This window comes from Trachemys scripta, chromosome 1 (assembly GCF_013100865.1).
Source record: "Trachemys scripta elegans isolate TJP31775 chromosome 1, CAS_Tse_1.0, whole genome shotgun sequence".
Lineage (NCBI taxonomy): Eukaryota > Metazoa > Chordata > Testudines > Emydidae > Trachemys > Trachemys scripta.
This window is the reverse complement of record NC_048298.1, coordinates 192,041,393-192,163,288: the sequence shown is the minus strand read 5'-3', so window position 1 is coordinate 192,163,288 and position 121,896 is coordinate 192,041,393. Positions and strand designations below refer to the sequence as shown.

General features: G+C 42.6%; 3 protein-coding genes across 5 annotated transcripts; 2 read left to right on the top strand and 1 right to left on the bottom strand.

Annotated features, from left to right (window-relative positions):
* Window positions 1–466: 466 nt before the first annotated feature.
* UBASH3A (ubiquitin associated and SH3 domain containing A) lies at window positions 467–40,651 on the bottom strand. Of its 3 annotated transcripts, XM_034753428.1 has the most exons (15): window positions 40,540–40,651; window positions 39,402–39,528; window positions 35,380–35,433; window positions 33,036–33,222; window positions 30,383–30,581; window positions 26,962–27,131; window positions 25,676–25,884; window positions 15,203–15,329; window positions 12,948–13,056; window positions 11,241–11,363; window positions 10,172–10,264; window positions 8,869–9,013; window positions 4,759–4,865; window positions 3,980–4,086; window positions 467–1,555 (listed from the first exon to the last, which is right to left on the bottom strand). In XM_034753428.1, the coding sequence occupies exons 2-15, from the start codon at window positions 39,512–39,514 to the stop codon at window positions 1,418–1,420; spliced, it is 1,881 nt and encodes a 626-aa protein (XP_034609319.1). In that variant the 5' UTR covers window positions 39,515–39,528; window positions 40,540–40,651; the 3' UTR covers window positions 467–1,417. The 3 variants fall into 3 exon arrangements, with proteins under 3 accessions (XP_034609319.1, XP_034609311.1, XP_034609327.1); XM_034753420.1 differs by lacking the exon at window positions 40,540–40,651 and having other exon boundaries at window positions 39,402–39,563; XM_034753436.1 differs by lacking the exons at window positions 467–1,555; window positions 3,980–4,086; window positions 4,759–4,865; window positions 40,540–40,651 and adding an exon at window positions 4,882–6,298 and having other exon boundaries at window positions 39,402–39,563.
* Window positions 40,652–41,893: 1,242 nt separating this feature from the next.
* On the top strand, window positions 41,894–78,776 carry TMPRSS3 (transmembrane serine protease 3). The gene is made up of 13 exons (XM_034771026.1): window positions 41,894–41,911; window positions 43,078–43,222; window positions 45,738–45,848; window positions 49,096–49,212; window positions 52,258–52,381; window positions 54,294–54,419; window positions 54,975–55,018; window positions 60,555–60,720; window positions 62,597–62,766; window positions 65,162–65,257; window positions 66,371–66,513; window positions 69,197–69,349; window positions 78,741–78,776. The coding sequence occupies exons 1-13, from the start codon at window positions 41,894–41,896 to the stop codon at window positions 78,774–78,776; spliced, it is 1,449 nt and encodes a 482-aa protein (XP_034626917.1).
* A 16,495-nt stretch (window positions 78,777–95,271) lies between these two features.
* Window positions 95,272–96,782, top strand: LOC117877617 (zinc finger BED domain-containing protein 5-like; the record flags this gene model as incomplete). Its single annotated transcript, XM_034770897.1, is given in 2 exon segments — window positions 95,272–95,822; window positions 95,824–96,782. Coding segments are annotated over 2 exon segments (1,455 nt in total), but the record flags the coding sequence as incomplete, so codon positions are not given.
* Between the last annotated feature and the right edge of the window lie 25,114 nt (window positions 96,783–121,896).

Genomic DNA, 121,896 nt, shown 5'->3' with positions numbered 1-121,896 from the left:
AGATGTAAAGAAGAAATAGAGCTATGCAAATAATGGATTTTTTTGGTTTGGTGGTTGAACCGTTAAAAAATGTTTTGGATCAACCCAATCATTCTGTTTGGTTTCCAACTTTTTTGACCCTTTTAATTATTTAAAAATAAAATTGAAGTAATTTTTTTAAAGTTTCAACTTAAAAAATGTCAAAACAAATTGTTTTTTAAATTATTTTTCATTTTTTTTTCAACCAACACAATTTGCTGAATTCAACACAAATTAGCAAAATGTTTCAATTGTCCCAAATATGGTTTTTTTTTTTTTTTTTTTTTTTTTTTTTGAAGGAAAAAAGTTTAATCTGAAAAATTTTGCTCAGCTGTAGGAAGAAAGAGAGAATGAGTCATGTCTAAGAGTGAAAAATAAAACTATATCAGACAACATAAGAAAGGAATAAGGGCCTCATTTATTTCTCATTGAAACAAAATCTCCCTGTTTCACTTGGGATAGTCAGGGCATTACGAGGAAGATAGTTTAAAGAGGCAATGTGAAGCTTTTGAAGAAGTGTTTGTTGGTGTTTGGGTCTGTATCCCTTTAAACAAACAAGGAATTGATAGGAATGGTGTACATGGTTTGTGAGTAACCAATAAGCTTGTCATCTCAGGTCTGGGGGTAAAACAATAAGAAACAAGCTGTGCAGTTCTGTCACATGCCAGCCATCTCAGGCAACCTTCAGCAGATAGAATTACTCACAGCATGGTCTTGTCACCATTACGACAATGTATTGTACAATCTTTTTTTAGCAACAATGAGGCAATAAATTCAGTTTTCTTAAACTTTTTTTCTTCAAGTCATTTATTAACAATGATGCGATATTTGCATGGTTAGAGTCGCTTGATGGAAAAGCTCCTATGATGGAACCTGATTATGCATCAGAAGAAAATAAATAGTCTGTATGATACATCATGTCCATTCATACTCTGGATAAACTAGAAGCAATCAATAAGAAAACAAAATGTCCACATGTCTGAAACAAAATGTCTAATTCTTTATTGATTGTACTTTGTTCTTGAAGATATAACCATATGTTTTCATGAGTGTGTCAAGCAACGAGGATTATAGTCAGTTATATATATATATATATAATCATTACAGATGTTAGGCTAAATAAAGAATTTTAAAAGTTCATTCTTCAGCACTGGATGAATTATTGTTCACTTTTATGTCAGTTAATAGTTTTTTTCTTCTGAGTCACTGTAACAAAAATAGAACTCAGGCTCAAAAACTTCAAAAGTGCTTTCTGTGCGTTGACAATTCATACAAGTAGTAGAGGAAAATTCCCCCAAGTTCTAAATATTTTGGACAGACCGCTGGCCTGTGTTGAACCAGGAGGAAAAATATTTGTCTTCTCTTCTTTTTCGAAATATATAATGAATGAGTATAGATTCTAACTGTCCAGTATGCCATTTCTCCAATTAAATGCTGCATTTGATCCATGGGTTAACGTCTTAACTGGTGGGTTAATCATCTGCCATCTATTCTCCTCTTTAAGCTCTTCACAGAAACACATGCCCAGTGAAGGTATCTAGAAAAACAGAGAGATTTCAACAGGACTTTGTATTAGAACTTTCCTGAATACACTGGAAATGGGGAAGACATACCATATAGACTGAAAGCACAGCGTAATTAAACAGTTTGCATTGTGGAACAGGGGTGTGTATCTTGAGAGCATTTTAGGAATACAGATCAAGATATTCTCCCACTTGACCTAAAATGAATTGGTAGCATGAGGAAGTCCTATCTGTTGGACACTAATGGAGCTTGTGTCAGCTCCACAAGCTCTTCCAGAGATCTGATAATCAAGCTATGTTCTTTCTATCTCATGCATCATCACCAGTAATAAACACACTGCTGACCAAATTCTCCCCTCCCTAACACCAGTGCAACAGGTATAATGGAAGGGAAAATTTGGCTTACAGAATCTTTGTTACCAGTGGTTATGTACAAACCAGAAAGCATAGGTTGGTCATCAGATCCCAGGATGAGCTTAAGTATCAGAGGGGTAGCCGTGTTAGTCTGAATCTGTAAAAAGCAACAGAGGGTCCTGTGGCACCTTTGAGACTAACAGAAGTACTGGGAGCATAAGCTTTTGTGGGTAAGAACCTCACTTCTTCAGATGCAAGTAATGGAAATCTCCAGAGGCAGGTATATATCAGTGTGGAGATAACGAGGTTAGTTCAATCAGGGAGGGTGAGGTGCTCTGCTAGCAGTTGAGGTGTGAACACCAAGGGAGGAGAAACTGTTTCTGTAGTTGGATAGCCATTCACAGTCTTTGTTTAATCCTGATCTGATGGTGTCAAATTTGCAAATGAACTGGAGCTCAGCAGTTTCTCTTTGGAGTCTGGTCCTGAAGTTTTTTTGCTGTAAGATGGCTACCTTTACATCTGCTATTGTGTGGCCAGGGAGGTTGAAGTGTTCTCCTACAGGTTTTTGAATATTGCCATTCCTGATGTCTGACTTGTGTCCATTTATCCTCTTGCGTAGTGACTGTCCAGTTTGGCCAATGTACATAGCAGAGGGGCATTGCTGGCATATGATGGCATATATAACATTGGTGGATGTGCAGGTGAATGAGCCGGTGATGTTGTAGCTGATCTGGTTAGGTCCAGTGATGGTGTTGCTGGTGTAGATATGTGGGCAGAGTTGGCATCGAGGTTTGTTGCATGGGTTGGTTCCTGAGTTAGAGTTGTTATGGTGCGGTGCGTGGTTGCTGGTGAGAATATGTTTAAGGTTGGCAGGTTGTCTGTGGGCGAGGACTGGCCTGCCTCCCAAGGTCTGTGAAAGTGAGGGATCATTGTCCAGGATGGGTTGTAGATCACTGATGATGCGTTGGAGAGGTTTAAGCTGAGGACTGTAGGTGATGGCCAGTGGAGTTCTGTTGGTTTCTCTACTGGGCCTGTCTTGTAGCAGGAGGCTTCTGGGTACACGTCTGGCTCTGTTGATTTGTTTCTTTATTTCAGATATCAGGAATGGCAATATACAAAAACCTGTAGGAGAACACTTCAACCTCCCTGGCCACACAATAGCAGATGTAAAGGTAGCCATCTTACAGCAAAAAAACTTCAGGACCAGACTCCAAAGAGAAACTGCTGAGCTCCAGTTCATTTGCAAATTTGACACCATCGGATCAGGATTAAACAAAGACTGTGAATGGCTATCCAACTACAGAAGCAGTTTCTCCTCCCTTGGTGTTCACACCTCAACTGCTAGCAGAGCACCTCACCCTCCCTGATTGAACTAACCTCGTTATCTCCACACTGATATATACCTGCCTCTGGAGATTTCCATTACTTGCATCTGAAGAAGTGAGGTTCTTACCCACGAAAGCTTATGCTCCCAATACTTCTGTTAGTCTCAAAGGTACCACAGGACCCTCTGTTGCTTTTTACAGGATGAGCTTGTGATACTGGCAACACAGATCACTCTTTTATTCATAAACGGAGCAAATACGATTTGGGTTCACTGAGACACAGTGAACATGGTACCCCACTGTACCACTTTACAGACTGACTTTTCCAGATGGGAGCTGTGCTTTCTTGACATAGGCTGCACAACACCTTGGGAGATGCAAAGGGGACACTGTTATCCATCTTAGTGACAGACAAACCAAGATACCTAGGGGGAGATTTTCAAAGGCACACCTGGCAGTTCGGTGTGTACCTCCCAGTGACTTTCAATGGGAATCTGGTGCCATGGTGCCTTTGAAAATCTTCACCAGAGAGACATGATATGCCCAAGGTCACATGGCAGTTGACTGGTAGAACTCACATCTCTTGACAGGCAGTTGTGTGCTAGAACTACTGAACAGAGCTCCCTCCAGAATCAGAGAGTAACTCTTGTTTTGAGCAACTGAAAAAACAAACAGCCCATTGCTTGAGTTGGTTCCTTACTGAAAATATACCAAGGAGAAAACAGTGGGCAAGAGCGTCCTGTTGGAAAAACTTCTTACCTTTCTAACCAATGAGGCAAAATCATTGCTGTCTCTGGCTGGGAGCCCTAGTACAGGTCGAGTGAAGGAATCCAGGGATGAGCCATGACCCACTATCAGGATGATACCTGTTACACCAAAATAAATAAAGGAAGGAAGAAAGAAAACTGTAACTTCACAATTCACCGTGTGTTGGTTATGCTTATTGGCTGTTTTTGTGTTTTTCATCTTTGCAGAGCTGTGTGACATATAAACTGGGCAGGTGGAAATATCCTGTTTGGTATGTTTCATGCAATTCAGCTAACAAGACAGGCATTTGCTGGGGGGAAAATGAAGCTTTCAAAACAAAAAAAAGCTGCCTTACAGTGTCAAGTCACATCCTGACAAACTACAGGGGCGTAGCGAGTGCCCTCCGTACCCTCCGACTGGAGGAGGCCCCGCAAGGAAGGAGGCCCCTAAAAGTGGCAAAAAAAATGCCGCATTCCAGTTTCTGCATTGTAAGGGGCCCTGCCTGGACATATGTTCGGAGGGGGCCACGTTCTTTGTTGCTACGGCCCTGACAAACTAAGACCCTGCATATGATATGATTTAGCAATGGAGTATTTTACTGCCTTATGTTTAGTCTTGTCTATTTCTATTTTAAATAATAGATATATTAATTTAGTATAATGTTTAATAATCTACCTCAAAGACAGGGCAATACCAAGCATCCATACTGAATGTATTTCATATGGCACAGCTGTTTCCGATCCTGCCATTGAAAACATGAGGCACTGAATGCGAGAATGTGAAATATTTACCGTTGCTTGTACAGTCACTGAGAATCTGTTTTATAACTGCAGAGCATCTGCTAACATACTCTTCATAACTTTCCGATGGCACCAGGGAGGAAAGTGGGAAAGTACATCTGATAATAAAAACCACAGAGGAGTCACTCATCTAGGTAACATTTGTTTGTGTATTGGGACAGTGTCAACATTATCAGTAAACAAACTGGTACCTATACACCATCTTTACCTCAGAGACTGCACTGATCTGAAGCATGGTACTTCAACTCACACCAAACAGTAGCTTTCTCTGCAAGTAGTCCAACTGAATCCAATAGAGGAACTCACAGAATAAGATACTATCCAATGTGAATAAAGGTAGCAGAATCTGTCCCTTAGTAAACCTCACAATGGATCATGCAATTTATAAGAAATATACCCCAGAAATGCTTGTGTTTGGGAAAAAACATACAAATATAGGCTCCTCCAGGCAAGAACATTAAAAAAAAAATCATTGTCCAGGTAGGATGGATTTTAGGCTTAAAAACTGAGCTAAACCCTGAAGTCCGTACTCAGTTCTTATCTATACAGAACTCCCACTGACACCAATGAAATGGCTGATTCCAGGATTTGGCCCCTTGGCTTGAGTGTCCCTTTAAAAATCCCTACCTGTGCCTGCTTTGACAAAACAAATTAAACAACCCTTGTTTGCTTTTTACTTAAAAATAAATCTTTATAAAGACCAGTGAGAATATTTATTAATATTGGGCCAGTCTTAGGATTTTGAGCTGTTGGCCTTCAAGATCTGACCTTATAGTTTCTTTTACTTATAGGTGTCCCCTGCATGTAAAATATAGTGTTTACAAATTAAGGGCCAGATCTTCAGCTGCTATAAAGCAGCGTATCTCCACTAAACAGCTGAGGATCTGGCCTGAAATATTTAGGGTTCTGTCATCAAGTCTAGAGTAAATGGACAAAGGAATGTTTTTATTTCCTTCATTATTTCTTTCTATAAAGTCACTTCTCCTGTTAGCTGGAGACCTGCACAGCTACATGTTGCTCTGCCACATGCAATGGCTCTGGTCCAGGAAACTATACCAGCTAACTTCTTTCAACCACACAGAAGATCAGAATCTGATCATCTTATCTCACCCATTTAAAACCAGCGTGAGCAGCGAATAGGTAGCAAGTAGATTGATGTATTGTAGGGCTATTGTACTAGACCTGTCATACAGTACAAAAGTGAATTTCAGACTGTCCTCAGAGCTTTTAAACCACGGGACCATCTCTGAATAAGAGATACAATAGATAGATGGTTAAGCGTTCCTCCTCTACTTTTACAGGGACCCATTCAACATAGTATCCAAGCACCAATTCAGAAAGCAGGGAATAAGTAGTAACTAAAAACCTGTGAGGAATGCAGATATCTGTCAGTGTGTGATCATTGATAATAGGTCATTCTATGTATTACAGTAGTGCCAAGAGACTCCAAGTGAGACCAAAACTCCATACTGTAGGTACTGTATATATTGGCTATGTGTGGAAGCAGTCCCTGCCCCAAGTAGCTTGCAATCTAAATAGACAAGAAAGACAAAATGTGAAAGAGGAAACAGAGGGAGAGAGGTTAAGTGATTTGCCTAACAGATCAGTGGCTGATTCAGGAACAGAACCCAGATATCCTAATACCCAGTCCAGCACCCTATCCATTAGACAACACTGCTTCTTTAATGCCATTAAAGATCAGTTTAGTTTAGACTGAGTACCTCCACTGATGGTGAGTGATCAGGGTCCTGACCAGAAGATGGTCATGACTTTTACTTAAATAATCTAAATGGCAATCAGTGGGTAGAAATATCATATGTGACTTTGCAGAAATCTCACCACTAAGCACAGTCCTTTCAGGAAGGTTACAGACTTCACTAACTCTTCTGTGACCTAGAGATGCTATCTTCTGCAAACAGTACTAGGGGTGACGTGAAACCTTGATGGTGTCTACTGATTTGGAGAGCCCATGGTGATGGAGTATTTGAGGAATACAATATCTGTATATCGATAGCAAGGATCAGAATTACTAAGCAAGAGTCAGTAATGGAGTTAAAAAGCAAAGCTTAGACCTCGATTGGCCTGGCCATAAACATAGAAAAGAAACAAGTGCAATGGCTCTTCCCAAAAGAAATAATAGTGAGGGTGCTGAAGAAAGGAGGAGCCAAAGGAGTTGGAAGGAAGGGGGTTGCAAAGTTACATGTATATGGTAATAGTAGCTACTGGAGACAGTAGATTTTGACCCTGGCCATGTGACAGGAATTAACCTTTTTTAACACTGACTTATGGCAGATGACCGGGGCTAGGAAATAATAGTCGCTTATAATCACTCACGTGGGGTGGGGATAGAGAGAATAGAAATGTGAGCTGTACTTCTGAATGAAATTTGGAGGAAGGAGCACAGGTTTCAGCAGGGAAGGGTTTGGAAAAGGCACCAGGAAACCAGTCTGTGTACATATGATTAGAATGCTATCTGCAGTTGCAGCATCTCTACGAACAGTTCTCTTAAAAAGAGCCAGTTTTGTTTTAGAAACATGGAGACCTCTCATGTTATTATCCAGCACACTGCACATGAAACATCTGGGGAAGGACGCTAACTGTTTTCATTGATGTACAAAATGCATATTTATAGTTTGTTTAGGTTATTCAGTTGCTGGCTGGCTCCAATGTTGCAACACTTTACAGTTTTCCCTTCCACCCATTAAGCACTTTACCCATCTTCAATCGTGGCCTGTCTCTACGGAGTCTTATATCAACTGATTTTTTTTTTTTTAGATTAGTGAGTTTGTATGGAAAGCGAGAAACTAGGGGAAATAGTAACTTTGCTGTGAATAGTTTTGAACCTAGGAAAATGAAAGGGTTTGTCTATTCACTCACTCTGAAACTAAGGATTTTGCTCTGTGTTGAGAAATACTATAAAGACACAACACTTTTTTACTTGTCCAGACATGGGAAACCCCAGAGTGAGGTACCTTTATTAACCAAGGGATTTTCTGGGTTTGGCCATGCACTGCAGGTGTAATGCAGCATGGCACTGTGAACAAACAAACAAACAAAAAGAGGCTAGAACAGATTCAATGCCTGGTTCATTTCCTGTTCTGCTGTGGTTTACAAGCATTCAGAACCTGCACCACACCACAGAATTGCATTGTGGAAGGCAGGGACAAAAAAGGGGACTTTGCTGAGTGCAGTGATTATTTTTGAGCAAAACAAAAAATACCACAGAATTTAATGCAGAAATCTATTTTAATGAAACATTAACATCCCGACAACCTATAAAATTAGAATGACAGATGCCTTGCTTTCTGTTCATCTCTCTTCTCCCAACACATTTGGGCTGCCCCTGGTTCCTACAACTCTCTGCTCCAGCGGTATTTGGGACATGAGCTCTGTCTCCCTTACACTTGCTGTTTAGAGGGACTTAGTTGAAAATTGGTGAATTTTTCTTGCTGTTGAGAAGTTCACATGTGGAACTGTGCGAATCTTGGCAGCTACGGGATCATGTGATATCAGCCCCCATTGGGACAAATTCTGAAACCTTCACTCAATTTTGAGCTGAGCACCAAGGAAAGGACTTGACCCCCACCCCACCATCAAAATGCAATACAATTATTTCTTGGCTGAAATGTGACAAGACAGGAATTTTTTCACACTTAACAAATCATGGCTCATAGTTTTTAGCTAAAAGTAAAAACAAAAATATGGATGTCCATCATGAGAGTCTAAAATATTTAGATAATCAACCATAGGCCTGATCTTGCAAACTTGAAGTCAATGCCATTCACTTCTATAGGAACAGGATTCAGACCCGACACACACACTCACCCATCCATATACATGTAAGAATGATTCACCCGTTAGTATGTCACCTTGCCCAAAAGCAGTGAATTATGTAGTGAAAGAACTAACTATATATTGGCATGTCCTATCTTGGGACCAAATAATATAGGCTTTACTCAGCCCCTACTCTGTCCGTTGAAGTCAATGGTCTAAATCCTGAATCATTCATTTTTGCAACACTGTCTTGTGAGACTTAAGAACTGCCAAAAACAAGAGAGGTATCAGAAATACACATTAACATACTGTACATGCAGCATTTACCTGTAACTGGGATCTATATTGTAAGTAGCCTCTGTCAGTTCTGTCAGTGCCATAAAGGAGGGAATTATTTTGTTGGCCTCCCATTTGGTCCATTCAAAGAGTCCAGGTTCTACCCTGATTTTAATTTTTTGTTCTAATTTAAGCCCTGCAATAAATAAGAGATTTTAAAAAAGGAAAGGTGCATTCAGAGCTTTAAGCTTTGCCTGCACATGGCACCTTATTCCTAGTAATAATTTTATTAACAAAGTAAAAATACAATGTAAAACAAAGACTATTAAGTACACATAATGTTGACTACATGGAATCTCAGTCCTTCTAGATACCCTACGCCACATGCTTAAACAATACTTGGTAAAGTTCTGAAGCTGGCAACCCAGGGGGAGGAGAAGAAACTATACTATATTCTTGCCAGAGTCACTGTAAGCGTAAATTCTCAAACCACGATTATTTGTGGAGTGATGCCACTGGGTGCTGCGGGGTAGAGAACAAAATGGAGACAACGACTCACTCCGCACAGGTGTTAGAGGGTAAGTAAATATCAAGAAGAAAATTGTTGTATGCTGTTTCTATATACTGTGTAGCTCACTGGGCCTATGTGGAGCAGTAAATCCAAACCTATAAAAACTGTGTTAAAGAAAAATCTCCCTGTTAAAGAGAGGTAACCTGAGTTTTACTCTGTATTCTCAGAAGGCCACACTGATGTGAATTCCCAGCAGAAATGCAGTGTTCCTTCCCAGTTCTGGAATCACAGAGTCCTATCATCCATGGCTTTGTGATTTTAAAAGAAATTTTTGAGTGACCTATCATGTGGGAGTCTTCATTTAAAAAGACTAGTTTTTAATGATGTGGCGGTCTCAAACCAATTGTTAGCAAAGGCAAACTTCCAGGAGAAACTCTCAGGTTTCTTTCCCCGGGTACCCGTCCCTGAGCGTAATGGAAACACTTGATTTTATGACCAAAATCATTCATGGAAGAGTTAAATATAACAATTTGACAATAAGTTAAATTCTACTTAATCTGAAATGTCTTTGTCTTAAACAACCTTAGATTCCATTTTAACTTTATTGGACACGATTCAATTGAATACGATTTTACTATTATAGTGGGAAAACTTTATTACTTCCTCACAGTATCACCTAGCCCTTGCTCTAGACAGAAGTATCTGTCAGCACTGATTAAAGGCAAAAGTACATTTTCAAAAAGCCATGCAGCATTTTAGGTGCTCCACTCTCATTGGCTTAGAGGAAGATTGACTCAGAAATGGCCAGTGTGGTATAAGAACATAACCATTTTGCTAACCTACCTTCTAGCACGTGTTGAGCTGTCTGTATGCAGCGGAGTGCAGGGGAACAGTATACACAGCTAACTGCCTCTTGTTTCTTCAGCAGAGCTTCTCCTGCAATACACATGAGAATTGCTCTTTACAATCATTAGTACTACTGCAAAATATTTCCCACAGATTTAGTTTGAACTTTACAATAAACTGACTTTGAATGCACTCATGCCTCTTTTTAATTCACTTTCCACAAATATTCTGGTGGACAAGCTTACCAGCAGGAATATTTGTGGGAAGAGGAAATGTTAAGTGAATACTAGAAAAACAGCCATAGAAATATTTGAATTTGTAAAGGCACTTAGATACACTTATGGTAGATAGAGAAAGACAGGTATTTGCACCACAATCCTATTTCTGAGATTTATACTCATCAAAGCAGGGAACAGAAACACATCATGGATAGATGTATTCAATCTGACTACCCAATACAGTTCAAATATCAATATAGTGAGTATGAACTGCTCACACACAATCTAGAGACCAAGAAACTGCATGTCCTGCCCCACGCTAGCCAGCCAACAGAGAGGCTACAGTCAGGGCCGACCCTACCATTTTTGCCACCCCAAGCAAAAAAAAAGAAAAAGAAAAAAAAGCCGCTCGGACTGCCGCCCGAACTGCCGAAGCAGCCAAAAAAAAAAAAAAAAGAAAGAAAGAAAAGAAAAGGCGCCCCTTAGCATGTGCCGCCCCAGGCACGTGCTTCTTCTGCTGGTGCCTGGAGCCGGCCCTGGCTACAGTTCACTGCTCCGGTTCAGACTAGAAGCAGAATGTACAGTGTTGTGGCACATTGCTCTGACCCTTCCCTGCCATAAGGTGGCAGGCTGGCTCTTGCACTACATGAGAAATTGGCCCTGCTCCCCACCCTGCTGTACAGCTCCCACATGAAACAGCAAGGTCCCTTTCCTGCTGCCTATAAAGGAAATCTACCAGTTATGCTGCCAAGAAGCATTCCTATGGTAAAGCCAGCATGCGCTTTCACAGATTACAGAAGTCTTTTTTCCACCCCTTTTCATTCCTATTAGAATAATATCTAACTTACCTACAAGTCTAGACTGGAAAACACCACAGCATGATAAAGGAGGATCATATTCAAAATGTTTGATGCCATCTCTTCGTTTTGGCAGACTGGCAGGGAAATTCAGATCTGCTCTGTGGTATTTTCCTAAAACAAAACAGAACATTTCATCCCTATATATAAAGGCCATAGTAATACATGCATACATATTTCTGTTATGCATGCACAATAATTTTCTTCTGCATTTTAGGCAACCCATTTCTGAAAACCTGACCCTAATTGTCTCCCTGGTGAAAAAAGGGAGTGAGTGATTTCTTAATATTACCTCAGGGATACTGCACTTTACATTCACCAAAGCAAACCCGGGAAATTGTTGATTCACTATGGCCCAGTCTCATTGGGTTCTGGGAAAGACAGCAAGGAGGAGAACCGTCTGACAGAATGACACATCTCCTCTGAGTTCCAGAGTAGCGGAACACCAGAGAAAACAAATGCTCTGTAAAATTCAACAGAGACATATATTCACATCAGAGCAGTGGAAACTCTTTTTTACCATTGCCAAAGTTATAAAAAAACAATGTTCTCATAGCAAAAAAGAAAAGGAAATACTTCACAGATTTTAAGGCCAGAAGTGATCATTATGGTCATCTTGTCCAATTTCCAACATAACCCAAGAGACCATGAGCAAAACACAATTCCTCCCCCACTCTCACCCCCAAATATATATCTATATATATCTATATATATCTATATAAAACTTTGTTTCACCTTAGAATCATGCTTTGAAGGCCAAAAAACCCGTCAACCTTGACTTTTCACCTATGCCAGTGTTAACATTTTGTCATTTCTCCACAAAAATCTCATTGTTTGCTCCAGTTATTCTTGACTGGGTTTGACTAGCACAGCGTCATGATTTTGATCAACATTGTAATGTTGAAAAGCTATGTCTAGCCACACAAAATAGGGAAATTTGGGCATTGATCAATTTTTTTAAATTTTTGAAAATGCTGGTGAAAAATTAATGTTTTGCACTTCAACTCGAGACAAAAATGTAGTTTCACTGAGCTCTATTTGTACAGTATTACTTGGGTAGGATGACTACATGGGAAGTACTGTGACTATAGCAAATGCAGTAGATCCTCAGAGTTCTGAACACCTCAAGAATGAAGATTTTTTGTAACTCTGAAATGTTTGTAACTGAACAAAACATTACAGCTGTTCTTTCAAAAGTTTACAACTGAACATGGGCTTAATACAGCTTTGAAACTTTACTATGCAGAAGAAAAATGCTGCTTTTAACCATCTTAATTTAAATCAAACAAGCACAGAAACAGTTTCCGTACCTTGTCAAACCTTCTGTTTAAACTTTCCCTTTATTTTTTTAGTAATTTATGTTTAACAGTACTGTATTTGCCTTTTCTTTTTGTCTCTGCTGCTGCCTGATTGTGTACTTCCAGTTCCAAATGAGGTGTGTGGTTGACTGGTCAGTTTGTAACTCTGGTGTTCGTAACTCTAAGGTTCTACCGTATTGCTTTGACTATATGATACTACTAGGCTTTTTGTGTATGAAGGGTATTTTTGAATAGCTGCTTTCTTCAGCACTAAAGTTCAGCCTGGTTTGCAGACATTTACAAGTAGTAATTTAGACTTTATGCATCACGGCCATCATGGTACAATATTTTCTTTTCAGTCTGATTTGCCAAGGGCCAGTCCTCCCGTTCTTTTACTTACCATCTGCAGTTAAGCATTGCTGAATCCAGGACTTCCCAAAAACATGATCCACTCTCTCCCCATGGCGCATCACCAACAGGCCTCTTCTGAGAGCAATAGCCTGAGAAAGCTGGATGCAGTGACCCATTTATATTTTAGTGTTATTAGTTAATTTTATTGCAGTGGCACCTAGAACCTGCAACTGAGATCAGGACTACAATGTGCTGTACACACATACTAAAGGACAGTCCCTTTCCTGAAAGGCTTACAATCATTTGAATAAACTAGACCAGGGGTTGGCAACGTTTGGCACGTGGCTCGCCAGGGTAAGCACCCTGGTGGGCTAGGCCAGTTTATTTACCTGCTGACGCGGCAGGTTCGGCCGATCGCGGCCCCCACTGGCCGCGGTTCGCCGTCCCAGGCCAATGGGGGCAGCGAGAAGCCGCGGCCAGCACATCTGTGATTTCAGTGGCTATAGATTAGGTTATAAGACCATGTTTACATTAGGAAAAAGGTGATTAACTAACATGTTAAAATCCTAGCATAGGCACAGCAAACTGGATGAGGAGAATTGGAATCCTTACAATACAGACAGATCTGCATTCAAATTTTCCACTGTACACTGCATCTTATTTTATCTCTGCAGCAACAGATTTTGTTTTGCGTCTGAGGGTGTATCTATGACACAAATGGAGGAGTGGTTGTAACACAGAGTTAGCTTTACCCATGTTAGCTTTAATCTAGCTAGCACAAGGTAACAATAGCAGTGAAGATGTGGCCGTAGGGTCCCCAGCGTGGTCTAACAACCCTAGTATGTACTCAGGGTCCCTGGCTTGTACTGAGGCAGCTAGTCTGAGCTGAAATCCGTGCCACTATGTCTATATTATGATTGTTACCCGCGCTAGCTAGATTAAAACTAGCATGGGTGTGTCTACCCGTGCTACAGTCACATCTCCATTTGCTTTGTACACATACAGTACCCTTAGGAAGAGATATTAATAAACTGCAGTGGGAAGATTATGATTCAGGGTTTTGCAATCTTGCTTTTCTGTTTTGAGGGAACTTGAGTGCAGGAGCAACTTCCATCATAGGGACTCTCAAAATGAACACGTGAAGTACTGCAAGAAACATACTGTGGATCAAATCAGGACTCCAACCCAGAGCTGGGCTCTGTGAGAGAAGGGAGGAGGAGCACACAAGCTGTGGTGTCAAGGAGGCGTTATATTATGCCCATGGAAGTCATCATATTTTCAGGGTGCTGAAGGGAACACGATGAGGTCTGGTTTTGGGAGGACATCCTCTACATTCTGGCTGCTAGCTACATTCTTCTGGGGATTAGTATTTCTAAGAACCTTTGTTTCTAATGTGCAGGGTTCTTGCAAATTTCAGGCCCCTACCAGGTCACAAGAAAGGAGCTGCAGACAGAATGTACTAATGGTGCAATGCACACAAATGCACCCAGGTCACATGAACATCAGAGCCCATGCACCCAAGTGGGTAGCCCATCTGAGAAGCTGAGATTTAGTCAAATTCTTGCCCTTTGCTGGGCGACCTGTTAATAAATACTGGGGATACATTGTAAAAAAACAAAAACAAAACACCTCCTCCTCCCCCCCAAAAAAACCCATCAATATTGAGGGCAGGGGTTAAAAATGTAAATCTGTCAGTGTTGATGGTGACCCTTTAAACTAATTTACTCTACTATTGTCTTACACACCTATTTATTGTAAATATATATAAAAACACAAAGAAATTACAGACTAGGATCTAAGATCCTACAGTAAGGCATATAAATATCTAAGATAAGGTAAAATAAAATCAGTTTGGCCAAGAAAGTACAAACATAGGGCCTAATTCTGCTCTCAGTTACACTGGTGTAAATCCATTGAAATCAATGGTGTTATGCAGGCCTCAGACTGGTATGAGAGAAGAATTAGGCCCAACGCCTACTGCTAGCAATATCTGCACATTGCTCCACAAGCCATATCACCAGAGTTTGACACAAGCCTTGCTTATACTTAGAGGATCTGTTTACTCCTTGCACATAAAGAAAGCTGACATTTGAAAACTATATTTTTTTCATTTGCTTTGTTATTTTTTACTGGCTGAAGCAAAGAGACATTAAGAAATGTAAAAGCAATTTCTCTATAGATAATATTGAGATGAAACTAGAGGGTGATATTAAATGTTCATTTAAAAACATGTATTTGTATAAGCATGTTACCTGCACTGATATTTATGCACCTGTCAAAGGGTAAGAAATGAAGACTTATTACCTGGAAAGCAAGTGTTTGGGTTACACTCTTTGTCATTACTGGGATATGGACTTCACCATTCAGTTTACGTCTAGGTTCATTTTCATTCTTGGGGAGCAGTCCTGAAGCTGGAGTGAAAGTGTATTCTCTGTGGGAAAAGTAGAAACAACAGACGCACATAGAGAGATGGGATTTTTAAGGCCTGATCTTGTATCCAAGGAAGTAAAAGGCAAGATTCCCATTCACTTCAGTGGGAGCAGAATCGTAAAGAGTTTTGACATGAAAAGGAGAATAATGACAAAGAAAAATCTGGTTTACATGAAAAGGAGAGAAATGATAAAGAAGATTCAGCCTCGCATGATGACAGAAACAGCAGTGAGAAAAATTGCACATCACAAATTGATACATCAGATCCTGCTTTATGGCCAGTGATCCTAAACGTTGCCAATATTGATTGTACAATTTTGAACGGGTCAGACAAAATCAAGGATATGACATTTCCATTAAATGAGCAGAAGCGACACTTCTCAAAGTTGCACTGCAAAAGAGTGCTCAAGTATGGTTAGAAACTGAATCAGCATTGGCTAGTTTACTCAAAATTAACTGACAAAGTGTTCTGTTTTTGTTGCAAAATATTTGACAAGAATGCCAAATCATTGCTTGTGCTTTCTGGGTCCAATTACTGGCATAATTTAGCTGATGCTGTGAAGCAACATGAAAAATCACCAGGCCATATTACAGCCTATTCTAAATGGATGGAGATCAAATCCAGGCTCAAGCTGAATAAATGCATAGATGCAGAAAACCAGTGCTTTATTAATGTAGAAACCCAGCACTGGAGGAACATGCTTGAGTGTCTGATCTGAATTACCCTCTTCCTCGCAAAGAATAATTTGACTTTCTGGGGCTTGTCAGACAAGTTGTTCACTGAACATAACTGTAATTTCCTCCGTTTGGTAGAGCTCCTTGGGAAATACGATGATGTCATGGGTGAACACCAACGTCTAGTAGTGCATAGAAAAGCAATAGACCATTACTGCAACAAAACAATTCAAAACAAATTGAGTGACCTTATGGCAAGGAAGGTGCTTGATAACATATTGATGCAGCTTGGCAAAGCAAAGTACCACCCCGTAATAATGAACTGCACTCCTAACATTAGCCACAGAGAAAAGATGTCATTTACAGTAAGATTTGTTGATGACGAGGATGGCTGTATCCAAATAAAGGAACATGTCATCTGTTTCCGGTCTGTGGATGACTCTACTGGAAAAGGCCTAGCAGAACTGTTTATGAACGTTTTGAATGAGAATAAAATAAAGCTTCAGGACTGCTGCAGCCAAAGCTATGATAATGGTGTGAACATGAAGGGAAGAAACAGTAGCATCTAGACAAGGATCCCTGTGCTGAATACAAGAGCTTTCTTCGTGCCTTGTGGCCACCATTCCCTCAACTTGGTTGTTTCAGATGCAGCATCTTCTTTAGATTCAGTATCTCTCTTCGGAATACTGGATATACATATTGGTTTCAGCATTGGGTATCAGGTGGAAGATCCTCATGGGCAATGTTACAAATCTGACCATGAAGCCAGTAAGTGACACTAGCTGGGAGAGGCACATTGACAGCATAAGGTCACTGAGGTACCAAGTAACTGAGGTTTACGACGCCCTGATGGAACCAGCGCAGTCGAGTAAAGCCGAGGCCTGAATCCGACATGAGGCGCAAAGCCTGGCAAACCAGATCACTGACTTCCAATTTCTGGTCTCAACTGTGGTTTGGCACGATACCCTGTTCCAAGTAAACATTGTAAGCAATGCATTACAAACTTAGTCAATGGACATCACAACCGCTACTACTTTGATGAGAAGCTACTTTGATTTTGTTGTGGTCTACAGAGACAACGGATTTGAAGATGCCATCACTGCTGCCAAAGAATTAGCAGAAAACTTAGGAGTTGAGCCTATCTTCAAGGAAACTTGCATTCATCAGAAGAAGAGACAGTTTCATTACAAGGGCAGAGATGAAGTGAAGGGAAGCTTGGAAGAAAAATTCAATAGGGAGTTTTTTTTGCTCACTAGTTGACACTGCTCAAGTGTCCCTTGAAGAAAGGTTCAGAGAAATGAAGCACCACGAATAGAGGTGTGAGTTTTTGTAGCTGGCAGCAGACAGGAAAACACTCTTGAACAATTGTACAGACCTTCACTGGATGCTGAAACATGGAGAATGTTCGTACATCAATGATTAAAGACTTGTATGTCAAATTAGACAACATTCATTACATTTTGCCACCCAGGAAACACTCTCCATTCAAAGTTCTCCAATTCATTCATAATGCAAAGCTGAAGGACACTTTTCCTAATGTGTGGATGGCTTTGAGGATTCTGCTTGTGCTGCCGTTCACAGTCGTGAGTGGTGAGCGCTACTTTTCAAAGCTCAGGTTCATTAAAACATGTCTTTGTGCGACGATGGCCGATGAGAGACTGACATCGCTTGCTATTTTATTGCTTGAAAATGCCATTGGACAATCTTTGGATCTCTCTGAAGCTGTGCTTCAGTTCACAGGGGCAAAGGTGAGAAAAGCGACCTTTTAAACTAAAGGGCTAGGGTTAAATTCTAAGAATGTCACCTACTGTAACACGATTTAATAGTGGTTCACCCAATGTTGATGCACAGTTCAATTTCTTGATGTTATTACATTTCAGTTATTCTTAGAATTAAAACATTTCTATAAATATAGAGGAAATGATTTTTTATTTGGTTATATATGGCATGAATAAATACAGATTCTATCATGCACATTTATCATCTTATATGACAAGGATAAAGCATGCAGGCAAATCGTGCATCCAAGTTGTGAAATGGGCTACAAATACAATAAAAAATAAGCTATTCAAAAGTTTAAAAAATGGAGGGGGGGGGAAGCACCAAAGACGCTCCTTCCCTGGGGCACCATTTGGTCTAGGGCCAGTCCTGAGCAAGGCTATGCCGCTGTAGTGCCAAAGTGCAGATGCTTCCTACAGTGAGAGACAAGGTTTTTCCATTGCCATAGAAACTCCACCTCCCTGAACAATGGTAGCTAGGCCAATGGATGCATTCTTCTGTTGACCTACTTTGCATCTATACCAGGGGTTAGATTGTCATAGCTATGGTGCTCAGGGATGTCAATTTTTCACACCCCTGAGCACCACAGCTATGTCGACCTAACTATTAAATGTAGATCAGGCTCCAGACTCAACTTCCACAGCTACATTCTCAGATTCAGAAGGAGAGGGGGCAGGGCAGCCAACCTGAAATTCTACCCCTTCCCCCCGAACAGTAAGCATTAGCATCTGTGTCCAATATGAAAGGGGCAGTCCCAACAGCATTTTTCAGCTGTGACAATGCTAAAGCTCACCCTGCTGTCCACTGAAATGATTTCCGTGTTTTGCTATTTGCTGCTTGTCGGAAGCACTCAGCAAGCAAACAGGATCAGTTCTTCTTTCAGATTCACAGGAGCATTAGCAGCTAAGATTCCCCCCAAGATGCTGGGTCTCAAAATAGATTTCAACGACTCCCTATCTTTCCTGTGCTGCAAAGCTACCACAGTGTGTAGCTGATACAATGGTTTCTGACCCCCGGGGCAGGCCAATTTGTTCACTGCAAACAAACAGCCTCCAAACCATTTGTTTCATTTTTAAAGGGAACATCCACAGACTGAATTTGTAAGACACCTTTCCTGGCACTGATTATGCAGTTATTAGCCATAATCAAATCCAAGCCAAGCTCAAATCCAATTAGCTCAGCCACTATTTCAGCCACCCAGACTTCTGGCTCGAATTCCAGGGGTCCAATCTTCAAACCCAGTTTTCCCAGTTTTTGGATAGGTTTCATTGCCTCAGTCACTGTCTCCATTTGAGACCAAGTAGGGGGTCCAGTTATGGATCCCCTGTTCTCTTGCTTTTTTAACAGGTCTGGTTTAATAATTATTATATTTGAGCCAGTGTCAATCACCACTGTGCATTTTGCAGATCCTTTTACACACTCAATAGCCAAACCCCCATGTTTGTTCAACTGTGCAGATTGAAGCTAAAACTGTGGGGCTGATGCTTGTACCTCCACCAACTGTTGCCCCTTCAGCTTGGTGCTCCACCATTTCCTGAACTGAGAGAGAGGCTTTCACTACACACTGGTGACAGTCTGTCTTGGCCTGCATAACATTTTTAAAAGTCCTTTTTGGTGGCCAATTTTGTCAGCATTTATCAGTATCAGCATTTAACCAACTGTTTCATTTAATTTTTGTATTATTGCCAATTTCCCTTCTTTACAAACCAAACTGATCAGTTTTTCTAATAGTTCAATACAGTCATGAACCAGAATAGAATCTCCTCTTTCATCATATATATTAGACACAGAATGGTACTTACAGGGCCCTTGGCATTCAACTTCCATCTTCCCCACTATCAGCTGTTTCCTCTACTGGTGCATTGCTGCAAAGAAATATTCAAGTTCCATGGCAAATTCCACCAGCTCTCAGAGTGTCTTTGGTCTCCTTTCACTGATCTTGATCTGCAAGTCCAACTCCAGCTGAGCATCTATAAATTCATCCATCGCCAATGTATCCTTGAAGGCCACATTGCTATCTGGGTATGCTAGGAGCACAAGCCTCTGCAGGTCCTCTGCCAGATGGGGTTTCTTCTCTCTTTCTACCTCTTAGCTGCATTCTGGCCAGCTCAGATTGATGGCTAGCTCCAAACTACATGACCAGGGCTTGTACCAGGTCTGGATAACTCTGTCTCTTTTCTGCAGGTAAGTTCTGCAGCACTTTCAGACCTGAGTCACCCACATTGGCTGCTAGTATCCTCCCTTTTCTGTCTACCTGCCCAGCCATTGATTTGAGCTATAATGTTGAACTGAGCCAAATAAGTGTCCTAGGGAATTTCCCCCTCCCTTTTGCATTATTTGACCTGGGACAGGCTGAACTCTCCCCTCTGGGCCTCTGTAGATTACAAACGGGGTAGAAATCTGTTGCAAATATGTGGTCTTACTCAAGTCCTCTGGCTGGCTCAATTCCTCATCCAGATGGCTGCCTGCCACTGTGGTCTGTGATATTTAGATTTCCTTCTGGAGCCGAATTTTCAACTCCTTAAGTCCTTGCTGCAATTCCTCTCAGTTAGCAAGTTCCAAATTGACCAAAGCCTGTTTGATCTGCACTATTTTGTGGAAAAACGTCTGGTATATGGCAGTCAGACTGTTGGTCACCTCATCAAGCCATTTTACCATTCCAGCCTAAGCATGTTTCCCAATCTGTCTGGGCACTTGGTAGTTGCTCCTCCAACAAGGTTCTTATCTCAACCTGCAAATTTTCTCTAAGTCCTTTCTAGGAAATCTCCAGCTCTTGTTTTAGGCCTTGTTTTAATTCGTAGTAGCCATTTCCGATTTCTGTAGGTACTGTATCTCCATTATTTGTTCCAACTTGGTTCAACAGGAATACCATAATCTGTATCCTTGGAAACGGGATCCTACTACTATTGTCCCTTTTTGACCCATGTGACTAGTCAAAATTCAGGCCATGTTCCAGCTCAAAGTAGAATTGATGGAGTCTAGTATTTTCTTTGGTGCGGTCTTGTTTATGTACAAGGAATGTACAAAGTCCTGCTTCTCTGAACACAGGAGAAACCAAGAACAAAAGGAGCTGTTTCTTAGTTTATATCCCCAAGCCTCTTCAGCCAACAGACACCAAAGCTCTCTTTATCTGGGTCACACTGTACTCACTCGCTACTACTTGGCTTTCTTGCTTTTTGCCTCTGCCTCTCCTTCTGTTCTGTTTGTTCTCCCTCCCCTCATACGCACAACACAAACAATACTCAGCAAACCCCTTCTGTCCTCTCACTCCAAACTCCTGGGCAGGTTCACAACCCCCATTTATCTTAGACCTGGTCTACACTTAAAAATTAGATCAACTTAGTTATGTCATGCATGACTGAAAAATTTTGTACCTGGAGGACCACAGGAAGTTTGAACTAGCCCCCCACCCCCGGTGTAGACATTGCTAAGTCAATGGGAGAATTCTTCCACTGACCTAGCTATCACTTCTCAAAGAGGTGGATTAACTGCATCAATGGAAAAACCCCTCCTGTCAATGTAGGAAGCAGCTACATTATGGTGTTACAGCGACACAGTTGCAGTGTTGTAGACATGGCCTGTGTTGGGATGCTTCTTATTAACTCATCCTGACAGTTACATTCAAAGAGGGGGGCATTCATACCCAATTTCAATGAGGTTTCTGAATGATGCAGTCACTAGTACCTCTCAGCATAACAATAACAACACTGTCATACCAGATGCATTCAATGAAGGTTAAAGTAGCAGCTTCCACATGTCCACCTCTGTCATCTTGTGAACTGGTACAAGCATGTGGCAGGTGGGAAGGCAGCACATTCTGCACCTCCTGAAGTCAATGAGAACACTTCCACTGACTTCAGTACTGGATCAGGCTCTATATGGTTCTAAGGCTCACCCAATATTCAGCCTAACATTGCAATTTTGCCCCAGGGAAGGGATGCGATAATAATGTGCCAACCAAGGAGACTTCAGAAGATGCACTTTTACGCTTTTCTAATACTTGAAATCCCCAAAACATGTATATTTTAAAAAATCTGCTCCCTTGAATAAATAGGCCAATAGACTAGATTTGATGATCTGGGCCATATGTATATATTTTTAACTGCAGTCTCAGTACAAGGAATGAATGTTGAAAAAATTTGACTCACAAATTACAGTAAAGCCAGATCTGTGCCAAACCTTCCAGTCAGCTAGTTTGTGATTCAGGCAACCACATGAACAGTGGGTTAAGCCGAACCGCACTCTGAGGCTTTCAGTGCACTATAGCAGTGTCCAGACAGGATAATACAGTACAGCAAGCTAGTGCGCAGCAGATTCACACCCTGGCTTGCCGCACAGTAACTTGCCATGAAGACAAGCCCTAAGCTGCACACCTCAGGTATAACTGCAGGAGGATTGTGCTTCCTGAAGAGACACCTATCTAATACAAAAAATCTCCTCCTACTTCCTTTCCCCTGGTGAATAGTAATTTACTGCTGGTCTACACCAGCGCCAAATTACTAGAGCTCATGTCCCCCACATGCTGGCTCAGCTACTTGGCCATTGAGTGAAGGGTGGTGGGGTTAAGGCTTCATCCCACCCCACCCACCTGCCCCGGGTGGAACAAGTAGGTGAGTAGACCTGCTTTTCCTACATAGTCAGATCTAAGGACTGTGTAGCTCCAGGAGGGACATAAGTGAGTTCTTAGTCCATGGGTATGCTTCCTGTGCCAAATTATTTTATACAGTTACCATACCATGCTGTTTCTGAACTACGAACTGTCCCATATAATGCTAAACAGATATTAATTAATGGCAAGGAGAGCGTGTAAACCCTCTGAAATGTGTCAAACAGGAAATGGTACACAGTTAGCTCCCTCCCTTCAAGGATACAGCAAGGACTGTTTTGCAGCTTTTTGTGTAGAAAGCTAAGCTCTTATCTATAAATACCATCTGCAGAGCTTGCAACTACAGAGCAAAATGCAGCACAGAGGCAGATGCTTTTGAAATGAGGTAAAATCATCAAGATCAAGGTGGCACCTATGTGGGGAAGCAGCCTCCACATTTCCTCATTTCTAATTAACACTGTAACCTCTAACAATGAAAAACAAGAAGAAAGAAGATGCAATAAGCAGAACATAGGCCAAGGGGCCAATCTGTATTGCAGAATATTTTCTTCTAAAATTCACTAAGATTTTTAAGTTACACAGGGACCAAAAACATCTGCAGCCACAATCCTTTTATTTTATTGTTCCTAAGCCCTCTAAAAATAACTCACGCCAAATTTGGTATGAAAAGTGTTCCTGGGTTGAGGCTTTGAATGCCAAATTTCAGTATAGAGTGACTATAACTGAGCAACAATCACTTATGTATAAGACACAAATTGGTCTCTGCACTCATGAAAGAGACTCATGAACTCTCGAATTGATAGGACAGACACTCCTCTTCTGTGACACAGGCACAGGGGAACTCTGGTGAGTAAATGCAACAGGGAGCATGGAAGTGGGAGACTTTACAGTTCCAGTGCATATTTGTCCCCTGCCCTGAAGTCCATGGAAGCCCTCATGCAAAAATTCTGCATGCTAGAGACCCTGCAGTTTGAGGAGTCATACCAGGGTGGCTGGAGGGCACAGCTCTAGTTAGCATTCTTCAGGGTGTGTTCCCCCTCTAACCGAAGATTTGCTAGCAGAAATTCCTGAAAGATGATCCTTGTCTATATTTTAATAGCTCCAAAAGATGTGTTCACATGAGAACTTCAGCTATAGAATCTCCAACATTTTTCTATGCATGGGGTCTCTATGGATTTCTCCATCTTATAATATGCTCAATGAAGACAGCATGAAAGAACCTGGATTTTGTTTTCTACTAGCATTCGGTCCATGTCACAAAAACCAATTCTAAGATATCCTGCCAGACCTTCCAGTACAATAACATTTTGAATTTAATATAAATATAAGTGTATTTGAAACTGATAATTTAAAGTCATTCATGCAGATTCATTGAAACTATTAGGTACCTAAATTATTATTAGTATGGAGATGTAATAGTGCCACCATGGTTAAGGATGGGTTCTTTTTTTTCACTTAAAGCAGGGATTCAGCCTCTTTGTTTTATATGAAGAATACAGTACACCTTCACCAGATTTCCAGTATGTAATCTGTTCAGTGATATAAAGTTTTCTATGAATTTTAAAAATGTTAATTAGTTTGAGTTATAATTAATTAAACATCAGCCATTTAAGAAAGTTTAGATTTTGTGTCTCAATGTTTCAGATATCTCTTGCCAAACTTATTACTGATTTTTGGCGCTTGAACATTGGCCCACTTGTACATTATAACAGCATCGAAGAGAGTGGTTACTTGTAAAGTTTATTATTTATTTTTGATTTATGGAAAATATTCATCATAATGTTTTTTCTCCATCACAATGTTAGTTGACAAATATTTTTTACTTCAAAGGAATTCCCTTGAATCTCAGTTTTTCATTTCCTATGGTTGTTAATAAAATCTTAACCTCCCGTCTCCAAACCCTCCCCCCGCCCCCAGTGCTTCAGTCACTGGCTAGTAACATTAAATTTTTTATTCACCATCTAGCAGTGGCTCCCCTTTCATGAAAAACAGGGTCTCTTTGAAAGTGTCCCGGAGCCACTACGATGTTGGAGATCCTTTCTAACATTAAAAAACCAGGGAAATTCAGACACGAGAACACTATGGTGTGTATCAGCTAAGGCTTTGTGCGTACGTGTTTTCACTAAACTGTGTAGAAGCAATACTGGGGTATGTGTGTGTATGAAGGAGTCTGATGTGTTTGTGTGTTGTGGAGATTTTAGGAAAGGGGGAACTGGAAGGCTGACATCCTTACTGCAGCAGATTTAAGGCTGTGATGCAATATCTGTGACTCACAATAGTTATTCTAGAAATGAGGAGTCTCTCCTTGGGTGGAAGAGTAGAAGGTAGGTACTGTCGGATGCCTTAAATTTTCATTTCCTTCCTTATGAGGTCTCATGTAATCTATATTTAACTGATGTACATTGTACAGTTATTATGTATGAATTTAGATGAGATAGTAACCAAAATATCCTAGATGTTTTCCAAACATATAAGCCGACATAGTTCTTGCTCTGAAGAAAATTAAAGATCAAAAACGAAGGTGAAATATGGGGGAAAGGAGGCATCCCACACACAATGTGAAGAAAGGCTTGGTCTCTAGTTCTGTTTGTTTGTTTGTCTTTGTTTTGTTAAGTTATGGAGGCAAAGGTGGGATATAGTGAATGGCATGAGAGAGAGAACTAAGAGAAAACAAGAGTAGAAAAAAGAAAAGGAAGGAAAAGAGAGCTCCACAACTCATCCACATGCTGTATAGGGTCAAAATTAAACTTCCTGCAGCTTGGCTTAATTACAAATAAACTAATAAATAGTGACAAAGAGTCCTGTGGCACCTTATAGACTAACAGAAGTATTGGAGCATAAGCTTTCATGGGTGAATACCCACTTCGTCAGTCGCAATAAACTAATGACAGCATGACATAAATTCCAAGCGCAAACCTTCCCCCTCCCCAATCCCCTTTCTCCTGTTTCCTCCTTGAGGACTGTTGATGCTCACTTGCTTAATCTGTGTAATTGTGGATGCCACTATACTATAAATGTGTACACTGCATGCTATGTTGTGTATCAGACCCTATGCCAGCTCTGCCCAGAGAACCACTCTCACCTCCTTATTTCCCAGGTAGTGTTAAGGCACCTACTTCCTGTAATGGGTCAGCAAGAATCAATCAGCATCTTTGCAGGGTTCCAATACCTACCAACAGGGTGGGTCAAAAGACCTCTATCATTGTGTTATAGTATACAAGGGAGTGAATATAGAACAGTACTATATAGGTACATCACCGGAAATTATGGAGAGGAGTTTTACTAACCTGTGTTTAACCCAAGTATCTGACTCATTGGCTTTTTCTGTGTAATTTTCAGGAAGAAATCCTCTGCAGCCAGTCCGGTGCGAGGTACCAATCACCCAGCCATCACTAACATCGGATTGTTGTGATCGGTCAACATATATCAAATCTCCAGTATTCAGCATTAGCTCATCAATGTTCTGAGGCTTGTATTGGAAGAGTGCTTGCAAGATCTGGTGGGGGATTAAAAAAGGAAACGTCTTCAAATGCATGTCAGGTCTTATTTCCAGAACATTAATGTTATAAGTGATGGAGCATTTCAGAGAAGAGCTGCTTAACTGTGAGCTATAAATTGTTTCTCTATTTTTTTATACTGTAGCTTATTCTTTAATGTCTTTTTTCTTTATCATAGAGAAAAAGAGTGTAGTGGACTCTTATAATACATATATAAAAATAGACATTTGTTGTTCATAAAAATCTTATTTTCTGTAACAAGTGTAGAATAGTTTAAAAAAGATAGAAATATTTGTAGGTATGTTTTCCATAATTTACAATTATTTGGCATATGAAAAAAAAATCACACTGTAAGTTTCATAGTATTGCACTCTGGGCTGTTATCTCTTGTCTTATACTTAGATTGTAAGATCTGTGGGGCAGGGACTGTCTTTGTGCTTGGTTTTTACAGCGCCTAGCACAATAGGGTCCTGGTCCTTGACTAGGGCTCTGAGATGCTACCGTAATTCAAATAATAATATGCTGTACTGATCTGGTTGAAAAATGGTGAAAATGTCATGAAAAAGTTTAAACTTTTTAATGAAAAACTTCATTGAAAAGTTGAAAAATGTTGACCAATTTTAATCAAGAATCCTTTGAGCAGAAAATCATCAGGGATATAGTCATGCTCTACATTAGGGTATTCAGCCCTTACAGGTTTTTCCAAGGTAGGTACAGTCAACTAACTTATGTTTTTACTGTTATGCAGTGATCTGCCTGGAAGAATGATGGTACTTCCAAATATTTCTTGCTTATTTTCTGTCTTCTTATGTTCACACTCCATAATAGTCTAAAATTAAGTTTTCCTGTTTGAGTTTGGAATTAGATCTAATTGGTCTGCATATCAACAGCCATACAATGTCACACAGTTATCTTCCACTGATTTGAGAATACAATTTTTCAGCCAAAAGAAGCACCCTGCATTGTAATGTATACTGAAACTATGAGTTATGCATGCATATTTTTTTCATGAATAAAAAACAAATCTGCTTTTAAATACATGACTACAGAAGACTCAGTAATGTTGAACGCTGTACCTGGTAATTTACAAAGCGCATATCTCTAGAATACAGAGCAGCTGTCCACTGGCAGCTCTGTCCCGGGCTGATAGATTTGGCCAATTGTTCCAAAGTCTTTTGATGGTGAGGATAAAACTTATGAGCCAGGGTAAGGTGCAGCTGCTTTGTGCAGGGTTTCACGCGGCAATCTAGGAATAAAATAATAATCCTACAAGGTCACAAAATGAGGTGAAGTTTATCTAGGCTGTTTATTTAGCACCATGATGCAGAATTTTATTCCACAGACTTCTGCGCAGTATATGAAACAATGTAGTAATCAAAGGCAATCTTTCAGACTATTACACTATTTCCAAGTGAACATTCTTAATCTGGTGATGTGCACAGTTCACCCTTGCTCTAAAAAAAAAAATATTTCATTCTTTCTGGTTCACCAATGAATACTTCCTTATTTTCTTCTACAAAATATTACTTCTCAGAAATGAAAATACCATCAACCAAATCTTGGTGTTAAGCCATCAGCTGGTGCGCAGAGCACTCAGGCTCTGCAGTTAAATATAACTCCATAGACCCTGAGAGAGATGTTTCTCTCTCTCGCTCTCTCTCTCTCGCTCTCTCGCTCTCTCTCTGATGCAGCTTCATAGTGCCTACGCTCCATGGTCTCATGGCCCCACCACAAACTCCTTTGCACACTTGACTCCTCTCCTTTCCCTGCAATTGTCCTGACTGCCAAAGGTAGAAATCAGAGTGCTGGAAGAAGACATCTGGGCATAGGTGCTGGACCTAGGGATGCTGGGGGTGCTGCTGCACCCCCAGGCTTGAAGTGGTTTCCATCATATACAGGGTTTACAGTTTGGATCAATGGCTCTTAGCACCCCATTATATAAATTGTTCCAGCCCCCCTGCATATGGGGAAGCAGTGCCTCCCAGTTAGGGTAGCAAGCTGACGGAGTGTGAGGAGGAGATGACATTACAGCTTGGAGAGAATGAATGGGACACATGGTCAAGAAGAGGTTGCTTAGATAATGGCTTTGAAACAGGACACCCACCCCCCCACACACAGCCCACCTTTCACCCTCCCACGAGGAGATAGTTTTGGGGTTAAGGGTTCCAGCTATCTCTTTCCCTTCCTCATACAGCAGCAGTACTGAGTGACTGGAGCCCTAGGCCTGCAGTAACCTCTGTTATCCCAGGGGCAGGAGAAAGGAGGTCAGGATCTATGGAGATCGCTTGGTGGGAAATCCATGGCTCCTATCAGCAGAAAACTTGTATGCTCATAGAATCATAGGATATCAGGGTTGGAAGGGACCTCAGGAGGTCATATAGTCCAACCCCCTGCTCAAAGCACGACCAATTCCCAACTAAATCATCCCAGCCAGGGCTTTGTCAAGCCGGGCCTTAAAAACCTCCAAGGAAGGAGACTCCACCACCTCCCTAGGTAACCCATTCCAGTGCTTCACCACCCTCCTAGTGAAATAGTGTTTCCTAATATCCAACTAGACCTCCCCCACTGCAACTTGAGACCATTGCTCCTTGTTCTGTCATCTGCCACCACTGAGAACAGCCAAGCTCCATCCTCTTTGGAACCCCCCTTCAGGTATTTGAAGGCTGCTATCAAATCCCCCCTCATTCTTCTCTTCTGGAGACTAAACAATCCCAGTTCCCTCAGCCTCTCCTCATAAGTCATATGCTCCAGACCCCTAATCATTTTTGTTGCCCTCCACTGGACTCTTTCCATTTTTTCCACATCCTTCTTGTAGTGTGGGGCCCAAAATTGGACACAGTACTCCAGATGAGGCCTCACCAATGTCGAATAGAGGGGAACGATCACACTCCTCGATCTGCTGGCAATGATCCTACTTATACAGCCCAAAATGCCATTAGCCTTCTTGGCAACAACTCGTCCACTGTGACCCCTAGGTCCTTTTCTGCAGAACTGCTGCCTAGCCATTCGGTCCCTAGTCTGTAGCAGTGCATGGGATTCTTCCGTCCTAAGTGCAGGACTCTGCACTTGTCCTTGTTGAACCTCATCAGGTTTTTTTTGGCCCAATCCTCTAATTTGCTGATGTGATGAATGCTAAGGAAAACTCTAAGACAGACAAATATACAGATCAATCCCCGCTTTGACCTCTTTTGTATTAAGCCTTATTGCACCCATTACTAGCTGTATATTATAAGGATATCTATAGTACTCATCACTGTAACATCCAAGCACATCTCAAAGCTGTATTGCAAAGTCTTTAGTGGATTTCATAGAGTCTTTGGTTCTTCTCCCTTCCCCAGCATAAGAAACCTTGCTTTGAATATATCCCTACCTTTCCCTCTTCTTCTTTTTATTGCAGTGTAAGATGGACCAAGCATTTGGCCTTTTGTCTTTTTAATTACACTTACAGATGCCTAAATGTACTCTTTGGTATTCTTAGCAATATTTATTGATTTGATCTGTGACATCAATGTAGTAAACTTCTATTTCAATATTTCATGTCTCAGACATGCAGTTTTCAAGGATCACTCCGAAGCACAGGTCTCTGAAGGGAAATCTGTGACTCAGTAACAAACCATGAAAGCTGACCTAGTCTATGTGGGCATTGCAGGAATTCCAGACATTTACAGATCTGTTTGGATGCCTATCTTTCTTCCTGCCTCCCTTTCTTCACAGCATCACCATAGTAACCTGAACATCACCAAAAGCCAAAGGGTCCCATCACCTTCCCACACTGCCGTAACTAAAGTATAGAGCTAGGGGATCTGACGTGATAAGGCTTTGGTTGATGTATTCCTTCTGGACTCATTTGTTTTCTCCTTTCCTCATCCATGATCATAAAACTCACCATTATCCTAAATTATGTGCCAGGCTTCAAGTTAGGGGTGGTGACGTTTTACACTCTCTGTCCCTTTCCATTTTGGAGGCTCAGAACATTAATACTTCCAATGTATACATTAATTTATTTTTACAAAAACCCCATGACACCTGCTAAGGTAACCCCTTGACCTGAAACCGCTGTTTAGCAATGCAACACTGAACAGACATCAAGCCTGCCTCAGAAACCATGGAGATGAACACAGTTAGGTGCCTAAATAGAGAGATATACACAGTATATATATTTTACAGATAATTCTACTCAGTAATTGCCTACAAAATGTTACAAAGTGAAGGCTTTGCTTAGATTTCTCAAAGATAATAAGAACACCATGAAGTGTTTTTACTAACTGCTATTTTATGCATCTGGCTTTTGGGAAGAAGAGCTATCTTAGGCTAATACATTATGTCTGCTGAGTAAAATAAGCAAGAAACCAGGGCCCACTTTCCCCAGGCATGATTTTTTTCAAAACTTTGGGGCAGGATGGTTTCATGAAGCGAACAACAGAATCTGATTGGAGCCCCATCAGAAATTCAGGAGATACTTAAATTACTACAGTTTCCAATTGAGATTGACGGTACCTGCCAAGATCGAAGCCTCAGTAGCAAAAGCCACAGCAAACTCTTTGATGACATTTGCATGGGCATCATTAATGAAGAAACCAAGGTAGCTGACAGATGAATGTAGTGATAGAGAAATGGCAGGTGGGAACAAATTTAAAAACCTGTCACCAACTTTCTTTAGGGCTTCATGCAAGAATTCCACTTTCCGATCTTCACACTAAAAGAAAACATATGGGGAGCATGCATTACAAACCATCAGTGGCACCTACTGCCTCATAAACAATTTCTACTGGACAGTATCCAAACTTTAAAACCACTACCATAGTTCGGTATTAGTTGGCACTCCGACTGGCAGTCACAGCAGAAAGAACAAGTACTGAATATTCACAGAGATTAAATTACTTTCTTATCCCTTGAAATATTCCATCTAGAACAGGGTTGAGATACATTGTGTGGAAGCTTGAAAAGGCTGCTGCCTATGCATACTTTCTGTGGTTAATTCAGACTTTTACATCTGACACCTTTCAAGAGCACTACATTCACTGCAAACTAATAAATGTTTATTTCCTATAAAATGTTATTAATGGCCAACTAGTACCATGGTGTTTGACATTTTGCTATGAAACTTGTTCTCTTTATTTTGTAGTCTCAGCAGCATTATAGAGTATGAAATTATAATGAATATAATTCGTTTGTCCAACTGCTCCATCACTGCACTTTCCATATTGCTTCAGTAGATCTCTGACAAAGCGAATGGCAAAGTGCTGCAAGGATGCAAACGTGCAACTTCGCCAGCAATGCAAGGTCTCTAAAACTTTTACAGATCAGTATAGTTTTAGTGATACCCGTACCATTCTTCCACTGAAGTGTACACATTGATCCTTTAGGGTGGAGGCAGCACCTCATTATGCTGTTTAAGACTCATTTTGTAGAGAATATCTCAATATTCATAGGGCGTATTATTTAGATTATTTTATCTTTAGATTCAGAAAACACCCTGATCACAGGTCAAATTTTTAAAAGTGCCTAAGTTATTTAGGAAGCTAAGTTTCATTTTCAAAACTGACTTAGGTACTTAGGATCTTAAGTCCCATTGATTTTCAGTTAGGCTTTGTCTACACTGGAACTTCGTCGGCAAAACTTTTGCCATTCAGGGGTGTTAAAAAAACAACCCTGAATGACAAAAGTTTTATCGACAAAAAGTGCCGATCTGAACAGAGCTTTATCGGCAGGAGCGCTCTCCTGCCAACAAAGCTGCTGTTGCTCGTCAGGAGTGGAATTTTTTTGTCGGCAGGAGAGAGCTCTCCTGCCGACAAACAGCAGCTACACTGTGTGCCTTTTAGCGGCTTGGCTGTAGCAGCGCAGCTATGTCACTAAAAGCTGTGTAGTGTAGACATAACCTTAGACTTAAGCTACTAACTGCCAAAGGACAAGATACATCATAGATAATGTAGACATTGTAGACAACTAGTGTAGACACACTGAATTATATTGAAACAGAAAACAGTTGACTGTGTGTATGTAATTACTGCGACTATCTAATATGCAGCAGTTAGTGCACAAAAATTCAGTGCAAAATTACTCCCCTGTGTAGTTTAGGCATTACAAAGATATTTTGGTGAATTTCCTGCTTAGGAGCTTTTGAAAATCCCCCTGGGTACCTATCTGCGTCTGTAGGCACCTAAATATGTAAATCTGTTTCTAAAGTACTTTTGAAAATAGGATTTAGGCTCCTAAGTCACTTACACACTTTTTAAGTTTTTACTCCATGGCAATACCAACATATAGAATGTGAGCTACGATGGGCAGGAGAGCAAATGCAGCACCAGGCAAAGCAGGGGAAAAAAGCAAAGAGAACCAACCTTTTTTCTATAGCTATTTTTAGTATGTGGAACTTTCTCAACAGTGAACTGAGAGCAACCACTGTTCTTCCAGTCAGCATCCAAAAGCAGTGAGAAATGAATGCACAGAGGACGTTAAGTAGATGATATGTCTGAGGGTTTGCTTTTTTGTGCACACTGCATATGCAACTGCTTGCCTAATTTGCATGCTCAGAAGGCAAAAAGAGATAGTACTGACCACTTGCACATGCAAATACATGATTCGCAAACACAGCCATGTTAGCTGCATGTACAGATTAGGTTATGCAGTTGCACTGACATATTCATACATAGAGTTTAAATGATCAGACCTCAAAAAAGCCTAAATCCAGCCCCTCTGCTCTCATGAGACTTAAAAATCTCCCTCTAATCCCTACTTCCAGTCCATAACATTTGTTGGCCTGATCATTCCTCAATATCCACCATCCGAATATTTTTATTGATATTTGTAAATGTAGAGGGGAATAAATGCAATTACCTTAGCCTGTGTCCCAGCATACTCTGTGATGGGATACTGTTGCTGGATTTTCAAAACATGGCATTTATTTGAACACACTGATCTTTGCATATTGAATCCCTCATCCATATAATTTTTGCATACTATCATTTGTGCTCCTGCTTGCACATAGAAAACAATCACACCTGAGTTTTTACAATTATGCAAGGAATTATTAGTGCAAAATAATTGTAAGAGCAAGTGAAAATACATGATCAAGAGAGTCCAGATTTCAATCTGAATTTTACATTAGCATGGTTTTTGTGCTCAATGGAATTGTTAAAGGCTTTCTTACCGTAAAGAAATCACAAAGAGTTATGTGTGGGAAAATCTCATGGGCTTTGTTTCTTGCACATTGGTTCTTGCTCTCGTTCCAAAATTCCTGCAGTTTGTCATGCAACGGTCCAGTTGGGCATAAATAGAGAGCATATTCCTGAGGGATTGGATCATCCAAAGAAGGATCATTACAATGAGAGTGCAACCTGAAATTGAGAGTGCATCGCACAGGGTAAGTTAAGGCACAATTGTGTACACATTCCTCCATCGCTCTGGTGAAGACATCCACAATAAAAGCAGAGAAAGAAAAACAAATAGTTGCTACATGAGCAGAAACTCATAATGAAATAAGAACAGATTAAAACTAGAGCTGGTCAAAAAATTTCCCCTTGTGATATTTATTGATACGATGAAGTCTTTTGGTTTTTAAATGAAAATTTTCTTTTTTTTTTGAAATTTGAAAATGAAAACATAATTTTCAGTATTTGAAAACAGAAAACTTGTGGTATTGTTTGTTTGATTTTCTCCCCCATTTTCTATTTTGCCATTGGAAAAGGGAGGAAAAGGGGCAGGGGGAGGAAACCACCAAAAAATGGGGGGGGGGGGAAATTGAGAGGTAATTTTGCAAATATAGGTTTAAAAAAAATCCTTCACAAAACAATTAGCATTTTTATTCATCTCTAGTTAAAATAACAACAACAACAAAACACCCCCACCAAAAAAACCAAACAAAAAAGAAAACACATCAACTGAAATTAATAAGTCATGCTCCAATCTGTAACAAGTCATTTTGCTTTGGGAATTGCAGCATGATCTGCCACTGATTTTTTCAATTCACAGCATGAAATAATTTCGGATGGAGCTTGTTTTGTAGCCTATGTTGAATTGGATATGTGCTGGGATGAACATGCAATCCACCACTTAATCACCACTCTGGATGTCAAAAGTACATGGCACATATCAGCATGTTTTGCAACACGTGGACCCAGATCCAAAAAATCCAGAACCACCTTCCTTGTAGTATGAACTTTAAGTAAAAGTCATAACTTGTGTCATCTCAGCCTTGCTGGAAACACAACAAAGAGGAATATACAATAATGCATATTTCAATTGTGCAATGTTCTCATTCTAAGCCTTTGTATGTGGATGATTAACTGTATTTGACTTAAATCGCCCCATTTGGAGCAACATCAGTTGCTTCGTAGGAGGCACTACTGCTGCTGGGTGCTCTTTTATATCTCTTCTGTGTCTCACAAATATCAGCAGAGAGCGTGGGTCTGAGATTTGACTCAGGTCTGGTCTACATTTAAAAATTAGATCGACCTAGCTACGTCACTCCGGGTTGTGAAAAATTTTGTGGCCTGAATGCTGTAGCTGGGTCAAACTAATCCCTTGTGTGGTCGACAGAAGGATTCTTCTGTCAATGTAACTACTGTCTCTCAGAGACGTGGAATAACTACACCAATGGAAAACCCCCTTTCCATTAACGTAGGAAGCATCTACACTACGACTCTCCAGTGGCACATCCGCAGTGTTGGAGCTGTGCCGCTTAAGAGGTATAGTGTAGACATACCCTTAGATCTGGGATTTAAATTGCAAAATAAATCAGCATCAGCAACATCTCCATACTCCATCATCAGTGTCTCAGGCTGGAGAACAAATTCAGATGACCCAAGAGTAGCAATTGACAGTACCAATGGTCATGCCTATCCTGGATTCTTACTTTTTAAAACCGCAAACTCTTAGCCATTCAGCTTGATTTTATAGCCTTTTCCCACCTGGAGTTGTGTTCCCTACAGTCAATGCCTTTTAACTTAACATGTTCCAAATTCCTTTACAATTGTAATCTCTCGGATCTTTAACACCTCCTTTTCTACTTTTGCTTCATGGGCTGAGCATCTAAACTTTCCTCTCTGATCTATAGTCATCATCCAGTTCTGTGAGAGGGAGAGGTTTTTGTGCATAAGTGGAGGTGTGAGAAATTGGAGACATTTATTACATTATGATTCCTCACAATCCTCCCTTCTTTGACTATGTCAAAATTAGGTGATCATGACAGTATCCATCCCCCACACCCACATGTTCTCTCACGTGCCATAAAATAGAACCATCATCTAGGAAGCAGTAACTCTGCTCTTACTTTACTTTGCACTCTGTGCAAATAATTTTATGCCTACAAGAAACATGATCGAATAAAACTATTTCCATAAAGCAAAATAAAGATGAGCTCAGATTTGATTTCATTTTTACCATGAAGTCTGCTAAATCCAAATCCAGTGGGGAAACAGCCCATAAGCAACTACATTTCATTCGGTTTCATGTGAAAGTACTCCTGGGGGAACTGTAAATTATTTCATTCTTACCACTTTGAAGCCTCGTCTGCTGTCTTGTGTCCAGTAGCAGCCAAAGCTTTTTGCCTAAGGAAAATAAAGTGGATTCACTAGGAGAAAAGAATAGATGCAAATTCTCCTTTGAGTTCTGGAAACTTTTCCTTAATACACTGTATAAGCATGATTTGTACGGTATATGGGCCCACATTATTATTAGAGATGGGGCCAAACAAATTCCCAGCTCCAAACACTATGGTGGACAGAACCAAAACCTTAGATCCACACACTCTTATACTTGGGATCTGGAAATCTGGATCCAAATTTTCCCAAAGGAGTCAGTGTTTTGTTTCACCCATTAGAGAGACAGATCTGAGCCACAAGTTCAGGGATTTTGGTTCAGGTCGATCTCTAATATGTAATTACCGTTCTATGGAACCAAATTATACCCAAATTCAGTATCTTTTTCTATCAGGGCAGTATGTTCCTGCACATACACATCTTTGAGACCAAGTGTTGAGTTTCTTGGGGTGGGGGAGGTGGGAATAAGTCCAGCAGAGGAATTGGACATTTCAGCCTGGCCACAATTCTAAAACTCACTATGACTCGTGTGTTTCTTTTGCTACACCCAAGAGACAATATTTGCTACACTTGAAACAAGATTTTCTGCCTGTTGGGGTCTTGAAGACAAATTTGTAACATTTAATTCCCTTCTGTTCAAGTTCTTATATTGCATCCAGCCCTGTGATATCTGTGCTCCTTCCAGCAGCGCATTAAACAGTGTGACTGGTTTCATGTACTTTTTTCTGTCTTCCTCGCCCCAGGGAGAAAAATTGTATGTGGATTTGTAAATAAATAATTAAATGTATTACTTACATACGACGTGCTGTGTCCTTTTATTACTGAAGGCTCAACATGGCCAAAATACAACTCTTTCCCCCCAAGCCCTCCCCGCTACTTTCTTTCTTGAGCACTGTGGACACCACCACAATCCTTCCTGTCACTCAGGCCAGTAAACTGGGTGTCAACTTTGAATGACTCAGACCTGTCTCTAGGACCTTATGTCCTAACTATGTGCAAATCTTGCTGATTCTTTCTGCACAACATCTCTAAGGTATGGCCTTTCTCATCCATCCTCACCGCTAACACTCTCGTCCAGGCTCTCATTATCTTGTGTCTCGATTACTGCAACATCCTTCTCTTTGGCCTTGACAAATGCAGTCTTACCCACTCATATCCATTCAGAATGCTACTGTTAAGATCATTGGTTGCTTTGACCATAGATTCATAGATTCATAGATTATAGGACTGGAAGGGACCTCGAGAGGTCATCGAGTCCAGTCCCCTGCCCGCATGGCAGGACCAAATACTGTCTAGACCATCCCTGATAGACATTTATCTAACCTACTCTTAAATATCTCCAGAGACGGAGATTCCACAACCTCCCTAGGCAATTTGTTCCAGTGTTTAACCACCCTGACAGTTAGGAACTTTTTCCTAATGTCCAACCTAGACCTCCCTTGCTGCAGTTTAAACCCATTGTTTCTGGTTCTATCCTTAGAGGCTAAGGTGAACAAGTTCTCTCCCTCCTCCTTATGACACCCTTTTAGATACCATGTCACCCCTCTCTTTGCCTCCCTCCACTGGCTCCCCTTTCTCCATAGCATCATGCATAAGCAGCTTGTTTTCACTTCCAAGGCCCTTCACCAGCCATCCCTACCCTACCTATCATCTCCCATACACTATCAAGAGGTCGACCCCTGCTTTCTCTTTGCCAATGCCAGCCTCTGTCAGTTTTCAAACGAGCTTTTGTTCTTTCTCCCATGCAACCTCCAACTCTTGGGAATGCTCCCGGTCAACATCTACAAAGCCAAATCACTGTTCTCCTTCATTTTCCTCCTTAAAACTATCCTTTGCCATTAGGCTTATAAAAAATTGACAAATGGCTAGGCAGCTGGGGTGCTGAGACCTCTGCCTATCATACCAAATCAGCATTGTCTCATTGTTTCCTTGTGCCAGTCTGTATCTACCAGTTGTCTCAGCTCATATTAGGACTGTAAGCTTATTGAGGCAGTGACTGGGTTTTTTTTTTGTGTTTGTATAGCACCATGCATGGTGGCATCCTGGCTTATGACTTCCACAAAGCAAATAATAGGCAATAAGGCAATTTAATGCAAAAATGGATCCTATGTCTACATATCTCTCTCAAACAAAAAGCAGACGAGTTCTTACATATATATATATTTTAAAGTACTGTTTTAGAAGAAGAATAAACTACCAGATCCCTGTCTGGAAATGCTAATAACAATTAGTACTGTATAAGCCTGGACTTGGGGGTTAATGTGTTGCTGAGATTCTGCCTGATTCCCATTTACACTAATGCACCTTTAAACTGCTCAGATGTAAAGGGGCCTTAGGGTAAAAGAGATTATGGCACTGCAGCTCTGAATCGTGTAAGATCAGCTATCTTATGATATTTCCAACACAACCTGGTTTTGGCCAGGCCAGGAATGCTGAATGGCTGAAATCAGGAACTGAAAACACATGCAAAAGTTTTAAAAATAATAACCAAAGTTTCTAAGCTGAGAAAGTTGTTCAGTTCAAATTTTAGGCAAACATCCAGGCTACTTTCTAAATTTTATCCAAACTTGCTCAGCACTTTGACTATTTAGCTAACTGTTTCCTTTACACTAGAAAGCACAAATACACTCCATAGGTAGCACCACTGTGCTTTAAAGAAGATTTAAAGAATTTAGACCTCAGAGTCAAAAATTTTCAAAACTGGCCACTCATTTGGGGTGTCTCAGTTTTGGGATGCCTGATGGGAGAGACCGTGAGCCAGATTTTCAGAAGAGCTGTGTCCCCAAAATTTCAATTGACATTAATGGGAGCAACGGGAACTCAGTACCTCTGAAGTCAGGCCCAAGGTGTCTAAAGTTGGCACCCAAAAATAGAGGGCTCTTTAGAAAATTAATTCAACACTTTTGATACTGAACCTTTTCAGACATAGTTGCTTCACTGGTTGGTTTTATTTTCAATAAGAAGCCAACATATATATATATATGGTTATGAAGATGTATTGTAGTCAGTTTTAAATTCACATTGATGGATCCTAATTTCACTCTCTGTCTCTCTCTCTCTCTCTCTCTCACACACACACACATGTTAAGAATTTGCAGGAAAGGGAGTAAATTTTTGAAGGATGAGATTTTCAAAGGCACATAGGAAAATTAAACTGCCCAACTGCCACTGAGTTGAGGCCCTAGATTCCCCCATGTCCCTTTGAAAATCTCACATAAAATGTGCTTATCTCATCTGAAGATGTTTAGGAAACAAGTGACCTTAATACTGCATTTTTCTTTAATGCAGAGTCAGATTCTGCCCCCAGTTACACTGCTCCCTCACAGGGGTTGCCAGTACAACTGAGAACAGCATTTGGCGCTTTCGTATTTTTCATGGAGATACTATTTTCCCCTCTCCCCTTTGGCGTGTAATTTTTTAACATGATCCTAAACTGAGAAAAATTCTTTATGGAATAAAAAGAGTAAAAATGACAGTTGTGTTGAATAGTTTTATATGATATTTATAAACAGGAAAATTATGTTTTGTGAAAAGTAAACCCAGTCTCTAATGTCCTACATGTGGTAAGATGCCTTTGCTGTGTCGTAGAAGCCAGCATAGGCTAAAAGGTGTCTTTAAACTTAACTGTGTTACAGCAAATTTGATGAATGAAAAATGTGACTTGTTTCTGGTAATACTGTGGGAGATAACCGAGCACGTCAAGTGTTTAACAAGTTTTACAATCTCTCAACCCAAAAGTGGATAGTTTTTAGATTTAGATATTAAAAATGGATGCACAGTAGGTTCTTTTTAGGATAAGATCAATACGCCACAAAATGCTATAAATTAAGCCCAAAGCATGATATCTTATCCACATACAGAAACATCTGTGTCAAGCAGTTGGCTGTTTTCTCTGTTAAAAATGCAAGCTGTCTATGTTCAAGTTTTTATGAGAAAATTCTTTTAATATATTGAGGTAACTTATAAATACTACTCACGCTATATGTGCAGGGAATCCCATAGATAAGAGGGATTCCAGTAAAGCGCAGGTGCTTCTGTTTTTGACTTTGTTCAAGACCTTCGAATATAGTTGTGTTTCAGCCACTGCCATCTCTTCCACTCCTCCTGTGAATGTATGTTCAGTACAGGCAGAAATTAGTAGAGAGAGACAGAGAGAGAGAGGCTGCTAAGATAAAAAACCTCAAACCCCTTGTGATCTTTTTGACAAAAGCTGATATCCTGTTTTCATAGCATGTTAGTCTTTGCACTTTTACTTTAGGGTGGTTGAAAGGCAAGAAATATATGCAGTCTTTGTCTGCCTGCCATAGACTGTAGCAAAATAAGACTAACCTAGTATATGTCCACAGTATAGCACAATGCGTAGTCAGTGCAAATTTGCTAATTGCAGGGAACTGAATCTCTCACTTTCAGATCATTTTAAATGCACCCCAAGGCAGTAATGAGTCAGTGAGCATGAGCTGTTGTCATGCATTGGTTGTTCAGTGGCATACGTGAAATCAGTTGGTGGTCTGAACCCAGTTCTTAGTGGACACATTTCCTACTCACAGAGCCAGCACCACAACTGGGCCCCTTGTTGGCATCCCCATCAAAGAGGCTAAGAACTGAATGAGCATGGAGGCTGAAATATGATTTCTCCTTTAAAGGTGGCTCCTCCAGGTCAGGTTCAAAGCACATAGGTTAAGCAGTATGGGAAAAGTTGTACTTCCAGCTTGTGCTGCTCTTGGCAATAAAGACTAAGACCAATGATATACTGGATAAACTAAAGCATTCCCTTGATGACTCAGCAGCAGGGAGAAACAGGATGTCAGATTCTCCAGTTTACACACTACAAAGTGAGTTTAAAATGGCCAGAGATTTCCCAGAAAAATTCCCCATGTGAGGGGAATCTCCACTGAATCTCCCCTGCCTCTGTGCTGCTATGTCCCTCCTGGCACAAGGGGTGGGGGGCAGGGTGTATATCAGGGGCTGGGAGAGGAAAAGGGTTATCAAGGAACAGGAGAGGGCATGGTAAAGCAAACCTTTTCTATACCTGATTCTCCACTGCTGTAAGGTTCCTGAGGGCCCTTATGTCAGTTGAAGATGCCTCCACACCTGACCCTGGAAATTTTAACTTACCCCAGGTCCTAGTGGCTGAGAATCAAGGAGTTGTGACTAGTTCCCTAACAGCCTCCCCTCAGGCATAGTGGGGAATTAAACCCAGGTCTTCCGAAGCTGAGCTCAGGGCAGCCGAGGATCAAACCCATGATCTTGCTCAGTACGCTAGGAAAAAAGAGAAATATGGGTCATTTCCATGTGTAGACAAACCAATTCTGCTTTCACTCCTGCCTCTAAGTGAACCCAGACGGAACCTTTTTGATCAGTTTTCTTTCTTTTTTTCTCATTTTTTTAAATGCCTCTGCTTCCTAATTCCTGCAATGATCAGAAGCAGAACTGCCAAAATAAGGTAATAAAAGCTGTTCTTGTCACAAAGCTGTCCTGGCTAAGAGGAGAAAGTATCAGAAATATTGTACAACCTCCTTTTCTTGTAAGAGTTCAACTCTGATCTTGCAGAGCCAAGTTTGAATAAGATTCCTCTGAAACTTCTGAGATTCTCTCATCATTAGTAAATGCCACAAACTACTCTAAAATATTAGCACTCTCATTGGGGAAGCCACAGTCTCTCAGTAGCCCCTTTTTCACGTATACATACCAGCATGGCTCTTTGGCTCGCTTCACAACCTCCTGTCCCCCCCTCAAAAAAAAAAAAAAAAAAAGATCAAAACAAGATCATGACTATACTGTTATTCTGACCAGGATTTTTCATTTCAGTTGCTCCATGAGCTTCTGAGTTTAGAGCAGGTGGAATTTTCCCATTGGCTCAAGTGCACAATTTTCAGAATTATGGAAGTGGAATTCTTTCATAGTTAAAATGCAGATCTATCCTGGGAACTATCTTTTGGTTTGCTCTTTGCCTCATGCCTGGTGGGTGCATTTAGCAACGAGCACACCAAATTCACAAAGAGCAGTGCAACCAGGTAAAGGGCCTGGTTTGCCAAACTGACTAGGTTTGAGGGGCTCATTCACCAGAGCCCAGAATTCTGGCATTTGCTTTTCTCCAGCCACTTTATTTAGTATAAATGGAACAAGCAAGCATACCTGTGACTTAATCTTTGGAGAGTTTCCTCTCAGACAGGTTTATGAAAAGGTTTACAAATACCACAATATTACCTTACCTGATTACACTGATTAAAAGGGTTGCTGAGTTTTTGCCTTCCTGGTATCCATAGCTATGTCATCCTAGGCTACCTGATATCTACGACCAGGTTGAATTACACAGACTACAGTAATAATGTCATTTGCTACAGTGGTTGAGCCGGCAATTCTGGGTGGTTTGATGAAAATATTTCCTGAGTGGACTGGTTTAATAACAACTAGATTTCCCTCTGGCTTATTACTATAATGAAAAGAGAACATATTTTTGTTTTTAACCATGACGTCTCAAGAAGAGGTGAGTAACACCCTAGGCCAGAGTAAATAATGATTCTATCATTTTGTAGCTGTATGTCATGCATCTTAATGCTGTTTTATTTCCAGAGCACAACACATTTAGCAATGAAGGTATTCTTTAGGTTCAGAAATCATTTGCAGAAGGATGCTGTTTTCTTATTTCTGCCCTAAAAACAGCAGTTCATATAATGCCTCTTGACATTTTTAGTTACCAGGACTGTCTAGTATATCTGATAAAATAAGAGAAAAGTTGTATTTTGATAGGTAATGCTTGCTAGATGGTGAAAAGATATTCTATGTTCCCTAAAAGTTGGTGGTAAAGATGAATTATACTTTGTCTAAAGCAAAAATTTACTGGGCCTGATATTGTGGATTTACAGTACACTAGCACCTCTGACTTTAATGCATTTACTCCTGATTTACACCAGTGTGAGTGCAGAATCAGACCCACTATGTCATTGATTATACAGAGCCTACCGGACCAGATACTGAAGTTTTCTGTATCCTATCTGTATCCTATACCTTCATGTTAATTTTAAAACATAAGGTTTATTTACCCAGAATTACATTTTAATTTCAGTTTGTGATCTGCATACAACACTCAAAGGTTCTTCAGCATAAGCTAAATGGGAAGTCCGACAGATCAGAGCAGGCTTTGCACAGTTCGTAACTTGTACTTTCCTTTACAGTACTTACAGTAGCAATTAAAAAGCACCCTGTGGAAAATGCTTTGACATTTAAAGAAGGAACTTGTCAGAATTTCTTGATGTGGTGAATGAATTACTCTAAATAACTGTGGTTATAAGCAGACTCAAGCAACATTTTAGTTTCGGTAAATTGCTGGTCAATGCTTGCTAATTAGCGGTCCATTTGTGCAAGTTGCTGAGTGCCCCGACTCTCACTGAAGTCAATGGGAATTGCAGGAGCTCCTCGGTAACACATAGGAGGTGCTCAGCATCTTGCAGGATGAGGCCATATTTAGGCAAACAGAGAGCAGGCCTGAAAGCTGTCCCTGGATTTGCTTTGTATCAGCTGTTCATTCCAAAAGTGTGCGCAAAGCAGGGCCCCTCAACAAAAAAAATCATCACCCGTAGAAAGGCACTAGGGGTGGTATGAGGAGAAAGAGCAGTTGGTTTTAAAAGTGACTTCTGTTCTTTGTTGGTCCAGGTACTGGAGACTAATCCCAATACTGGAAATCCTGAAATCACCTCTGATACTGAAGACAAATTGCCAGTAGCTGAAGTTCATTTTTTCTACAAAAGATTTTTCAGCATACAACAAGCAAAAGTAGATCCCAGTGCAAATGGACTTGGTAGGGATTCTACATACTTTTGTAATATGTACAGTCAGGGGTAATCAATGATTTTTTGTCATCATCCAAATTTATTGGTGAAGGTCCAGACTCCAGAGAAAAAAATAATAACAATGATAATAAGTAAATAAAAAAATTTCAGGGTCCTTTCGATGGCATCTGGCTGTTCAGATTTGGCCTGTGGTCTGCCTATTGACTACTCCTGGTTTATGTAGTAATTTAGCCTTGCAAAACAATACTTACACAAAGAGGGTACATTTTTTTTATTGGTGAGAAAGTAGCACTTATTTTTTTCACTAGCTTCTCAGGGTGAGAGTGGGTGAGGACATTTTTTGCCTGGGCGGATATGTTTCCATGACACTTTTGCAAGGCTGCATTATTCATAAAGTTTCATCCAGGTTGTAGCTTATTTGTTTCTTACTTCAGATATGACACAATTCTGAATGTTTTATATGAAACCTTCCAAGTCTGGAAATCCATATCATTAGAAAAAGGCAATGCAGCAGAGTAGGTCACGGATAGTACAGTATGCATTTTGGTTACATTCTACAGGCCTGATCTTGTTCTCATTGAAACCAGTGACAAAACACACATTAACTTCAATGGGAGTAGAATCAGACCTAAGCAATATTAATTTATGCATAGACTGTTTATGACAGCTCTGCAAAATATTCATTATGACACCAGAAGCCAGATAAAATGTACCTGATTTCACATTTTGTTTGTCTAAGAGATTCGCTCAATTTCTACTGAACAGGTTTGAGTGAAATTGGATTTGTTTGTGATTTTACATGAAACTGGATGAAACTCAGCAGTTTTATCTGAGCTTCTAGTTTCTGCAAATCCAAAATTCAAAGGTAAGTTTAGGGGTAGGGGTGGGCACAGCTGCATGAATCAAAACTGAAGACCTCCTGTATATGTAAATGGCACCTTTCTATTATTTACACTTGCTTTGGCCTTTGTATGTCAAACCAGAATAATTATATATATATATATATATATTTTTTTTTTTTACACAAAGCCATCCATTATGTTCAGTGGAAACTGTTGCCTCTCTTGTTGATCCATTGCTATGGATTCCTGTTCTTTAATCCATTTCACAGGAATAGGCTGGGCCTCTATTCCTGCCTCTACCACTGATTTGCTGTGTGACTTTCACCAAGTCAATAAGGCTCAAATTTGCAAAAAATCGCTTCTAGTTTTGGGTGCAGTTTTCTACATCTACATTTCTAATGCTTTTGCTCCAATTAGCCTTGCTTCAAAAACCAAAAAATTAGAGCTTTATTCTTGCCCTGAACTTTTGCTTTCTTCTGCCATCTCCTTTATATGTGGGCCTGTCTATCAGCTCTTCCAAAATACTGGCCAGTTTTGTCCTTCTCTTGATTCTGTCCTGCCTCTGTTTCAATCTTTAGCATCTCTTATTCACTTCCAGTCTTTTGCTCTGAATCTTTATTCGTCAAACTGTAGGGAATGCAGTGTGCTGCAGCTAGGTTTACTTCCTCACTGTCACAAGTGGAGCCATACCACCTCCTTCCTCTTCACTGGATTTCAGTTGTCCTGAATACAGCACACAATGTAGTATCCAGCCAGAGATGACGGTAACAGTGAGCCTCAGAAGTACTAAGCTGATACAGGAGAGATTCAGAAGACATTTTTGGCAGAAGTTTTCATAAAAGTGACATTCAGAGCCATTAATTCTTAGAGAATTAGAAGAGAATTTTTTTCCTCCATTTGAGAGTTTTATAATCTATTCTAAAATTCTGAGTAGATCCTACACTTTATCCTACACACAATTCTGAATTTTCTTTTCTCAGAGTCATTTAACTCTTTAGAGAGAGACATATACTTTTTATCTTCCTGATCATGAAAATCAGAAGGTTTAGAAGTCAAGTTTTGAGTTCACTGGGGCTCAGCCTAACCCAGGGGTCGGCAACCTTTCAGAAGTGGTGTGCAAAGTCTTCATTTATTCACTCTAATTTAAGGTTACGCGCTCCGGTAATACATTTTAACGTTTTTGAAGGTCTCTTTCTATAAGTCTATAATATATAACTAAACTATTGTATGTAAAGTAAATAAGGTTTTTAAAATTTTTAAGAAGCTTCATTTAAAATTAAATTAAAATGCAGAGCACCTTGGACCAGTGGCCAGAACCTGGGTAGTGTGAGTGCCACTGAAAATCAGCTCGCGTGCCGCCTTCGGCACACGTGCCATAGGTTGCCTACCCTAACCACTCAGGGCCTGATTCTAACCCATCAAAGGCAAAGGGAGTCTTTCCTTTGCTTTCAATGGGCTATGGGTCCAATCCTAATGTGCAGCCCACCGCTTGCAAGGTTCCGAGTGCTCTCAACTCCTTACACAAGTTAGTCGGCACCTCAAAGGATCAGGCCATGCCATGAAATGAACGGAGCTGTTACTACTTGAGTCTATTTTAAATTTAAAAAATGTTTTCACTAAAAATCCAAGTGTGTTTATGTCATAGAAGCTGCTGTTTCTCACTTTTCTTTTTGGTTTCTAGGAGCTATCCAGCCATCATCGAAGTGCCATGTTTTAGTCTCACTAAGGATTCTTCCATTTATCCTTGTTTTGTTACTTGTAGTAATCCTAGCAGTTGCCATTGGCCTGGGTGGTGAGTACAATTAGTTATTTATTAGGTTCTCAATTAACCATTCAAGCACTTAATTTTTCATGAGTCTTTTACTGAGAATCGAATTAAACTGCCACCAAAATAGTTTACTGAAGTAAAAAATCCTTTTGGTGTGATGACTTGAAATTTTATTTACCTGTATGAACAAAATTGATCTGGCACACAAGAGAGACCATTGGCATAACCTACATTCACAACACTGGGAAACCTGAAACAGTAAGAAACCTTCAAGGCAAATACTGTAATTGAAGACATAACTGACTGAAAACACAGACGTCAGTGATTCGACATAATGATCCCCATTCAAAAACCAAACATTTAAGCAGCCTGTGTGGTTGAGGAATAGAGACTGGATGTGGCTTTAGACAATGTCATTTTTTGTCCTGTATGTCTCTTATATACTAACAAAAGACTGACATCACTGTGTTTGAGTGCTTTAACGTCCTTTCCCCAACCCAAAAAGATGAGAACAAGAAAAAGAATGAGCTTAGTTGAAACTGGAAGGTCACACCTGCACAAGTGCAGACGCAGAATTTGTTAGTGCTATAGCGACACCTTCACATCCAGAAAATTCATAGGCTTACAAGGCTGAGATACAAATGGGAGGAAACAACTCTGCACTGCAGCTCTGAGGAGGTTCTCCTTTCCTTCTTTGCTGATGTGGAGCCAGTCATATATACCAGACCCAGAATCTCTCCCTATAATGAAACATAAACTGGGGATTAGAGAAGTTGGAAAGGAGCCATAATTGACAACAATGCTGTTTCACTATACACCTCTACCCCGATATAATGCTGTCCTCGGGAGCCAAAAAATCTTCCTGCGTTATAGGTGAAACCGCGTTATATCGAACTTGCTTTGATTCACCGGAGTGCACAGCCTCGCTCAGGGCCGGCTCTAGGTTTTTTGCTGCCCCAAGCAAAAAAATTTTTGGCTGCCTCCCCCCAGCCCACCAGTGCCCCACCCACCCACACCCCCTGCCACCCCAGCACTGGGCTCCCCCCCAAACGTGGGATCCGCTACCAGCACACGGCGGCCAAGCCCTGGCCCAGCCGTGACTCTGTCTCCATGCGGGTGGAGCTGCTGGGCGGCGCGGAGTGGGAGTACTTCCAGGTGGCAGTGCGGCTGCGTGGTGGCGCGGAGAACACGGCCCCTTCCTGGGCTTTGCGGCGCTGCTGGTGGCCAAGGTGTATCAGTTTGTGCTCACCGCCCTCACCCCTGACATGCTGGCAGCCTAGGACCTGGAGAGCCCCCCGGACCTCCTGCTCTTCAGCCTCACCGCGCCCTGGCCCAGCCCTGGCGGGTGAGAAGGCAAGGATCTCCGGCTGCGGGGCTACCTGCTCAGCACTGATGAGCCCAGCCAGCCGCTCATCTCCTCACACACTCCGGGAACCCCTCTCACCGCCACCGCAGCCCGGGCTTGGCTCCAGGGGACCACACTTCCCTCCCTCCCCGGCTCCTCACACACTCTGGGCAGGGCTGCCCAGAGAATTCAGGGGGCCTGGGGCAAAGCAATTTCGGGGGCCCCTTCCATAAAAAAAGTTGCAATACTATCGTAACCTGTATTTGGAAATGTAAAAAATAACTAGTGAAATAGATTCAAAAATTAATTTGTAATAATTTGAAAATACACTAAATACATTATTTAAAAACATTAAATGCTTTAATAGTATGTATACATTTGCAGTTACATAATGGGCTGTCGCTGGGTGATGGTGATGGTTGGTGCCAATGGGCTGTCGCTGCCTGGGGGTGGTGCTGCTGTTGCCCAGGGCTAGGTGGGGAGCTGGGCTCTGGGTTGGGGGGTACCCGGCTCACAGGGGCTGGGCTCAGGGCTGTGGGGAGATGGGGTTGGGGGGTGTCCGGCTCAGAGGGGCTGGGCTCGGCGCTGGGGGTCAGGGCTGTGGAGGGGATGGGGTCGGGGGTGTCCGGCTCAGAGGGGCTGGGCTCGGAGCTGGGGGTCAGGGTTGTGGGGGATGGGGTCGGGGGTGCCCCGGCCCCTTACCATACCGCTTACCCCCTCCCAAACATCACTGCAGCTGCCTGGTGTCTCCAGCGGGGCCTGAATTCCCGCCGCTCGGCCACAGCTTGCAGCCCGGCCCCCTTACCGGCTGAGATGCCGGGGGATGGGGGGAAGACAGAGGCCGGGGGAGGCTTGGACATACCCGGGGCTTGGGGCAAATTGCCCCACTTGCCCTCCCCCTCCGGGCGGCCCTGACTCTGGGAACCCCTCTCGCCTCCACCACAGCCCGGGCTCGGCTCCAGAGGGCACCGCTTCTCTCCCTCCGCGTTCCTCACACACTCCGGGAGCCCCTCTCGTGGCTGCTGCAGCCCAGGCTGTGGCGGTGGCTAGAGGGGCTCCCAGAGTGTGTGAGGAGCGGCTGGGGGGGGGGGGGAGGGAAGGGAAGACTCGGCGCGGCAGGGGCAGCAGGACCCCATCTCTTTCCCTGCATCCCAGGCGCTGCTTCCCTCCCCTTCCCTCCCCCCCCCCCGCTCCTCACACACTCCGGGAGCCCCTCTAGCCACTGCCGCAGCCCGGGCTGCAGCGGCCGCGAGAGGGGCTCCAGGAGTGGGGGGGGAGGAAGGGGAAGCGGCGCCCGGGATGCAGGGAGGGAGATGGGGTCCTGCTGCCGCGCCAAGTCTCCCCAGGGCNGCTCCCGGAGTGGGGGGGGGGAAGGGAAGCGGCGCCCGGGGTGCAGGGAGGGAGATGGGGTCCTGCTGCCGCTGCCGCGCTGAGTCTCCCCAGGGCAGCGCTGTACAGGGCGCCGCCGGGCTGGGCAGGGGGTGCGGATCCCAGGTCCCACTAGCAGGGCGAGTGGCTGGGCCGGGGCCGGCTCCCGGCAATGCTGCCCCAAGCAAAAAAATAAAAAATAAAAATAAAAAAGGGAGGCCGGAATGCCGCCTCTTAGAAAGTGCCACGTGCTTGGAGGGCTGGTGCCTAGAGCCGGCTCTGGCCCCGCTCCCCCAGAGCGCTGCTTTACCGCGTTATATCCGAATTCATGTTATATCGGGGTAGAGGTGTAATTGCCATTACCAATGGATAAATTTAACATCATTGTGTAGCAACCTCCAGATTGTATTTCAACATTCCCAGAATACAAGGGTTGTCTTTTCATAAACAACACAAAAGTGGGACTATATAATCAAAGTAAGAAAAAAAAATACTTCAAGCACACAAATTACTATCCTGATGTGATCATGTTAGTATGTTCTCTTTAATTCCTGGCAGTCCAGTACAACTGCATTGGGAAGTTTCGATGCAGATCGTCCTTCAAATGTATCCAGCAATCAGCAAGGTGTGATGGTGTCTTTAACTGTAAAGGAGGAGAGGATGAATACAGCTGCGGTATTTTTTATTCTATTATGAGTCACTACTAACTTTTCTTGGCAGCAGAGCATGTGCCATGTTGTAGCAAAATGTGGGGATAAGAATGGATGAAGCAGGGGAGGTGTTGTGTTCTACAGATCATCCCCTGATCTATTAGACTCATAGACTTCAAGGCTAGAAAGGACTATTGTGATCATCTCGTCTGACCTCCTGCACATTGCAGGTCACGGAACCTCACACACTCACTGCTGTAATAGACTCCAACCTCTGGCTGAGTTACTGAAGTCCTCAAATCATGATTTAAAGACTTCAAGCTACAGAGAATTCACCATTTACACTAATTTAAACCTACAACGGACTTGTGCCCCATGCTGCAGAGGAAGCAAAAAAACCCCAGGGTCTCTGCCAATCTGAACTGAGGAAAAATTCCTGCCTGATCCCATATATGGCGATCAGTTAGACTCTGAGCATGTGAGCAATACCCACTAGCCAGACACCTGGGAAAGAATTCTCTGTAGTAACTCAGAGCCCTCCCCATCTAGTATCCCATCACCAGCCATTGGAGATATTTGCTACGAGCAGTCACAGATCGGTTACATGCCTTTGTAGGCAGTCCTCTCATACTAGGGTGACCAGATCACAGGAATGAAATATTGGGATGCGGGGGAGGGGCGGAGCAAAAAAAAAAAAAAAAGCAGTTTCGCAGGGGCAGGGGGCATTAGCAGGCCCCAGACGCGCTGCTGGATCGTACACAGCGCCCCGGCCGCGCGCACTGCCCACTCCAGGGCAAAAGGTGGCCCCGATGCAGAGGGGGCTGGAGATAAAGAGGGCATCGGGAGGGACCGAGAGGAAGCGCTGGGAAGCAAAGAAGTCCGGGTGGGCAAGGGCGTACGACTCCAGCGGGGCCCTGGGCAGGATACAGGCTGGATGAGTACAAGGAGGCAGAGCCCCGTAGCGGGACCGGGCAGGGACAAAGCTGTCTTTCCCCTGGAAGCGGCTGCAGGAGCCCCCGAGCCCAGGGCTGGCCGTGGGGCAGCGTCAGTGCATGGGGGCCGGGAACCCTGGGGGTGGCACGGGCGTGCAGGGGGCCGGGGCTGGCACAGCCGAGCCGCAGCGGTGGCCGGTCTCCCGAGGGGCTCCCCGGTCTCCCGAGGGGCTGGGCAGCGGGCGGGAGGAGGGGCTTTTCCCGGCCCCGCAGAGCTTCCCGCCCCCCAGCACGCAATGGGCACATGCGGTACGTCCCGCCGCCGGCGTGGAGCCCAGCACCTTCCTGGCGGGGCGAGCCGCTGGAGTGCAGCTGAGCGGGAGAGGTGCGGGGCTCCCCGGCAGCGGCGGGGGAAGTTTATGGGTTCAGCCGGCTCCTTGCCCCTGTCCGCTGGCTGCCCTGCCTGGGACAAGTCTCGCCCCCGCAGCCCCTCTGCACTGTGTGTCTCCAGCGGCCCACGCCCCCGGTCCGCACCGCCCACCCAGGCCAGAGCTAGCCCCGGCTGCTGCCTGCACGCAGCCCGGGCCATACCCAGCTAGCCCCTAGCAGCTGCAGCAACTTTCCCTTCCCCTTCCGCGCTCCTGGTAGATGCCTGACCCTCCTCCCTCCATTCCCCCTCTACACATCCCTCCTCCCTCCATGGAGGGCTCCAATGGGGGAAGGAGGGGGCGGAGTCGGGGGGGGGGTGAGCGCCAGAGTGGAGGGCAAAATTACTTTTTTGTCCAGTGTCCCAACCGAACATCTGTCGGGACGCAGGACAAAGAAGGAAATATCAGGACAGTCCTGATAAAATCAGGACATCTGGTCACCATATCTCATACCATCCCCTCTATAAACTTATCAAGCTCAGTCTTGAAGCCAGTTAGGTTCCCCCTACCCCACTGATTCCCCTTTGAAGGCTGCTCCAGAACCTCATTCTTTTGATGGTTAGAAACCTTCACCTTATTTCAAGCCTAAACTTGTTGCTGGCCAGTTTATATCATTTGTTCTTGTGTCAACTTTGGGTCTTAACTTAAATAACTCCTCTCCCTCCCTGGAATTTATCCCTCTGATGTATTTATAGAGCAATCATATCTCCCCTCAGCCTTCTTTAGTTTAGGCTAAACAAGCCAAGCTCTTTGACTCTGCTCTCATAAGGTAGAGTTTCCATTCCTTGGATCATCCTAATAGCTCTTCTCTGCACCTGTTCCAGTTTGAATTAATCTTTCTTAAACATGGGAGACCAGAATTGTACACAGTATGTGGGACTTCTCCCTGAAAATCTGGTCAGGAAAAAAATAAACTCCGAGCTGTATTATCTCCCTCTGGGCCCACTCTGAATCTTCTGCTAAACAGCCCATAGAACCCAGCCTTTAGAAGCACTGCTCCAGCGGAAGTTGTGCTGGCTCATGGCAGGTGGCCAGTAGAGAGAGCACTGCAGCTCCCAAGTTGTATCTCCGTTTTCCCTCCACAGTCCCCAAGATCCCTTCCATCAGAGGTGATAATGCAAAGAGATCTCCACAAAGGGATCCTTGGGAGATCAGGCTTGAAGTGATGATCAGACATGTCCAATCCTATGTTCCTACAACTATGTCATGCTGCTAATACAGCAACAATTACTTTTAATTACATTTTTCAAAGCTACTCAGCTTGGGCTTGATTTTTGGAGGTTCTGAGCACATGCAGCTCCCATTGATTTCAAATGGCATTCACTTGCCAATAAACTCTGAAAGTCAGGCCATTAATCTCTCTATTACTGCTAGAATTCTGGCGAAAACATTCTGAATCCATGTCCATTTATGTGCGGATTTGCCAGGTATGTCAGGCTGCACTGATGAAGCTGCATTTGCTGGGTGTCCCTTGGTATATTGTCAAGTAGTGAAGAAGGTAAAGGAAAATCAATTTTCTATTTGGAAAAAGATACAGGTGAATTATCTCAAAGAAACAAGTGTTCAAAAGAGACAAGTAATACAGACAGAATGAACCAAAAGATACAGAAGCCATGGTGATTTGCTTACATTGTTTTGCACTTGATAGACTTCTCAGTGGTTTTTATTAACTTCTTATTGGTGCTTTTTGTGTTTTTCTGAATCCCTCAGTCAGGCTGAGTGGAAAGAAGGCAGTGCTTCAGGTGTTTACTTTTGGTTCCTGGAGGACTGTCTGCTCAGATGACTGGAACGATGAGAATGGAAATGCTACATGTAAACGCTTAGGTTTCTCAAGGTATTGAATAAAAATGTTGACGTCTCTAAATGACATTTTAAATAAACTTCTGTGGTGGGAAGTGCTACTTGCCAGGCTTGGACACCCCCTGAGAAAGCTCTATCTACTGCACAGACCAGCTTCATTCTTGCAGGAGACAATTCAGTACTGACATTTTAATGGCATTCCCTATAATGTGACCAGAATGCTTTAAGTTATCTTGTATAATGAATCTACTCTGATTTTTATACAGTGTTAGTATTAATGTAAAGATTACTAAAACAAATGATCACAGGTATTAGGATAAAATACTACTTCACTATTCAACATAAAAGAGGTGAAGTCAGGAAGTTTTATTTTCAAAATATACTACAGAGTGGACAGACCAGCACCAAAGAGACTGCTTGAATAGGAAAATCCTCCTCTCATTGATAGGAGCCACACTGCTGGGGCTAGGACGGGGATAGTGGAGTGGTCAGAGCTATACTTCCTGTTGACATAGGACAAGATGGCCCAGGATATTCAACTGTGTTGCACCTTGGGGAGCAAATTGGTGTTCCCAGAAGTTGGGACTGGATGACAGAGGATGGATGACTCGATAATTGCCCTGTTCTGTTAATTCCCTCTGAAGCACCTGGCATTGGCCACTTTCAGAAGACAGGATACTGGGCTAAATGGACCATTGGTGTGACCCACTATGGCCATTCTTACGTTCTCATGAGCAGGGTCCCTGGCTGGCAGATATGCTAGAAGGTAGCATGCAAGCTAACCAGATAGGGATCTGCTCATGCCATTATTTGTCAGACAATGCCCCTTTGGGGCTGTGATGTACCAACCGGCACAGTAACAAGTTCCTATTAGGTGCTAATGCTTCTGTGCTGCTCCCCAGCACACCTGCACAGCAGACAGCAGGATGTGGCCCTAAGGAAATAACAGCCTGCTGTGCCATGCTGCTGGAATGTTCACCCCCAGATTCAAATTTCACCACACAATGTTTTTTCACTGAACTGATATTTCCTATAAGCTGTAATGCAGCAGATACTGTCCACCTCTATTCAGTCAGATCACATGCAACAAACTTCAGCCTAGAACTAGGGAAAATACAGCAAAAGAGTTTCAGGGAATATTGATTCAAATTTTAAAGTAACTCACCTTGATTGTGTTCCCACCCCTTCTGTGTTTGCTTCCCATGAATATCCTAGCAAATGTGTTTACTTGATGGAAACTGAAAACTTTAAGTAACTATTGGAGAATATTTATTAAAGGGAAAATTTGAAAATAAGTGAGTATTTGCACCAGAAAACTGATTCTAAAATGTACACATATCTGATCGGTACATAAATATCAAGTGACTTAGTGTCCAATTAAGTATAACCAAAACAGCTTGAATTTCAGTAACAACTATTCAGAATTAGCTAGTCACAAGTGATCTATAGACCAAGAATTATTTGAAAAAAGCTGAAAAAAAATTCATACTCTTCTCTGTGAAAATTTGTAAAAAGAAAAGCAAAATTTGTTGAATAAAAAAAACTCATTACAATTTTTTTACCTCTTCTACTATAAAAACTAAGTCTTATCCTAGAGGGAGAAGAAGAAATGTATGTTAGTGTTACAGAAAATGTACTGACCAATTAAAGATAAAAAGTTCAGTACAAAATTAGAAGTAAAACCTATTTTCTCTGCCAATTTAGGGACTCTATTCTGTTCTCAGTGTGTGTAACTTCCATATGTATTAATGGCAGTTCCATGCAGGCATGATAAGGCAAATAGCCTCCTTTGTGAGAGATGACTGTATTGCTTTATATGCTGTTAGCATCAGACTGATATATTTGCTACTTTGAATCTTTTAGTAATACCTCCACTGAATCATTTAGAAGTATTATTGGAAATTCTGTATCAGCAAGCTGAGTTTATTTTTTTTATTTTTTTGCAGTTACATAAGTTCAGGTTACCTACCTGTGGCTGCAATCGAAGAGGAGTTTCAAAGACATTTTGTTTCTGTCAGTCATTGGTCATCAGCTGATCAAGTGACAGCCTTACACAATGCATCATACTTAAGGTATGTTTCAGATTGTTTAGTTAAATAGAGGAAACTTACTAAGCAAATCAGAGTATATATGTTGATAGAAATGGTCTAAGTAATGGAATAAGAATTGTTAATAGATTAAGTTTGTTGGCTTATTTTCTCAATAAGTTACACCTTTTCTCAGGCATGTAGGCCTTCATAAGTGTTTCATGCTGTCAGATAGCAGAGACCCAGGTTCAGTGGCAGCTTCATTACTTGTTCCCCAAAGAATGAGAGTTCATGTGTATTAGGGGCTTGATCCAAAGCCCATTAAAATCAAACTAAAGACTCCAATTGACTTAAATGGACTTTGGATCAGGCCCTTCGTTCATCTGTAGATATATTCTGAGATCTATATACTCATACAAATGCACATACCTACACACACAGGGTATTTCTGCATGCATATATATATATATGTGCGCACATACAACATTCAGTGTCTTTTCTTTTAATTAGACCCTAAATATGAAACCAGATATATATCCCAGAAATTTGAGAAACCAAAGAGCATGCTTAGGAACTAATATTACTGTCTTTTCATCTTAGAGAAGAGTGTACTTCAGGCAACGTAATCATCCTAAAATGTTTGGGTAAGTGTTTGTGAAAGTTAAAAGTAACAGATCAAAAACTATCTTCAGTTACATTCATTTCAGTTGGCTAATGTGTGGGGAATGAATCTAAGAAAATCCAGAAGTATATTGCCACATTGTAAAGAGTGAGTAGTGTTTTTGTGATGTCCAGGAAGAACTGCCTTCTGTAAATAAAGTTTCAAGGAAGGAATTATAGAAGGTCAGAGATGAAGATGTGGGGTGAGGAGGCAAGTGATGGGGTACAGGAGCATATATGGGGCGGATTTACATACAAGCAAGGAAGCAAATATTTAAGGATACTGAATGTGTTCAGTCAGTGGATGGATATTATAACTCCAGCTAATTGTCACTGGGGAGGGGAAAAGGGAAATGGTTGTCTTACCTGTGAATTTTCATTCTAGGACCTTTCATATCAGAGAGTCTTTAGAGTAGGGCCTTCTCCATTTCCATGGCAAATAGAAGCAGACCAGACTTCACTCTAAGCATGGGTGTGCAACCGCCCCTCAGGAAGTGTTCACTCTAACAGCTTCCAAAGCTGAAAAATACTATACAAGTTTAAAAGTGCTATTCAATTCAAACCATCTGCAGCAGTCTTGAAATGAAATTTAGGGATTTCCTAGAGGAGCACCTTCCTTCCCTTTCCAAACTACTTATAAAGTGAGTAATAGCCAGAAAAAAACTTGGACATAATGCAATCCTCTGAGGGAGGGTCAGGCTGTCTGACATGGAGCACCCTCAAATGAAAATTCACAGGTAAGACAGAATTTTCGCTTTTCCAGACCCCTCCATGTCACTCTTCACAGTGGGATGCAGAAAGCAATAAATCATCTCTTGGAAGGGAGGCAGGATTCAACTTACCCATGAGGAATTGAAAAGGAATTTAAAGGTTATTGGGGCACCCCTTTCCATAACATTCTATCAAACACTGCATCATCTGGGAGAAGGAATTTGCCCTGATAGTGTTGGAGAAAATGTGGATGGAAGATTCTGTAGTACTCTTACAGACCTCTGCATAAGATGAATGTGATCTCTCCACTCCACAAAATCACTATTCTTTTCAGAGTGCATAGTAATGAGAAGAGTTGTACCTGAGGCTTTGAATGCCTCTGCTATATATCCTTATTCCCTACTTGGCTCTGCTCATATCTAACTTCTCTACCTCCTTAAGATGTTTGGATTCAACCAGAAGGGCAACAATACCACTTCCTATTATATGAAGAAGATTACATTGACCTTGGTGTGATAATCCTGTGGATCGAGGCCTCCTTAATTACCATATTTGACAGAGTGTTTCATTGTGCACGCCAAGCACCAAAATCCCCTTTGTCGAAGAGGTGGCAAATAGCCAAAAGATATTTTCAGTGAGAAGAGGAAGAGGTCTACCAACTGTGAAGCTGAAATATGGTTTTAATTAGGACATGTAGTACACAGATTAAGATCATGACATGAATCTGCATATTGCTAGAGAACTGATAAGAATAGTTAGTCTTCAAGAATCAGTTTATGTGATGGTAATAAGAGATTCTCATGAGTTTCTTACAGTGCAATATGCCCACAGTCACTAACTTGTCTTTCCAAAACCAATTGTTCTTGAGCCTCATGGTCAGGCCATCTTGTAAAAATACTAGAATGTCCTTTGCTTCAGCTTACTTTGCCCTGATATGTGTCCCTTGTAACACCAACATCTAAATCCCAAGTGATACGTAGACATCAGACAGAATTTCTGCCAAGACGGTAGAAGGGTGTTGGTTACCTTCTTAGAATGACTGTAGCTCCTTCCTCTCAGCTGATGAATTAGGCAGGACTGGATTTTAGTTTAGGCTAAGTCCTGGTTGCACTGTGTTTTGTTTGTGCATGTGTTGGCAGTTTGAGAAGATGTTCCAGTTACATTTAAATCAGGTCTGAGAACCAGGACCTGAGAGTTAATGAGGAGGTGATTATTTTCACAGTGGCTTATACCTTCACAATCTCCTTTACCATCTTTACTCTCGGTGGCAGGGGAAGGGAGTGGGAAGACATAAAGGAGGCCTTTTAGCCTACTTCTGAGATAAGGGGACCACAGCCGCTGTTTTTGAATGTTTCTTCCTCATGTAGTACTTCTTTTGGTTTTCTAGCGGGTCTTGGATGCAAATAGGTTCATCCTTAGGTTTCACACCTGGCCTGTGATATGCCAAAAGGCCAGATGGTCTAGATTGCATTCCATTGGTTTTAAGTATTAGAGGGGTAGCCGTGTTAGTCTGGATCTGTAAAAAGCGACAAAGAGACCTGTGGCACCTTATAGACTAATAGACATATTGGAGCATAAGCTTTCGTGGTGAATACCCACTTCGTCAGATGAATGTAGTGGAAATTTCCAGAGGCAGGTATAAATATGCAGGCAAGAATCAGTCTAGAGATAACTAGGTTAGTTCAATCAGGGAGGATGAGGCCCTCTTCTAGCAGTTGAGGTGTGAACACCAAGGGAGGAGAAACTGCTTTTGTAGTTGGCTAGCCATTCACAATCTTTGTTTAATCCTGAGTGGATGGTGTCAAATTTGCAAATGAACTGAAGCTCAGCAGTTTCTCTTTGAAGTCTGGTCCTGAAGTTTTTTTGCTGCAGGATGGCTACTTTTAAATCTGCTATTGTGTGTCCAGGGAGGTTGAAGTGTTCTCCTACAGGTTTTTGTATATTCCCATTCCTAATATCTGACTTGTGTCCATTTATCCTTTTACATAGGGACTGTCCAGTTTGGCTGATGTACATAGCAGAGGGGCATTGCTGGCACATGATGGTGTATATTACATTGGTGGACGTGCAGGTGAATGAACCGGTGATGTTGTGGCTGATCTGGTTAGGTCCTGTGATGGTGTTGCTAGTGTAGATATGTGGGCAGAGTTGGCATCGAGGTTTGTTGCATTGATTTTGTTCCTGAGTTAGAGTTACTATGGTGCGGTGTGTGGTTGCTGGTGAGAATATGCTTATGGTTGGCGGGTTGTCTGTGGGTGAGGATTGGCCTGTCTCCCAAGGCCTGTGAAAGTGAGGGATCTTTGTCCAGGATAGGTTGTAGATCACTGATGATGTATTGGAGAAGAGTTATATGGACTCTGGCCATTGGGCCGCACTGCTCCAACGCTGGGAGCAATTTATATGGACTCTGGCCATTAGGGCACACTACCCTGCCCAAGGGGTGATTGAGTGGAGAGAGGACATTAGGATGCATTGGGCTGCCCATAGAGAGGCAAGCAGGCAAACTTGGGAATAACGAGGTTCTGACACCCTATCCCCCCCCCACCCGCCACAAAGGGGCAGTGCGGTGCCAGGTCCGCCACAGGAACCAAGACAGATGAATATCAACATCAAGAACCAAGGCCTAAATCAGATTTCAGCATTTAAGTATCTTGGGGGCTGTTTAACAGCAAATGGAGAGATCGACAGAGAACTGTAAGTAAGGCTGCTGCATGTGTGGGAAGTCTAATGCAGGATAAGTGAAGTGATTTGTAATAAATGGATGCTCAGACTACTTAAGGGACAACTATACAAAACCCGGGGAAGAGCAGTTCGTCTGTACTGATCAGAGACATGGGTGACCAAAGAGAGGCACTTGAGAAGACTTGACACCATTGAAATGAGATATTTGAGGGCAGTGAGAGGGGGACATTGCTAGACCATGAACAAAATGATGTAATTAGTACTGAGACCAAGGTTTGCATATCAGAGAGAAATTGCAAGAGAGGAATCTGTGATGGTATGGGCATGTACAAAGAATGGATGAAGGTCCACTTCCTAGACACCATGGTACAAATAAGTGACGGTCACGTTAACACCACCCTATACTGAAAACCCACCGACCGCTATGCCTGAAATCCCATAGATGCTGAAATTTTGTGAGTGCTGTAACTGGCTCTTCCACTTGTTTGCTCAAAGTCAAGTTTCTGAAGGCTTTTAGCAATGATGAGAAGGTTATTGGACAAAGATAGGCATGTATCCCTTTCACTTGAAGGAAGGAATGACATGGCATTTGTGAATACCATGTAGACATTATGAATCCAAGAAGGGAGTACTCTGTATTGAAAATATTATTTGTTGTAGCAGAAACTAAAGCAGCGGTTCTCAAACTGGAGGTCGGGACCCCTCAGGGGGTCACGAGGTTATTACATGGGGGGTCATGAGCTGTCAAAGCCCGCTTTGCCTTCAGCATTTATAATGGTGTTAAATATATTTTAAAAAGTGTTTTTCATTCATAATGGGGGTTGAACTCAGAAGCTTGGTATGTGAAGGGGGTCACCAGTACAAAAGTTTGAGAACCACTGAGCTAAAGTATCTCTGGGTGACACTCCTTGATCGTATCTTCAGTAGTTCTTTAGAATGTTTATTTTCATATTTTGAAGTTTTGGGAAGATAATGCTGTAATGATGGACTTCAGTATTTCCAGCTGGAATATTTATCACTTTGTGGGTATGTCACGGTTTCTCTTTGTAGCATAAAGAATCTTGTGACCTTACCAAAATATCTGTCTCTCCACAGAACTGGTTCTATTATTGCTAAATGTATAACAAATTGCTAGACTATACTTGTGGTTCATTATTAAGAATGTTTAAAAGACCAGCTAATCAAGCTTAGCCAAAATTATTGTCTAAAGACAAAGCAGTACAATACAGAAAGGAAAGAGTTAATGTGTTATGTTAACAACCACTTGTGGGAAGGGGGATGTCCTGTGGCCTTCTCAATCACCTGGGCATAGACCTGTCTATGAGCAGGCGTTTCTTTCTTCCTGATTGCGATGGGGGAGCCTTGCCTTCCCTTGAAATTCAGGAGGCTCCAGTGAAACTTTCCTGCTTCATCTGCAAGCTGTGGGAATAGGGGTCCAGTACCTGAGGGAGAGGCAGTGGGGACTTTGAACTTTACCCACAATGCTCTACAATGCAGACTTTGGTCTGGTTTCAGTGAAGGGAGCTTTGATGTGGCCTGCTCTACTGTCTTGGTGGGGACCTCACCCTTAGGAGAGCTTGAAACTGGTTTCACGTGGCCTGTTCTACTGCCTTAGCTGGATCTCACACACAGCCCAGCTGGGAGCTGACCTCCTGTGGTCTGCTGGATGTCTGCCATTCTGAGGGGAGAGAAAACCAAAAGAACGGGGTGGGGGTAATTTGTTTGTTTTGGGGTTTTTTGAGTTTAGCAGTTTTAAGGAGAACAACCTTGAAGCCAATGATGGAGAAAAAAACTACTAGGAGACATTTAGTTAAAATCTTTTAAAAATCCTGTGAAAGCTCTGCTCTAAAGGGAGCCCTGGAGTCTGCTGTGTGTACTGCTTGGAGGTACAGAATTCTGGGGAGTTCTTCCTGAGGTGTGATCCTAATCCCAGGCTCAGAGCCAAGACATGGTCCACCTCCAGTTGGAGGATGGGGAACATCTACTGCGAAGACTGTCTGACATGGAAGGGACTGAGAATAGCTGGAATTCAGAAAGTAAGGAATAAAGTTGCATTTCACACAGATAGGATTGTGCTTACCAGGTTTATAATACTCTCCCAACCATTCTGTCTTCCCATCCATGCAGAGTGTGGTACTAGGTCCAGGTACTCCTCCCGTATAGTTGGTGGAAATGCATCGTCACTCTGGCAATGGCCATGGCAGGTCAGCCTTCAATTTCAAGGATTCCATCTGTGTGGAGGATCCATCATCACCCCATGGTGGATTGTCACAGCAGCCCACTGTGTTTATGAGTAAGTATCTTATCTACTTACCTTGTTTAACTTTCATATACCAGGCTGTGACAACTTGAGGGATAATTGCTTTCATGCAGGGGAAGGATAATGGAAACAGAAGGACAAATGACATTGAAGAACAGTTCTGCACAGGAGTGAAGTGTTATCCTTATTTTACTTGCTCCAGTGAAAGTATCTCACATGTTACTGTATAAAGAAGGCATCTGTTGAAAAAATGCATACACTAATAATGGTCCAACAGTTGTGATATCAAAATCTGAGGTCACATCTGGGAGATTGGGCCTGATTTTCAGAGGTTCTGAACACTCAAACTCCTTTGGATATAAATGAGAACTGTGGGTGCATAGTACCTCTGAACAAATCAGGCCATAGGCCAAAATGGCTAACCTTTGACACCTGAAATTAGGTATCTAATCAATCCTAAAATAAGTGGCCTGATTTTCTGAGATTCTGAACATGCATGAAGTCATGTTCTTCTGAACAGTGGGGTCATCTTTAGTATGTTTGAAAAACCAAGCCTAAGTATTCATTTAGATGCCTAACTTTAGGCACTCAAGTTTGAAAAATTTTGGAGAAACCGTATGGCACATGACTTAATAATTTAGGAAGAATTTGTACCTGACCATTCTTATAGTCACAATCTCCAAATTATTTTATGAGACCATTTTAGCTTGTACAAAATCAGTTAGTTGTAGGGCTGCTTACAGTCTAGTGTGCAAACTGTAAATGGGTAAAGACTTGTTTAGATTTTTCTTCTTAGAGTAACATTAAATCTGTTCCCCTTCCTTATGTGTAATGAGAATAGTCTCCCAGTGAGAGATCTTGTTTGCATGCCAGCATCGGAAGGCTCCCATCCTTACTCCTAGGAACTCACAGATTAAGGATTTGTGATTTGTTCAATATTTCACAGAGAATCTGTAGTAGAGCTAGGAACTGAACACACGTCTCCTGCGCCCCCATCCAGCAATTTAGCTAACCTATAATTAGCATCACAGGCTAAATCCTAGAAGATTAGGTTGGAATTACCGCATGCCTTGAAGGCCAGCAGACATGAATAGTGGTGAACCAGTGACAGAAGTGAGTTCCAGAATGAAGGTCTATCCACTGAAAATGCCCGGCTACTACCCTCTTAGATAAATCTAGTGACTTACTTTGAGCACCCTAGGTGGTCTCAACCACTCTGGTGTCACACAGGGAAAGAGGTGGTTTTCAAGTAGGCAGGATGCAAAACCGCATAAGTCTATAGAGAGAATCAAGATCTTAGACTGCATCAAACTGATAGGGAGCCAGTGCAGCCTTTCGAGCACTTGTATATATATATACACATGTGTATGTGTACTCAGCTAGTCACTGTATGCAGAGGCGCCATCTTTCTAAGTTGCCAGGGGGTGCTCGACCCCCTGCCCCAGGCCCTGCCCCTACTCTACCCCTTCCCCCAAACCTCCGCCCCTTCCTACCCCTGCCCAGCCTGCTTCTTCCCACCCTCGCTCCGCTTCACCTCATTCTGCCCCCTCCCCTGAGTGTGCCCTGCCCTTGCTCCTTCCCCTCCCTCCAGGGCCTCCTGCATGCTACTGAACAGCTGATTGTGGCTGGCGGGAAGTGCTGGGAGGGGGGAAGAGCTAATTGGAGGGTGCAAGTGGGTGCTGAGCACCCACTATATTTTTTCCGTGGCTGCTCCAGAGCTGGAGTCAGCGCCTATGACTGTACATGTGTTTATTTATGAAGTGAAGTTTAAAACATGGCTGATATTAACAGACAGCTAGAAAAGTAGCATCGATTATAAATATTCCAAGTCCTAAAGCTATTCAATTTTGTGTGCAGGCACAGTAGACAATTTTATTAAAGTTTTCTCCCTCCTGCCTCTTTGTTTCAGTTTGTACTTGCCTAGCTCATGGAGCGTGCAGGTGGGCTTTGTGACTCAACAAGACACTTCAGTTAATCCATATTCAGTGGAAAAAATTATATACCATAGAAATTATAAACCCAAGACAATGGGGAATGATATTGCACTGATGAAGCTGGCAGCACCAATTGCTCTCAACGGTAATTTTTCCCCTTTGTTTTTTTTTTTTCCTCTCTCTTTTTTTTTTTAAATTAAAAGCTAGGAGTAATTTCTAGTGATACAGACCAGAAAAGCCTCTGAAGCAGAAGATGGGCTTGAATCAGAACACGGGGGAGAAATCCTGGCTCCTCCAAAGTCAGTGCAAAACTCCTGTTGTCTTCAATGGGGAACCCTCAATGAGTTTTGGGGAAGTTCAGATCCAATCCACATCCAAACACTGCAGCTCAGGCGTATGTCTATAATGGGCCTTATTACAGGAACCCCGAGTCAAACTTCTGGAGAAGTTTTGATTTGGATCCAAACTGGATCTGAACTTTGAAGGGCAAACTCCTTTCTACTTCAAAGCAGTTGCAAGGCAGAACTGTCTGCTCACACTTTATCATCTCATAAGCCATGACTTAATGCCCATTAAAATTAATGGAGAAAGTCCCACTGATTTCAATGGGTGTTGGATTAGGCTCACAGTATAGATGGGCTAGTCCCAAAATACCTAATATTAGGAGATATCCTCTACTTAATACAGGGTTCTCAAACTGGGGGTCGTGAAGTTATTATATGGGGGGTCATGAGCTGTCAGCCTGCACCCCAAACCCCACTTTGCCTCCAGCATTTATAATGGTGTTAAATATATTAAAAAGTGTTTTTAATTTATAAAGGGAGGGGGTCGCACTCAAAGGCTTGCTATGTAAAAGGGGTCACCAGTACAAAAGTTTGAGAACCACTGACTTAATAGATCTAATTCACATGGAAATGAATATCATTAAAAGACACAAACTAGTCACCATTTTAACACATGAATATCAAAGCTATGTGGGCTGTTGGAAATCACACAGAGGGAGGAATCTACTTATCTGAACCATTTATTCTTATTCTTCCAAACTAGTTTTCCATCCCTGGTAGAAATGAGCTCGCCTCTCACCCTTCCAGCTCACAGTTGAGACTAAAGTATGAAGTTTATGCTGCCTGTGCCCCTGCTGTACTAATGTCTGTGAATATATGGAGGTGTGCAGTGCCCGAGGCTTTGAATCTGGCACTTTTCAAGAGTATTAACATTTCAAAGAAAAATCAAGACAATTAAAATAAAGTGATGCATTTAATTTAAAAACAAAACAAACATCACTCTTACTTTCAGATCAGGATGCCAACTTCAACTGACATGGCTGGTGAACCAAAATACAGAAAACATTGGTAAAAAGAGCATTGTGCTGTTTTCAAATAATCTACAAATATCTCCCCAAAGAGGACTCCTTTCTTCATGGGGGTAGTTCTACAAATGTTCTCACTTCTCATTGCCGTGATTTCTAGTTCCCCAATTGGCTCTTCTTTAGAAACCATATCTACTCTGTGGTTAAATAAAAATTAAGCTTCATTTTTTTTTCAAAGTCTCGACTACCATATTTTTTAAAAAAAATTTAGGATACTATCAAGTTTATAAGCATTCTGCAGTACAGACTATCTCTGAAATTTATTCACAATATGATCAGGACAGCTGGGATGTATCTAAAGGGAACTTGGAAGGCTACATACTTGTGGCCAGATGCTTTGCACAGTGATAATTTCATGCTGGAGAACTGAACTGTTTGTGAGCCCCTGAGTGCTACTGGTATTTGTGCAATGAAACTTCCCTTTCTTACTGCCAGTTCATTTAAACATGTTGCGATCTGCAGCTGCAGACATACAGTGATACCACAGTCACTGGTAAAGTGCATCAAATAAATTGCACAACATTCAGTGCCCCAAATCCTAACCCTATATATTCAGCTGACTGAAGAAAGATAAAAGCCCTTGCAGAGCCCTGGCAGTCTAGTCAGTAGAGGGCAGTGGTGTGCCCCCATAACTTATACATAAGTTACTAAATATGTACTTTAGCAAGTGAAATGGTATAACACTGTTTTTAGATACTGTTTTGGATTTTGCACGTGGGAGGAGACTATTCTATTTTTTAGATGGATTGATTTTCATTACATGTTTACCTTGAGACAAATCTTGAAGCCCTTACTCATGCATAAAACTCCCATTAAAGTAAAGGCTGAATAATAATTAAAAAAAACCCTTTCCAGATCTGGCATTATAGCAACTTTAGAGCTGTTCCTATCAAATGCCCATTTAGTGCAGCTACAGCTTTTCTGAAGTTACACTTGTTTTAAACATTTCAAGACATATCCCCCGCTGAGGATCTGACCCAATTACTTTATATGTAATAATAATAGTACTTAGCTCTTATATAACACTTTTCATCAGTAGATCTCAAAGCATTTTACCAAGGAGGTCAGGATCAGATATATGGAATAATACACATCTGAACACAAGTACCACTCTGCCCCCATGTAGGTCTTCCTCTGCGTGTTTTAAGAGCAATTATTTCTTTTTAAATAGGCCTGATAGAACCGATTTGTCTGCCTAATTTTGGTGAACATTTTCCAGAAGGGAAAATGTGCTGGATATCAGGATGGGGAGCTACAGCAGAAGGAGGTGGGTATTTTGATGTCCATTATAAATTATATGCACTAAAAAGGGTCATGTGGAGTAAGTACAGTGTTTGGCAGTTGCAGTATACAGCATTAAATCTTCAGAAAAATCTGGAAATCAAAGCTATTCCTAAATATAGCAATAATCTAGGGTAAAATTCACCCATGTGCAGAGGGTCCAAAAAAGGCATATGCACCACTTAAAGCCTCAAAGTAGGGTTATGCACAGGGCTGAATTTTATCTCTAGCAAATACTACCCAGAGTATTATTAATTTACCTAATTTGATTGGTTTCATTGTTTCTAACCTCAAGTAGAGGAAGTACAGCATGATCCAAGAACCAAATGTACATTGTCTACATTGATGTACTTTAGAGCTGGCTGGATAACAAAGAAAATGTGAATTTACAATGAATCATGGGCGTCATCGTATTCATCAACCACTGGATGAATCACTCCATGAAAGTGAATGTTTTTGAATACTAACACTGTTCATTAGTCACCTCTTTAAAATGTTTCAATCATTCAGTCAGAGAGCAGAAACACTATGGGACCTAGGTAAAGCCAAGGTGAGAGGTGCCCTAGGAAAATCAAAGGAAGAGAGAGAGGCAACCAACCACACAACATGAACAGCGAACAGTCAAAGCAAAAAGCTTGTGAACAACACCTATTGTGGAAACGATTTATCCAAACAATTTGGTCAATAGTTACAAATTATGTATACACTCAAAGAAAATTAGGCTTATTTGCAAATAATTTGCTAACTAAACAGGGGGCTGAATTAACAAGTATTGTTTGTAATGAATAGTTTGACTAGCTCTGAAGTTCTTTATATCATCATCAGTTGTCAAGTTTGTAGAGCCACATAATGCACAACTTTCACGGCTATATGCTGTAGCTCGTTATTGGGTAACGTAGGCAAGTGACAGGACATCTAGATTTCCTGTTTGTGTATTATCATATTAAGGTTAAACCATATTCTTTTATCCTTGTCTTGCTAATTCTTCATATCCTTAAACTTTTGTTCTTTACTATAAGACATTGGTTTCAAGAAAATAATAGCACTGTACAAACTGTAGGACTTTAAAAAAAAGAGAATTATCTATGTTTTTAAACAGGTGATACTTCAGAGACCATGAATTTTGCTGGTGTTCCTTTGATTTCTAATAAGGTTTGCAATCACAGGGACGTCTATGGGGGAATCATAACTTCTTCAATGCTTTGTGCAGGTTTTTTAAAGGGAGGTGTGGACACCTGCCAGGTATGGAAGTTTCTTAACTACAATTGTATTGGTTAACATTGGTTGTAAAAATAAGAGTAATACATTATCATGAGACAACTCCCTTCTTTTTTCTCAGGAAATATTTGCAGATATTTACTATGTGTGTATAAGAGATACTGTGACTGTTTGCATTCATAACGTATGGTTCCCTTCCTTCTTTTAATCTATGTACTTTACTGGCTACAGGAGAAGGTAAATTTACAGTTCCAAAGAAAAATGTACTTAAGATATTTTCAAACTTCTCTTATGTGCTTAAGCATGGTGCCATCCACTCTGTGCCCTGCTCACACCATTGGCAAGGTGAAGAGTTCTCATTTAAAACAGTTCATAAGAGCTGCAAGGTGCAGAAACTCCATGGTTAACATACAGCAACAAGAGCATTTGAGAAATGGAAATGTGTAAATCTGGAAGAGAACTAGATTTGGAAAAAACTAAAACTAGATAACTCAGAGGATTGGTAATGAACTATGGAGTCTTTCACAATATCTATAAATCACTGGCTCAAATCCAGCCCAGGTTAGTGATCAAAAGTCATTAAATATTTGTATTATGGTAGCACCCACAAAAACAATACATTACAAAGTGTCTTTACCAAAGTGGGCCACTATGTGGCCAGTGATCATAGGGATACCGAAAGCTTTGTTGGCGCAGTAAGATCACCAGTGATGGACATAAACTGAACATCCAGCCAGGCTATCTTAAGGACCTAGCTAGAGTTTGATCCGGATGGCCCTTGATCTGCAAGGAGGTTACATCCCCTTGGGATTTGCCCTAGTGATGATGATGAGCACCCACAATGTACTACTGTGTGCTGTCTAAATATAGAGTAATACTAGTAATACTGCCCTGCCCTAAGAAGCTCACAAATGAAAGGCAAGGGAGAGGGATAAAATGTACCAGTTTACTAGCCCTGCTGTTTGCACTGAATATTCATGTTTGGAAGTAGCATTCCCTGACGTAAAGAGCTCCCTCTGGAACTGCTGACAGTGTTGAATTAAATAGAAAAAGAGATGGGCTTAATACATATGGAATAGTTAGAATGCCTTCAAGTGCTGTCATCATTGTCGAACCATGGACATACTAGTAGCACTGTAGATCAGAAATTTGACTATTCACATCTATTATTCTGTGTTCATACAGTTAATGGCAGAATGGGGCTTCAATCTTAGTTAGTTCCTAGACATGACCATAATAAACAAAGGAAATTCTACCCGGAAAGCAGTACTTCAGAGTCACTGGGTCAGGCAGCCCTGGTTGGCAGGTGTAGCAACGCAACTTCATGGATGGCATTTCCAGAAGTGAATCATTCATGATAGGTCCTCTTGGGCCTCAGCATACCGACATGTAAATTGATATTTGTGGATTTCCCATGAACAGTTAGGAAAAGCAGATACCCAATCCCTATGCAACTCTAAATAGATTCTTTATCGATCTATCCCAAAGAATCCTCAAGTAATCTTTGTTCCAACCCGATAAAGACCTTCAGGGCTTCTACTTCTCAAACCATTAAACAGTGAGAAAATCATGTGGCGACAGTGCCCCACAATTGTAGGAGCACTGAACACTGCTGACATCTGCTCTGGGAGTCTTTGATTTGACTGTCGAATGTAGTGTGAATGCTTAGTAGAGCTGAGCAAAAATCAGAATTGCCATCCCATGAGAAATTCTGATCTTTCAATATTTGTTTTTATCTTGAATTGGGACAATAAGTTGAAATATCAAAATTTTTCAAAGAACAAAGAAGTTCTGAAAATTTTTGATTTGGCACTTTCAACGTTTTACATCAAAACAAAACATTTCAACGTTCCCAAATAGAAATAGTTTGGTTTGTTGAACTGACCCAAAATACTTTGTTTCAAGTCAGTTCAACATTAAACTACATTTCCCTATTATGGTGCATTTTCTTATGGGAATTGTAGTTCAAGTTGCCAGATGCCTCCATTCTTCTCTATGGGCCAAGCTCCCTGGCCTGACTACATTTCTGTTATGGCTCCTGTAGTCATGCGACTCCCATTATGCACCTTGCTGCTCAGTGAGAACATCGTTGCATCATAGGAGATGTAATCAGTCAGGACGCTCAGCCCATGAGAGAGAATGGGGGCCTGAATGACAATTCCCATGAGGCAACGCATCACAATAGGGAAATGCAGTTTAATGTTGAACTGACTCTAAATGAAGATTGTTCAATATTGGGTTTGTTCAACAACTCAAAATATTTTGATTCAAGTTGAACCAACTGAAAACAAAATATGCCATTTTGATTTTCCTAATGAAAACTTTCAACAAACTAAAAAATTTCCATAGGAAAATTTTGATTTCATGGAAACTGCATTTTTTGTGAGAAAATCATTCCCATGGAAGATTCTCTACCAGTTCTAACACCTACTACATCTTTGCACATATGAATGAGAAATGACAGATAACACTTTTTCACAATAAAGAGAGAGGTAATTTCATGTGTACTTGTCTACCCTATAGAAAAGCCACTTGTCTGTGAAAATCAAAGTCCCTGTAATGTATGTTTTTCGTAAGATTCAGAAGGGAGAGGAATTAAGAAACTCTTTTAACCAGTCTTACTTGCTATACTCCAAAATAAATAGCTCCTCTAATTGTTTCTTTTTTGGAGATGCTGACCATTTGTTTTATTTCTTTGGTCCTTCAGGGAGATAGCGGGGGACCCTTAGCTTGTAAAGATATGAACACCTGGAAGCTAGTAGGAACTACCAGTTTTGGGATGGGCTGTGCAGAAGTAAATAAACCAGGAGTCTACAGCCGTACCACCTCATTTCTTGACTGGATACATGAACAAATGGAGGTTTGTTTTTCCCCTCCCATCTTTTGTCTGGTAATTAGATTTTGCTCTTTCTTCAAGTAGGTCTATTGCTCAGAATGAGAGGACTCCAACAACGCCTGTACAGGCAGTGCAGCTATCTTACTAGGGCAGTCAACATTTTAGTTGTATTTGGGAGACACAAAGAGAATGGCAGGGATGACCACTTAGGGAATTGCTAATGGTAGCTGATGATGTGAAGATGTTTTATTTCTCAAAAAGAAAAATAAGCTTTAGCAATAAAGTATATATTTCACTTTTATAATTTCTTACAAAGTGGATTACCAGTTTCTGGACTTTGTTTAAATCTGATATAATTGTGCCTCGGTAATAGCTTGATATATTATTGGTGGGGGTGGTAGCACTGCCTACGATTAAGGTTGCCCAACACTCTTCATTATAAGACCCTGTTTTTCAGTAATTTATAACTTTGCCAATCTCTAATTGCTTGAGTTGAAATTATCCATGCTGGGTGTCTACCTCAGGCTGAATTTTTTGGAACATTTGAGCCAAAACAGTTCAACCATTTCTGAGAACAAGGCTAAGGGAAAAAAATCATTGTTTTGCTCAAGTTAAAAAATTCTGGTGACCTTTTCTTTGAACTGCTTGATCACCCCCATGCTTTAGAGAAGGAACTTGAAATTTGCAGAGGAGTGGCCTTTGTGTCAGGGATGTGTCTTTTACTATCCCTGTAAAATTCTGCCCAAATTTGGCCAAATCATAGTTTAGCTTTAGAAAAATCATAGTTCACACATGCTGAATAGAGACCTCAGATTTTAGCAGCTAAATTCCCTGATGATTCCATCTGCACTGACCATGCTATATCACAGGAGTTTCCCCACAACTGCAGCTTTGGATGGCTGTGGGCTGTACTGGGTACCACACACCTGAACACTTGAGAGTGTATAGCTTGTCTCTCCTGTGCTCCCAATGTCCCCCTTTGCTGTTTTTCACAGCTTCATCCGATCCATTCTCCTAAGGGTTTCCATTTGAATGGGGCATCATCAATGTTTAACAACCTACATTGTCCCTGGTCTGGAAGAGAAGTGCTACAGCCCTGATGGCAGATGGTGGATTCTGCATACACAGAGCGATTCAATGATCCAGCAATTTCATAAAATCAACCAGAATTATTAAGTTGCACGTAGATTCCCCAAGTTGTCACAAAGACAATACCCTTAAAGGGCTAAACATGGCAAGGCCAGAAGCCATGCACTGTCTATGGATGTGGCATTTGCATGTACATTCCATTTTCTAATGCAAAACTTCATTTAGACTCAGTCAAACTCGGTCTCAGATTTCTAGAGGCACACACATGCTTTACTAAACCTCTGTTGGCTGTAGTCATAATGAAATAACCCTATACTACCTGAGGAGAGTCAGTTGTGTTGTTTAATAAGGTATTTTCTCAACATTAAGACTAGGTTTTCACCCCGCACCCTCACCCCTATTAATGACACATCCTAATGGGGAGGAAATGAAACCACATCAGGCCTTGTCAGAATGTAGCTGATCTATTATTAACCTGAATGAGTTACACCCTGAGGAATATTACACATTGCCAATTAAACTTGAATTAGTGAGAAGTGTCCCCACCCTAGCAATAAAACCAAAACCCTGCCTAGCACCTAATACCAACCACCTGCACCCATACACAGTACTTCCATCAGCCCTACTAATGTGCCCTTCAGCCTCCTCATACAGCACCAGAGCTCCCACATTTAGCCCCTGTTGTTCTGTCCCCCACCTTCAATCCCCAGCAAGGTTGAGAACCACTGTATTAAAGCATTCAAAAGTATCAATGACATTTGGTGAGCAGAATGTTGTTTGTTCAGATTCTCAGTAAATAGAATGGGAGTTAGTCTGTACCTTCTTTCAGCGCAGGGTATATTTTTCTGAAGAGTTCTTACTACGATCTAGAATTAGAGGTAATTTCAGCAGTCATTTACTGTGCCACGTGGATTAAAGAAATCATGTGACTTTAGAATCATTTCATGAAGCAGTAAGATGAATATTTTAAAAGATGCAAAAATGGTTTTTATTTTCAGAGAGAAGAACTGCGAACCTGAAGATAGCACTGATTCACTGAACTTTTGAAACTTGATTTCAAATTCCTGCTCCACAGAATCATGTACCCCATCCCACTGACTCTTATATAGTATTTTATATTAACAGCAATTACTTTCTATCATCTCTTCATTGGTACTCAGAACTTACTGTATTTAATGAAAAAGAACAATGGTCTCTTCTGGTTGCATTCAGCCCCTTTCAGATGTAAAAGGCAAGTAGGATTTGGGATGATGTGCATGTATGCTTTTTGGCACCTACACGTCTCATGTAAAGAAAAAGCAGCAAGAAGACCGATAATACAGAGTGCTACCGGGATTAAAAATTGACTTGGGTGATACTAGCAGAAAAATTGCAGAGGAGGAAATTCAAATCAGTGACTATTTTTATACTTCCTTTCCAGGGATTAGAGTACAAGAAGTTTATTCTCCTCCTAGATCTGTGCACATTCAAGTTAAATATGCCACTACACAGCTATCATCAGATTTCTTTGTTAACTAAATTGACAGAAACAAATATCTGGCGATTTTTCAAGTATATTCCGTTCTCATTATTAAGAGAGCTCTAGGCCAGATCCACTTGTAACTTGCTGAAAATATACCTTGGTTTGACTCAGATATTTCATGGTGTTGTAAATGATTGGCTCTGAAATCAGCGAAACACAGCTTTGAATTTTGCACATAAATTCTGAGACTGTCTTGAAGATAGTTTATCAGAGTCTCCTTTATTGCTTTTTGATGTGTTATTAAATTAAACACACATGTTGCTACAACTAAAACATGCCATACAGCACGATAGCACAGCATATGCTGTGACACAGTATGGTACAGAACCACAGAAATGTCTGGCCGGAAGGGACCTTGAGAGATTATCTAGTTCAGCCTCCTGCACTGAGGCAGGACTAAGTAAACCCAGACCATCTATGACCATCTATAAATATATCTAGTGTTTCAAAGTCACAATATATAGAAATTACACAAGATAGCCCACAAAAGCTCTCTCCAGAGAGAGGGGGTAGGTTTTGTATTGTCTATGCACCTTACCCAAAATAGCATTCTGCATGAATCGGTTTCACAAAGATAACCAGCTTATGAGGGGGAAAGGCATATAAAGTGCTGCTGTGGTTTCCTGACTTACAAGCTATTAAACAGCTGCCTCTTGTGGTTATGTTACAAAATACCCAGTATTTTATATCCGCTCTTTGTAAAATTATAGCAAAGTAGGTATTTCTTATTTTAGAAAGCAGTTGTGAGGGGCTGGATAGCTCAAGTAGATGATAATGATAATGATGTAGAGAAGTTTTAATCACTGGTTCAAAGCTGGTCGAAGCTAATACCACCACTGGATGGCTGACTGCAGGACGGTATGTTTTTAATGAGGTCTGGTCACAGGCAAGTTGCCAGCTGATAGTTATCCACATCACAAAAACCCTTCCTGGCCTTCTCAGCAGAGAGCAAAAGGATGAAATCGGAACTACCCTGTCACCTGTGGAGATTAGGTCAAAGTTCAGAGACAATGGTAAAACAATGTGAGGGAGTTTGAACTGTCACTGCCCATATTGTGCTGTGGATACACCGAATACTTTGGTTACAAAGGTGGCTATTCTAGTAACTTTCACCAGGACTAAATGTACATAAAAGAAAACTGCAGTGCAGCAGAAATAGTATTTCTAAAGACCACATTTAGTTACAAAGAATAATAAATTATTCAATTAAAATATATTAAGTTTCAGAAATAAGAACAACTGTAAGCTGCGATTTTGACATTTAGTGGGAAATTAGGACGGAAAGAATTCAGACTTCATTGTGAATCAGAGTTCCAAAGTTACTTTATGGTTTAATTGTTATTAATTTCTCATTTGGTTATTCTAATAGATCTAATCAGTCTGATGTATTATTAAAATGGCAAACACCAAGAGACATACCAGTACCATTCACTGAACTGAGACAGTGATATATTTCTAGAAACTGCTTTGAAATTCCTTTTAAACTATTATTATTTACTAAGATTATATAATAATCACTTGCAGTTTTCCTTTAAATTAAAAAATACTAATACAAAGTTCAGATGACAATCCTTGAAAGAGAAAGTGAGATGTAAAGATGAAAAAAATATAAGGATGGGTTAAGTGGGAAGGGGGTTGACTTTAAGGGATGGGGGCTAGCCTGAGAAAAAGACTTCAAGATATGGTCTAATAATTCTAGTAACTGAAAATTCTCCACGAGGTAACTGAATTTCTAGTCTCTACATGTGCAGTTTTGCAGTTGTGGTTAAAGTCTAATTTGCAGGATGATTTTAGGACCATATTGTATAGGTGTAAAACATCTAAATACCATACTGGCATGTTTTCAGTTCTTGCCTCTCACCATCACTTCTATTCTTTTCATCCAATGGCTATTTTAAAAATATGCACAACCCTTCCCCGCCCCCACCCCCTCCCCCCCAAAAAGGGGGCTGGGGGTGAAGAGGCTTCAGTTTAATTGGGTTTTCTCTATTATTCCCTGATAAGTGCCTCAGTGTTTGAAAATCTTTGTACTAAAGACATGTATATTTGTTACATTATTAAACAAGCTGATTAAGCAGCTTAAAAATTGGTAACTCACAATTGAAAGAACTGGGATTGACACAGGATTACATTACAGTCAAAGTATCCCTTAGATAGATGACACACTTGGTGTGACATGCTATGTGTAAGGATACACAGACAGCAACACCTTAAAAAAAAAAAAAAAGGCTACAGTCTCAGCAAACTGATTAGTGGTTTTAGGGTTAAATGTTTCAGAGTTAAATGTGAAGCATGTTTCAAAAAAATCTTTCACCATCATCAGTGGATGGCAGGAGAGAACCACAGACTTCATTAAACCGAAGGAGGCAAGGTTTAAAATGTGCTACCATAATCTGGTAATTATAAAATGGAAAATTGTATTTGCCTTTGGCCCACCAAGAATTCATTTTTTTTGCTTAAGATGTTCAAAAGAAAATGAGACACACGTGTTTGATTCTTTTTTAGGTTAATGAATGACAGCTGTTTTGCTGTTGTTTTTCCTTAAAAAAAAGAAAAAAGAAAGATAAGAATGTACACGTTTGGTACTGCAGCAAATAAGGGAGTTTTGAGACAAGCACCTGGTTTTACATACTATTCCTATTCTATGTTGGTAAACCCTTCATACACATGTTTTTGCAGAGGTGATCCTGAAAATGTTTCGGTGTTTATGTGTGGGAGGGGGGGCTTGTGCTGAATTACTTCTCACTTGTCTAGTTCTGTGTTAGCCTGAGAACACAGATGCAAGAACTGCATACTGCAATTTTTAAAAAGGGCAGAGAAGCCTCAACCAACCCTTTTACAGGGCTCTAGGGAGCTGAAACTGACAAAAAGTGAGAGCAACAGGGGAGTAGTTTGAACTCCTATACCCCATGCGCCTCACTGCAAACCTATAGGATTTAACTGTTGTGTTGCTGACTAATGCCTCAGAGCAGCATTTGGGTGTAGTCTAATCATCAAGGGACATGCTGTGTCTGATATCTCTATTAAAAGCCTACCTTCTGCAGGTACATCTGTGAAAGTGAAATGAATTATATTAAAGAAATAGAATGAATTAAAGAATGCATGAACCCCTGGAACAATACTTAAAATGGTGAAATCTGAGTTGATGAAGGTGTCATTTTGGGAAATAAACAAGTGATTTAAGGAAAGAGAGTGATAAGTTAACTCTACAGAGGCTGAAAAGAATTAAGCAGTTAAACCTTGTAAAAATGTTAAAAAGGACCTTGGAAAAACTGAGGTACACCACCTCATGGATTTAATGACTGAACAGTGGGATAATTTCCCCATAACTCTTAAAAGATAGAAGCCATTGAAACCTGGCCTGCCTATAGAACAAAAACACTGGAAAATATGGAGGTAATTCCTCTTGTCTTGCCTGCAATCAGCAAGGGTATTTGTGAAAGAAAGGAATATTTTCAGCAATAATGAATGCCATCCCAAAAGGGGTATAAAAATGTTATTTTTTGTCTTTCAGAAAAAGCTGATACCAGCTACAGGACAACCTAATACAGAAACATATAAAAGTGGGTATGATTATCCATGCCTGTTGCTCTGAATCCCTGTAGTAAAGACATCTCACTAGGATCCTGTATGTGGGATAAAATGAATAATGAGACCAAAGTACTGTATAATGGGCTATGTGTATGTGTTAATTCTTGGGGAAAAGTGTTTTAAAAGAATGGAAGTGTTGGCAACCTTCCAATAGACAAATGTAAATGTAATGTAAGTACTGTGTCTACAAAAGGTAAAAAGGTAACATAGTTCCTAAAACAAACAAAAAGGCAATGTGGGAAACCGAACCATTCATATTATACATGCAAATGGCAACATATTAAGAATTGCCACTGCAGAAAGACATAACAGCTTACCATTGGTATAACATATTTTCTGAATGGTCTCCCACAACTAATGGCATACTAATGTTACTAACCCTAATTGTTTTTGGTTTTAAATTGTATGTGGGTTTAATTGGAATGTTTGAGATGTGTTGTTGGATAAAACAAATGTATGCAAAGCTAGAGCCACAGGCCCAAATCACCTCCCAGTATTTTCTATTACGTGGACTAAATAAGAAGTGACACTGGCGATTAATAATCTTAGTGTCAAAAGGGGGATATGTAGGAGCAGGATAAGAATTAATGTGTGATTTGATTTCATCCTGTCAGCCACCCTTTTTGAATAGCAGAAAGGAATGACAGACCAGAACAATCCTTATGACTGATTATGGTCACCCTTTTGTTTTAGAATAAGTTATATTGTCTACTATGGTTTCCTATATGTATTACAAAGTAGGCACTCTAGTTATATATACATTTCTTTGTTTTAAGGTTTAGTAAGTAAGAAACAGGATTCTCTATTGTGTCTATGTTAAGTAGATTAGAGGAACATTAAAGGCCTGGGTCTCAATGTAAATTGTCTTGGTTATTGATTGTAAAACTTAGCAAGGTTTTAATTTGCAATGCCTTTTTGCTCGCTATAAAATACTACTGTTTGTATTCTCAATCTGTTTGTGTGAATGAGGAATGTATGCATCAGAAAAAGATAAGGTGTGAAGGCCATTGTTATAGCCAGAGTCAAGGAAAAAGAAGTAAAGAGACTTAAAGGACATCAAAGAATCATCAGCTACTGCTTACTATCCAGACGGTTGTTAAACTGTCTGGCATCACAGCATGGATACATGCTTTGCAGTGTAAGAAGGCACCACCCCCAGCGAACCAATCATCACCTCAGTATCACGCAGAGTCAATTTTGACTCCAGAAGAAGACTTAGAGGAACAGCCTGCAATAGCTTACCATCTATGCTCTCGTAAGGGTTGCCAGAAGCAGACGACGACCTAAAGCAAAGCCCAAAAAGAAGCAGTAGTGAGCCCAGCGCCTGCTGCCTGGTGGATGTAAAACCGTGACTGCGGTTCCCTCAGTTGAGGTTGTCAGAACCAGAAGGACCTTGCCTCCAACATGCACCTCTGATAGCGCCTGTTCTTTGGCGGCTGGTGTCTTAAGGTCTGGGGAGTCCACAATGACAATTCTTTTATCCAGCAGGAAGTGTGGATAGCTCAGACCCTTAATATTTCTAATCGCTGGGTCTGCAGCCACATCCCAGCCCACTCTCAAGCTGGTGTTCCTGTCCTGGCAATCCCACTCAATTCCCCAGACCTCACTGGAGGACCTCGTCTGTTTAACAAAACATGGAACAATAATGACACTTGGGAAGCAGTGGGAATAAATGTATCTAAATGGATAAGTGTGGTGGAGGGAAAAGGTTATTGCTGTTGGGTGTGTAATGGGACAGGGCTGGATCTGGGAAAAAGCCGTTGCCTTCAGCATATTGTGGCCAATGGTGTATGGGATTATTCGAACAAAACTAAAAAGTGGCAGGCTGGGAATGGGGATATGAAATTTTTTCTTGACCTGAGGATCAAACAGAAAAATCAATTTCATATTCCCCCTACAGTAAGCTTAGTGAAAACAATACAATCTTTCAACACCATGCAAAAAGGCTCCTGAGGTTACAAGTAGTAGTTGAAATAATGGCAAATGAAACCGGAGAGAGTTTAAAAAACCCTGGCCAAAGAAACAGAGGCGATCTGACAGATGGCCCTCCAAAACAGTCAGGCATTGGACATAGTGCTGGCGGCCAAAGGAGGGACTTGTGCTCTCATTGGAAAAGAATGTTGTATGTTCATACCTGACGACACCAATGAGGTAATAGATCGCGTTAGTCACTTAGAACAAATCGCATATCTTCCCCATGAAGAGCCGAGTTCTTTATGGAAGTGGCTAAGTAACCTGTTCAATTTCTCTGGCATAGGAAACTGGTTGTTTCAGGGTGCCCTGACTATCCTGTTTGAAATCTTAATGATTTTATATGCTTTCAGCTAATCTCCTGTTGTATCCAGAATTGTGTAAGGTATGCCACCCAAATGACTGCCCCAAAACAGAGTGCTAATATGATGATTTCGAAATATCACTGATGAACGAAGAGATAAAGAACGATTAATATGTGGAAGCCAGTAATCATTGGTTTTTGCCTAAGCTTGACCAAAAGGAGGGATTGTGAAAGTGAAATGAATATTAAAGAAATAGAATGAATTAAAGAATGCTGTATGTACCTTTAAGTAGAAATGCTGCAAGCCAGGGGGCAGGAAAGCAGACATTAACTGCTTAATGAATTGCCCCACTTAAGGGCAATTGGTGAAGCATTTGCCTTAGATCTATAAGAGTTAATAAGGAAGCAGGATATGTATATTGTGCCCTTGCAAATTTTACAATTTTGCTCTCTCTGTCCCTTTGTTTAGTTCGCACCCTTTTATCTGTATAAATAAGACTGTTTGAATCTTGCATGAGGGCTCACATTATCTGAATGTATTAGCAGAGCGCTGTGCTAATAAAACAGAGTGGTCTGACAAACTATGAGTCCTGAGTCTAACTTTGACACATCTTTGGAAGCATTTCACCCTATGTATATTGGCTTTCTTCTTTTCAACAAAGAGCAGGCACATAGCAAGGGAAGCAGTATCTCACTTACATGTAACTGAAATCTAAGATTACACACAGTACAAGAAGATGCAAGCCAAATTCGTCTGTTTAACTTTAGGGTAGGTACAAGGTAGCCATAAGGCATGCTTACCTTGAGCGTACCTTGATCTGAAGAGACGCACCCAATATTCAACTTCAATCTCCATTTTCATGTAATCTAGGCTGAGCCGGCTACTGCTAGGCAGTTGTTGCTGGGATTTTTTTATGTTTGCTTTGTCTTTTTTGCAGTTTTCACGGCTGTTGGACACTAGTCTCGGTGACTGAATGAAAACTCACCTTTGCCAATTTGGAAACCAGCTGGCAAGTGACTTAATCCAAACCTCATATAGGGAAGGTAAAATACAACCTCACAGATTGCTCAGAAAAATGGTGGTCTGCCCTAGGGCCAGATCCAAATCTCATTGAAGTCAGTGGAGAAGCTCCTACTGATTTAAAAGGGAGCTGGATTTGAACCCTAGTCTTTATTTTCAGAAGTGCTTCGGAAATGTATCAAAGTCTTGGACATACAAAGTTATTATGAATAATCAGCAAAATGAGCAGTTAATTCAAGGCTACTTGCTGTATGCTTCTACAAGACATATTTCGTATGCCTTCAGTGTTTAATACATAATACACAGTGAAAATAACTTTAAAAGAAAATTAGGAGGTTTTACTACAAGGCCATCAAAGCAAGTTAATTATAGTAAAGGAGTAAATAAATCTTAACGAGGTGCATTTTTGTAATATCTGGGGTCTGATTCTGCTACATGTACTTATATCAAGTACCACACTCACTGACTGGATCACTTGCAGAGTATGGTACAGCTCACTGTGAGTGGAGAATGATCGGTCTCTAGCTGCTGTGAGACAGTGGTGGCACTTTGTTTTGAACTTAGAATTTGTTTGTGTGAGGATGATGGTAGCACCCAAAAGCCACAGTGGAGACTCGGGTCCCATTGTGTGAGGTGCTGTGCAAATATATGGACCATGGAAAACTTACAGTGTAAAGATGAGATGCAGCACATGAATGTGAAAATAGGAGGGTAACAGTAACAATGTCTTGCAGTTACATGGGCTCACAGTGCAAATAACGTGAAGGGTCTGATCATTTAAATTTGTAAAAATTCCCCCATCACATCATAATTCTGTCCCTCCCCCAAATTCATCAAGCCCCCTCCCTCCCAAGATCCCTTTACTCCCTTGTTTCTCAGCCAGTTGACTCTGGGATTGCAGCCTATTATCTTTGTATTTATTCATGGTTTTTCTCCCCTTCTATGCAAACCATCCTCCGACTACCCTTTACTTATGAATGTCTTTAAACAACAGCCTATCCCCAAAACTCCCTCAGAAGAAATATGTGTGTGCGGAGGGGCTAAGCCTCTCCACCTGGGCTGTCTTTCCCATGAGGTGCTGGAGGCCTCTCCCCCTCTCAGAGACAGGGGTCAGGTGCAAGGGGGCATAAAGTCCATTGACCAGTTATGGCACATATGCTCTGATGTCACTGCGGTCCAGTTGCCATGCTCTCAGCTTTCTCCCACTTCCCCCACGTAGGGTGATCACCTTTTTGAAAGACAAAAGCAGGACACATGCAGGAGCCCTGTCCCCCTCTGATGCCAGCCCCTGCTCCTCTTCTTCCCCCGAGGCTCTGCCCCTGGTCAGGCTGGAAGCCTGAGCAGGGCTGTGGTAAGAGCTGCCCAGGGAGCCCAGACTGCTGTGGGGAGCCCCAGGCCCTCCACCTGTCAAGGGGGCCTGAAATCTGCCACTGCCCCATGTCACCCCCCCTTGGGGTGCACTGCCAAGGGCAGGTGGAAAGTCTGGGGCTTCCCACAGTGGCCCGGGCTCCCTAGGGGGGGATTTACCATAGCCCAGCTCTGGCTTCTGTCCTGGCCAGGGATCGGAGCCTTTGCTGGGAGAGGAGGAGCAGGGCCTCATGGCAACTGAGGGCTAAGGTCCACCTCAGCCCTTGCCACCAGTAATAGGCTGGTGCTGCCCCTGAGCCTCAGAGCCGTGCTGCAGGGAATCCAGGACAAATACTGTTCTGAAGTCATTCAGCCCAGGATGGGGACTTGAACTCTGCATTTTGGGACTGTCCTACCCAATTCAGGATGGGTGGTCACCCTACTCCCAACCAACATTCATATCTGGCCTTCCTGCCATGGCCAAATGGTGGCTGCAATATGTTACAGACTCCCCAGATGAGTGACACTAAAAATATTACTCATTCAGGAAACTTAAAACGCTGTTTTGCTTCCTTGATGCAAACAACCTCAGTTTTAAGATACCAGATCTTAAACCTTAAAATGTATAACTTCAGTTTTTAGATACCAGACCTGTGTGGAACGTAGGTAACTTTGGGATTACAGTGAAAGATGTTGGAGAGGTGAGCCTGCAGTCAGTCTTCCAACCTCACAAAATAGCTCACAGAGACTCCAACTACTGCCCTCACTGGGATCCCGAGGCTATCTGAGCTGCACGCTCTGGTGTTGGTGGAATTGAGGGATAACTATGGCTATGGACCCCCAAAGTCCTGACTGCATGTGTACAGAAGAAGCAAATTAAGATTTATTAGGGCTCTGGGCACAAAGAACATTTGGGCCCCCAGCACCCCATTAAAAACACAAATGTATCAAAATGCATTAATACAAAGACTCCATTCAATGCTTATGCACTGCAATAATAATAAAGCAAATCATATCCCAGTTCATTATGCTTAAATTAACTGCTCAATTTTTCCACATAGAAAATGAATATGGCTAGATATTATCCATACCATTACACAAAGTTGTTCACTGCTAATCTGGACAACACCGGTGTTACAGGAATCAGCCGTTCACAGGCCAACACGTGGTTCTTTCATCTCCCCCAATTCTCTCAAACCCGACCATTATACATTTTTTTCATCTATTGATCCTGTTACAGTCCAATTTTTCTGCTGTTGAAGCAAAGATGTCTGAAAGAAAACAGTCACAGTTCCAGAAAGTAACTTAATTAAAATAAATAATCCTAACCTGAGGTAAAATTATTCCATTATTAAGAACTTTAAGTTTCAGCTAATGGTGAGAACTTGTTTAAACAAAAGTTTGCAATTGATAACATCAGCTATGAAAAAAATGTTGAAAGAATCTAATGTGTGCCAAAGGGACTCTTTTGGCTTTCTGCCAAAGGCAATTCACTTCAATCCAGGAGAAAGTTGGCATTTTACCAGTTATGTTTTAGGACTCACTATTTCAGCTAATCAGAAACTAGCTTTAGACATTGAATCACACTTTTAAGAATAGGCCAGGTTCTGATTAGCCAGAGCACACAACAGGATGTTCTGTTGTTATTAAGCCAGTGAGAATATAGTTTTTTCAACAATATTGCAGAGAGAGAATATTCATCACTCCATTCTACCAATGCCTCATCACCAGTGTAATGGAGGGGAAAAAAGTCACTGGAACTGAAGGTCCACCCAAGATAAATTTCTCCTACTTCTATACTATCTGGGTTTGTCCTTTATATTTTATCCCTCAGCCAGACTTGGCTTTGCCCTTCATATAGCAACAGGTGACCATTAGTCCATGACAACAGTTGGTACCACTGACCATCTTTGTTAAGTAAATTTGGGTGGCCCACAATTCATTTGTGAAATTCATAGTTAAGTGAGTGGGGTCTGGCCCAGTGTAAACAGTGCCACATCAGTCCATGCTGGATGAGCAGGGGAAATACACATAAAGATCTCATAAGTATGATCTGGGGTAAATAGCACTATAGTCTTTCATGTAATGCTAAGGTGGGAGAACTATACCAGGGAAGGCCTCCTATCAGCTGAGCAGGCAGGTAAATAATGCCATATCACAATGTGCATGGCAAGAATCCATACTAAGATCCCAAGGCTGTGAGGTGGGATCCACAAAAGTCCCCAGCGAGGTGGGATCCACAAAGGTCTCAGGGGTGCAGGTGGGCTATAAATAGAGCTACATCATGACATAATAGGATGGGATAAATAATACTCCATTGTGAGATGCAGGGATAGGGGCATCCAAATGAAGGCATAAAAAACAAACAGAGCTTGTGTCTCACCATATATTTTGCAATCACCAAATGGCACAGAAAAAGAAAACTGGAAGAGGAGGGGAGAGAATTGGTCACCCCTGGGGGAGAGAAGTGATTGAATGAACATTGAGAGGCAAGGAAGAGGCGAGGGTGGCTCCCATGGTGTGTGTGCATGGGGGGTTTCCATGTTTCCCCCACTTGAGCAGGACAGCAGAGAGTTCCCCCCTCCTTGGTTCCTCGTGTGCTTGTGGGGTTGCATTTCCCTGGGGGCTGCCCCTGTGGGTTGAGGTAGTGAGGATTTCCCCAGCTCCCCATCCCAGCGCCCGCCCACACCCTCTTACCGTCTATGTTCTCCCGGTCGCTGATGTGCTGCAGGTTGCAGCCCATGTCCTCGCGGCTCAGCTCGGGCTCGGGGCAGTAGCACTCCAGCTGGGAGTGGGCATTCCTGCCCAGCTTGTGGCTGGGTGAGATGCAGCAGGAGGTGGTGTTCCCCATCTTACTTCGCCGCCTACCCCTGGCTGCCCTGCCACGTGTGGAAGGATGCAGCGAGACCCCATCACCAGTGGTGGCAAGAAGCCATGGGCAGCAGAGAAGAAAACAACAAGCAGGAGAGGAAGAGGTGGCAGCTACTGCTTCTCCCTCCAGCCACACTCACAGCTGATCTCCTCACCAGCTCATCCAAGACGTCTTGCCCCAAGCACAGCCAGCAGAGCAGAGCGCGCAGTAGCTAAATCCTCCTGTCTTAGCATCATGAGATTTTTATGGGGGGGCCCCAAATTGGCCAGGGTCTCTGGGCCTGGGCCCAGGCGGAACTCTGCCACTGTGTGGGGGAGGGAAGAGGAAGGCATTCTTATCGCTCCATTTTCAAAGATCCGGGTGGGATTTTATCCTTAAATTCTCTTGGCAAGTTGATAGGAATTACATAGCAATAAACTGGCAGTACTGGCAGAAGCAACACTAGGACAACTCAGCTTTCAATGTCACATTCAGAGAGAGTATTTATCTTTGTGTAAAGGATAGAGCCAGGAGCTGTAAATTTGCCACTGCCACATATTGCACTGCATTTCTACTGTAGCTATCAGAACTTCTAATGAGCTTTATGACCTAATTTAGCTGTGTTTAGCACTTTACACAGAAAACTGTTTTTGAAATAGCTACTCCTTTTGCATGTAACATGACTCAAATTGTTAGGATACTGAAATGCCGCAAAGTTCCTCAGCTGCTTTCAATCTCTTTCAAATGAAGGTTAAGAAGTGAAGCAGTTATTCCCAGGTGAAGCCAATTCACTTTTTGTTCACCAATGTGACTGCCATAAATAATTTATCTAGAGAGCCTTACCTGCAGCAACAACTTTTACTAACACGAACAAAATAGAAACACTGACAATTAAATTTTAAACCCACAGTAGATGGCCGTATAAGTCAAAATTTAACCTATATTGCTACTCCCTCAACTTCTAAATACAAGCTGAATCAATTCAAGTGGTAATATGTTTTAACACAGTCCCCTAGGCTAAATTTTTCAAACTTTGGTGCATAACTAAGTGGACTGATTTTTCAGCTCCCACTTAAGTAAGCTGTTAGTACTCTGTACTTGGAAAATCAGGTCACTTTTATGCCTATGTTAGGATAGCCAACTCTCAAGAAGGTGGTATGGACTGGTCAAGGTATTAATTTTACTAAATTTAAATTTCTTCATCAAATTCACATTAAATTGACATTATCAATAAAAATACATCTCTAATTAAATAAATAAATAGGCAGGCTCTGGTCCAAAAGAATAAAAATTACATATATTACAAGGTACATTCAGGGGCAGATCCTCAGCTGGCGTAAATTGCTATTGCTCCACAAAGATCTGCTCCTCAGGGTGTAACGCAATAGGCCACTGTATTTCTGTGTTCAATTTCTGAAAGTCCTTTGCTGAGTAGTGAACTCATCCAAACATTTGATTGTTAAACCTTCAATGCAGAACTAACTAAAATGCAGGGGAAACCTTTTGAGGCTGACATTCAAAATGTCAATGAAAATATTCATTTACAAAAATTTAAATTAGGATTTTTTTTACCAGACTTGCTTTATCATCAGAAGCAAGACCAATAAACGGCCCTATTGTTCAATACATGTCAACTGCAATTAGTTTGCAAGGTTAAACTGAGTAGTATCACAACGGCGAAGTTGGAATGGTGCTTTCAATAGCTCTTTGAGGCACTGTCAGCAGTATATGCTGTTGCATTACCTAGTGAAAAGATCTCTGCCAGTTTTGAATGAATCTCTGCAACAATTTATCATTGGTACAGAATTCTTTGCAATTTCATCTGCCTTGCCATCAAAATCAGTGTATGTGTCCTTCACATATACAGTCTTTTACTATTCAAGGAAATGTACATTATGAAAATGTACACTGTACATTTCTTTTATTTGACACGTCACTTGCAATTGAATAAAGGCTTGCTGTTCTTTAGCTTTTCCATATTAGTGGACTGGGGAGCAGGTGCATTTTCCACAATCCTCTCTTGAATTTGGTAGAAAATGGTAACCAAACTATAGAATTCTAGGGATATTGTTCTCTAACAAACTCTATAGCAGATATATCTTCCTTTGTTAAATAAATGGTACAGGTTTTTAGAGTAATTTCTAATGAATGTTATTTAATCACCGTAGAACCTTCTGGACTTCATCTCAGTTTCTCTAGGATGTTCCCAGAAAGGATGTTTCTAACAGAGACTCCAGATGGTAGGAGCAGAGGTAGCCAAAGCAGGGACTGCTGAGCTGGGAGAAGGGGGTAAAAATGGGCCCCAGGCAAGGCCACCTCTCCTCTCAGCACCTCCTCTGGATCCAGAATGGTATAGGAGAAATTGCCTACTCTGGGGGCATTAGGTGGTGCCTCCCTTCCCCCCACCATGTAGCCTTGTGGAAAAACCACATAGAGGAGCCAGAGATTCCAGCTGATAGGAGCAGATGCCACCAAGGCAGAGACAATTGGACATTGAGACTTTTCTACAGTTTGGAGTGGACTTCCTCTGCCCTGTGCTGATTGGCTGTTTGCTCCAACACTCCCCCTCCCTCACAGACTTTCACCTCAACTTCTCTCCACATCTGCCCCTCTTATCCTCTTCTCCCCTGCTCCATCCTCCCTACTTTCTTCCCTCCCTTTTCTTTCCATTTAGCTGATCCCCTCCTAAGTAGCCCCCACCAAAAAAAATGGTGGTACTAGCATGACATTTGCTGCCATCACACTGTTCACTCTGCTTGTGTGTTCTGTCCCTTCCCTGTTGTGTCTGTCTTATCTATTCAGTTTGGAAGCTCTTCGGGACCATCTACTACTGTAGGGATATTAAAGAAGGTACTAACAGTGATTCCCCCAAGAGACAGTGACCCCCTCATAATTTGGCCCCCACACTTTAAAATCCAGCAGTTTCACCAAGTACAAAAATCTTTTGGGTCTTCTGTTAAAACTTGTAAGCTACTGTCTGTAGAAACCATTGATTATATCTATCCTGTGAAAGATATTTTATTACTATGTAAAACTTACAAACAAGTTAACTGAGGGTATGTCTACACTACGAAATTAGTTCGAATTTATAGAAGCCGGTTTTATTGAAATCGGTTGTATACAGCCGATTGTGTATGTCCACACAATAAAATGCTCTAGGTGCTCTAGTCGGCAGACCGCGTCCACAGTACGAGGCTAGCGTCGACTTCCGGAGCACTGCACTATGGGTAGCTATCCCACAGCTATCCCACAGTTCCCGCAGTCTCCGCCGCCCCTTGGAATTCTGGGTTGAGATCCCAATGCCCGGATGATGCAAAACAGTGTCGCGGGCGGTTCTGGGTACATGTCGTCAGGCCCCTCCCTCCCCCGTCACAGCAACGGCAGACAATAGATTCGCGCCTTTTTACCTGGGTTACCTGGGTTACCTGTGCAGACAACATGGAGCCCGCTCAGCACAGCTGAGCTCACCGTCACCATATGTCCTCTTGGTGCCGGCAGACGTGGGACTGCATTGCTACACAGCAGCAGCTGCTAACTGCCTTTTGGCGGTAGACGGTGCAGTAGACTGGTAGCCTTCATCGGCGATCTGGGTGCTGGCAGCCGTGGGGCTTGCCTTTTGGCAGTAAATGGTGTATTATGACTGTTAGCCGGCCTATTACAAGTCGGGTCATCGCACGTTAGCAGAGTCTTCCCTGAGCAGCAGCTCGTGCAATAGGCCTGAAGACCATCGTCATACACCGCCCCGTATTTGCTGCCAAGCACCCAGAAAGATGCCGAGGGCTATCAGTCACGCTGCACCGTCGTCTTAAGATGTAAAAAAATAGATTTTCTCTGTATTCATTTGCTTCCCCCTCCCTCCGTCAAATCAACAGCCTGCTAAACCCAGGGTTTTCAGTTTAATCTTTGGGGGGGACCAGTCTGTGACAGTTGTTTGTGTCTCTCCCTGATGCACAGCCACCGTTCTTTATTTTAATTCCCTGTGCCTGTACGCCATGTCGTCACTCGGCCCCCCTCCCTCCTTCCCCTAGGCCGTCAGATACTACGTTTGCGCCACAGCTCGAGCCGAGAAGCGGTTCGCGCCTTTTCTTTGAATTCTGGGTTGAGATCCCAATGCCCGGATGATGCAAAACAGTGTCGCGGGCGGTTCTGGGTACATGTCGTCAGGCCCCTCCCCCCTCGTCACAGCAACGGCAGACAATAGATTCGCGCCTTTTTACCTGGGTTACCTGTGCAGACAACATACCACGGCAAGCATGGAGCCCGCTCAGCTCAGCTGAGCTCACCGTCACCATATGTCCTCTGGGTGCCGGCAGACGTGGGACTGCATTGCTACACAGCAGCAGCTGCTAACTGCCTTTTGGCGGTAGACGGTGTAGCATGAGTGATAGCCGTGGGGCTGGCAGCCGTAGTGCTGCATTGCACCAGCCCCTTCCAGGCGATGGTATATTATGACTGGTATCCGTCATCGTCATACTGGTATGGCTGTCAATCATGGCCACCTGGGCAGACATGCTACTGTTTTGATGATGACGGTTACCAGTCATAATATACTATTTTCTGCCAATTGCCTAATATTGTCTGCTAAGCACCCAGAAGAGGCCGAGGGCGATGCTGGGTGCTGGCGGACGTGGGGCTGGCAGACGTGGGGCTGCATTGCTACACAGCAGCAGCCCCTTGCCTTTTGGCAGATGATGGTATATTATGATTGGTACCCATCGTCATCGTACTGGTATGGCTGTCACTCATGCTGCAGCGTCGGCTGCCACCTTAAGATGTAAAAAATAGATTTGTTCTGTGTTCATTTGCTTCCCCTTCCTCCGTGAAATCAACGGCCTGCTAAGCCCAGGGTTTCCAGTTTAATCTTTGGGGGGACCATTCTGTGTGACAGTTGTTTGTGTTTCTCCCTGTTCCTGTACCTGTACGACATGTCGTCACTCGGCCCTCCCTCCCTCCCTCCCTCCCGCCCTCCTTCTCCTGGTCCATCAGATACTACTTTCGCGCCTTTTTTCTGACCAGGCGCCATAGCTAGCACTGGGATCATGGAGCCCGCTCAGATCACCGCGGCAATTATGAGCACTATGAACACCACGCGCATTGTCCTGGAGTATATGCAGAGCCAGAACATGCCAAGGCGAAACCCGGACCAGGCGAGGAGGCGATTGCAGCGCGGCGACGAGAGTGATGAGGAAATTGACATGGACATAGACCTCTCACAAGGCACAGGCCCCAGCAATGTGGAAATCATGGTGTCACTGGGGCAGGTTGATACCGTGGAACGCCGATTCTGGGCCCGGGAAACAAGCACAGACTGGTGGGATCGCATCGTGCTGCAGGTATGGGACGATTCCCAGTGGCTGCGAAACTTTTGCATGCGTAAGGCCACTTTCATGGAACTTTGTGACTTGCTTTCCCCTGCCCTGAAACGCCAGGATACCAAGATGAGAGCAGCCCTCACAGTTGAGAAGCGAGTGGCGATAGCCCTGTGGAAGCTTGCAACGCCAGACAGCTACCGGTCAGTCGGGAATCAATTTGGAGTGGGCAAATCTACGGTGGGGGCTGCTGTGATCCAATTTGCCAGGGCAATGAAAGACCTGGTGATAGCAAGGGTAGTGACTCTGGGCAACGTGCAGTCAATAGTGGATGGTTTTGCTGAAATGGGATTCCCAAACTGTGGCGGGGCCATAGACGGAACCCATATCCCTATCTTGTCACCGGAGCACCAAGCCACCGACTACGTAAACCGCAAGGGGTACTTTTCAATGCTGCTGCAAGCCCTGGTGGATCACAAGGGACGTTTCACCAACATCAACGTGGGATGGCCGGGAAAGGTACATGATGCTCGCGTCTTCAGGAACTCTGCTCTGTTTTGAAAGCTGGAGGAAGGGACTTTCTTCCCGGACCAGAAAGTGACCATTGGGGATGTTGAAATGCCTATCGTGATCCTTGGGGACCCAGCCTACCCCTTAATGCCATGGCTCATGAAGCCATACACAGGCAGCCTGGACAGGAGTCAGGACCTGTTCAACTACAGGCTGAGCAAGTGCCAAATGGTGGTGGAATGTGCATTTGGACGTTTAAAAGCGCGCTGGCGCAGCTTACTGACTCGCTCAGACCTCAGCGAAAAGAATATCCCCATTGTTATTGCTGCTTGCTGTGCGCTCCACAATATCTGTGAGAGTAAGGGGGAGACCTTTATGGCGGGGTGGGAGGTTGAGGCAACTCACCTGGCCGCTGATTACGCGCAGCCAGACACCAGGGCGGTTAGAGGAGCACAGCAGGGCGCGGTGCGCATCAGAGAAGCTTTGAAAACGAGTTTTGTGACTGGCCAGGCTACTGTGTGAAACTTCTGTTTGTTTCTCCTTGATGAACCCTCCAACCCCCCCCCCCGACCCGGTTCACTCTACTTCCCTGTAAACCAACCACCCCACCCCACCCTCCCCTCCCCTCCCGCTTGCAGAGGCAATAAAGTCATTGTTTTTTCACATTCATGCATTCTTTATTAGTTCCTTACAGAGGTAGGGGGATAATTGCCAAGGTAGCTGGGATGGGTGGGGGAGGAGGGATGGAAAAGGACACACTGCATTTTAAAACTTTAACTCTTATTGAAGGCCAGCCTTCTGATGCTTGGGCGATCATCTGGGGTGGAGTGACTGGGTGGACGGAGGCCCCCCCACCGTGTTCTTGGGCGTCTTGGTGAGGAGGCTATGGAACTTGGGGAGGAGGGCTGTTGGTTACACAGGGGCTGTAGCGGCGGTCTCTGCTCCTGCTGCCTTTCCTGCAACTCAACCATACGCTCGAGCATATCACTTTGATGCTCCAGCAGACGGAGCATTGCCTCTTGCCGTCTGTCTGCAAGCTGACGCCACCTATCGTCTTCAGCCCGCCACTTGCTCTGTTCTTCCCGCGATTCAGCCCGCCACCTCTCCTCTCGTTCATATTGGGCTTTTCTCATCTCCGACATTGACTGCCTCCACGCATTCTGCTGTGCTCTATCAGCCTGGGCGGACATCTGCAGCTCCGTGAACATCTCGTCCCTCGTCTTACGTTTTCTCTTTCTAATGTTCACAAGCCTCTGCGAAGGAGAAACATTTGCAGCTGGTGGAGGAGAAGGGAGAGGTGGTTAAAAAAGACACATTTTAGGGAACAATGGGTACACTCTTTCATTACAAGGTCGCATATTTCGGCTTGCAGGCAGCCATCGTATGCCACAGTGTTTTGGCTTTTTTAACCTTCTTAACATGCGGGAAAGGTTGCAAACAGCAGCGAATTTCCCATATCAAGGATGAATTGGGTTGTCCATTTAAAATGGGGTTTCAATGTAAAAGGAGGGGGCTGCGGTTTCCCGGTTAACATGCGGCACAAACACAAGTAAACCACCCCCCCCCCACACACACACACGATTCTCTGGGATGATCACTTCGCCCCTCCCCCCCACCGCGTGGTTAACAGCGGGGAACATTTCTGGTCAGAAGAGCAGGAACGGGCGCCTCTGAATGTCCCCCTTAATAAAATCACCCCATTTCAACCAGGAGAGCTTTCTGGAGATGTCCCTGGAGGATTTCCACTCCATCCCCATACACGTTAACAGACTTGCTTGCTTTTTTTTTGTAATGTTTACAAATATTTACAAAGTTACACTCACCAGAGGTCTCCTGTGTGCCCTGAGGGTCTTGGGTGAGTTCGGGGGTTACTGGTTCCAGGTCTAGGGTCACAAACATATCCTGGCTGTTGGGGAAACCGGTTTCTCCGCTTCCTTGCTGCTGTGAGCTACCTACAGTACCTCCATCGTCATCTTCCTCGTTCCCCGAACCGTCTTTCCTGTGTGTTTCTCCAGTGAGAGAGTCATAGCACACGGTTGGGGTAGTGGTGGCTGCACCCCCTAGGATCGCATGCAGCTCCGCGTAGTAGCGGCAAGTTTGCGGCTCTGCCCCGGACCTTCCGTTTGCTTCTCTGGCTTTGTGGTAGGCTTGCCGTAGCTCCTTAATTTTCACGCGGCACTGCTGTGTGTCCCTGTTATGGCCTCGGTCCTTCATGGCCTTGGAGATCTTTTCTAATACTTTTCCATTTCTTTTACTGCTACGGAGTTCAGCTATCACTGCTTCATCTCCCCATATGGCGAGCAGATCTCGTACCTCCCGTTCGGTCCATGCTGGAGCTCTTTTGCGATCCTGGGAGGACTCCATGACGGTTACCTGTGCTGATGAGCTCTGCGTGGTCACCTGTGCTCTCCACGCTGGGCAAACAGGAAATGAAATTCAAACCTTCGCGGGTCTTTTCCTGTCTACCTGGTCAGTGCATCTGAGTTGAGAGCGCTGTCCAGAGTGGTCACAATGAAGCACTGTGGGATAGCTCCCGGAGGCCAATAACATCGAATTCCGTCCACACTACCCCAATTCCGATCCGCAAAGGCCGGTTTTATCGCTAATCCCCTCGTCGGAGGTGGTGTAAAGAAACCGGTTTAAAGGGCCCTTTAATTCGAAAGAAAGGGCCTCGTTGTGTGGACGTGTCCAGGCTTAATTCGGTTTAACGCTGCTAAAGTCGACCTAAACCCATAGTGTAGACCAGGCCTGACTTTGTTCTTGAAGTAATTGATACAATGTAAACAAACACTATAAGCTGTTAAGTGACTTTCACTTCATTCAACTGCTCCTAGGACAGACCCCCACCCTCTGTGATTAAAGGGCCGGGAGTCTCAAATGAATTAGCACACACTCTGAAAGTGGTGGAGACAGTAAATTAAAATATGGTTAAGATATGGAATGTATGTTGATAAATGCTTGATATACATGGATGGTTAGGGAGGTGCCAGCCTAGAAAAGGAGTATCCATCGGCCGAAGAATGTGTCAAGTGGATGACCGGAAACCCCCGGAGGGTAAACTGGGATCCACCCCATCACCTGGAAGGATGAGAAACACAAACTTTGGACAGTGTGGAGCCACCAGGAATGTGCCACTTTGGACAGGAATGTGCCATCTGCTGATTGAGTCAGCAACAGCAGGATGAAACAGCTCCCATAGACTAACATAGGAACTAATTCCTATAAGAATGGACTCTAAAGACTGATGACTTTGAGTCTCTTGTTCTGCTGCCAGCCTCCAGGAGCATCAGGTGCACCTGACACAGACTCGGCTCCATCCTCATGACCAAGATACCTGGCCAGTAACTTGGCATGAGCAACTTCTAGGCTGGTAACTATAACACCTATACAGAACTTGAATGAATGATTGTGTGAATGAATCTCTCTCTCTCTCTCTCTCTCTATATATATATATATATGTATGTGTGTGTGTATAAGAAATAAGTAGTCAAACAACGTTGTTTACTTTTATCTTTTGCTTTATCAGTATATTTACAATAAATGTGGCATCTTTGCCTTATCCCTCTTAATAAGATCCTGCTGGTTTTTATTCTATTGGTATAACACTACTCCGTAGTTTTACAGTGCCTAGCACAGTGGGAGCCCCCTTCTTGGCTGGCCTTTAGGCACAACCATAACAAACATGATTGATAATAATCATATCTTTGCTAAATAGTGAGCGTCAGTCAAATAATGCAACACAGAGGCTCTCAGATCATCGTAACATTGTGCAGAACACAAGGCAGCACAGCAACTCATAACATCTGTGAGCTCTCAGCTGAACACTTTGATGCAGGGGCGGCTCCAGGCACCAGAGCTCCAAGCACATTCCTGGGGTGGGAAGCTGGGGGGGGTGGCCTGCCAGTCACTGTGGGGGTGGCAGTCAGGAAGCCTTCGGCAGCATGCCTGCGGGAGGTCTGTCGGTCCTGCGCCTTCGGCGGCAATTCGGCGGTGGGTACGCCAAAGGCGCGGGACCGGCAGACCTCCCGCAGGCACGCCACCGAAGTCTGCCTGACTGCCATGCTTGGGGTGGCAAAATACATAGAGCCGCCCCTGCTTTGATGATCATTATTTCAAGCAGTGATCTAATATCTTCAAATGATTAGACCACAGAAATACACTTAGAATGCAACGCAATTCTCTTTGAAAAGGAGGAAGGGCAATCCTGCTAGATTTGACATAAAAACTACCACTCTAAAAGAGTGGAAGCCAATCAGGAAGACAATCAAGATGGCACAGTCAAGCAGTCTTTAAACCTAGTGATCCAGGCCCTCCAACCTCAGCCCGAACATAAAGCCTGGGGTCCCCAAGGGACTTCCCTGCCCAGAGGCCAGGAAGGGCGAGAGGGACAAGCACTCAGGGGAAAACATCCTCAGAGGCCCAGCTCCCAAGCTGCAGTCCCGGGACTAACCGTGGGGGCCTGTTTTTCCTGTGGGTATCAGGGCCATCATTATCAGGAATGCCCCTATATGGAGTGCAGCTTTGGGCAAGTATGGATGGCAGACAGCTGTGCCCGGAAGTGCACCCAAGCAAAAGTAACAGTTCCGGTACAAATAAAATGGGACCGAGGTAATAGGTCTAATAGAGTCTGGGTGTGGGCAAACCCTGGTCCAGGACAACTTAATCCCCAACCCTGAAGCCCCTGGGGAGACCATCTTCCTACACTGCATTCATGGGGATATTAAACCCTATCCCAGTGCCCAGGTAGAGGTCAGCACAGGGGAGAACACAAAGATCCTCGTAGTAGGGCTAGCCCCAACCCTAGCCTACCCCATTATCTTGGTTTGGGATTGGGAGCACTTCTTTGACATATTGAGGAGATGTAGACCTGCTCCTGGAGGAAGTGTTCAAGGGAACCAGAGCAGGCAGGGAACCCTGGCCCATGACACTGGCTGGAGTAGGTAAGGAGCGGGACCCCGGGAAGTGGGGTTCTAGCTAAGAGGAAGTGTTGCCGGAAGATCCTTCTAATGAGGAGGAGTTACAAACCCTGCTCCAAGAAGAGGACTTACTGACCCGAGAGGCAGACTTCGTGAAGGACCAGAGGGAGGATGAGACCTTGAATAGTGCATATGAACAACTCCCAGCGAGGTCGTAGATCCTCACTGGGCTGCACAGTACCCCCACTTTGAACTCCAGGAGGAATGACTATATTGGCTGGAAAAAGACCATCAGATGTGGGAAATTGGATCACAACTCCTCATCCCTCAGCAGCTTTGATGAAAAGTCATGTGACTGACCCATCTTGTTGCCCAATCACTTAGTTTTGTGAGATCTTTTTGAAGTTCTTCACAATCTGCTTTGGTCTTAACTATCTTGAGCAATTTAGTATTATCTACAAACTTTGCCACCTCACTTTTTACCCCTTTCTCCAGATCATTTATGAATAAGTTGAATAGGATTGGTCCTAGGACTGACCATTGGGGAACACCACTAGTTACCCCTTTCCATTCTGAAAATGTACCATTTATTCCTACTCTTTGTTTCCTGACTTTTAACCAGTTCTCAATCCATGAAAGGACCTTCCCTTTTATCTCATGACAATTTACTTTATGTAAGAGCCTCTGGTGAGGGACCTTGTCAAAGGCTTTCTGGAAATCTAAGTATACTAAGTCCACTGGATCCCCCTTGTCCACATGTTTGTTGACCCCTTCAAAAAACTCTAATAGATTAGTAAGACACGATTTCCCTTTACAGAAACCATGTTGACTTTTGCCCAACAATTTATGTTGTTCTATGTGTCTGACAATTTTATTCTTTACTATTGTTTTGACTAATTTGTCCGGTACTGATGTTAGACTTACTGGTCTGTGATTGCCGGGATCACCTCTAGAGCCCTTTTTAAATATTGGTGTTACATTAGCTATCTTCCAGTCATTAGGTACAGAAGCCGATTTAAAGGACAGGTTACAAACCCTAGTTAATAGTTCTGCAACTTCACATTTGAGTTCTTTCAGAACTCTTGGGTGAATGCCATCTGGTCCCGATGACTTGTTAATGTTAGGTTTATCAATTAATTCCAAAACCTCCTCTAGTGACACTTCAATCTGTGACAGTTCCTCAGATTTGTCACCTACAAAAGCCGGCTCAGGTTTGAGAATCTCCCTAACATCCTCAGCCGTGATGACTGAAGCAAAGAATTCGTTTAGTTTCTCCGCAATGACTTTATCATCTTTAAGCGCTCCTTTTGTATCTCGATCATTCAGGGGCCCCACTGGTTGTTTAGCAGGCTTCCTGCTTCTGATGTAATTAAAAAACATTTTGTTATTACCTTTTGATTTTTTGGCTAGCCGTTCTTCAAACTCCTCTTTGGCTTTTCTTATTACATTTTTACACTTAATTTGGCAGTGTTTATTCTCCTTTCTATTTACCTCACTAGGATTTGACTTCCACTTTCCACTATTGGAGAAACGCTTATCAAGCCTTGCGCAAAAGATATTGTAACGTGCATGTTGAGCAAGCAGTCTGGTAAAAAAATTGATGCTGTACAGTTGTCAAATAATACTGTTGCACGCCATATTAAAGATCTTGCCGATGACATAGAAAAAGAGCTAGTTTGCCGACTGAAAATTTGCCATGAGTATTCATTGCAGCTAGATGAGTCCACTGACGTTTCAGGACTTGCTGTGTTACTAGTATTTGTCCGATATAGATTTAATAATATTATTGAAGAGGACCTGCTCTTATGTGAATCTCCGCAAAGCAACACGACTGGAGAAGAAATATTCAACTGCATCAACAATTTTATCAGAAAGCATGTAATTAATTGGGGAAAATGTATTGATGTATGTACTGACGGTGCTCGGGCAATGATCGGGAAGATGAAGGGAGTTGTAATGCGAATCCTAAGTGTGGCACCAGAAAGCACTAAGAACCATTGTGTTCTACACAGACAAGCACTTGCAGTTAAAAAAATACCAGCATATCTGAAAATTGTGCTTGATGAAGCAAATGATCAATTTTGTCAAATCTCGACCACTTCAATCCAGGTTATTTAAAATTTTGTGTGAGGAAATGGGTAGTCAGCACAAAACGCTTCTTTTACATACGGAAGTGAGGTGGCTATCCAGAGGAAAAGTGCTTGTGAGGCTTTTTGAGCTCTGTAATGAACTACTGGTATTCTTCACTTCAGATAATTCAGGATGCAAATTTAATGACTGTCTGACAAATTCCTCGTGGCTAATGAGACTTGTATATCTTGCAGATATTTTTGCAAAATTAAATGAAATTAATCTGTCGCCGCAAGGAAAGAATGTGACCATTTTTACAATGGATAAAATTTCATCGTTAAAAAAGAAGCTGGAATTCTGGGCATCTTCTGTAGAACAGAATAACTTCGACTGCTTCCCTACAGTACATGAATTTCTGACTGAAATAAATTCTATACTCCATGAAGAAGTTTCCAGCACCATTTTACAGCACTTACGTGACTTGCAGGCCTCTTTATTAGAATATTTTCCTTCTACAATTACTGATGATAATGCTTGGGTTCGAAATCCATTTGTAATTACAGCCAAACCAGTCAGCTTTACTGTGCATGATTATGAAAGCCTAATTGACTTAATTTCTGACTCTGATTTGAAACAAAAGTTTAAGGATCTTCCGCTGAATAATTTTTGGAGCAGCCTAATAGAAGAGTACTCTAATGTGGCTAAACGTGCAGTTCAAGTGCGCCTTCCTTTTACTACAACTTATTTGTGAGAGACGTGCTCTTCGTAGTATACTGCAACAAAAACCAAATATAGGAATAGACTTGATGCTGCGCCTGACATGAGGATTCAACTTTCCAGCATTATTCCTAATATTAAGCGAATTTGTGATAGAAAAATGCAGAAACACCAATCCCATTAAATCCAAATTTGTATTTCTGTCTATAAAAATAGATTTTCCTAGTAAAAATCTAATTTGTTTGATGTTTGTGTATATATAAAAACAGGTTTTTTTAAGTGGAACACTGTTTTTAATTTTGACTCTTGCACTTGATTTTTGTACTACTTTATACGTGTTTTCCAGTTAGAAATTGTTAGTTTGTTATGTTAAATTTGTATTTTTGCTTTGTTTTATAAAATACAGCCCTACGCATTCCAAATTCAGCACTGAGCTAGGGAAGCCCACCAGAATGCCGACTTCTTTTCCAGGGAAGCAGGGGAGCAATCAGATGGCCACAGGTCTCCTGGTTCCATCTTGAGGGGGAGGGTGTGTGATGGGGTATACAAACACCACACTGGTCAACAAGGGGTTAAGGGATTATTTTCCACTCAGCCAGCCCTGCCCCGCCACACCTGCAGCAAATGCTCCATCTGCTGAAGGAATTAAAAAAAAAGAGGGAAACAGTTCATTTGGGTGGCAGAGCTGGAGGTGAGCAGCCCCGCAATGCAGAGCAGAGGGAAGCCTAAAGGCTCTGACACAGCTGCCCAAAGGGGCCCACCCTGAGGCAAGGGACGCCCCACCCCAGAGACAATCACAAAGGGAAGTATCCCCCTCTCCCCTGCCTGTGGACCCTGGACATTGGTAAATCACTCTTACTTATATTGTTTGGACTTCCTCAACGGGGGAAGCTTTGGACTAAGCTGACCAGGGGGGTGGGGGAGGGACAATAGAAAGTGGCCCAGGGAGAACAAATCTTGGTTGCCAGACCATTGGTGGCCCAAAGGCCCCTGGGTCTGAGCCCAGTGGAGTGGGAGGGCCCGGGCTCCCCTCCCCACAACTCCCTTGGGAGTCAGGGGTTGCGGCCATGACCACTAGGCTGTGCTCTCCAACCAGATCCCAAGTGAGCACTGTTCACCCAGCCACAGCAATGCTACGTGAGTGGAAGGTGCGAGCTCAATACTTGTATTTTAGTGGAAGGTGAATTACACTGGAATTGAGGAGAGCATGATTTCAACTCTCATGTCTACTGACTGCGGTTGACATTTCTATGCACTTAAGCACCCAACTCTCTCGGGCCCTTTTTAAAATCCCATTCTACAATATTATAGTTTGTCGGCTTTTACTACATGAACCGAGATTTCATTTCTCAATTTCCCAATTTTTCTACTGGTAGGATGTTTAAATTTAGGAGTTTCCATTTTTTAAAGAACTATGAATTTCAACTTCTGAAAGCATATGCGATAAATGACTCTCCTATTACGCTAAAACTTTGAATAAGCAAAGTTACAAACACCAAAGTTCCGGACTGACCAGTCAATCACACAACATGGAACCTGAAGTATGCAATCCGGCAGCAGAGAGAGAGAGAGAAAAAAAAAACATTACAATACTGTGTTAAATGTAAATGACTAAAAAATAAAGGGAAAATTAAAAAAAAAAAGATTTGACAAGGTAAGGACAGAGGAGGATTAGGGTTTTCTGGGGCTCAAGGCCAGAGTAAGTGGGGGCTCCTCCCCACTGCTTCCACCTGCAGTCCCCCCCCATTTTCCACCCCCCGGTGCTCCTGCCAGGGAGCGGGGCTGGGGTGCGGGGGCTTCCCTCGCTCCCCGGCAGGAGCACTGTGCAGGTGGGTGGAGTGGGTCAAGGCGTGGGGGCACCTATTTTTCCAGGGGGCGGCCCATTGGCCCAATTGCTAATCTGCCTCTGGATAAGGAAACTGTTTCTGTGCTTGTTTCATTTAAATTAAGATGATTAAAAGTAGGGCTGTCAATTAATTGCAGTTAACTCACGTGATTAACTGAAAAAATTAATCACGATTATCACACTTATAACAATAGAATATCAATTAAATATTTTTGGATGTTTTTCTACATTTTCAATATTGATTTCTATTACAACACAGAATACAAAGTGCACAGTGCTCACTTTATATTATTATTTTTGGTTACAAATGTATGTACTGTAAAGATGATAAACAAAAGAAATAGTATTTTTCAGTTCACCTCATACAAGTACTGAACTGCAATCTCTTTATCATTAAAGTGTAACTTACAATTGCAGATTTTTTTTTGGTTACACAACTGCACTCAAAAACAAAACAGTGTAAAACTTTAGAGCCTACAAGTCCATTCAGTCCTACTTCTTATTCTGCCAATCCCTATGACAAAGAAATTTGTTTACATTGATAGGAGATGCTGTTGCCTGCTTCTTATTTACAATGTCACCTAAAAGTGAGAACAGCGAGCTGCCATGCTGCGCCCCCCCTCGCTCCTCCAGCCGTGCCACCCCCTCCCCATGGCTCCTCCAGGTATGCTGCCCTCCCTTGCCTGCAGGAGCCCAGCACCGCCCGGCAGACCAAGCTTCAGAGTGGAGCGTGGGCCCCGCTTTTGGAAAATGTGCTGAGGGGAAGCGACTGCTTCCCCTGCACCCCACTAACTACGCTACTGTGTAAGTTATGTGAAGATGTACTTCCTTTTGTTTGTTTTAAACCTACGGCCGAATAATTTGATTGAGTGACCCCTGGCACTTGTGTTATGTGCAGGAGTAAATAACACTTCCACATTCACTTTCTCGACACCATTCATGATTTTATAGACCTCTATCATATCCCTGGCCCTTGGTTGTCTCTAAACTAAACAGTCCCAGTTGTCTTATATGGAAGGTTTTCCATACACCTAATCATTTTTGTTGCCCTTCTCTGTACTTTTTCCGATTCTAATATCTTTTTTGAGATGGGGCAACCAGAATAGCACACAGTATTCAAGGTGTGGACATCCCATGGATTTATATCATCTCATTCTGATATTTTCTGTCTTCTTATCTATCCCTTTCCTAACAGTTCCTAATATTTTGTTAGCTTTTTTGACTGCCTCTGATCATTGAGCAGATGTTTTCGGAGAACTATCCAGGATGAGTCCAAGATTTCTTTCTTGATTGGCAACAGCCCATTTAGACCCCATCATTTTGTACGTATAGTTCAGTTTATGTTTTCCAACGTGCATTACTTTGCCTTTATTACAATTGAATTTTATCTGCTGTTTTGTTGCCCAGTCACCCAGTTTAGTGAGATCCCTTTGTAAAGGTTTGCAGTCAGCTTTAGATTTAATTATCTTGAGCAATTTTGTATCATCTGAAAACTTTGCGACCTCATGGAGCCAGAGAGCAATGGGAATTGGGGTGGGCAGCAGAAAGGGTGGTTCTTTACTGCCTAGTCTCCACTCTTGGCTGTAGAAAGGCATAAAGTGGACTTATCTCAATACTGCTGCTGAGGAGGCCAACAGGCAGGCATGGGCACAGAAGGGAAGAGTGGAGTCAAGCATGTTTGGATGGTGTTGCTCTTAGGCGAGTGCCCACACTTCCCTGCTGAAAAGACACTATCATTGGTGGGGAAGGAAATCAGGATATACTATTCAAATGGGACCAGAAACTGATTTGTTATTAAAATTAGTCAGTTGAAAAACAAATTCAAGGCGAGTGTCCTTTAAAAATAAATGTAAACTGGCTGGTATAGGCCTCTCATTACAAGTAGTTGTAGTACCTGCATTTAGGGAATTTAACATATCCATGGTAAACTAGTTGGTGCTGTACTCCTGCAACAGTACATTTAAAAATAAAAATTCCTTTTAACGGTCCTGCTAATTACTAGAAGATTTGGACACCACTTTTTCTTGTCTATGTACCAGACTTCCCCTGTGTGTTTAGAATTCAAGCCAGTTCTCATTCACTTACCTGATCAAAAGCTGACCAAGGGCACCAGCATTAAAAGAGAGGGATTTCAGCTGGTGAATTTCACAACAGCCTTAATTGTTTGTCTCTTTTCCGATCAATGGCAGATGCTAGTGGCAAGGTGGGGATGAGCAAATCTACATGGCACACCCTTTGGTTATTATCCGTGTATTCTGCAGCTCAGATATTCCATCGGTGGCAGATATAGATGCGGGGAAGGTTTTGTGGAAGAGTAAACCTACAGGGTACAGGGGCTAATCGAGCAGGCACAGAAGTGCTAGATGGTCCTATAGAAGCTACTGCTATAGCAGAAAGAATCAGGCTCCAAAATCTGTCCTTTTTCTTGCTTCTAATTGGTGTGTGGGGTAGAAGTGGCAGGGATACCAGAGTGGGAGGAAAGAGAACCAGCCAGGTCAAGAACACTTCCATATCCCTGATGGTTTTCGGGGGGAGAGGCAGACTGCCTTGAACTTGGGAGGTAAAGAAAGGCAGAATCAATAGGGACTGAGGTAGGGAGTTGAGGGAAATCTCCTTGTGCTTGTTTTCTGCTGTGAGCTCCCATGAAAAATGTATTTAGTTTTGTTTTTTAAATGTTTAAGTGGGCTTATGTTAATATAGGTTATTCTGGTTCAGGAAGCTACGAGCACTTATATATCTAGTATCTGCATCCATGCTAGGATGGGGTGGTTAAAACAGCAAACTTTCTAGTGTAAACAAGGTCTTCTGTACTGAGCCTGCCAATGGCATTGGGGTGGATGCTTTGGACATCTGTCCCACTAGGAACTGGGCTAACTCACTTTGCATGTGAATTGCTGAACAGCTGGTAAACAGTAACTTTTCTTCTTCAGTGGCCTGGCCTGGATTCAAATTCCAATCCTACTGGGAAGCAAGATCTCACAGCATGTTCAGTTCACTTTACCAACTCCGAGACCTGTTTACATGTTAGAGGACTTCCTATATATCACCAAAGGTATTCGCTTGGTGGGAGGTTCAAGCTTTTGAACTACACAGAGATCTCTGTGTAGTTCAAAAGCTTGAACCTCCCACCAACAGAAGTTGCTCTAATTAAAGATATTACCTCACCCACCTTGTCTCTTTCATTATGGAAAAGGTCCTTTGGGGTCACATCTGTTTGTGGCATCAAAAGGAAGGCCTCTCTGTCAGTTCAAACTTGCCCTTTACACCCTTTCTTTGTGTCTCACATCTCTTCTGGGACGGCTCTGAACCAGGATATGCAAATCACCCCAGGATGTGGTACTTCTCTGGAGCTGTTTATAGTCCCAGCAACAGCCATAATCAATCCCCACAAACACCTCTTTCTTCAATGTTCTGTTTGTCTCTGCTGGGATAGTGCTACCTACAGGAGAGAAGGAAGTACTGCAACCAGATTCAGTCCAGCACTTCCTCCAGCCCCTACAGGTAATGCTGGTACAGCCAGACTATGTCACTATCACCCTGCACTAGAAGGCTGGGTGCCAGAGGTGCATATCACAGGGAACTAAGAGAGGTTTTAGAGCTAAGAAAGGAGATTGTTTCTTCTGGGTGTGCACTTTGTCCTGGAATTCAGGAATGATTTCCAGGTGCTTCGTGCTCTTAAAACCAGCTGCTCAGTTCCTCCTTGTCACACTCATGGGATAAGCTGTCAGAGTTCAGGACTCTTCAGGTTGACCCTTGGGCTGTACACCTGAAGATTGGGCTCTCAGAGGAAACTCTGCCACAAAGAGATAGGTCTGTTGTCAAAGATAACTGGTGGCTGCTGAGTGGGGGGTGGCACATTTTAAAGGTTCACCACCTCCAACAGCTTCAGTCACGCCCCCCCCCAGGCATGCACCCCCTTCTTACTCTCAGCAGCCCCTCCCTGCAGCTCCCAGGTGTTAGCTCTGCGGGAGAGGCAGCAGTAAAAGCAGCGGGTCACCCTGCAGGTACCAGCTGCTTGCCCCTGCCTCTCGGCATGGCCACAGCTCCCAGCTTGCTGGCTCCAGCAGCTACCATGCAGGAAGGAGGCCCAGCCTCACCATGTGACAAGCAGGGCCAGCAAACCCTAGCAAAAATTGGGGGGGCATGTGACCCCATATGACCCCCATCCACGTGTCATCTCTGGCTCTTCCAGCAGATTCAACTGTATGTATCTAGGATAGGCCCTAAATAAACAGATCTGCTGTTAGGCAAATTTTGGGAAGCAGAATCCAACAGATTCTAAGTTAAACTTTTTGACTCACAACCAGGAGCGCCGCCAGCTTTTCTGCTGCCCTAGGCGGCGGAAGGTCCTGCCCCAAAATGCCGCCCCCCACAGAGCCAGTGGAAGGTCCCACTGCCAAAATACCGCCGCAGTCACAGCCCCCCAAATTGTAGCGCCCTAGGTGACCGCCTAGGTCGCCTAATGGGTTGCACCGGCCTTGCTCACAACAGACCTCCCGTGACCTTTTAGAAACAATATGTTGATGGGTGTGTCAGTATAAAATAAGGAACCAGCTGCTCACTATTCTATATCCTGTTTATATCCTGGTCAAAGATGTTTTTAAAGTAATCACATGCTAAATTTTAACTAGCTGACCACACAGTGAATAAATCTACCAAATGGAACTATTTAACGCAATTGATTGGTTATTACTATGGCAGGTACAAGTATAAATAGGAGAACTAAACTCTTGGTGCTCACTCAGCAAGAACCTCGAGCCCCAGGTACGTATTTCCCTGCTAATTTTCCTTCAGTGCTTTTGACCAAATAACTGTATTGATTATATTGTAAACTGTGATTGTTGCATTTCATCCCAGAGACTGATTGTTATTCAGGGCAGATGGAAAAAAACGTGGCCTGATTTTTTCCAAGGTGCTGTGAACCCACAGTTTTCATTTGCTTCAGTGAGAATAGTGGGTGATCAGTACCTCTGAAAAGCAGATAGTACAGCAGAAGGGCCAAGAGGGAATTTGAGAAGCAAATAGCCAAAGATAAAGACAAAAAACAAGACATTCTCAAGGAATATCCGAAGCAAGAAGCCTTTCGGGGTTTATTAAACTACTAGGGAGGAAAAGGACACTGCAGAGAAGTTACTAAGAAAATACACCTCAGCCTTTCTAAAAGGGGATGATGGGCAGATACCTACCCCTGAGATACTTTATACAGGTGGCAATAAAGATGTGGCAGTGCTAGAGAGTGAGGTGTCAACTTAAGACATGCTGGAACAAATGGATAAAATAAGAGAGCAAGAAGTCATCTTGACTGGTTGGTGACTTGGCTGAGCTGTTAACAAAAATCTAATAGAGAATTAAAATTAATTACTATGTTAGTAGATGGGAAGGTAGCCAATGTTGTTGCTATTTTTAAACAGGTACTTAAAGTGAGCCTGGAACTACAGATCAGGGAGCCTTACTTCAGGACCATGTACATTAAGTTAAAAAATAGAGAATTATAAAACACTTACATGATAGCTAGGGCCCTACCAAAGTCATGGTCCATTTTGGTCAATTTCATGGTCATAGAATTTTAAAAATGGTAAATTTCATTATTTCAGCTATTTAAATCTGAAATTTCATGGTGTTGTAATTGTAGTGGTCCTGTCCCAAAAAGGAGTTGTGGGGTAGTCACAAGGTCATTGTAGGGGAGGTTGCGGTACTGCTACCCTTACTTCTTTACTGCTGCTGGTGGCAGTGCTGCCTTCAGAGCTGGGCAGTTGGATAGCGGTGGCTGCTGTCTGGAAGCCCAGCTCTAAAGGCCGAGCCACGACCAGCAGCAGCGCAGAAGTAAGGATGGCATGTTTTGGTATTGCCATCTTTACTTCTACACTGCTGCCTGCAGAGCTGGGCCCTCAGTCAGCAGCTGCCACTCTCTGCCACCCAGCTCTGAAGGCAGCAGTGCAGAAGTAATGGCATGGTATGGTATTTCCACCCTTACTTCTGTGCTGATGGGGCACTGCCTTCAGAGCTGGGCACTTGACAACAGCTGTCACTTTCTGTCCGCCCATCTCTGAAGGCAATGCAGAAGTAAGGGTGGCAATACCGTGACCCACCCCTAAAATAACTTTGCAACCCCCCTGAAACTCCCTTTTGAGTCAGGACCCCCAATTTGCAAATGCTGGTCTCCCCCATGAAATTGAATAGTATGGGGTAAAAGCACACAAATGACTAGATTTCACAGAAGAAGACCAGATTTCACGGTCAGTGATGCGTCTTTCATGGCCGTGAATTTGGTAGGGCTCTAATGATAGTATAAAGAGAGGACCAGCGGAGCTCCTGCAAGGGAAAATTATCTTTCTAACCTATTATAATTCTTTTTAGGATGTTAACAAATTAGTGGATAAAGGAGAACCAGGAGATGTAATGTGTTTGGACCAGAGCTGGTCAGGAATTTTCCAGGGAAACAGATTTTTATTAGGAAAATGCCAATTTGTCAAAACAACATTTGTGAAAACATCTCAGTTTCAACAAACTCCTGACGAAACACGGGCAGGGATCTGATGGCACTTTGGCTGGTTTCCTGCCAGCTCACATGATGAGCTGCTGGGGAATCTGGGCTTCCAGGGTTCATGGCTGTGGGGCAGCTCTGCCACATGGACTGCCTTGGAATTGGTTACAGGAAGGTTTCTGGCCTCCGTGGCTATGGGGCAACCTCACTATGTGGAATGACTTGTGACTGGGGACTGCAGTGTTTCCAGGGTTTGTGGTTCCAGAGCAACCCTGCCATGTAGACTGCCCTAGAGTCTGGGTCCTCAAGGCTTCCAAGCTCCCTGCCACAGAACTGGAGGCTCCTGGGCTCTAGCAGGGGCTCAGCTCTTAGCTCTGCATCAGGATACCTGGTAGCCCTGAGAACCCCAGCAACACTATGACAGTTGAAATTATGCCTGATTCTGCTCTTCCTTAAGCCCTGATCTACACTACAAATGTACGTCTGTATAACTACATTGCTCGGGAGTGTGGAAAAGTCACATCTGTGACTAACATCATTAGACCGATCTAACTCCTAGTGCAGTCAGTGCTATGTTGATGGGAGGGCTTCTCCTATTGACCAAGCTACTGGCATTAGGGGAGGTGGAGTTCCTATGCCAACGAGAAAGGGTGTCCTGTTGGCTAGGTAGCATCTTCGCTAAGTGCCACAGCAGTGCAGCTGTGCTGCTGCAGCAGTATAAGTGTAGACAACCCCATGTACATTAGGGGTAACCCTGCTGAAGCCAACAGTTACTCTGGTGTATAATTAATTTGAGAAAAAAATCATCTCATATGTATCTACTAGGATTAAAACATGGTTTTCTCTCTAGCATAGTTATAAAAATAGGTTTTAAATGTCAACACAGAGAAGAAACTACACACTATAAGACAGCTTAGTCACAACCATGTTTATTACACAACCATGTTTAAACATGGATATTTTTGTAGTGTAGATGGAGTGAAAAGATATACATGCAATAGATGGATCATTGTCTGGAAAATGTAATCAGAATCTAGAAACTGATAAAAGAACAGGAGTACTAGTGGCACCTTAGAGACTAACAAATTTATTTGAGCATAAGCTTTTGTGGGTTACATCTCAATTCATCGGATGCATAGAATAGAACATATAGTAAGGAGATATATATACACATACAGAGAACATGAAAAGGCGGGAGTTGCCCTACCAAATCTAAGAGGCTAATTAATTAAGATGAGCAATTATCAGCAGGAGAGAAAAAATGTTTGTAGTGATAATCAAGATGGCCCATATCAGACAGTTTGACAAGAAGGTGTGAGGATACTTAACATGGGGAAATAGATTCAATGTGTGCAATGGCTCAGCCATTCCCAGTCTCTATTCAAGCCTAAATTGATGGTATCTAGTTTGCATATTAATTCAAGTTCAGCAGTTTCTCTTTGGAGTCTGTTTTTGAAGCTTTTCTGTTGCAAGATTGCCACTTTTAAATCTGTTACTGAGTGACCAGAGAGTTTGAAGTGTTCTCCTACTGGTTTTTGAATGTTATGATTCCTGATGTCAGATTTGTGTCCATTTATTCTTTTGCACAGAGACTGTCCGGTTTGGCCAATTTACATGGCAGCGGGGCATTGCTGGCACATGATGGCATATAGCACACTGGTAGCTGTGCAGGTGAATGAGGCCCTGATAGCATGGCTGATGTGATTAGGTCCTATGATGATGTCACTTGAATAGCTATGTGGACAGAGTTGGCATCAGTCTTTGTTGCAAGGATAGGTTCCTGGGTTAGTGTTTTTGTTCTGTGGTGTGTGGTTGCTGATGAGTATTTGCTTCAGGTTTGGGGGCTGTCTGTAAGTGAGGACAGGTCTGTCTCCCAAGATCTGTGAAAGTGAGGGATCATCTTTCAGGATAGGTTGTAGATCTTTGATGATGCACTGAAGAGGTTTTAGTTGGGGGCTGAAGGTAATAGCTAGTGGTGTTCTGTTATTTTCTTTGTTGGGCCTGTCCTGTAGAGGGTGACTTCTGGATACTCTTCTGGCTCTGTCAACTTGTTTTTTCACTTCAGCAGGTGAGTATTGTAGTTTTAAGAATGCTTGATAGATATCTTGTAGGTGAATGTCTCTGTCTGAGGGATTGGAGCAAGTGCGGTTGTATCCTGAAAGATGATCCCTCACTCTCACAGATCTTGGGAGACAGACCTGTCCTTGCTCCATTGACTTCAATGAGCTTTTTGATCAAGCCTTTAATTCACAGATATACCTGAGGATATGCAATGAGCCCCTCTAGATGTGAAAGATTTTCATCCTACATTTAAATTTTTCAGAAGAATCTATAGGCTGAAGATTACAAACTGAAATGGAAGAGAAGGGGTTTTGGTTACTGGCGATTGTCCTGGTATTGGAATGCAGAATCCTGATTGAAGGAGGTGAAATACCAAGTAAGTACAATTAACATTTCATCCCAAAGTGATGATGTATGAGCCAATACAAAACTTCTATTGACTTCATATGACCATGCTTCATTCCCTACTCAAAGCAAGGTAATGTATCTATGGGAAATATTCTTGGTTTCCAGTGTTCTCTCCCTACATCAGACTTTTGATCTCAGAGATACTGGTTGCCAAATAGGCAACTGTAGAATTTGTAGCTTCTCCAATGGAAGTTCTAAGAACTGATCAAACCTTTCCTGAAGTAGAAACCGACTCATGCCCAGTAATTAGAAGCATCATCAGGAAATTGTTATTAAATGGGCAGCCTCTGTCCCTTCTCAGTAAACCTCTCTCCCAAAATGTAGAGTTTCCCATTTCAGGCCAGGAAACCCAGCAGGTCAACACTCTAGATCTCCTGGAATGGTTCGCCGCTCCAGGCCAATGGAGACTGAAGGAAGTGGCGTGGGCCGAGGGATGTGCTGGCCACCGCTTCCCAAAGCCCCCATTGGCCTGGAGCAGCGAATCATGGCCAGTGGGAGCTGCGATCGTCCGAACCCGCGGATGCGGCAGGTAAACAAACTGGCCCAGCCCGCCAGGGGCTTTCACTGAAAAAGTGGCGGCCCTCATTTCAGAACCACTGCACTAAGTGAAATTCTAGGGCCTATGTTACACAGAGGGTTTTAATGGTGCCTTTCGGCCATTCAGTCTGTGAGTCTGTACATCTGTGGAGGCAAACCTTTGTCTTAGCTCCTAATGCAGAACAGACTTCAAATTTATTCACAGATTTTGATGACCATAGCATATTTCAGGTGGCATTTAAATTGAAACAACATAATTTTTAACTATAGTGAACTAATGGTCATCCTTTACATTAACATTCCATTCATAAATGGTTTATAAAGGGTTAGTAAATTACAAAGGGTTCATCCATTTTTTCAAGTTGTTGGAGCCAAACAGGTCATTAGTTTGTTTATAACCGTGGCTTATAACAACTTCTAGTGATGTGTTTATAACTATCCATAAGACTAATCCGGTTTGTAACATGCACATAATAGCTAGTATTCATTTATTAACACTTTATTTGCCATTGATAAAAGAAAACATCAAGTAAGACCAGAATAATAAATATCCAGTAGTCCAGACAGGTCAATTCAACACACATAGTACAGAAAAACTCACTCTTAGCACTCCCTTCCCTTACAGTGACTATCCCCAGAGAAGCAGAACTTTGTAAACCAACATTCTTAGTTTCCTTCTCTAACCAAGAATGTTTGGAAGACGTGTAGTAGTAGGATTTTATGTTCGTATTTCATATAATATGAATGAAGAATACAGAATAGTAATGTAGCATGTATTAAATGTATTGGTGCATAATTTGATCATATCCTGCCAGCCACCCATTTTAAATAGCAGAAAGGAATGGGCTAATGGGTCATTTGGTAAAGATGCATCAGCCGGATTCTGTGTTTGCGCTGATTTCAAGGCAGTAACAGACCTTTTTAGGGTCACCAATTTGTTTGTAGGGTTCGCATTTTAAATACACAATCATGGCATTCTTTTAATTTTCTTTGGCATTGCAATTCAATGTTTATGTTAGCCAACGGGATTTCAGTATTGAGAAAGATGACTCCAATATTTGTCTTCAAGAATACCAGACTTAGCCTTAGTGTGAGCCATAGGAGCAGGTAAACTACTCTCAACAGGAACTTTCCTGGGAAAACAGTGCTTTACGGGTTCCAGGCAGGAAAAGGAAACAGCAGAGCTCTCAAGCGTGCTGGATTCGCCATGACGTTTCACATTTCTGCTGAATCCGGCTGTGTGTTTCGCTGCCGAGCCCAGTCACAGCACTGCAATGTGAGTGGAAGGGGGGAGCTTAATACTTGTAGTTTAGTGGTGAAAGGTGGATTACACTGGAATTGAGGAGAGCATGATTTCAACTCTTACCTCAATGGACTGCGGTTGATATTCCAATGCACTAAAGCAATCGGAGCTGGGCATCCAATTCTCTAAGACCCTCTGCAAAATTCCACTCTACAATATTCTAGTTTGTCAGGTTTTACTTGTAAGAACTGAGATTTCATTTCACAATTTCCCAGTTTTTCTACTGGTAGGGTGTTTACATTTAGGGGATTCCATATTGAGAGAGCTATAAATTTTAACTTCTGAAAGTGTAGGAGATAAATGACTCCACTATTAAGCTAATAATTTGAATGAGCAGAGTACCAAAAACTAACCATTAATAGGACAATACACAAAATCTTGGACTTTGTCTTTAACAGGTACCCGTCAATGTGCTATGAAGGTAAAAGAAAGAAAGAACTGTGGTTATTCAGGCATTTCAGTAAAAGAATGCGAAAGTAGGGGATGTTGTTTTGATGCAAAGTACCCAAATGTACCCTGGTGTTTCTATCCTCACCTCAAAAAAGGTAACATACCTCTATCTATGAAATGTGTATAAATATCCCATTACCTGCATATATGAAACTAATGGAAGTGGAGAATGATGCTTGTTTTCTCCCCGGCCTGCGTTATGCTTTGTGTGATGCTGGCAAATCCGTTTTTGACAGAATTTCATGGGTTCTTCCTTTATTTTCTTATCTTTCTCGCTTATATACACTCACAGTATCACATGCTGCCCAGTGTGGTTCATCCTTAATTGGCTCCCAGTACTAGTAGTCCAATCTCATGTTTAGTGGACCATGTGTGCCTGACTCCAAATATCCAATAATGCCTAATGTGAAAAGGATACCCTTACATACCGCATGAGCCAGCATCAATAAGAAATTTCATTTAATGTTATTTAGATTAAAAATCTAAATGTTTTCCATGAACGTTTTTATTGGAAAACATTTTGACAATTTTTTGTGACCAGCTTTAATGCGAGCATCAAAGGTGTTCCCTAGTGCTTCATTCCCTACCCAAAGCCAGGCCAGGTATCCATCTGAAATATTCAGTGTTCCCTCTCTACGTCAGACTTTTGCTGTCTTGTAGACTTACTGGCTGCCAAATAGGCAACCATAGTATTTGTCTCTTGACCAATAAAAGTTCTAAGAAATGATCAAACCTTTCCTTTAGTAGTCTCATGCCCAATAATTAGCAGCATCGTCAGCAAATGGTTAGTAAATGGGCAGCCTCTGTCCCTTCTCAGTGAACCTCTCTCCCAAAATGTAGTTTCCCTTTTCAGGCCAGGAAACCCAGCAGGTCACCCTCCTAGAGTTACACTCCGCATCTCCTGGAACGTGGTAGATTTCTCTAATCTGGCAGACAAAAGAAAAGCAAGATCCAGTGGGTGGAATTGAAGCCTGAAAAATTCAAACTAGAAATAAGGTGTGAATTTTGAATAGTGATGGTAATTAACCACTGAAAGAGATTTACCAAGAGATGCAGTAAATGTTTTATCACTTGCAGTCTTTTAAATCAAGTATAGCTGTCCACACTCTGCTTGTTATTGGACTCAATGAAGGGATCACTAGGTGAAATTCCACTGCCTATGTTACAAAAAAGATTTTAATGGTGCCTTTTGGCCATTCAGTCTGTGAATCTGTACATCTGTGAAGACAAATCTTTGTCAGAAACTGCCTTAATCCCTAATGCACAACAGTCTTCAATTTTATTCTCAGGATTTTGATGATCAGAGTGTATTTCAGGTGGCAGCCTAAATTGGAATCACATAATTTTTAAGGATAGTGGACTAATGGCCATCCTTTATATTAACCTTCCATTAATAAATGATTTATAAAGGTTTAATAAATTACCAAGGGTTAATCCATTTCTAGAACTTGTTGGAGGCAAACAGGTCATTAGTGTTTTTACAACCGTGGCTTATAACAAATTCTACTGATGTGTTTATTACCATTCATAACACTAATCCTGTTTGTAACATGCTCATAATATCTAGTGTTCATTTATTAACACTTTATATCCCATTGATGAATGATAATATCAAGTGAGACCAGAATAATAAAGATCCAGTAGTCCAGCCAGGGTAATTCAGCACACATGGTACAGAAAATCTCACTCTTAGCACTCCCTTCCTTTGCAGTGACTATCCGCAGACAAGCATAACTTTATAAACAAACACTGTTAGCTTTCTTCTTTAACCAAGAGCATGTGGAAGTCCTGTGTCTTATGTTAGCTAACAGGACTTCATTAATGAAAAATATGACTCCCAATATTGGTCTTCAAAAATACCAGTCTTAATTTAATTTAATTTAATTTAGATTAAAAATCTAAATGTTTTCCATGAACATTTTAATTGGAAAACACTTCAACTTTTTTTTTTTTTTTTTTTTTTGACCAGCTTTACTGCTGGTTGGAAACTTGAAGGTAGGGAGGGGAATAGTAAAAAAAAAAAAAAAAAAAAAAAAGTAAAAAAAAATTCATGGTTTAGCATTAGAATAACTTTTCAACTAGCTGTAGTGATCTTTTTCATCTTCATTAACCTGAAAAATAGAGAATATTGTAGGGGCATCTCAGTTATCTCTTCCCTATGGAGATATATGACCTATATTTGTTTCATCTTCCTGTATTGGTTTATGATATATACCAGGGGTCGGCAATCTTTCAGAAGTGGTGTGCTGAGTCTTCATTTATTCACTTTAATTTAAGGTTTCACGTGCCGGTAATACATTTTAACATTTTTAGACGGTCTCTCTCTATAAGTCTATATATTATATGACTAAACTATTGTTGTATTATAAAATAAATAAGGTTCTCAAAATGTTTAAAAAGCTTAATTTAAAATTAAATTAAAATGTTGATCTTACGCCACCGGCCCGCTCAGCCCGCTGCTGGTCTAGGGTTCTGTTCACCTAGGCTGGCAGTGGGCTGAGCGGGGCCTGTGGCCGGGACCCCAGACTGGCAGTGGGCTGAGTGACTCAGCCCGCTGCCGCTAAGGGGTTCCATCTGCTGGCTCCTGCCAGCCGGGATCCCGGCTGCCGGACCTGCTCAGCCTGTTGCCGGTCTGGGGTCCCGGCCCTGCCCACATACAGTGGGTACCTACCTTCTCCCTGGTTCTGATCCATTCTCTTCTTCTCTCTCTGCACTGAGCTGAGGGTGGGAGTGCACTGAGCACAGGGCTGGGGGTGAAGGAGCAGGCTGGGGTTTGGGGTGTAGGGTCTGGCCAGGAGCTAGAATGAGGGAGGGGGCTCAGGGTTGGGGCAGGAGGTTTGGGTGTGGAGCGCTTACCTGGGCAGCTCCCATTTGGTATGAGGGGTGCAGGTGGGAATGTGGGGGTGGTGGTGCAGGAGCTCCAGTTTGATGCTGAGGGTGGGGGTGGGGATTTGGGGGGTGAAAGAGTCAGGGTGTGGGAGGTGCATGAGGTATGGGGGGGCTGGGTATGTGGGAGGTGCAAGAGTCAGGGCAGAGGGCTGGGGGCATGTGAGGGGAATGCAGGTGTCAGAGCATGGAGTGTGGGGGGCCTGGATATGTGTGGGGGTGCCAGAGACAGGGCTGGGGTCAGGGGGGGCGGTGAAGGAGTCAAGCAGAGGGTTGGGTGTGTGTGAGGGGGGTACAGAGCTCAGGACAGGGGCCTAGGGGGGGCAGGGCGCAGGGCTCAGGGCAGAGAGCTGGGTGTGTGTGAGGGGGGGTCAGGGCAGAGGGCTGGGGGTGTGGGCTGGGGTCATGGGGTGCTCATGGCAGGGGGCTGGAGGGGATATGCCCCTATTCCACTACCCCCCTTCCCCAAGGCCCTGCCCCTGCTTCTTTTCTGCCTCTGCCAGGAGCAGTGAGCACGCTGACTCCACTCCTCCCACAACCCCTCCCTCACAAGGGCCATCAGCTGATCGGCCGGCAGGGAGGGAGGGACGGAGAGGAGGAGGAGGGACAGGAACCCAGCACACTGCGGGAAGAGGCAGGGGAGCCGGCAGGACCAAGCTTCTGCCCCCTGCCCCTTCGGGAGGGAGTGGGGGGGCGGAGGGCGGAGAAAAGCGGGCCGGGCCGGGCCGGGCTGGGCAGGATTTTTAATGGCATGCTGCTCCCTGCCGGGACTACGGCAGACAGCAGCGTGCCATAAAAATCAGCTCGCATGCCGTCTTTGGCATGCGTGCCATAGGTTGCCAACCCCTGACATATACTTTTGTTCTGCTGCTGGCCCTCCACAGTTAGGATCCTATGTCTTCCAGTAGCCATCAGCACAAATCCCACATGAAGGGCACAAAAAGTTGGTGCAAATTCCAGTTGTGGTATCCCAGCCTTTATGCAACTTCCACTATCAGGGCTCTGCTCTGATCTTACTCACCTCCTGGATATAACAGAACTAAAGAAAAAGAAAATATTGACACACTCCTTCTATTAGACCAACTGAACTGTGTCCAGTCATCTGAGGATGTGTAGAAGGGGTCTGTTGTGTTGAACAATTGCCTGATATACACCTCTCAATTTGTCACAGCTTTGCTGCTTTAGGATTCAGAAAAATACTTTTCATTGACTTGTGGACTTGATGGGAAAATCTGACCCTAAAATATTGGTTTTCCCTTTTTTTTTCTACCCTCAGATTATTAAAGAAAATCTACCCCAGGAACATACCCCAGGAACTTCTCTGTCAATAGAACCATCGACGAAGGAATGTGTTTAAATCTTGCGATTTCTACTCTAATAATTTTGATTTCCAGGTCATTCCTGTCTTATACAATGACACAGTTAATTACTGGATGGGGGTGGGGTTTGGGTACCAACTCATTTTTTTAAAAAAATCCTCTTCACTGGTTTAATATTGGGCAACTGTTTATCATTTTCAATAAATCCAAATAAAATATAGAAATGGTGTGTTGCATACCAGTTTGTTTTTAATATTCTGAATGTTTCCTCTTCCTTTCAACATTATGTCCTGATTCTCCACTTTGTTTGTGCTGCATAATAGGGAGTGGTGGCCTCAGAAAGCTGGCTGCAACTCCCTGATCCCTGGCCACTCACACCAGGGGAAGTTAGAACAGCAGAAACCTGCTTCAACTTCTGCCTTTGACACAAGCTAAGCTCACACCACAGGGGGAACCAGACATAGGTAGAGCCCCACTCTACTGGGTCCCCATAATAAGAACATCAGAATGGCCACACTGGGTCAGACCAATGGTCCATCTAGCCCAGCATCCTGCCTTGTGACAGTAGCTGGTGCCTGGTGCCAGAATAGGGCAATTATTCAGTGATCCTTCCCCTGTCATCCAATCCCAGCTTCTAGCAGTCAGAGGCTTACGGACACCTGGAACATGGGGTTGTGTCCCTAACCATCTTGGCTAATAGCTATTGATGGAACTGTCTTCCATACCCTTATCTAATTCTTTTTTTAATACAGTTATAGTTTTGGCCTTCACATCATCCCCTGGCAACAAGTTCCACAAGTTGACTGTGCGTTGTGTGAAGATATACTTCCTTTTGTTTGTTTTAAACCTGCTGCCCATTAATTTCATTGGGTGATCCCTGGTTCTTGTGTCATGTGCAGGGGTAAATAACACTTCCACATTCACTTTCTTCACACCATTCATGATTTTATAGACTTCTACCATATCCCTGGCCGTTAGTTGTCTCTAAACTGAACAGTCCCTGTTGTCTTAATCTCTCCTCATATGGAAGGTGTTCCATACATCTAGCCATTTTTGTTGCCCTTCTCTGTAATTTTTTTAATTCTAATATATTTTTTGAGATGGAGTGACCAGAATGGCGCACAGTATTCAAGGTGTGGACATCCCATGGATTTATATAATCTCATTATGATATTTTCTGTCTTCTTAGCTATCCCTTTCCTAATGGTTCCTAATATTTTGTTAGCTTTTTTGACTGCCTCTGATCATTGTGCAGATGTTTTCAGAGAACTATCCACAATGAGTCCAAGATTTCTTTCTTAAGTGGCAACAGCCAATTTAGACCCATCATTTTGTATATATATTTCCATTTATGTTTTCCAATGTGCATTACTTTGCATTTGTATTTCAGTATTGAATTTCATCTGCCATTTTGTTGCCAAGTCACTCAATTTAGTGAGCTCCTGTGATGAGGTGGACTAGGCCTTGAGGCCTCTGGCTATAGGCCTTGCCATGCCACGCCTCATCCCAGAAAAAGGCAGTGGAGAGGGTCCTCCAAGCTGCCTAGAAAGGCGGCATAGGATGCAACCAATCAGAGAAGCTGCAGGCAGCAGCCAATCAGGTCTAGCAGACTTGTTTAAAAGGATCTGCGGGCCCAGAGTGAGTTCAGCCTGCTGTCTGGGACTGGGGGAGCAAGTGGTGCTCTGGTTGACTGCAGTAGCTGAAATAGCCAAGGCAGGTTGTTGCTGGCCGGGAATGGGGAGCAAAGAAGGAGCTCCTGGCTGGCTGCTGGGACTCGACAAAGATAAGGGCCGTGGGGAAGTGGCCCAGGGAAACACAGTTAGTTAAAGTGATGTGGCACATAGCTCCGACTTAGAGGCTTCCTGGGTTGGGGCTCAAAGTAGTGGGTGGGCCCAGGTCAGTCTCCAACAGCCATTGGGGAAGTGGCTGTGACCTGAGAGAAGGGAGTTTAGACACGCCCAGGGAAGGGACTGTTTATGGAACTGTAAACCCCTTGGAAGGGTTGAACTGAGACTGACCCAGCTGGAGATCCAGAGTCAGAGGACTAAAGGGCAGATGAAGAGTCACCAGGTAGGAAGCCCTAGGGGTGCTGTTCCATCCCAGAGTAGGAACCTTTGCAAGTAAGCTGGCCAACGAGGGTACTGAGATAGGCCCTGTTGGTCAGACTGAGGTCCAGAGCCCGGGCAGGGCTACAGAGATGTTGCCAGTGGAAAGGTATTGCAATGGGCCCTGTTGGACTGTGAAGGGACTGAGACAAGGAGGAGCTGCAGGACATTACTGTGGACTTTGAAATAGGCCCGGTTGGACAGTATACCCCGGAAGGGGATTGTTTTCTTTAGTTTCTCACAGGGGACTGTGAGAGGACTGAGTCACCAAAAGCCTGCCTGACAAGCGCAGCTGCTGACAGGGGGCACCATGAGTGGAGGAAATTGAAAAAACTGCATACACACCCTACCAGAAGGTTGCGCTCACAAGAAGTGGGTGCCACACTGCTACAGATCCCTTTGTAAATCTTTGCAGTCAGTTTTTGGCGTAACTATATTGAGTAATTTTGTATTGTCTGCAAACTTTGCCACTTCACTATTTACCCCTTTTTCTAGATCATTTATGAATGTGTTGAACAGCACTGGTCCCAGTGAAGATCCTTGGGATACCCTGCTATTTATCTATTTCCTTTGTGAAAACTGACCATTTATTCCTAACCTTTGTTTCCTATCTTTTAATCAGTTACTTACTTATTTATTACTTATACTTATTATTTTGTTGGTCTTTTGACTGACAATCAACATTCAGTTGCCAGTTTGATGACTTTAGTTGTGGTTTTCCATTTAACAGGGTGAACCATGTAAAGGTCATCTTCTTTCATCCAACTTCCCATCTGGCAGATTATGGACAACATACCCCAACAATGCCTGAAATTGCAGAAGCCACATGCGGCTACCTCGTTTTTGGATCCAGCCAGGGAATGGCAAAGTGTCTGGACATTATCAGTGACCCAATTAGCTGCCCTCCAGGTTTTGACCTGCCATGCAGACTTTGGGCCATACTGAACCACATTCAAACAAACCATGGAAGATGTGGCTACTTGATGTACATGTGGAAAATCAAAGACTCCCCTTCATGAGACTGCACTGAGAACATACAAAACATCAAACACGTTGTAACACAGTGCCCCAAATAGGGATGATGAAATGGATGATATCCACAGTGTCACAGAGGAGGCCTTGAAATGGCTTATGGACCTACAACTGGGTTTGAAGCCTAAAGCCTGAAAAACTGGAAGGCAATTTATTTTTTAAATCTCATGACTCTTTGGGTTCTAATTCATTGTGAGCTCTGAGGGTTAGAAATCCCAGAACTTTTCCCTCCACAGGGCCCTACATGGAGCAATGGGAAGCCGGGTAGGCAGCAGAAAAGATGGTTTTTCACTGCCAAGGTCTCCACTCCTGGTTCAAGCAAGGGGTAAAGTGGACTTACCTCAATGCTGCTGCTGAGGAGGCCAGCAGGCAGGTGTGGGCACAGAAGGGAAGAGTGGGGTCAAGCATGTCTCGGTGGTGTTGCTCTAAGGCCAGTGCCCACACTTCCCTGCTGAAAAGACTCTATCATTGGGGGAGGGGTGGTGGTGGAAGGAAATCAGGATATACTATTCAAATGGGAACAGAAACGTGATTTTTTTTCTTAAAATTGGTCAGTAGAATTTTTTTTCAAGTGACAGTGTCCTTTAAAAATAAATGTAACACAGATGGTATAGGCTTCTCATCACAAGTAGTTATAGTACCTGCATTTAGGAAACAACATATCCACAGTACACTAGTTCAGTGGTTCTCAACCAGGGGTACACAGAGGTCTTCCAGGGGGTACATCAAAACCTCTAGCTATTAGCCTAGTTTTACAACAGGCTACATAAAAAGCACTAGCAAAGTCAATACAAAATAAAATTTCATATAATGACTTGTTTATACAGCTCTATATACTCAGAATTGTAAGTACACTATTTATATTCCAGTTGATTTATTTTATAATTGTGGTAAAAATGAGAAAGTAAGCTGTCAGTAATAGTGTGCTGTGACACTTTTGTATTTTTATGTCTGATTTTGTAAGCAAGTAGTTTATTGGAACATCTCTGAGGGTAACATTTATCTGTATTCAGTTTCTTAGTGTATTAGGTGTAGACTTGCGAGTTTTGATATTTTGCTTGGTAACTTACTTTGTTCTCTCTGTTATTACTTTAAACCACTTAAATCCTACTTTTTATACTTAATAAAATCACTTTTGTTTATTAATTAACCCAGAGTAAGTGATTAATGCTTGGGGGAGCAAACAGCTGTACATATCTCTCTCTCAGTGTTATAGAGGGTGGACAATTTATGAGTTTACCCTGTATAAGCTTTATATAGAGTAAAACAGATTTATTTGGCGTTTGGATCCCATTGGGAGCTGGTGTCTGGGTGCTTGAGACAGGAATACCTGTTGGTTTTCAGTTAAAGCCTGCAGCTTTGGGGGCATGGTTCAGACCTGGGTCTGTGTTGCAGCAGACTAGCATTGTCTTGCTCAACAAGGCAAAGTACTGAAGTCCCAAGCCATCACAGGAAACAGGCTCAGAGGTAGTTTCAGCAAGTCAGATGACAGTCCCAAGAGAACCCATCACACTCTCCACTCCATTATCCCAGTTATTAATATTGAATAGTGCCAGTCTCAGGGCAGCCCACTGTGTGACCCCCCCCCAAATATGTCCTCCTAGTTTGACAGTGATACATTGATAACTGCTCTTTAAGTACATTTTTTCAACCAGGTTTGCACTCATTTTATAGTAATTATATCTAGACCATATTTCCCTAGTTTGTTTATGAGAATGTCATGTGGGATGTGTCAAAAGCTTTACTAAAATCAAGATATATCACATCTACTTCTCCCCGTTCCTCCCCCCACCCCAAATCCATAGATAAATAACCCTGTCAAAGAAGGACATTTCAGTTGATTTGGCATGATTTTTTCTTGACAAATCCATGTTGGCTGTTCCTTATAATCCTATTATCCTCTAAGTGCTTACAGATTGATTGTTTAATAACTTGTTCTACTATTTTTCCAGGCATCAAAGTTAGGCTGACTGATCTATAATTCCCTGGGTTCTCTTTATTTCCCTTTTTGAAAAAAGGTGTTATGTTTGCCCTTCTCCAGTCCATTGGGACCTCACCCTCCCTACTGCTGTAGCAGGGGAAAGGCTCCAGCAGGGGAAAGACAGTGAGATTTGGGAGGCACTGCTTGGGTAGGGGAATATGCTCAACAAGGACAAGTGCAGAGTCCTGCACTTAGGACAGAAGAATCCCATGCACTGCTACAGGCTGGGGACCGACTGGCTAAGCGGCAGTTCTGCAGAAAAGGACCTGGTGATTACAGTGGATGAGAAGCTGGATATGAGTCAACAGTGTGCCCTTGTTGCCAAGAAGGCTAATGGCATATTGGGCTGCATTAGTAGAAGCATTGCCAGCAAATCGAGGGAAGTGATTATTCTCCTCTATTCGGCACTGGTGAGGCCACATATGGAGTACTGCATCCAGTTTTGGGCCCCCCACTACAGAAAGGATGTGGACAAATTGGAAAGAGTCCAGCAGAGGGCAACGAAAATGATTAGGGGGCTGGGGCATATGACTTATGAGGAGAGGCTGAGGGAACTGGGATTGTTTAGTCTGCAGAAGAGAAGAATGAGGGGGGATTTGATAGCTGCTTTCAACTACCTGAAAGGGGGTTCCAAAGAGGATCGAGCTAGGCTGTTCTCAATGATGGCAGATGACAAAACAAGGAGAAATGGTCTCAAGTTGCAGTGAGGGAGGTCTACCTTGGATATTAGGAAAAACTATTTCACTAGGAGTGTGGTGAAGCACTGGAATGGGTTAACTAGGGAGGTGGTGGAATCTCCATCCTTAGAGGTTTTTAAAGCCCAGCTTGACAAAGCCCTGGCTGGGATGATTTAGTTGGGGTTGGTCCTGCTTTGAGCAGGGGGTTGGACTAGGTGACCTCCTGAGATCTCTTCCAACCCTAATCTTCTATGATTCTATTATTCTATGGTTCTGGCATATTTCTATTCTATTCACCTAAGCAGTGCCTCACTGGCTCCATTGCTGTTTATACCTATGCTAGGGGGACATATAGTGGCTGCATTCAAGTGTAGACCTATCCTATGTTACTTGAATATTCTTTAAGGTGCACTTTCCTTATTCTGGCTTTTGTTCCTTCCCCATTGTTGTTAATATTAATTGTTAAGCATCTGGTCACTAAAGTTTCAGAGTTCACTTTTTCTTCTGAATGAAGGTTGAGGTTGATTTTATTTTAATCAAATTGATAGCCCTGTGCTGTTCTTAGCTTAACATGCGTGGTTTATGCAAGTCACTCCCAGTGCAACAAGAGGGGAATGTACTCCTAAATATACATTTAATAGAACTATACAGTAACTCCTCACTTAAAGTCGTCCCGGTTAATGTTGTTTCTATGTTAAGTTGCTGATCAATTAGGGAACATGCTCGTTTAAAGTTGTGCAATGCTCCCTTCTAACGTTGTTTGGCAGCCACCTGTTTTGTCCACTGCTTGCAGGAAGAGCAGCCTGTTGCAGCTAGCTGGTGAGTGGTTGGAACCAGGGTGGACCGGCAGCCCCCTATCAGTTCCTGCTATCAGCTCCCCACTCCCCTAAGTTCCCTGTGCAGCAGCTGTCCCTCCCCCCACTGCGATGTGCTGCTCCTGCCCTCTGCCTTAGAGCTGCTCTCAGAGACTCCTGCTTGCTGTATAGGGGGAGAGGGGGAAAGGGGGACTAATGTCAGGGTGTCTCCAACCCCCCCTCCGCTCCTGCACCCCGCTTACCCCATCTTCCATAGAGCGGGGGGACACACGACGGAGGGAGGGAGCTTCTAGGCAGTAGCTGCCATCTCAGGTTTCAGCAAGCTGATTTAATTAACAAGGCAGTGTACTTAAGCCTGGGGTCAGCTACTTAAAGGGGAAATACGCATTTTTTCTCTCACACACAGGGTGGGTGTCTCTGTCTGCCCTCCCTCCTTTCCCGCTGCCTTGTAGAGTGTTGTGAGAGTTAACCTGTCAGGGCTCAGTCAATTGCTAGTTCATTTAGCAGTAAGGCATTCCCTCGGAAATATCCCACCCTCTGACTTCTCCACCTCAACCAAGCTTCACAATCATCATCACTGAGTACCAGTATTAAATTGTTTGTTTAAAATTTATACTGCGTGTGTGTGTGTATATATATATATATATATATTGTATATATATATATATATATATATATTGTGTGTGTATATATATATATATATATATACATACACACACACACACACACACATACACTATGTATATAGTCTTTTGTCTGGTGAAAAAAATTTCCCCCTCATTTACATTAATTCTTATGGGGAAATTGGATTCACTTAACATCGTTCTGCTTAAAGTCGCATTTTTCAGGAACATAACTACAACGTTAAGTGAGGAGTTCCTATACCATCATTTGAGAGGTAAGGAGCCATCAGATTCATGCCCCTGCATTGTGTTGCTAAAGGATTAATAGGTATTTTATATTCTTGGATTCTAAGCCCAGAAGAGACCATTGTGATCATCTTATCTGACCTCCTGTATGGCACAGGTCATAGAACTTCCCCACAATAATTCCTGGAGCAGATCTTTTAGAAAAATATCCAATTTTGATTTATAAATTGTCAGTGACTGAGAATTCACCACAATCTTTGATATTTTTTTCCAATGGTTAATTACTCTCACAGTTAAAAATGTACACTTATTTACAGTCTGAATTTGTCTTGCTTCAACTTCCAGTCTTTGGATCATGTTATATCTTTCTTGGGTAGACTGAAGAGCTCAATATTAAATATTTGTTCCCCATGTAGATACTTTCAGACTGTAATCAGGTTACCTCTTAATCTTTGTTCAGCTAAACAGATAGACTTAAGGAGCTCAATAACTATAAGGCATGTTTTCTAATCCACTAATCATTCTCCTGGCTCTTCTCTGAACCATCTTCAATTTACCAACATTGTATTTGAATTGTGGG

What these genes read in the sequence shown, in the direction of transcription:
- UBASH3A (XM_034753428.1), bottom strand. Translation starts at nt 39,514, where the DNA reads ATGGCAGTGGCTGAAACACAACTATATTCGAAGGTCTTGAACAAAGTC. An exon ending in CCCAAACACTTGCTTTCCAG is followed by an intron (nt 13,057 to 15,202) that starts GTAATAAGTCTT and finishes CACTGCATCCAG; the next exon opens with CTTTCTCAGGCTATTGCTCT. An exon ending in TTGCCTCATTGGTTAGAAAG is followed by an intron (nt 1,556 to 3,979) that starts GTAAGAAGTTTT and finishes CTGTTTTTCTAG; the next exon opens with ATACCTTCACTGGGCATGTG.
- TMPRSS3 (XM_034771026.1), top strand. An exon ending in AAACGCTTAGGTTTCTCAAG is followed by an intron (nt 52,382 to 54,293) that starts GTATTGAATAAA and finishes ATTTTTTTGCAG; the next exon opens with TTACATAAGTTCAGGTTACC. An exon ending in AATCATCCTAAAATGTTTGG is followed by an intron (nt 55,019 to 60,554) that starts GTAAGTGTTTGT and finishes CCATCCATGCAG; the next exon opens with AGTGTGGTACTAGGTCCAGG.